Source organism: Vanacampus margaritifer, chromosome 1 (assembly GCF_051991255.1).
Source record: "Vanacampus margaritifer isolate UIUO_Vmar chromosome 1, RoL_Vmar_1.0, whole genome shotgun sequence".
In the NCBI taxonomy this organism is placed as follows: Eukaryota; Metazoa; Chordata; class Actinopteri; order Syngnathiformes; family Syngnathidae; genus Vanacampus; species Vanacampus margaritifer.
The window spans coordinates 34,308,536-34,452,714 of record NC_135432.1 but is presented as its reverse complement, the minus strand read 5'-3'; the positions used below and the strand labels follow the sequence as shown (position 1 = coordinate 34,452,714).

Genomic DNA, 144,179 nt, shown 5'->3' with positions numbered 1-144,179 from the left:
GCTATGGCTTCACACTGTTTACAGTAGCTGACACGGCTCTTGGCCTACCGCCTACACAATCAGAAACACAAGCCTGATGAGTGGCAAGCCAAACCAAAGCAAAACGTGTCATCAGATACTTAAATAAGAGTAGCTTTCTTTTTTTCCGGAGCAGTTAAATGACTTATGAGTGTTTATTAACAAGATTTGTGTTTATATTAGTGTCCACACTTGTGAAGTGTTAACTGTGAGGTTTCCCCGCAATATTCTCCAGTCATGGTCAAGAGACTGCACGCTTCTCAGTTCATACATTTCAGCCCCCTAACCATTCCCCAGCCTCGCTCTCTTGTACATTTTAGTGTCTTTCGCAAGGCTAGGACTGAATGATGACATGGTTGACAGCATTTGATTCCCCTCCCAGGAGCCTTGAAAGTGCTCCATTAGAGTTATTGCTGTCGGGATGTCGTGCCAATGCTTGCAACCTGTCACTATTACCCACAGACTCACCTGCTGGGCATAATCTGTCCTGTTCAAATTAAGCCAAGTTGAATTTACATACACACAAAGGTCTCAATTCTTCTTCAAAATGATGAGTGGCTAACTGATAATTGCTGCTGCTTCAAAATCCACTGTAAAGTATATCTATCAAAAATAAATTATGAGTCACCACTTATATCCGCTTCTTTTCATGAGGGCCGTCCCTGCGTTTCTGACTCAGTGTGGAGTAGGTAGATGTACCACAAGTGGCTAAATACAGACCTTGAAGCTTAGAATAGTGTCGAGTATTATAGCCTTACTGCCATTCTCAAAGAAGACACGCAAAAGTGACAAATCATAAACCAAAACAAGAGACTTCTCAAAGATTCATGAAAGCAGGCCGGTGCGGTAAATCATACGAGAATCCTGTTATTCTCTTTCCATGTCAGCTTTTCATGTTGTGTTTCTGAAGTTGAAAGAAAGGAGTGAGCGCCGTGCGTGAGGCGGGCAAGGCGGGACGGTGACATTCACGCGCTGCGACGCGGTGACACTGGCAAGGTGTCCTCCCCACTGTGAGGCCAAGCTGCTATCTGTGATGGCCCCGTTTCCAGGTCGCAACCCTCACAGGCACCGGCATTATTGTGTCGCTGCTTGGTGCTATGACCCAATCCTGGCGTGGACCAAAGAGGCCATTGTCCAACGGTGAACTGTGGCTTTGAGATTACACGCACGGGTGTAATGATCCGCCCTGGCAACCGTCATAACAACCATCTGTCCTACTTAGCCGTGGCTCTGGCTCAGGGACAGCGAGCAATGGGCATGCCTTGACACGTCTGAGTTAATGGGACCAATTGGAGAGCAAGCGGACAAGGGCTACCGAATTAAAGAGCATTGTCTTCAAAGAGAACATGAGAAAAGCCTTGCATACATGGATTAAAAATAAAAATATGTGTGAGGAAGGAAAGTAAAAACTGCGGCAAACAAATCATGCGAGGGATTGATGAGACCAGACGAAATTCACGACAACATCAGTGAGCGTAAACCGATGCCGATGTTGCCGCACTTGTATTGAGGTCGACTTGTGATCATAAACTTGTTTTGTGACACTATAGATTTAAGGTCCGCGGAGGCGGAGTCAGCATGTGAGGCTGAAGGAGGCGTGGCACGCCATCACAAGTAGATACATCTTCCCTGTCGAACGTTCTGGCTTGGGTTGTCTTATCATCGTCGGACCCGAGGCCAGCGAAACACTGAAGATGTGACCTTGACGCTTTCTGGTTAGCTAAAGAAATATTCTTTAGCATGCAAACACACAGCCTTTGTGACTCTGAATGCTTGAATCAATTCCCTGCCCTGGGAGCGTCCAAAAGGCTCGGCCTTTCCAACCTCAGACAGCTTGTGATGAAGTTGCTTTTGATTGGAGCATTCATCCCGAAGCGTCTGCTATCTATCTAAACCAGATTTGACTCATCCAGCCATTTATTTATTTTTAGCACAACGATAAATCACAATTATTTCCAAAATAGGAAGTGCCTTACAGATGATTCCAATATCTTGACCGGGCTGTGATGGTTTCACTGATAAAGGTTTTGCATGAAATTTGACTGTTTTAATTCAGGCGATTAAATTTTTTTATTGTAATCAATTGCATGACTTCAATAGTTAACTCACAATTAATCGCAAATGTATCTGTTCTATATGCACAATAAAATGTATAATAAAATTAACATAAAAGTGGGTAAAAATATTAAACTAATAGATATATGGCTCATCTTGATACAGTTATTTCATAATAATTCATAAAATTGACTTAAAATTAATCAGATACACTGCACTGTAAAAAATAAATAAATACAAATGTTTGATTGATTTGTTGAGGTAATTTTTCTGCCGCTAGATGGCACAATTGCATTTGTAAGATGTTGGTGGCAGCTCCGTGCATTTTTCTTTTCATATCAAGAGCTATCTAATCTTTAACGTGAAGTAACTTGTGAAATTCTGCACATTTTTATAATTGACGTCAGTCTCCACAAATATGTGCATTATTATTAAATTTATTGCTGTAATTTTTTTTACGTGGACATGTCTGCTGCGTTGCGACTGGAATTCCCCAGCACAGTAAGGGGCGGTCATTAATTGCACGTTAAAAATATTAACATCGTTAAAGGAACTTGAAATAACTCAAAATGAACACATTAATTTTGACACCCTTAGTTTTAATGCATTTAAGCTCACAAACAACAGACTTTTTAATTGTAATGTAATGACCAGCGTTAAAAAGTCCACCTTTGCTCTCAGTGTAGTTTTTGTTCAATTCTGCTGACAGACAGACAGGCCAACTCTGGCAAAGACGTAATTTCCTTGGCAACTGCAACAAGGGCTTAAAGACGGCCTGTGCATGTGAATGTGCTATTTCTTTCCTCTGTCTAGACCACAGAAATCCCTCCGAGTGGCTTGGGACCTTTTTCACATTTTTACACCATATAAATTCCCAGGAAGCCCGCAATAAGAATGAGCGCAGTAAGAACGTTGTTCCCCTCGGCTTGCGAGTGCTGGAAGATGACACTCGTCATTCCTGACTGTGCTGTCGCTTCCTTCTTTTTATTGACTTCCCCAACAGAGCTCATGAAGCAGTCGGGGATCTAATGGTGACTTCAAAAGTGAAAGCTCCCACTCCCTGTTGTATATGATGAGACTAGAAAGGAAAACTAAGGAGAAGGCTTGCTATATCAACTCTGGGCCCCCTGTTGTCTTTCCTTTGCACACGGTGCCTTCTCAAAGAGCTCAGAAGCCATGGCCAAAGTGAGTGAACCGTGACTGCAGGCAGATGCTCCCCACATCTCTCCCTCTCATCACACCCTTCCTAGTTTACACCCACCATTTCTCTCGGCTAACTTAACACTCCTGCTCCAACAAGACATCAACACGTTCTTGGGAGGACTTCTTCTTTTAAGTGTGTAGACAATTTCAATTTGATCGGGACTTGTTTCCAAGGCTTGTGAGGTAAAAAGTTTTGATACTATTTTTAGTATTGGGTGCGTGTAGTTTGGTGTACAACCTCAACATATTATTTCATACTAATTGGCATACATATTCAATGTTGTTTCTTTTATCGTCTAATTTTCTAGTCAATGTAATTTGTTCATTTCTCAAAATTACCTCTGGGCGAATGGTGGCCAAATTAGCACAGATCGGACATTTTCAGACCTTTGGAACAATTCATTGGACAGCATAAAGACCTAAAATAGTCCATTCTTTTCAAACCTCACTTGTTTTCCATTCAGCTTTCCAGTTCTATATGTTGAAACACAAGAAATTGTTCAAAAAGACAATATTATTTGTATTTGTCATATCCTCTCTACAGTTGATTGCACAATCAGTATACAGTACATGATGATGGTGTGTTACAAGTAGAGCTGTCAAACGATTACATTTTTTTAAATCAGATTAATCACATTTTAGAATTCTGATTAATCCCAATTAATCGCCTAATGAAAAAGGCCTTTTTATCAAAAAAAAATTCCTGCCAAATTTGTAGAGCACCAGTTATGTGTTAACTATTTTGACATTTAATGTTATGAGGACGTCTTCAACATTTTTTTGATCCACTGCACACGCTCATCCTCCTCTTTTTCTAATCAGTTAATTACTTGCATAATTTAAAATGGGGAAAAATTGAGCCCGATATTTTGACATGAACAAATATTCTAAATGTGATACGCAAACATTTATTAAATGCTTTACTTTAACACATGAAATCATGTTTATTGCTCAAACACAACCTGTGCTACCTTAAACGTAGCCATCCGCTGTCACGCTAAAGGGTAAACTATGGTCATAATTAATAGTGCGATTAATCTGCGTTAATTCATGATTAACGCGATCATTTTTTGTGATTAATTTATCAATTAACGCTTCAACTTTGATAGCACTAGTTACAACTAACATATATAAAACAACAAATGTTTGGCTTTTTTTACTTTATTTGAGGCATTCGAAACATGCTGGTTAAAGCAATGCACAGGACACATTTAATCAATAAACTCATTAAATAATTAATTTAGGTGTACTATTGTTTTTTTTTCCCCGCCCAATGCGTTTAATGTACATTATATTGTTTGTTCGAAATTACTTTGGAGAAATTGACCTGACTGACCTGTGCAGTATGACAGAAGCAAAGGACTTGATTTACAAATACGGCCTTGAAAAAGTCAGCTGGGCGAGACTTCAGCTTACCCGCGACTCCAGTGTGGATATCTGGGATAGAAAGAGAAAAAATAAGGATGAATGGATAGACTCGTCGCAACGTTTTTGCAAATACAAAACAAAATATTACAGTAGTAACATGGAAAACAATTATTTTGCTCAATCAGGACACACTTAAATGTATGTATGAGTGCGCTTGGAAAATATTTACAGTACTGGTGATCACTGAAAAGTGTCAAATTCGTCGTTAACAGGTTGTGAATGAGGTTCAAGGTTTACAAAATTGCTTTGTATTATTTCTTATTTCCTTTTCCTGTATGGAAAAAGAGCAACAGTAGACTCTCGCCCTCTCTCTCTCCAACATACACTTATAGCCTACATCTTGTCTTTCATTAAAAAAATATCCATATCGTTGCTGCTATGTGAAAAACATTTAAGTCCAACGCAGACATCCCAAAAACGTAAAAGTAAAAAAATGGACATAAGTGTTTTTCACATAGCAGAGACGATATGTAAAATATGCTAGACATTTATTGCATTGTCTATTTTTTAAGGCATTTTTGCATAAGAATTATAAGCACTGTAATGTACTGTAAGTACTATAGAAATACACAGGATTTACTATTATATTTATAACATCAACCTTATTGAGTTTGTCAAATGTTAAAACATTCTAAAAATTTGTATGGCATGCACCCCGAAAATGTATTTGAGGGGCGCTAAAGCATTTTGGGAGACGTGCACTTAAGATGAATCATTTCTCCATTACTTGAGCGTTCTCTGAAGCATTTCAAAGCTCACATCACTTTCTGACCGAGACCCTTGCACCTCAACCTTAATGCATTTCCTTCATGTACGCACTTCAATTGTTCTAAAGGTCACAGGGTTTTCTGGAGGCAGAGCCGTACAATGTTTATGATGGCCTCATTTCGTGTGTCAAAGACAGTGGTGTGTGACAGACATGATACGGTATAATCCTTTTCCAGAAAAGAAAAAAAATCCTTCTGGCTGTACCAAAATAATACTGTAAATTGAAACTGCACTATTGGTGTGTGTATCTTTATGCGTCTTATTGCTGCAGAGGACTTCACTGTTTGGAGAGGCGGCTCCATACGCTCACACTAAGGGATATCCTGATAATAAAAAAAAAGGTAGAGTAGACGAGGGAGGCGGGTGTAGGATGAGAGGAGATATGGCACAGAGAAATTTCATTTCCTGCCCTGTACGCAAAAAAATAGTATCAGCTGAGAAAACCTGGCTCCGAGATGGGATGTTTCCCCCTCTAACATTGATAAGCATTTGTTCATTTCCTGACAACAACAGGGAGAAAAGTGCAAAAGGCTCCGCCGAAATGGAATTATGCCCACTTTTCACCTTCCCGTTTTGTTCTGCGGAGGACAGGCATTATGGACAGCTTGCAGCAGTGGTCCCAATCACCAAATCAGTTATTAGTTGAGGGAGCAACGCTGTGTGCTGAAAAGAGGGGTCAAATTCTGCTGCGTTTCTGTCGCTTAGCTTTTCTCCACCAGGTCGCATTTGCATTTTAATGGAAGGCTTTTATAGACTTCTCGGTGGCGTTCGCCGCGCCACAAGTGGCATCATTAAGTCAACTAAGCCGGATTAGTGGCGATATTGTGGTCAGATATCTATACGCCATAACAGAAACGCGTCTCTCTCTCTCTCTCTCTCTCTCTCTCTCTCTCTCTCTCTCTCTCTCTCTCTCTCTCTCTCTCTCTCTCTCTCTCTCCCTCTCTCGCTCGCTTCTAGGATTAGACAGAGACCTAAAAATCCAGGAGGGCTTTTCATACAACAAGTCAAGACGACAGCAAGTTGATGTATTGCTTGTTAAAGTGGGTCATCTTCAGCTCAAGGGGCCTCTCTGCTCCCTATTTTGGCTTCATGGCCAGCAAATGACAAAATGATTTCAAGCACTAACCTGTAAATAGAATTGTTTTTTAACAATCTTGAAGATTCTTATGTGGGCCTTGAACTCTCAAGTGCACATATTAACTCATTTAGTGCCATTGACGGCTATAGACGCAAAAAAATTCATTTGAACTATTTCTATTAGTTTAACATTTTTTTCCCACTTTTTTTAACAAAAGTATGAAAACCTAGATTTTTTTTTTTAATTATTGTACATTTAGAACAGATATAAAATTTGTGATTAATCATGAGTCAGTGAAGTCATGCGATTAATTCTGATTAAAAAATGTAATTGGCTGACGCCCCTAATTTTTTTTTCAATTTTTTAAAATGATTAATTATTAAAAATTAGGGGCATAATATTTTTCGTAATTAATCACACGACTTCACTAGTTAACTCACAATTAATCACATATTTTAGATCTGTTCTAAATGTACAATAATTTTTTTCTAGGTTTTCATACTCTTGTTAACAAAAGTGGGGAAAAATGCTATACTAATAGAAATAGTTCAAATGAGTTTTTGACATCTATAGCCGTCAATGGCAGTGAATGAGTTAGGATGGAGGAGGCACACGCACTGCCCATTAGTTTGTGCATGGACGCAAGTGACAAAAATGGATGGCATCACGGCGACTCATTTTAAAGCAAATTAAATCTACAAACTTAGTACTTAAGCTTGACAGAGAGCCTTCCGATCATTTTGTGTGTTCCAATTAACCTTTAAAAGGGTCCAACCTTTGCACGGAAGGACATGGATCAATGCCCACGATGATACACATCTGCCCCGCACCTATAATGGCTTGAAAAAGTGGCTTTGTAAATGCTGCGTAAATATCAACCAACGGGTATTTGCCTTGAGTCCACAGGTCCGGTGTGTGCCAGGTGCAGATAGAAAGCGCAGAGTTGGTGAAGCGTTTGAGAGTTGTGCAATTTGGGATATAAGGTCAGGCCGACCCTGAACATGCCCACAGCAGAACACATGCTGTGAATGGGGAGTTGGTGTGTCCTTTGCCAGTTGCTCAAACATGACAAACGCGACAAATTGTTTTCGCAAAGTGTTTGGCTTCACTGCACCTTTAATTAGGTTCTACAAGGCTCTCGCACTCAAGATGGAAGACTAGAATTCTTCTACGGGGCAAAAGGACTGAAGAAAATGTCCCCAATGTATGATGTGACAGAATCAACCAAACTCCTACTATTTGCATTTAAATGAGTCAAATTAAACCTCTGCATATATTTTAATGCATGCAGTGAAACCTTTAAGGTTCACCAAAATCTGTTCCAGGATGCTGTCAAACCTCCTATTAGTTCAAATTTTGAAATTTTTCAGTTTCCTCATGGAGAACCTTTTTTCCCAGGTTAAACCATTAACTGTAAACAAAAATGTTAAGTTATAAAGTTCACAGCGATTGTACCCAAAAAACAAGTTCACCACTATTGTCTGGGTCCCAAAAATAGCAAGAATAGCAAAAATCCATGTATGATTGATGCAACCCCCCAAATCTAAAAAAAAAATAAAAACAAAACAAAACAAAAAACAATCTGCAAATCTGTGGGTGCTGGAGCGCAAGCATGCGAGAGTTCATTAATAGTTGTAATACTTTGACAATCAAATAAATCTAAAGCACAATATTAAGATCACATGGCATTAGATAATTACATTGCAGATACATTGCATGAATCAATGTGTGTGTGTGTTTTGTTTTGTTTTACATTTTTACTGTTAAATAAAAGTAAAAAGAAGCTAACAGTGTTGGGAAAGAGTAGGTTATCACTGCCGAAATTGATGCTAATTTCTTGTTAGCATTCGAATGGGATCCTCCATTGACTATAGCATTAGCACTAGCGACGTTTTATAAACAAAGCATGTCTTACATTTAAATATACAATGTGTGTATTTCTTCTTCTAGTATGTTTACGCTTAGGGGAGGCAGAATCACATACATAGCGTTTGCTACTCAAGCAACACAGCTCTGCTGTGATTTACATCGGGCAAGCATGTGTTGCATTTTGATGATGTGTGTGCTTGCGACAACACGTCGCCGCTGGGGTTGCCAAATAATGGCATCTCCCGCCTAATTAGGGTCGTTAACGGTGTTTTTGCTCTGATTTTCTCTTTGTAGTCTAACCGGAGAAAACCTGGCAACCTGGAGTAAGGGTGAAGAAAAAAAAAGAACTGCGTTCATTTGCCCCAGAATGAGCTCATTCACGGGAACCATTTTCAATTAGCCATGGAAAATCAATAAGTAGCCTACCTCATTATTTTTGGTATTTATTGCTTTACACACATCCAAAAATGTATATATAACGATTGCTTTTCCAAAATGAAAATTTGGACTCAGAACAAAAACAATTATTGAAAAACATCCAACAGTACTGATCGTTGCAGATTGATTTTAAGTATTGTTTTTTGTGACCAGGGATTTTGTACAGTAGCATTATCTAAAACACGTTAGCTGCCACAATCAGTCAACCGAAACAGTATATACACACTTCCTCACATATATCATCATGACACCATGGTTGAAAAAGAATGGAAATAACTGTTGTTTGTGTGATTTATTTCCAGTCTTCTACTACAAATGCGGGCTTCCGTGTGGACGTGAATGAACTGAAAACAATGCCAATAGACAGTGGTGAAAGCTATTGTCATGTCTTCCTCCTCAAGAGTCATGTTTTGTCCCTCTAAACAGAACACACCGCAGTTGTCCATGTTATATACGGATAATATGACTGATGGATCGTGGTCGTGGTCCAGACTGGTTGTGGCGGCTGTCAAGTTAATGTCGCTTTACGAATGCATGTTAGCAAACTTTTGGGTTATGTAAAGAAAATCTTTCAATTTTGTATTTTTGATCTGAATCAAAATTTTGGAGATGAAAAATCAGGAAATTGGGAAGGGCGGGGGGTGGTTGTGTCAGGGGAAAAAATGAAATGTCTGCTGGATATTCTTCTCGCTTCACATTCTTCTCCTGCATTAGGAAGAGCTGTTGCCAAAAAGTCAAATAAAAACTACAAATAAGCATCTAATCCTTTGGCACTTGCTGATCTGACCTCTCCTGAGGTACATATCTTGTGTTTGGAATCAACATCTTGTGTGATGATACAATGCATGATATCAAGACACCTTTTGTAATAAGTGTTGGAAAAAGCCGAGCAAAAAAACAAAAACATGCCCAGAGTTAATCCTTTGATGCCTGCTGAACTGAGGTCCGAGGAAGTCTTGTGTGACATCATGCATGACAGCAGCCCCGGCTCGAAGCAACACAAGTCAACAAGAGACAACAACACATTTTTTTCACAAATTGTGCTCCTGGTTGTAAGTTTGTACTAGTTGTTGTGCAATTTTGTGAGGTTATAAGAGTCATTACAGAGCATGGGCGGAATGTTTGTATCATGGTAAGCAGGTGTCACATCAGGTCGGGACTGATAAGCGTCAGAGAGGCTTTAATCTGACAGGCAAGGTCATGTTTTACAGCTAAAAATGTCTACTTTGTGCTTTGACTGCACACTGACCAAACACACTATCACAAAAAATAGACGTCACTTGTGCATGTGCAAATATGTGTATATTGCTCCTGTGTGGAGATGAGCTGCCTGTCACTCAGCAGGTATCTGGCCATGGAGGTCACACCCCGATAGTTGCCGGAAGAAGAGATTATGCCGGTGTGTGTGTGTGTGTGTGATTTTTTTTTTTTTAAGGGCATGAAAAGCAGATTATGCATTGTGATAGCAGACTGGGTTAACGTAGTCGACTGTGTTTGCATACAGGGGTGTCACGGCCTTGCAGGTTGAGCTTTAATCCCCACACGCGCTGAATCCTTGCCGGCTGATTTGGCACTTTTTCAGAGTATTAGGCTACCAGGCGAGGAAGCTTTGTTTACCTAACAGGAAAGTCATCATGTTTTCAAGAAGAAAAAAAAACATCCAAACCTTATTTTCCTCTCTTTTCTGCTCCTCATCTCTCGTGTAAGTACTCTTTTACCTTGGTTTACTTGAGTGGCATTGAAGCTCCATTAATCCGTGTGAGTCGCACCTTGACAAAAATGTGGTACCATACAATAAAGTTCTTCATGATGAGATGAGACATAAAGTTTGCTGGGGAAAGAGACCTTGAATTGAAGGTAATAAGTGCTTTAACATAACCAAAGTAAACCGTCATGAATGCAATACAGTAAAATGCTGTTTTAAGAAGGAATGCACGATAATATCGGTAGCCGATAATTATCGCAATTATTAACCAATTTGACATCCTAGAGATAAGCCAGATAATAAAGAAATCCACGGATAATAATAAACATGCCACATTGGTCCATCTGTTGTGTTTGTGGCTCAAGTTGTGCACTGCAAACAGTTGGGTCAAAAATAAGCCAACTATGGGTCAAAAATTGACCGATCCTCTACTCTGAGTCAAGAAATGTGTCTTTTAATGTAAAACAACTCGTAAATATTGGTCAGATCCTTTACTTGGGTAAAATAATTTAAATTAAAATTTTAAAAGGGGTCATTTTGCATAAAACAACACAGAAAGTTGGGTCAAATTGACCCATAAAGTGCATCAATCCATTTTTGATCCATAATTGGGTTACTTTTGACCCAACTATTTTTAGTGTGCCCAACTCCTCAACCCCTCCCCTCTCCTATAGTAGTGTCGCATATTTGTAAGTTCATAATGCACGCAAACCTCGTGCTCACAGAAGATGCATACTGGCGACATGGCATTCGTCAATGTGGGCTTTTTTTTTTACTGCGCTGTTATGGAAAATAACTATTTATCACGTATTAACACCATTTTATACTGTATTGTGGAAACCTGTATTTTCTTTAACAATGGACTTTTCACTTCTTGTACATGAAGCAATATCGAAGTGACCTTGACTGATAAGTCTACTTGATACAGACTGCTTGCTTTCCTGTCTAGCTGACCCTCCCTTTCTCCTCCCGAAACCTAACCAGGCTGCATAAAAAATCTTCCCATGATAATTTACTGTGCACTCTCTCGCAGGTCATGTCTGCTCTGTAAGACTTGTGTATATTTGAAGCTTCAAATATAAAGAAACCCAAAAGACACTTATTTTTATTCATCTCGCCTAACTACTGAAAATTCCACAACGCTCCCCAAAATGTTACCCTCGCAGTTTTTTGTTGCATTTTTAAAACATGACTGGTTTGTTTTGGCAAACTCAAAATGAGTTACTGGTTGTCTTTGAAGCAGAGATATCAATAAAATTCAGCTTCGTGGTGCTTTACACAATGTTTCAATGCATTTGTACATGTTAGACTTACAGTATAGTAGGATTTGAAAGTATATTTGTTTTCAAGTTAATTTAGCAAACAATTATCGATTTCGGCACTTTCTAAATAATTGGTTTATTAGTATCGGCTGAAAATATCATTTCCGTGCATCCCTAGCTTTTAGTCCTATGTTGATTGATTTGAAGAGTGTGTCACATGTTTGCACAGGGCTTTGTTTGCAACTGTGTGCAGTGGGAGGCCTTCAACACGCAAACTGTCACAGTGCAGAATTCAATCTAGAATTGATCATTATTGCTGATTTCATGCCAGCAGCAAGCTAAATGCAGAAAGGCAGATTAACAACAGAGGAAATTAGCAAGGTTGAATACATATTAAAATCGATAGGAAAAGCTTGCTTTGATCAATGGTCTCTCAAATAGTAATGAATTCAGAGCGAAAAGTTTTGGTATACGTTATTAACCACATATTTTCTAACTCATTTGAAAAGCTGCAGGGTTTATTTCCCATTAAGTTGACAACACCAATATGGTTTGCCAAAATCCTTTGTGCTAATTGTGCGTTGTTTGCAAAAAGTCATTTTCTGTTAGAGTGCACAAATCCATTACAGGGCTCTTCTTACCTCATATAATGGAGATTGAATTAATGCAAAGGCTCAAACATGTGGCCCGGGACTCCCGAAGATATGATTGATCATCGTATTGCTGGCTATTCATCCAGCTTGAGCTCGTTAATCGATACCATTACTTCTTCGGGATTTCATGCTGGCCTACTAACAAACCCAAAAACAAATTCAAATGAGGGATTGCTTTCACATACTTAAAATAGAATTTCTTTTTTTTAAAACATTTGTATTCGAATTGCAATTTGTTTTTTCAGTGGATAGCCAATGTATATGTTCATCTTTCGCCTTGTCCCATTCTATCTTATCTCCTTTATTAGACCTTATCTCTGCTTCCACATTCCCTTTTTCCTTTCCACCTTATTAATTATGCTGCTGCTCACCTATACAGAGGGATTGCGAGAGGCCCCTGCGTCATGCTAGCGGGAGCATTTTCTTCTCTGGTCCTCTCATGTCCTGCCCTATTGACATTGACACCTATTCAACGTCATGGGGTCTCTTTGAGCACAATTCCCCATGCAGTCCCCAGGACAGCCCGACTCAGTGATAAAACTCCCCAGACGCTCCGCCTTTATGCTGCAGCCTGGGCTAATGCTCCCAAGCTAGCCAATACATACGAATACAGAAAAGGGAATATGAAGGAAGCTGCAGCATAGAAATCATTCCCACTCGCGCTTCCCCTGCTGCCTTATCAGCCCACTGCATGAGCCGCATGGCCTCGTCTCAATCACCCCCCGCCCCAACCGCCTGCTTGCTTCGTTTCTACTGACGCCACTTCAACAGCAGTTCACTTCTATTTAATACACTGACAAAATATGATATTACTTTGTAATGTTAGTGCTACGTTCCAGTTCTCAGCAGTGTGATGGTATTACAAAATACCGTCCAAAACTGTTCACACCATGCAGCCCAAACACAACCGGTGTTGCAGAGTAAGCATGTGTAGTATTCGTTGCGCTCCTCATTACAACATGTGCACGACATGTGTGCATAGCCGGCAAGTGTGAAAAAGACATACAATCGTACATGCAATTTCAAATATTTGTGTAATCGCACCAGGTCAGGACACGTTACAACTGACCTTTAAAAAACAAACCAACAAACAAAAACACTTTGCATTAATGAATTATATCAAGCCTATTTTCTACTCTAATTGTACTTCATATTTGATATGAGTATTGCCATGGATGGTAACGAGTGAAGAGTGTAGCTACATTATAGACTACTCAAAATCACCTAAAGTGAAGCATTATTGAAAAATGTAGCTGTAGTAAATGTTTTACGGTTGATGTAATGTATCCTTAATAATAGAATACACTGCATGACACTTTAATGATATATTATTAAATATAATAACTTATTGTACATTTTCATGGTATAAGTTAGTGGGGGTAGGACTAGATAACTTCTTGTACTTCTTACTACTCCCTTTGAATAGGTAAATTCTGACTTTACTAATAAATATTTTCTTTTTTAACTGTTATTAACTTTTATTTTCTATCTTTCACTTTTATTTTATACTGTAGAGACTAATACATTGGGGGGGGGGGGATCCGATACAGATTATTAGTAGTCGCGAAGGCCGAGAAATCAATATTTATTTTCAGTTAAAGGGAGAAAAATATTTTATAAATAAATAATTTTTAAAAACACAAACCCCTACTCTTTGTTGAAATGTCTTATTAAACCATATGTTTATTGAACTACTTTTCAGATTTGCAAAATGTTGACCTTTAAAAAATATATAAATAAATAAATAATAATAAGTCTTACAATAGACATCTTTGTTTTAAAATACAAATAAAAGGTTCAGGGAGAAGCCAGAGTCATAAGTATATCTTAAAAAGTTTAAATAAAACTTAAACAAATACTTTAGCTACTTATAGTTTTCTATAGTGAAATATTTTTTTCCAAAATTCCTAAATAGCTGAAATGTTAAACTTTCACGTATCTTTGTTTTAATGTCAAACAAAACAAAAGATGCAGTGAGTTCCCAGGGTCAGCAGCATCTCTTACAAGCTGAAATTTAAAATAAAGAGTTCCCTGAGGTTAACACAGTTTTGAATTAATCTTTTATCGGCCGTCAGATTTTTTTAAAAGTCCAATACCAATAATCAGCCCGGCCGATACTATCACTTAATTATATTGTGACTTTAAAAATGGCGTTACCTCTTTATTTACGCAGATGTTTTACAGGTGTTTATATTTTGCAACGCTAACCTGTCCATCTAAATGTATTCAACGTAATGAGTCCAAATAATAGAAATAACTTCATTTATTTCTTTAACATTGACAAACTTAAAAGCTTCCCCCCGTGAGCTCCTAATGCAAAGGTTTTATTTATGGGATAATAGTTCCTGGAGGTCACGGTAGCACTTGTCACAGCATGTTGTTCCACAGGGGTCACGCAACAAACCGCAGCAGTCGCTCCTGCTGCAAGTGTGTGTGCGTATGTGTGTGAGGACCTAAATGTGATAACCCCAACAGCCTTTGCCTCTCCCTATCTGCACATTGATCCCAACACACACACACAATATGTGATGTTAATGAACCTAATCTCCAGAATCACCAGGTCTATGGGCCGGGAAATTAACGAGAGCAGGTTAAACACACACACAGTACATTCACTGACACCGCTTTCAAACAGCGTGTGCATGTGTGTGTGTGTGTGTTGGGGTGAAATTGGTTTTCCTCAGGATTAAAGGATTAAAAAGGCTGTTAGTTCCTCAAAGTGCTCCAAATACCCCCCTCAATATTCATTACGGCGAATACAAAAGGCAGAGAGGAGCTCATAATGGCTCCAACCTTCTAATCATTTCAAGCAGGGCCGCTCCAGATCGCTCACCAACGGCTACACACACTCTTTTATTATCATTAGCTGAACTATTAGCATGCGATAAGCACTGTCTTGAAATCGCAACAGGCCAGATTCCTTGTTACAGATGATTATGGAACCGGAGTCCGAAAATGGCGGCCATATCATTTTGCCACCTGCTGTTTGAAGAGTCACCTCCTGTCTCCACCTTTGCTCAAAGACAATGCAGACAGGGCTGGTCGCCATAAACATTGTTAAGGGGTAATAAATCCATATCTGTGTGTGCTATCACAGCCAGGAGGCAGTTTAGGTTTCATGAAAAAGAGAGGGGGTGGGGGGATTAATTGAAAGTGATTGAACATTTCGTACCGTGCCCTTTTTCACCCAGCAGGTTGCCACTTGTTCCCTGACAGCAATAGAGGGACGGCTTTACATTGCGTGTGCGCAACTGTTGGAAGCCACACAAGGCCGAAATGGATGGGGGGGCTTTCATTTGGTTATTTGACTGTAGCAGCAATGCAATGGATGAGGAAAAGGACAAAAAGCACATGATAGTTGCAAGAAACCACAGTGATTTGACTGAGTCTATTTTGTGATCATTTTGAAGCAAATGACATGTTGACAAGTCACGGTTACATAATGTGAGCATTAATATAAGCACAGTGGATCAAATCTTAGCCCTACTAACAATTATACATCACAATGAATTTTCTTCATTGTTATATACCAGGGGTCACCGACATGATGCCGGCAGGCCTGTTCTAAAATAGCTCGCCATTGATGGGACTAAAGTTGGACGAGTACCAATATCAAGTATCAATATCGGGATGATACCTGGTCTTATTTCAAGGTATTGTAGTACATGTGATGGCACCTCTTGTGATCATTTTAAGTTTAGGAACTAGTAATTAGACATGAGAAATGTGAAATTAGAAGAATAGAAAATTGCCATTAAATGTATTCAATTTTAAGGAAAATGACCTGTCACAGTTTTTAGGGGGGGACATTTTATTTATCTTAAGTACTACATGGTCAATTTTTTCCAGTAGATTTTACACTAAAAAGACTATATTTGAACCCACTCTAAACAGAGTAAAATTTTACACTTTTTTCATTACATTTACATTTTCCTCTGAATATTTTACTGTCTTCCAACTGTGAATTTTACTCTGTTTAGACTGGGACCAAAAAAAAGTATTTTCTGAGTAAAATGTACTTAAAAAAAAAAGAATTAGTGTGTAGTGGTTCTGTATTGCTGATTACTAAAGAGATTTCTGTATCGGTCTAAAAAAAAAAATGATGTCGAACATTCTTAGTTGGAACATTGTGATTTTCTAGGAATGTTGTAGAATTGCTTATTCAAAATGACTGGCATGCTATAGAAATCGTGTTGCATATCGGTATTTTATATGTTTCCTAATTATTGTGAGAAATTATAAACATGATTGTCATCACATACTGTATGAATATTGAATAATGACTAATAATAATAATAATAACAATAATAATAATAATAACATTGTGAAAGGAAATTTTAGTGTTATTTCAGAAGTGTGCATCCAACAGGTCGCATTAATCACTACCTAAAAGGTAGTTCTCAGTCTCAAAAAGGTTGGTGACCCCTGTTATACATCTTGTAAAGTATACGGAAACAAACGTACATATCTTGACTCATTTTGATTTATGTTTTACATCTTGAAAAGTGATTGCTTGTTTGTGGTCAAAAGTATAACAATCGTCTCACTCGAGATGGAAATAAATTAGGACTCATTCATTACAGGAGGAAATGATGAACAGGTCGTCAGCAAACACCCCCCCCCCCCCCCCGCATATTCAGGGGTGGCTTGACTGTGCAGGGGAATACGCAGTGTATATTGAGGGTAAAACACCCCATCAGCAGGAGATGGAAAACTATTATGCACGTCATTTATCCTGCCTGTTGGCACGTACCCCAGCACCACTTCAATCATGACTCAATGCGAGTGCAGAAAAACACTCACAAAATCAAAGATGGAGTCCTAATTGGGTCCGCACAAGAAATGCTCTGTTCCCACACTTTAGGCTAACTTGTGGTTGACACGCCCTTGTAAAGGTCACTTGCTGGTCAGCGCAACTACAAAAAAAATAAAAATACCTTAGCAACAATTTGGACATTTACCATATTTGCTGTTCCTCTAACTTTGATCTATGCCCATCATCTTTTTTTTCTATTTGATCATTAGTTGATGATTCCTGCCACTATGCTGTTTCTTACCATTTGGCAAGAAGATGTGCATAGGTGGGCTATGAAGAGGTCCGAGAGGATATACTTTTCCAGTCTTTTTTTTTTTCACCATCATTTTTCTTGTTGTCTGTGGTTGCGAGTCCTCCTCGGCTAATTCATCCCGAAGGTTGTATGGATGTCAGTCTAATGACATTCACATATGCTTCCAGAGCTTCCTTATCATTTTAAACCCTTGGGTGTAGCTCTTTTTATTCTGGGTAAAAAGTTGTTCTTGTTCTTGCAGGGGAAAACCAACAGAAGGCAACAAAATCATACAATTATTAAAAATCCTAGTTTAAAGCCTGTTTTTTTTTTTTGCTTAAAATCTTTGCAACAAACTTCTAGTTGTAAAATAACTCAAATGTAAATCTTATTCCACAATGCACTTTACAATGTGAATAATCTTGAGCGAAGTGAATGGTGAGTTTGCAGTGTTTTTTCTTTGTTGGAAGTTATCTGTGCATCTCCAGGAGCCGAGCCTCTGAAGAGTCCCCTCTGAGAGCTGCCAATGATATTGTTCCCCGTGATGTGCATCTGCTGCTTTGATAATCCAGTGATTTCACTTTCGCGGGGGGATTCTGGGAGCGCAAACATGCAACGACACACAAACTCCTCGACTGTGACTGCAGCCATTGTTCCTCCCAAACAATGTCTTCACTTTGATGCCTGTGACGCTTGGCCGGTCGAGGGGAGGTTTTTGCAATCTGTGCACCCAATTCCCACTTGCTTTTTTTTTAACCCCCTTTCTGCTTGTTTCTTTAGAGATACCTAAACTCTAAAAACTTCAGTTGCATCCTCAACACGTTCAAGGCCTACATTTGTGAAAGTGACAGGGTGACAAGATACACGATATGTGTAAAACATGGCAGGAAGGGAATTCAAGAGGTCACTTTTTATGATGACATCACATGTACTGCTAAACGTTTACGCTTTTTTTTTTCATGCCTTTAAAAGCCGCGCCAAAATGTGAGCTGGGGCTTTATTGTCCTGCGGCAGTGGCAACATGCCTGTTCCACTCTTGATTGACAGGTTCAATCCTCCAATGTGCTTTGGCACAAAAGGCAACAAGCTGATAGGAAATTGGCTTTTGTCCCCGCCTCTGAGCTACTTAACCTGCCCTGATTTCTCATTTATTAAAACAGTCCTTACACACAGCGAACAAATGCATCGCAGTGGTGTAATTAGTACCACTGACTCATTGGGAGAACAATTGTTTGCAATATTATATGATTAGAAAATATTCTAACGCTTCCATTTTGTATTTATAAGTTTTTATTTTTAATATTATTTTTTGAGGGGTGAAATAAAGAGAAAGTAGCATATATTGTTCATTCTCTTTTATAATATGGACTAGGAAAATTTGAATTAAACTACTCATGTTTTATTCATGAATACAACTTGAAAATAATTGATATATTTTCAGGGGTGAATTAAAAATAAAAAATAAAAGTAGAATGTGTGTGTATAAACGCTAATAAGTAACCCGAAGTAAATAGAATAAATAAAAGCCTGTCAGCAGGAGCTTGCGGCCTTTCGCTCCTCTGTCGTTGCCTGTGAAAGACAATATAACAGTGGTTCTGCGCCCCCTACTGGCGAATGCCGACAAGTGTCCATCGGCTGATGCAGTTATGATAGGAGTGAGATGCAAGGCTTGTAGCTATGTGGCTGCGTCCGCTCTCAAGCTGCGTCAGGGACAACAGCCTGCAGCGTACACAGGTAATTATAACAACAAGCAAGACTCGAGGATTACCTCTTGCAAGCTCTTTATATTTAACAGTTTATTTCACAGTGATATGCATAACATTCCCTATAATAGGACATAGAAAAAGGCGTATCGTTTATTAATAAACCTAAGCACATTTAGAATAAGTCAAGGTTTTTGCTCAACAAGTCAATAATTTTGAAGGAAGTTATAATGTGCCACATTCATATTCTACTCTAGCTGACAAATAATTGAGCAATGAGGAACACATTGAAAGGCAACGTGAAAGTGACAACGGGGGAATATTTTCACCTAAAACAAAGAGTAGACAATAAGATGAAGAGATGTAGATAAACCAAAATGATAAAAGCAAACCTGCACTCAAGAATGAAAATGTAGAGCAGAAATGGGGGTCGAAAGAAAAAAAAAAGATAGTTGTCCTCATGCGCGGAGAGACAAAACACAAGGGGGCAGTGAGACGTGACACAACACATTACACTGGAACCTCGACTGAAGACGAGAGAAGACATCAGTGTTTATTGTTTGACTCAAGGGTGCAGGGAGGAAAGTGATGCTGAGGAGGGAATGTGGGCAAATTAAACAAATCCATTGTTAAGCATTTCCAGCACCTTCAAACAATGGTGAATAATTACACTCACTGACTGTGTCTAATTAGACAGGTGGTATTATTTACACTTGTGGGTTTGTTTGTGCATCTTCAAACATACCACATATTCTTTTTTTAAATTATTACAGCATACTGTATAGTGATTTAACTGCGAAGTACTTTCTCCCAACATCAAAAGATTTAAATTACAAGGTGCAAACGGAAACGAAGTCCAAAAACGTTCAACAAAAGTTTCAGGAGGAAGAACAGCAACATTACAAAAGTGGCCAGTCAAAAGATGAGATCATCAGCTAATCAGCTCACTGGTGTGAAAATGTGCTCATTCACGGACAGGTCAGACTGTTTTTGTTTGTCGCGGCAGGCATGCGGGTGGGTAAACAAATCCGGTTTTAATAAGGCCGTGTAGTTGATAATCCTCGCCTATCAGCAGGTGAGGGCCAACATATGGGCCGAGCCCACGACCAAGGGACACACACACACACACACAACAGCTGTCACTTGCTTTCCAAGACAAGACGGATTCAACAAGAGCACCGTGGTGCCGTTGGCAAGAAGAGGAAAGAAAGGTACTAGCAGCCAGGAGGAGGGAGAGCATTGGTGCTCGCGACAATTTCCTGCGGCCGCCCTATTAGACGCAAAGCATCCTAAATGACGCATATTTCAGCGAGCGGGAGCGCTGTAGCTAAACTAATTTACCAGTTTGTTGTTGTGAACACAATACGTTGGACTTGTTCATGGTTACTTTGCTCTTGTGTGTTTTATGGGGATAGGATGCTCTCAGTGAGAAGGAGAAAAAAATCAATTTGCCCCCTGACTGACTCACTTGCACACATCCATGCATTGACACACACTCGCACGTTGTCTTTTGACTTTGCTTTTTGACGAATGAAGGGAATTCATGTTGTGTTAAATGTGAAATGTTAACCAAACTTGGATTTTGGTGAGGAGGCCATGCAAAAAGGCTAAATCTGCTGTCCGTTCTTTGTTCCCTCTCATAGACTGCCGGCAATGACTTCCCTCTGCTTCTCTATTTTCCTTACCATCTTTTGCCATGATTCATCCTTCCTTTCTGTTTCTGTGGCCACCCTCTCTTAGCGCCCCCCTCCTCCCTCACCACCATCGCAACCCATTTCTGCCTCTTATGAAGTGTGAAAAATGATCGCTCGCAGGATGAAGTGGACAGAATTTGCCGGCGTAATGGCCTGACAAAATGAATCGTGGCCTTCCTCGACATCCATCACCACTCCGAGGCGACCGTGGTTAAGATCTGTGAAGGTGCTGGCTTATTGATTACTAGTTGTAACTACAAAGTGTCTGATTCAGTGTTTGTGGCAAGGCGGGAGAGGTGTGTGAGTGTGCGGGGGTTGGCGCTGGGTGGAAGGGAATACGTGCTCAGAAATCCTCTTTTGATAGATTTTAAATGGTGAAATATTGATTTCTGTCTGGTCCAAGGCCTAGCCCGAGTAGGCCGCAGCCATTTGTTGGAGTGATAATGCCGGACACTCGCTTCTGCTGGTCACCATCAGTCATCATGACACCTGGAAAAATGAGCCAGGAAAGAACAAGTAGTGGAAGCCAGAGGAAGAATTGAGAAGAGAGGTGGATAAATAAATGTACTAGACAAACCCCTCACCTTCATTCAGTGGCAGCACAGATCTGAAAAGTGAATATTCAGTTTGCAGCAACATTTCCATGCTTAGGATCACAAAAAGGCACCAAACAACATAATCGCCCTCCAAGCAGTTCGGCATCTTGCTGTGGCTAAACTGGGATGGGGGGATGATTTGAGATGATGTGTGTGTGCAGAATACACTATGTATACTTTATGCATACAGTATGGTAATGAAGTCAGATGAAAAGCTGATTCATATCTGTTTGTTTATCATCCAGTTAGTTTTTTTTCAAAGCTAAGTGTTTTATAAAATATATATACTCTAGATTTACCACTGTTTAAATTAGTGATGGTAAAATGAGGCTTCATGAAGCGCCAGCGTTATATATTTTTTACTCCTCTAGATAGTGCACTCGCTTCCAAGAGAAAGGCTAGTGCAATTGAAATTGATTAAATTTCCACTGTATATTTAAACCAGAAGTGCCATCTAGAGGAGTAAAAAAAAATTACACATATGCTTTACAAGCATTTAAAAATAACTCATTTGCTCACAAAAACATATAAATACGTTCTATTTTAAATATTACCATGGTCCTAAAAATTTATTTATACGTTTTTGTTAATGTTTTTTTTTTTGCACTCATTCACTGCCATTGACAGCTGTAGACGTCAAAAATTCATTTGAACTATTTACATTTAACATTTTTTCCACTTTTGTTAACAAGAGTATGAAAACCTAGAATTGTTTTATTGTTCATTTAGAACAGATATAAAATGTATGATTAATCATGAGTTAACTAGTGAAGCCATGCAATTAACTACGATTAAAGAATTTAATCGCCTGACGCCCCTAATTTTAATAATAATAATCATCATACTCTTTCTACTCAAAAGTGAGGGGAAAAAAGTTAAACTACGAGAAATAGTTTAAATGATTTTTTTTACGTCTATAGCCGTCAATGGCATTTAATGAGTTAATAAGAAAATTTAATAAAATGTACAGAATAAAAAAGTTTGTTTATCATGATTCCATGCTGCTGTCACATTCATTGTGCTGCACCTTCTGGTGTGCCTGCCGACCTTGGCGACCAGGGGGCTGCCCCACTCTGGTTCAAATATCCATTGCTTTAACTTTGACTGCTAACCCTTAGCATGGCAGTAGAGTTTTTTATTGTTTGTTAGCTTTAAGTTATGTATACTTCTCCATAAGGCAAAGCTATAATATTTTGTTTTACACATACAATAGATAATTGTCTTTGTTTTCTGTTTAATGAGACAACTTTAAGTGGGAGCAGCACTGAACAGTTTAAAGTCTCCTTTTTGATCAATTGTTCAATATTTGCCAAACTGCTGCTGATTGTGAAGTAAGTCAACTTGAGTTCACTGTCACAATTATGTGCTCGTATCTCAAGTTTGCGCTTGTAAGTTAAAGAAAGAAATTGGCTGAAAGAGAGCTTGTATCTTGAAAAAATCGTAAGTCAGTGTCTGTACCACAGGACACCACTATACAGTTGTATTTTCTACTTGTTTTAATGTTCAAATGTTTTTGCAAGGATGGAACGGTTGCATGGAACTCCAATTCGTTTTGATTGGGGGAAATTGTTTTTATATCCGATTAAATAGAGTTACAAGCTTGGTCATTGGCCGAATTAAACTCATACAGTAAATCAAAGAACCCCTGTTCATATGAACCACCGCATATTAAAACATCTACTTTGGGTTGTTTGTCTATTCCGTTGTATCAATAGCGTACCCAAGAGATAACTACAATACATCGTGATATCGATATTTTGCCCAAGCACTTGTGGTGATGATTAGACCATGTAAATGTGATGAATAAACACAAGCAGGTAACATTCATCTACATTAAAGACCTGGGAGACATGTCTGCTGAGCCACCCCAATTTCAGGCTGTTTGTTACCCTGATAAGCTGGAATTCATCACACTTTTAATTCTCAACTATTGCAACAAACTGTGCCGTTTTCTCAGGGGTCTGCACCTGACACAGGCCCACGAGATAGCATGAGGAAATGCTTGGAATGCATAAAAAGATGCAATCATTCGATAGCTAAATTAGCAGACAGATACAGGTAAAATATGGAGGAGTCATCTACCCCTTAAGTGGTTCCACTTTACTGCATTGTCTAATTATGAGGCATCTGCATCAGTCTGGAAATCTGAAGAATTAACATACAGTTCAAATTCTCAGACAACAAGCGAGGAAATGCAAATGACACACTATGTGGTCTAAAAGCACATTTCCAATTCAGTGAGTTAGGATTAAGATTTTAGGATGAGCATTTTTTTTAATCTTACTGTTCACAGCTTGACTGTTTAAATTCACTCTCTTGGACACTCACCCTGGGATCACACACACACACACACAAAGCTTGCAGATGTGCAACTATACAATGAACCCCAGCTATTTGTGGGGGACAGGGACCGAGCACTTCTGCGAATAATGAAAATCCACAAATAATTGATGTGTACTGATAAAATACATATTTTTACTTTATGTACTTTTTACTGTTTTCTGAATGCCAGAAGAGGGTGCCAAAGGAATATATAAATAAATAAATAAATAAATACAGTTCCTCAACTCACTTCAGAGCACAAAGATGCCACCACACGGCAGCAAAACAATACTGTTATTGCTTTGGCCTAACCACCCAAAAGGGTAGTTTTTCAGCATATAAAGCTAAAGAACCACTTAATTGCCACACCCACTCACCTGAGTGAGCAGCAGGGGCCACACTTAGGAATCATTTGGGGATTTACCCCCCCCAATAGGTCCCATTTTTATAGTGTTTGGTATGACCCGGCAAGAGATTCAACCCACAACCTCCCAGTCATTCTATATTCTACTACCAGGCCACTGAAATGGGTAATAAAAGATATTTTTAAAAATAGTCATCGAATTGAAGCGTTTCTTCATCTGTAGCTTCAGTGTCAAACTGCCATCATTGCTAATTTGCATTAACCCATCGATTAGAGATAGACCGATATGTTTTTTTCACAGCCGATACCAATGCCGATTATTATTAGTCTAGGAGGCTAATAACCAATATTTGGAGCCGATATTAATTTTCAGTAAAAAGGGGAAAAAAGATATCGGCGTCCCAAAATTTTTTTTAATACAAATGTCAATCTTGACTTTGTTGTATATAATGTCTAAAGCATGTTTAGTGAAAAAAAAATTCTGACTTGTCAAAATGTAGATTTTTTTTTGTTATTTATCTTAGACATTAGCCATCCTTTTTAATTTCTAACAAAATATTTAGAGAGGTTACCAGTACGTCTTAAAAAGTTGAATGGAAATTTAAACAAGTGCAGTAAATATTTTTTTTTCCCAAATTTAAAAATATATGAAATCTTAAACTTTTGCATTTCTTTGTTTTAATGTCGAACAAAAACAAATTGTTCAGAATGTTCCCAAGGTCAACAGCATCTCTTATAAAGTTAACAGAATATTTGAATAAATAGTTCCCTGAATTTAAAATGGTTTTAGATGTACTTTTTATCAGCCGTCAATTTAACAAAAACGTTTTTTAAAGGCTTATTCATCAAAATGCCCAAAATTGCCCCCGATAATCGATCCATCTATGATGTTTCTCATTGTATGTTGGCTAGCGGACTAGTAACCCGGACACATCAGGCTGGCATAGTGAGGATGAACATGAAATCTGATTGGTTAAAGAAATAGGTCCTTGACATGGCGGCACATAGTGGGAAAAAAAAAAAAAACTCATAACATCTGCATAAAAGTAGTGGAAGCAGTGCAATCATGTTAATGCTACAAAATTGATACAATCTATTGGGATATGCATTGGAACTTTGGCTGGAAGTATGGGTCAGTGCTTCTGATCACCACTCCCACCACTACATAAAACATGCATGCTGGGTTCTGAAGACATTTAACATTTTCAATTTGATGTTTTACTGTTTTTGAATTTACTTATAGGCATATCAATGTGATATAATCATGAGTGTTTAAAAGAATACAGTGGGTCGGTGATTTGGTGGACTTTATTTGATCTTCGTACCCTCAATGCTGTTGGAAGGGGAATGTGCATGATGTGTCAGAGTCTCTTAGGGACTGAAGGTTTGGGGTCAGATTTTGATTGCTTCTGTTCCCCCAATCAAGAAGGGGAACTGTATAAAGATGTCTGTTTACCGTCAACCTTACACCTTTGTTCAATCTAGGAGATGACATGTCTGCCCTTTGTTCAATCAAGAGCCGGGAGGAGGAACCTTTTATCTTTTTTGTATAAATGTGTCGATGTTCTGTAAATTGTCACACACTTGGGATCATCACTTGGATTCAGATGTGATGTCCTGACTGTGTCTTTAGAGGCCTCTAAATAAATTCTTGCAAGAAAACTTGTTCATCAGATCTCGGATACAATGATTTTGAACACGCAAAGATTACACTTAAAATAGTAATCATAAATTCCTTCAGTTCAAGAGAAGAATCTAAAGTGTGCGATGGTGTATGTTAGTGATTAGCATGGCGTTGCTTGTGTGTGTGTTGGAACAGGATGCCTTGAAACAAATATTGTCTCAGTATTCGAGCATGCTGTCATTTTGAGCACCAACTGTACACCAGATGTAAGGTTAGCTTGGTTATGGCTGCCTGGGATAGTCCATCAGTATTTTTCATACAGACCACCAACAGACTTCACGATGCTGCTACTATACAGGCAAGTGTAGCATTAGCATAATTGTGAAGCATTTATTCCAAGGTTAATTGTTGCAATTTGACCCGCTCCCATTTGGGATGAAACTCCTGTACAGTGCAATGTAATGTTTGGGTCTTGAGCAACACTGCAATTAGGCTGAGAGCAGGTGGTGTCCGCCACCCATGCATCTTCCATACGTAACACACACACACAGATATGCAGCATGGAGGAAGCTCAGGCCTGCTGGGAGGTCCGAGGTCTGGCCCTCCACATTCCTCAGACAAGTGTCTCGCACCTGCTTTGCCTCAGTCAGCTTTTACTGGCCAACACACACACACTCAGCCCATTGGCTTTATAGTCACTCAGAGGCAGATGGAGCCCATCCCGTCATTCTCAAGCACAATAACAAACACTTTGCCATAGAAATGATCATTTGCGATACATATTTGGTGTCAACTCATTGGCCGATTGTATCTATTTGAAGAGCCGCAGCATCCTGATTTTGTCTGTACGGAAGAAGAAAACACAAAGCCTTCAAAACAATACATATTGTAGTAGGCCTACATGCAGAAGGTAACAACTTCAGTAGCTCATGTTTGACAGGTGCACCTGGATCACAGCATTTGGTCTTATTCTGACAACTCCAAATCCCTAGATGTGAGTGTGTGTGTGTCCAATACAAGGAAGCGGTACTCAGTACCCAGACACAACCCATATTGTTTTCTTCAGTCAAGCTAGGAAAAAAAAAAACAGAGCTGTCTGGCGCTAAAGCACATGGATGCATGACTGACTTGTCCTAATGGAGTTTTCAGTTTTGGATTTACAGTACACTTGTGCCGCTGTGTGAGGAGCAGCCACCATACATGAGCGCAATCTGGCTCTTGCAAGCATGTCAGTGTGCTGATCCCCTCCTGCAACTGTTGCTAAGTAGTGTTTGCTCGGTGGCCAAACCTCAAGCCATTCTTCTTCATGCCGTAATTCTCACAGTGTCGTCACGGGGAAGCTTGAGGTTAGCGCACCGCAGATGCTAGCCAACAGACGAAGCATTAGCTGGTTATCTTTTTCATCCTTTTACAGCTAGCATGTGGAAAAAGCATAAAGAGCCACACAAAGAAGGCTTCTCAAGTGATCCCAAAATGGATATGAGAAGGTGTTAACTCCGTAACAGCATGCCCGATGCATGAACCCTCCCCATCAGCTGCAGCTGGGAACTCCACGGCAACGTGTAAATGAGGACTGAACGGGTTTGGTGTGTGTCGGATCGCTGGAGCGCCATCACAACTGTGGAAGTGCGCGCAGCTGCCCCCCGAATGCTGGCTTCAACAAACGAGCCATTTCACAGATCACAAATCACCGCCACTCCGAACTATGAGAACCGATCCCTTCATGCTGTTGGAAGGAGACTTGCTCACATGTGATTGTAATATTTCTATCGGTTCTTCCAGCACAAACATCGCTGGATATTAGGGGTGTGCCAAAAAATCAATTCTCATAGGAATCGCGATTCTCATTTAGTACGATTCAGAATTGATTTTAAATGTCCCAAAAATCGATTTTATTTCAATTATTTTATACTGTCTTGACCTTGTTTATGTGCGCCTTTATTGGGAGCGCTGCTCATGTTGTACACAATTTGGCCACTTAGGGGCAGTGTGCTTCAGCACGTTCTGATACACTGCTAAGATTTAGCCATATTGGAGAGTAGAAGGAAAAAGTCACCAAGTTATTCCAATAAAAGTTGTTTTATGCCAGTGAGTGTTGTCAAGATGCTTCTCTGTATACATCCCTGTAGCGTTTTGTATGAATAGCCGTTCTTTTGAGTGATAAAAGTGCCACAAGTAGCGCGCTAATTAGCATTAGCAAGTCAGACTGGAGTAGATCATGACGATTCTTTGCACATCTATAAATTGAAGCAGAAATCATTGCCAATCAAATCATTTCGAATCGATTTTGAATCAAATCACAGACCCAAAAATCTGAATCGAATTGAATTGTGAGAAAGATTCACACCTACAGTATACTGGATAATTCTTTATGTCTCATTATCATCGTCACCTCGGTTTGACTGGCAAGTGATGAATGGTGGCATTGTACATCCTGTTAGCAACCGAGATGATGCAAGAGTCCCCAGAATGTTTCTGCTACCCAATCAGGTCTTGCCATGTGCAAAAAATATGAGAATTGCATTTTTTGACTAGTTTGCTAAGTTTTGCCAAAAGGAGAAGCGAGACGCTCCAGACTGTGTGGGAGAAAGCCGAGTGCCAGTTTGGATCCAGACCTCCCGCATTACTTCTTCATTTTGCCGGGAGTGTCAGGGGACGCCGGAGTGGTCGCACTGGCCAGAAAGTCTGTTCATCATCAAGTGTTGGCAGAACAGGCAGCTTGTGAATGCAGCCTGGAAAACTGATTCCCTTAATCCACTTGGATTTGATGGCACACTAAGCCTATTAGACCACAGGGCTGTGGCAAATCATGCAATGGGTGTTGAAATACAAGCAGCGGGAGGCCGACGAGCACGGAGCTAGTTTGCAATAAGAATGGCCATTCCAACCACGCTTGATTGACGACTGGCAAAGTTCATCACAAATTCTTTTTCACATTTTATTTGACATCAGATGGGAGCAATTTCAAAGAAATGAAGAATGAAACAAAATGGTGGGAAGTAAGAAAGTAAACAAAGTAAAAAAAATACTGTTACAGTACTAAAGTAGATTTTTTTATATATATAATTATGAGTACTTTGTACTTCTTGCATTTTTTCCTTTTTTCAACCTTCAGGCAGGAATGACAACACAATGTAAAAAAAATGCATGAAAAGACAAAGATCAAATCAACTTTGATTGAGACAAAGGTAGGGGGACATGCGGAAGAATGTGAAATACACAGCAAAATCACCAGTGTTAGATTTAACACTGAGAGTTAAATCTAACACTAAATTAGTGTTTATATGTGTCCATTGAGTGTAAATATGACACTTTTCAAAGTGTTACTTTTTTCACACTTAATCAGTGTTACTCCAACATGGTATAGTGTTAAAAATCTACACCAGTAAACACTGAGTAGTGTTGAAAGTACTCTATACTAGTGTCAGTGTTATACATTTAATTCTGCCAAACTACACTAAACTCTGGTTTTTAAACACTTATGAGTGTATTCCACTAGTTTCAGTGTTAAAAATGTAACTCAAACTACACTTTACTCTGGGAAATGGTACTTATAATCGCGTTTTTTCCTGCTTCCAAGGCCCTCAAAATGCTTTAAGTTTTGACTACTGATGAGACGGTATCAGGAGCAACTGGGGGTTCAGTATCTTGCTCAAGAATTCTTTAACATAGTCACACCGATCCGAGATCGAACCCACACTCTCAGGGTCGGGAGACTCTACCACTGCCCCAACAACAACAACTGGATGTATCGCTATCGCTATTGAAATGTCGACAGCATGCTAGAAAATTGGAAAGTTTCTCCTTCAACGGAAATGAGGGTGTAGCTGCCCCTGGTCCACATGCAAACGCCGACGAACTCGACTGGTGCAAAACATCTGTCCTTTATTGGCACCGTCAAACTAAACAAACAAAATAGTAAACAAACCATCCAATAAACATGAAAGTACAAAACAGTACACGTGAAATCCAGCTTGCCTTGGCAACAAACACAATCACGTTATTCATTTTATTTAAACACATGACTCATACACAAGTTTATACAAAAATAAAACGCACATACCTTGTTCTGTTGACCAAGGGTGCCAAGCACGGATGTTGAAAGTCTAGCCGAAGCGCGTTAAAAATCTCTAAATGACAAAAAATAAACCTGCTCACATTGACATCATTTGCCATGCAATCCACGACTCTGACAAGAATGAACTGCTCATTCCTTGCTCAGCTGACCGAGGACCCTAATCAACCACTAGGTTGAAAATCCAAACGCAGCCGACACGCGCGTGCCTGCGTGTTTATTCATAAAGTCTCTCGATGACGACACTTCTGTGCGCCACTTTAAAGGTTCACTGTCAGCAGCTTCCAGTGGAAATAAACTCATTATATTAAAAAAAAAGTGATAAACTGCACTACATTATTGACATGCTACTGCCAACAAAAAAGAAGGGAGGGTGTGGTCCATTCAACACTCAAGGTAGTGCTATTCAGGTTACACCCAACATTCACCCCAACACACAAGAAAATTTACTCTGATAGTGCTTACTGCATATTTGATTGAACACTGGAAATTTAACACTGACCGATTTGCTGTGTAGGGAAAACAATGATGCAACAAGGTTCAGAGAAGAAAGATATTTCATATCCGTGGGCAGCCTAAAAAAACACCAGCCCTGGCATTTACATCTTCTCTGCCTAATCTAAAAATTTAAAAATAAAACGCACAAACATACAATGCATTATTTTTATTTCAATTGTTATTATTAGATAATTCCATACATTTTGTTATGATGCTTTGTTTTACTTGCAGGACTTGTTATCTGTTTGGTCTTCAATTCAACTCAATTTTATTTACAACAACCTGATTTTTTCTCAGTGTGTGCACTTTGTATGTTAATAAAAGTTTTTGCCACCTCATTAATTACATAATTTACAGTAAGAACCACAAATTATCATTTTCAAAGTCCCTTTCTTAGTAAGTAAATGTGCTGAATCCATACTTGTATTTTTAGCAGAGTGTTTTTTGTACACAAATGTTTGGTCCGAGTGAGACTATTTTTGCCACGCCCGACAATAAAGAGAGATAAAGTGCAAAATCGAATCTCAAACAAATTTACAAAGGCTACAAGTTACTTTCTTCACTTTCCACCAGACTGCTTTACAGGTATAAAAAGTATTGAGGGTTTGTTTTGTTTTTTGTACCCCCCAAAAGAAATCTTTGTCAACCTTATTAGGCAGGTGTGAGGTAATTCAGGCTTAATGTTCTGCACAGTAGTGAACTCGAGTGTGCCTCAACTGCTTTACAACGTAGCACCTGCTTTTGATTTTAACTTATTTCCATATGATCAAACACATTCTTGACAATAAAAGATAACTGAATTACCATACTAATCCCTTGTTTTGAAAATATTTGTACACTGCGAGTGTGCGGTGAGATCCAAGAAGCTCCCCGAATAAGCAAAACTTATAGACGACTTATAGTAGATGTCTGATTTCTTCATTGCACACTACGTGTTACTTGAATTTATCTCTGGAGTTTCTTCTGTAGTTATCGCACGGGGAAGAAAGAGACCAAGGGAGGACAGAAAAAGACAGCAGGCTCCAGGTTCCTCCCTATAATTACAAAGATAGCACGGTCCACCCGGAGGAGCCTCGTAGCCATCCCTTGATATTGTCGAAAGACAGCCCGGGAATGGCATCATTGCTTGTAAATTAATTTGGAGTCGCTGTCACTTGGGCCCTTCTGCGCTCTTATCACGAGCAGTGTGTAATATGGGAAGCTGAGAGGCTAGGGAGATATTGCTGAGGGCACTAAAGGAGGAGGAGGAGGTAGGTTCGGGTGGGGGATGTGTTGCTTGAAGGCCAACGGGATGGGGCGGGGGGGAGTGTATAAAAGAGGGGAGCTCGATAAGGTGAAAGACAGAAGCATGGACAAAACAAGGAAGGGGAGCGGGGTGGGGTCCCTGCTGCTTGTCAAGAGCCGATTTCAGAAAGCGGCAAACTCGCTTGGTGATAAGTGAATATGGCCTGGCATCCTATTTAGGCCTGTGCTTCCTTCTTTCCACACACACACAACCGATTCATCTCTCTGACTGGCCTCCACACCAACGGCCTTCACCTATCACCACTATTTGTCTGCGTATCGCAGCCCACGGATAAATCATCTCTGGAGGGTCCTTATTTAATTCCGCCCCCCATTTCCAAAAGGTCCAGCCTGCTCATGATCACATGTGGGCGACACATACACCTCTGACCTCCTCTGTTGTGTCTAATTAACCCCTCACACACTACATTTAGCCTCAATTCCCTAATGGTGATAAATGACAGGGAGTCGTGATGGTGAATTCAGGGATGGCGCGTGCAGGCGTAAATCTTTTTGTCGCCCTACATCCTGTGGAGATCTTACATCTGAATGCGTTCCTCATAAGACAAGGTGGATAAGACTGAAAATAATGAACATTTCAAATTAATAGAGACGTGCTATCTCGGAGAAGGCTTTATTTTGCTCATTTTCAAACTGTCACATTGAAGGCAACTGCTGAGGGAAATGACTGAGTTGCTAAAGGAAAATCAAAGAAGAAAAACAGCTCAATTTTATAGACAGAGATATGCTAATAGTTTTGCTTAACAGCAAAGTGTTTAAAGAGAGAAAAAAATAATCAACTTTGTGTCTGCAGGCAACAGCAAAAGCCCCCAAATACTTCTTTCCACTCAAAAATGTCAATGTTTGTAATATAAAGCACATATACAGGGGAAACAACAAACAATGCAAGCTTCTCTTTGAATGTGTGTAAATTCAGACACAATAATGGAAAACAAACCTTGAATGCGCCACATATTGAGGTATCTGGCAGTGGTCCAAAATGGCACCCAAAAAAAACAACAACAACAGCGGGTAATTTAAACACAAAACAATAGGACATGCATCATCTATTGAAGCAAATTCTGCTCGGATTCTTGCTAGAGAAATTGGTTCATGTCCAAGTGCGTGTGGCGGTAAAAGAGAAGGTGGTAACAATAGTGACTGTGAACTGTTAATGTCACCCAATTAATTCCCCCCCCCCCCAGACTTTCACACTTATAGGCACATGAAAAATTATGTGTGCATTTGAATTTCAATAGGTTCTTTTAAAATATTATGAAAAAAATAGACTCTTAAATATTTTGTGCATTACTGAAAATTCATTACATTCATTTAAAAAAGGCAGAGAGCAAAGCAAAACAACGAATATATATAATTATGATATAAGTAACATTATCAGCTGCCTTTTTTTTCTCAATTTGTTTGCTTCTACCGCCATCTAATGGATATGTACGGACATACACACAGTGTCCTCTAGGTTAGGTTTATTAGCTCATGTAATGGAGTACATTTTATGAGATTGCTGTTGATTAATGAAATTTCACGAGCGGATTCTCATTTCAGTCATTATGCAAAACTGTTGTATGCCTGAAACTAAAATTTAATGGAGAATCAACAGAGCCAGTATTAAGAGTATTTTTCCATTCGTCTCGGATGTGTGAACATTGATTTAGTCATGTAAGACACAGATTGATCCCCCAAGCTTCACAGAATCCATCACCTGGACATCATTTGCAGAGACAAGGTTGGAGCTGACACGGAAATTCCATCTTAATTAACGCGGGGACATTTGATCATTCATGAGTTTAGCGGTAACATATTGTCGCTAACTTGGCTGTGAATGCCCTACAATAGATTACTACAACCAGGATTGATTTGATTTTAGAATTGGATGGGGATTTTCTGTATTTAAAAACAAATTTTCTTGTTTTTATTATTATTTGTATTATTGTTATTATTATTATTGGTAGCAGTAGTAGAAGTATTAGATACTGTTGTTTTCATTGTGACCACAAGGTAGTGCTATAATACGTAATATAACACGGGATGGACTTCACAAGAAAAACCGCAAAAGATAGTATAGCTCTAGCTGAATAATGTTAATAATAATAATAATAATGCATTATATTTAAAGGCACCTTTCTTAGCACTCAAGGACACCGTACAGTGAGTTGGGGGGAAAAATGGGGTAAGGTAGAAGAGTAGAATGACATTTAAGTTGGGTATGCAGTTTTAAACAAGTGTGTTTTGAGTTGTGATTTAAATTGCGTAAAATAGTGTATGTTTCTGAGTTGAGGTGGTAGGTAGTGAGTTCCAGAGGCGGGGAGAACAGCGGCTGAATGCTCTGCTCCCTATGGTGGTAAGACGAGCGGTGGGGAGAGACAGGTGAATGGAGGAAGATGATCTGAGAGTGCGGGAGGGAGTGGGTACTTGTAGAAGATCAGAAAGATATGGGGGGGGGGGGCGTTGAATGCGAACAGGAGAATTTTGAATTGGGTGCGAGTCTGAACCGGGAGCTGGTGGAGGATGGGCGTGATGTGTTGGGTGGAGGGAGTTCCCGTTATGATGCGGGCAGCTGAATTCTGGACCAACTGGAGTGGCCAGAGGCCAAAAAGGAGAGAATTGCAGTAGTCAAGACTGTGGACCAGGATGGAGGCAGTGTGGGGGGTCAGAGAGGGGTTACGTAGGTGGAAGTATGCAGACCAGGTAATGTTATTGATGTGGGATTGAAAAGATAGTGTGCTGTCCAGGATAACTCCCAGACTTTTGACTTGGGGGGGAAGATGGAATAGAGGCGTTGTCAATAGTAATTGAAAAACTGGCTGTTTTTAAAAGGGTGGTTTTAGTGCCAATGAGTAGAAATTTAGTTTTGTTACTGTTTAATTGCAGGAAATTTTGACTGAACCAGGTTTTTATTTCAGAGATGCAGTCTGTAAGGGAGGTAGGTGGTAGAGTGGAGGAAGGTTTGGTGGAGAAATAAAGTTAGGTATCATCAGCATAAGAATGAAATTGATTGTTAAATTTACGGAAAATATTGCCGAGAGGGATGATGAAGAGGAGGGGCCCCAGGACAGATCCCTGGGGCACACCTGAGGTAACAAGGGAGGGGACAGATTTAAGGTACTTGAGTTGGATGAACTGAGTGCGGCAGGAGAGGTAGGATGAAAACCAGTTCAACGGAGCGTAAGTGATGCCAATGGAAGAAAGTCTGTTGAGGAGGATGGTGTGACTGATGGTATCGAAGGCCGCACTCAGGTCAAGGAGAATGAGGATGGTGAGGAATCCAGAATCAGCTGCCATGAGAAGGTCATTTGTGATCTTGATGAGGGCTGTTTCGGTGCTATGGAGTGGGCGGAAACCGGACTGGAACTGTTCAAACAGATGATTGGAGGATGAGTGGGAATGGAGTTGAGCTGCAACTGATTTTTCGAGGATTTTGGATATGAAGGGAAGGTTGGAGATAGAACGGTAGTTGTTGAAATTGGTGGGGTCCGCTCCGGGTTTTTTCAAGATGGGAGTAACGGCAGCAGTTTTGAATGATTTTGGTACAGTTCCAGTGAAGATGGAGGAGTGGATGATGACAGAAATAAGGGGGATAAGGGAGGGAAGGCAGGCTTTGACAAGTTGAGTAGGTACTGGGTCCAGTTGAGAGGTGGATGGTTTGGATTTCTGAAAGAATTCTGTGATTACTGAGAGAGGGGGGAGCTGAAAAGGAGGAAAATGAATGTGTTAATGAGTGAAGGTCAGCTGAAAAGGTAGGTTGATGGCTCGACCCAAGGTTGTGATGAATGTCCTTAATTTTATCATGAAAAAAAGATGGAGTTGCAGAAGGCAGTTGTGCATAAGTGAGGAGGGCGGGAGTTCTGGTTATGGGTGATATTGTTGAAAACAGCAAACAGGGACTTAGCATTTCCCTTAATGTCGTGATTATCTTGGAATAATAGTTAGTTTTGGCATTTGTAATGGAGTCCTTATAATATGAGATGTGATTAGCATACATTTATTTGTGAATGGTTAGTCCGGTTGTCCTGTAGAGGCGTTCCAGTTGTCGAGCTTTTGATTTCAGGAGACGGAGATCGGGGGTAAACCAAGGAGCAGAGAGCGAGAAAGAAAGTAAGTAAGTATTGTAACGTGTGACCACATCATCAGGGCTGGAGAAACTGGGTATGTTGGAGAGAGAGGACCTGATAGACTGTATAGGCGTTGATCCATTATGGTGGAAGAACCGGCGGGACCCGCGGTGGATATATCTGCGGCAGGGTTGGAAGACGATGTCTGGGTGGAGGTGGAGAGGCGTCGGGGCGGGTCCAGGCAGGGGACGGCGCAAACAAGTACTGGAGGGAGCCACACTGGCAGGTGGATGTATGTTCTGCCAAACCCCATTATGGATGACTAAGGTAGCATCGGTGGGGAATCAAACTGGACAGCGAGTCAACAGTGTAGTTTCACACAAGCTGTCGTGCAACTAAAGAGGTGTCAGGAACAAAAAGGGCATAAAAAAAAAGTTTAAAAGTAATAAAACACAAATGGTTTAAATGCTCAAAATACCGGTGAGCAGCGGCAGCCAGTTGCGCCAGCGTTAACTCAACCCGCAACCGGAAAATCAAATGACGATGTATGTTATTGTTAACAACCAGACTATCGCCTTGGTTTTAATTGTCATCAAATATAAACGCCATAAAAAAGATGTCAGGAATGCTGCCAAGATTGAATATACTATGATCTTAATTGTCTCTAGTTTACACATATCTTAAACCAAGGCTATTCTATTAAAATTCTGAGGGCTGCGGTTGCAAGACATTCCTCAGGGCAAAGGTCTAGACCTCAAAATGTTTCGATTAGTGTAGCCGACCCGTCCATCCATTCTCTGTACCGCTTATTCACAAAGGTCATGGGCAGGGCTGGTTCTGAGCATGTACACTTGAGGCAGAAATGTTAAAGGCCATCATGTGACAGGACATTTCTATTTTATTTAATATATGCTATCATTGTTTATTATGTTGCTAATTTAGCAATTGCTACTTGTCATCTTTCTTGACCTAATGCCATGTAAATAGCGTAAAATTACATTAAGTTTCTCAAGTTTAGAAATAGGAATGCTGTCCCATTCTTGTCTAACACGCGTTTCTCTAACTGTTCAAATGTCTTGGGCTTTCTTTGTTGCACCTTCCCCTTTATGATGCACCACATGTGCTCCATAAGTGAAAGAAGTGGACTGCAGGCTGGCCATTTCATTTTCCTACGCAGCCATGATGTTGTAATTGGTGCTGCATGTGGTCTAGTATTATGGTCTTGAGAAATACAAGATCTTCTCTAAAAGTGATGATGCTTGGATGGGAGCATATGTTGTTCTCCAATCTGAATAAACCTTTCTGCATTGACGATGCCTTTCCAGATGTGGAAGCTAACAACTTGGGTTGTCCTTGTCCTCTTTAGTCAGTTTGATATAGCGCCCCAGTTTTCCACAAAGAACTTGGAATCGGGATTCGTCTGACCACAAAACAGGTTTCCACTTTGCCACACTCCATTTGAAATAACCCCTGGCCTAGAGAAACGCCTGCGCTTCTTGGTCTGCTTTGGTTCTTCTTTATATTGTCGAGTTTCATCAGGCAACGGCGGCTGGCACGGTGGATTGTGTTCACCCACAAAGTTTTCTGGAAGTATTGCTGAGCCCTTTCTGTGATTTCCCTTACAGTAAGCATTCCTGTTTGCGATGCAGTGCCGTTTAAGGGGCGGGAAGATCATGGGCATCCAGTATGATTTTTCGGCCTTGACCCTTACACACAGAGATTGTTCCAGATTCTCTGAATCTTTGTTGATGTTATGCACTGTAGATGATGACTACTTCAACCTTTTTGCAATTTTTCGCTGGTAAACACCTTTCTGATATTTCTCCACTGTCTTTCTGCGCAACATTGGAGGAATTGGTGATTCTCTACCCATCTTCGCTTCTAAGAGACACTGCCACTCCGAGAAGCTCTTTTTATACTCCAATCAAATTGCCAATGGACCTCATTAGTGTGAACTGAGTTTTTTTTATAAGTGCAATTTACTTTTCCAGTCTCTTATTGCTACCTGTCCCAACTTTTTTGAGATTTGTTGGCACCATAAAATTTACAATCAACATATTTTTCCTTTAAAATTATACATTGTCTCAGTTTAAACTTTTGACCTGTCATCTATGTTCCATTATGAACAAAATATTGAAATTTGGGACTTCCACATAATTGCATTCAGTTTTTATTCACAATTTGTATAGTGTCTCAACTTTTTTAGAATTGGGTTTGTAAATCCATAGCTGAAGATGTCGATTATAAATGTAATATTTAAGCAAAACAAACACAACAGTAAGCCTTCCGCATCAAAGACTGTACATATCAAACAGACAATGACACAAACATCTTTATGAAGGTGAGGATTCCTATTGTTTGGGTTACAGTTTGACATTATTAAGAGACCAGCAGACTGCTGCTGTCTGAGGGTCACAGATGGTGTAGCAAGTCTAATCCTCTTTGAATCCTATCCACTTTTATTGCACCCCCACCCCCATGTTCTTCTACATTCTTCTGATAGTGATGTGAGTTGTCCATTTTAATTAAAAATTATTCAACAACGATAGATAGAATAACAATAATATATTGTCATTGATCTCTTAAGGAAATCTACATTTAATTAAACTAAATAAATAATGGCCGAGTGTGTCAAGAATAACTATCTGTACTGTATTACTCTGTTTAAATCTCTGAACGGCAAGATCCTATTATGGTCTCTTCCTTTGAAAGCAATTAAGTGATGAGTGTGTTGCTTTATTTTGTAGGGCTAGATTAATGCGCTTCCGGCAGTACTGTCTATGCACCAGTGCACTTGACAATCTCATGTGCTCCCCTTATCTGCGATCTTCAGAAGCAAGAGAGAATGTACGGCGGTCCAAAGCTCCATTCGTTTGTTCTCCATGGTCGCTATAGAATGTTTTAGGTCACAATTGACCTTTGGAGTCGGGATGCACCGATGTGGGTAAGAAACCCCTTATTGTTATTTTCTATTTCTTTGGAAACTTGTGGGAAAGCTTGAACAATCAGTTGAGAGGTCAGTCGCACTTATTATAAAGGGATAAGGGCTGACGGAGGGAGATGGAGGGACAAGAGGCGCCATATAATCTCATTTGCTTTATTCATGACCACGACGGCCTGGAGCTTGTTATTTTATCTGTATTTGTCTTTGTCTGACAAAAAGAACTACTTGCTAAGAAATACTTGTCAACCAAATCAATAAAGTGAGCATACCCTTACACTATTTGATTAGGGACAATACTATAGAAATGAACATGAATATAACAAGAGTGTAGAGGGTGTACTGGTATTCAGCATTGATTTATTTACCACTGAAAGCAACTTAACACACATTTTATTGGTTATTGTGCCCAAAAAATAAGTCATTTTACACTTCATATCGGGCATTCTAGTGAATTTTTAGAGTAAAAAAAAAGTTGGTAACACATTACAGACGCTCCCCAACTTACGAACGAGTTACGTTCCAAGCGATCGTTCGTAAAGTGAATTTGTTCGTAAGTTGCTTCAGTGCTATATTTTGTATTATAATTTATGTTTAAAGAAAATACGTACAGTACTGTACTACGTATGTTAGAGAGAGAGAGAGAGAGACACACACAGTATGTACATGTACACAATAAGATAAATAAAATGAAGTTTAACTTACTTTTGGAAGATGTACTCGATGCTTAAGGATTTGATGGAGGAGGAGGAGGAGGAAGAGGAGGATTTTATATCATGAGAGGTTCTTCGTCGTCGCTGGAATGGGCTTCAAAAGTTACTTCCTCCTCCGTAACTTCAATGTAGGAAGAAGTTGAGGGTCGAGGAGAAGAAGATGAGGGTTGATGTGTATCTTCCTTGGAGGATTTACTAGAAACTGGCCGAAAGAAGCGATCTAACGACGATTGCACAGTTTTCTTCTTTTTTCATCATAAATGATGCGGTAGCACTGTATGGCATCATTCAATTGATTTGCAACCTTTGTGCAACGTTCAATATTTGGGTCTTGCTGCTCGAAGAGTGCGATGGCTTTATCTATGAGCGACAGGAGTTTCTTCTTCTTCCTCCTCCTCGACACGTTGCTGAGCTTCCAATGCTGGGTGAGCTCTCACAGCGCCAAGCGTCGGTATTAGCGGCGGAAAGAAGCACTACAGTACTCGGAAAAAGGTGCGCAATCCAAAATCTTACAGCATCTCTTTCCGAACATTTTTTGACATGCGCGCATGCGCGCAGACATGTTCGTATGTACCGTTGTTCGTAACTCGAATGTTCGTAAGTAGGGGAGCGTCTGTACTCAGTGACACCATATTTTTTTGATGTCCAGCATGTATTATTGGCGTAGAAGAAGAAAATTTAACAGCAGAAGAAGAGTGTCTTTCGAGTGAAAGCAAAACAAGCTCAAGGGAAACAAACTAAGGTCGCATTTTGTTTCCCGACTTGTGCAAAATAAACACATAATGGAAGGTCAGATAAAGACTCCATTTCTGTTTTTCAATGTCCAATTTTAAACGAAAAACAGAAACGGCTCGTTCTGTTCAATAAAGACAGTAACACTGCCCCGTGGACGGCGGAGGAACGGGCCTTAGACGCATGTGAATATCTGGGCGCTTATGTATGTGTGTGAATATCTCGAAACAGCGTGATGTTTGTCCCATAAATAAATGCACGTGCGCAACGATCCACAAATGCACTTTTGACAACTCGCAAGTAAAAGTCATGGAAAATACACACATAGTCTGTGCATGCTGTCGACACAGGCTATGTGTGCATTTTCCATGACTTTTGCTTGCGAGTTGTCAAAAGTGCGTTTGTGGATTGTTGCGCACGCGCATTTATTTTTGAGACAAACATCATGCTGTTTCGAGATATTCACACACACACATACACAAGTGTCCAGATATTCACATGCATGTCTTGTGAATTTTGACACAGGCACAAAATATAAAAAGACATGTGAAAATGACGAATATGTTTGTGGATCAGAAAAACACGTGAAAATCACAAATTGATGTGTGTGAATATTTTTGAGGCAAATCTCTCCCCATAGTCAATAAGGCGCCAAACATTTTTAATGAGAGATAGAACTCGTACTTGCACACACATGTACTCTTTTACGACAAAGTCACACAGTTGTAACACGTCCAGAATGTGACTTTGCATTGTTTTTGCTCAAATAGGAAGGAGCGTGACAGAAAAATATATTGCTGCGGCCTAACAATGGGTCTAGTCTAGTCCCTAACCCCTGGTTCCCATAACCAGAAGGAGCATTGGATTATTGAAACCGTCCATGTGGTTACATGCAAGGAAGTTGCTTGTTAAACATTGCTCAACATAAATAAGTCGATTCCATTAGTCAGAAAACACCACATTTCCTTTCAGGCCCACAATACTACAAAATACTCAGACAAATGTGGACCACTGATTGCAAATTATATTTGTCAATATGCACAAAGGAAAAAATTCTAACAAATGAATGGAACTGAATTTAAGTTATTCATCATCAAAAATCTGCAAAAAAAAAAAATCTGTCCACTGGGAAGTGGCTATAAATCTTACTTTTCACATAATTTATGATTGTGACGCATGTGAAAGAAAACTTTTAAAGTTGTGTTTAAAATAGCACATTTGATGCATCACATCGTGTCACATGGGAGCGTCACTTGTCTCTCCACCATCTTGGCCTCACCATAGCAACCTCCTTCCTCCCTCCACACACAGGTTCTTAAGCAGGCTTTTCTTTCTATCCTTAGCCTCCTCCCTTGCCGCCTCCCTGTCCTCCTCCTCCCTCCTCCAAGTTCCCCATTAGTGACTGCCATTTTAATCTAGGAGCTGAAGAAGTGTCTCAGCTCATGACTCAAAGTGCAGTGATACCTTAGCTTGAACGTCAACATGTTAAAACTTTCCGTCTGACTCAACTATAGTGAGCTTTCTCTTACGACATTTTCAAACTGTCTTTGGACCATGTTTCCGAAAAATGTGAGTGCCATTTTATTATTATAGTTATTAATATTTTTTTTGCAAATTTTTTTGTGTGAAGTGCATGACAAGTAGCTACAACTAGTAAAAACTGAAATTAGTCTCTTGTTGTAAGATTTTGTTTTTGTTTTGTTTTTTAAATCATCAACTGTTGAAACCATGGTAGTAATGGGGTGGTGCATGTAAATCGCAAGTAATATTTTTGAACAACATCCATTCAGTTTTCATACATTTTTTCTCTAAATTAGGATTATACTAACTGTGACTAGCTTTGTTACAACTACTGTATATGTTTAGATGAATGCTATGGAAACATGGAAAATAGCCTACAATACATAGTGTTCTACTTCAGATGCTTTGCATAATTTTTCTTTCATCATCATCATCTTCTTCTTCTTTTTCTATTTCACCTGCATTTTCATAAGGCAGTTCTGTAAAACGGCAAAGGAAAATAGAAGAGTTCAAAATGTGCCTCATTAGCAGCATTTTTAGTTTGTATCACTGATTGAAAACAACTGACAACTGACCGAAAACATTAGTAGACAAACTTAATCGGATATTTCCCTTTAAAAAGAGAGCCTGGTGGTGTTTTAGGTGTAAGGTTATTAGGAGGGATTAAGATACTGAGTGTCACGTTGAGGCTGTCTGCAGCCAAGAGAAGTGGTTTGCCCTCTTATTGCACCCAAGGACGGTTAAGATCACTTATACACAAAGCTGTGTCATAACCTGTAATACTTCTGTTTTTTTCTGTCTTTATGTCGAAAGCAGTTTTATTTTAAGACTGTCAGGACAAAAAGTTGCACTGTCAGAGTAAATTTCCTTGAGCGTTGGGGTGGATGTTGCTTGTAACTTGAATAGTACTACTTTGAGTGTTAAATTGATCACACCCTTATTTCCGGTGAAGGAGAAATTTTCCAGGATGCTGTCGACAGCCATTTTAATTAAAAGTCTTTTATTTCAATAGCATCCAGGTATTGTTGTTGGAGCGACATGGCTCAGTGGTAGAGTGGTCGTCTCGCAATCCTGACATTGTGGGTACGATCACATGAAAATATCCTTGAACAATATACTGAACCCACAGTTGCTCCTGATGCTGTGTCATCAGTAGTCAAAATGTAAAGCACTTTGAGGGCCTTGGTGGAAAAACACTATATAAATTAAGTACAGTACCATAAATGTTTATGTTTAAATAATAATAAACACTGTAGATTGTTAACAAGATGCAGTGCTGGAATAACACTGATTAAGTGGGAAAAAAATAACACTTTGAAAAGTGTAAGATCTACACTCTTTGGTGTGGACACATATAAACACTTTTGTAGTGTTAGATTTAACACTCTCAGTGTTAATCTAACGCTGGGGATTTTGCTGTGAAGAGCGTTATGCTACTTGACAGTCTTGTCTTATGTTTTAATTCTGTCATGTAGGTAAATACTGTAAAGTATCTTGCGAATATGGTAAATGTGGCTCTTAATATGATGCAGTGCAAACTACACCCACAATAATAAATGTATTGTTGAATGAATACCTCATTAACAATGTCAGTCTAAACCGAGCATCATTAAAATAAAGCTATCAAATTAAAACTCATTAGATTGTGCAAGTGGTCATAATGTTGTCTGAACTTATTGACCAAAAAAGATTCTTCGTACATGGCACAGTGTCAAATACACATTGATGACTATTGGTATCTTTGTATAAGACAGTTTATGGGAAAAGCATAGACTATTGGTCATAGCCAAATCACATATGTAACAGGAAGTCTTGTTAGCGGCTGTTCTGAACTTAATCCGCCTCAGTCAAACAACTAGATTAACGACATGGTTACTGTCTATGCAAAGGATATCTCAAAATGTATCACTACATTCAGTGTTGCTCTTTATTGCAACCCTCAGGCGTGTGTGAAAGTGCAGCATGCAGACTGTCCAAGAAGGGAGGTGGGACCCTCCGCTCACACCTAATCATGCCTCGACACACAACCGTCGACCACCTACCAGCTCGCGCCTCGCCTACGTGGAGACAGCCACGCCAGCCAAGAGGATCACTTTCTACAGAAGCAGGGACAGCCAGTTTGGCGGTGTCAGGATGGCCATCCACAAGCGCAGCTTCAAATGCTTTGATGCCCTGCTGGATGACCTTTCACAAAAGGTTAGTAGGACAGGTGTCAGGTATTAAAACAGGGATGGTAGGATTACCTTTTTACCAAGGCAATGTGGCTTTAGTTATACAAAAGCTTTTACCTTTTTTCATTTCTATTCACTTCTATGGATTGAGTACTATTGAGTCTATTTTAGCCTTCCCAAGGGACAAGCCACTAACAAGAGGGCAGACTTCCACTGCCTACCATAAAGTTCATAAAAGTATTTTTTAAGTCGTACTGGCAAAAAAATAATAACATACAAATATTCATACAAATATTTTATCTCTCTATAGATGCCCCTTCCATTTGGTGTACGGACTGTGACCACCCCCCGTGGCACACACGTCATCAAACATCTGGAGGAACTCCAGGATGGGGGCTGTTACCTGTGCTCTGACCGACGCCAGCCTAAACCAATCAACATGGAACATTCCAACAAACGCCAAAGTATTTGGCAGCATCATAGCCGCATACCCCCTCAACCAGAACCCGTGCACACATCCGTATCTGGCCATCTACCTCACAAGCATCGCCGGCTCCTTCTGATAAAAAACACTGAGCCAGGGATGCGAAGGAGTGTGGTACTGAGCAGGAGATCAATCAGAAGTATGAGGGGCTTCCTTGAAGAGGTGTCTGAGGTGATGCAATTCCATGTCCGAAAGATTTATACTGCAGAGGGCCGCAGGGTGAGAAATTATTTTTGATTGTATATGATTTTTTTTTTTTTTTTTTTTTATCGACCAGCTTCATGTATTGTAACTATGCATGCTAACAAACAGACACTGTCCACATACATAACCTCCTTGACAGTGGTATTACTAGTTCAGCTTTTGACTTACCTAGTTAAAATTTTGGAGAAGACTAAACACATTAAATGTGTCCCCTAGGTTGACAACATTCAAAGTCTGATGACCTGCCCTGGAGTTTTGGTGTGTGTCGGCAGAGAGGCCCTCAGTCCCTTGCTGCTGAAGATCCTGCGGAAGAGCTCAGAGGAAAAACTCCCTAGTTTGAGCAGCAGGTCACCTGGTCTTGATTCTAGGACCCCTGGAAATGGGTCTCGATCCCCTGGTATTCAAGAGGCAAGATCATCCCCTCATGGAGCTCAGTCCAGAGCCAGTGAATGTAGTGAGGGACATGAGAGCAGGAAAAGCGGTAGGCTATCAGTTATTGACATGTAAATGCAGAAACATGAATTTACAATATAGGGCTAACTACTGTTTGGGGTTTTTTCACTCTCTGCTTTCAGTTAACTTTGGTCTGGAGACAAAAAAGAGCATCATCCACCCTCGGTCTGATTCATCTACCCGCTCCACTCGATTCTCCTTATCCTCAGAGAAGTCCTTTGGGAACGGTATAAGAGCACAGTTACAACAGAGACCGGCTATTATGAATGATGACATTGAAAAGCGTGTCCTAGTAAACAAGGATGGCAGTCTCTCTGTGGAGATGAGGGTGCGTTTTCGCCTCCGCAGCGATGAGACCTTGCAGTGGTCCACGCAGATTGGAAAATCGCCCTCTCTGACAAGCGACTGCTGCCCTCCAAGCCATGCCCACCCCCATTGTTTACACAACTGTCAATCCGAAAGCTGCTCTGATTGTGTAACTGTGGGCCCAGATTCTATGGACTATTCCAATCAATCTGTTCATCATGCATTGCATATGAGCCAGTGCGGCTGCTGCTACCAGATGCAAGAACAGCAGTACAACCTCTGGGAAAACCCAATGCACAGTCATAAGCAGCCACCTGTCCCACCCCCATATATATCGAGTCACGCCCACACTTCGGTAAGACACACACATTCCTCGGGCTCTTCCTCATCTTGTAACTCACTGAGAGTAGTGCGTTGCCGGGCAAAACTCTCCAGCTATGAAAGAGGTTCGGATTCAGAGCAGAGCCAACTTGTCCAAGAGGAAACATGTGTGGTGGAACAGGTAGAGCGCAGATTAGACATGGGACAGAAGGAAAACACTAACGTACAGATATGTATGATGAACAGGTGTTCCAGTCACAGTGAAGTGGTCACCTTGAACGGCAATGCAAGATCTCCTAGCGAGAGGTCAGTAGAGGATGAGTCGATGGAGGGAGAGGTGGATCACCCACTGTCTAGAGTCAGCAGCTCCTCACATGTACTGCAGTCATTAAAAGAAGACCAAGATGTTGATGATGATCTGCCACCGAGCGCTTCACAGTGCTCCCATACAACTGTGCCATCCCCAAATGCTCAATTTAACAACAATCAGCCAATCAGCCACTCGACTGAATTTGAAAAGCCGGATGACCTGAGTAATAGAGAAAGTGGAACAGCATCTGCTGCCACCTCTTGTCAATGTGAATCTGAGATGATAGATCAAACTCTAAGATTGAGCTCAAATGTAAGTAGAGCCTCTTGTCAGTCCACTAAATTTATGGACCAAAGAAATGAGAGTAAGGAGATAAAGAGCATTTTTAAAGCTTCATCTGGCGCCTTTGGCCCATCCGGGATATCAAGTGTATGTCCTAATTGTGGGGGCCACAAAGGTGTTGTCACCTCCAATAACCGTAGCAGAGCTTCACAGAGATCCCGTCGCACTCCTCAAGCCTCTTCAAAACCGACTTCATCTTTCGAAAATCAAGAGAATGCCAATAACTCTATGGACGATGATGCTCTGTCTACACAATCTAACAAAACTAATCTCACAGGACATGGATCTGCCATATCTAATGTCCTGAAAAGTGGAACATCCAGTGCCATTTCTAGAATGTTCAGTCCAGAGCCAACAGAAAAGCAAGAGAGAGCCACCTCGGCTATAATCCACAAATCCAACACATCGCAAAACTCTGTTTCTACTGGTGCCACAATTGAAAATAACATGAAGAGAAGCTCCAGTGCTCTGTCAGCTCAGTCCAACTTGAGTGGCATATTTGAAAGTTCCAATGTCACAACAACAGAGGAAGCAGAGGGAGGAACCTCTAAGACTGTCTTATGTATCAAGATGAACTGTCCAGAAGACAATGCAACATTGGAAAACAATAGATCTCATACTTGTCATTCTGTAAATTCTAATGTTTCTAACATGTCTGGCAAGGAAGAGAGACATAATAGTGTCTTCTCAACTAAATCATCAAGGTCAAATATATCAAGAAAGTCCAAAATATCTTGCCACAAATCCACAAAAAATCAGCGTCCAACAGACGAGACAATGGTGGTAGAGCCAAATGAAACAGTAATAGACACGTGTCTGGAATATCCTGATATTGAAGGTAACAAACAGAACTGTAATACAGCTGAAGAAAGGGCAACCAGTGCTTTGTCTGCAAAATCAAAAACCTCTTGTAGTACAACCTGCGTCTCAAACGGTACTGCAGAATCTCCCAATCTAAAGGAAGCCAGTGTTTCCTCTATTGAAGTGAAAGGAAATAAGCAAGATGAAGATAAAGAGCGGGTACCCAGCGCCGTATCTATGAAATCGTCATTCGGCTCCTCTGCTTCTCAAAAGTCAGTTTCGACCAAGAATAAAAGATCAGCATCCCAGAGACCAAATATAGTCACCATTAAAACACCAGAAGGAGTTGATGAGATAAATGAAGCAACAGAGACAGCACAAAAAACTGTTGAAGGTGAAGAGGTAGAAGAAAGAAATACCCAAAGTAAAGCCTGCGATCACTCTTATGGTCAAATGTTGTCACCCAAGAAAATACGCTCATCGCGGTCCCGTTTGCACAAAGTTAGAGCTGCATCACCGAGCAATTTGATTGAAGTAAGAGGCCAGAGTGTACTATCAATTCACTCAGTAACTTCTTCTAAATCTGGAAGTTTTAAATGCCACTGTGTTGTAGCTTCAGCATTTGAGGAGGGAAATAAGAAAGACGTGGGGGAGGAAAATGAAGCAAAGAAAGAGGGAGAAAATATGGAACTAAATGAAGTGGAGGAATCAAGAGGCACCGAGCAACTAAGTCAAAACTCATCTAGGTCAGTGTCTCTTGGGCTGCCAGATGACCAGGAATTGTGTGACACGGAAAGTAGCAAGTCCTGCATTTCATTTCACAATCACAACAAGGATGGCGTCAGGACAGCAACTCCAAATGTCCAGTCAATATTGTCTCATAATTCCAAAGTCAATGACAGTAACAAAGCAGTCAATATCCCTACTATTGATGGACCTGGATCTGATGGGGATGTTGACAACCACCCTAAGGAATATATTTGTGTCAGCCCAGTTTCAAGCTCCAACATCAAAAGAATCAATGACAACAGGACCTCATCTTCGCTGTCATCAATTAGTGCCAATGTTAAAAATTCTAAGCTTGCTCACCAACCTGATGAAGATGTGACAGCTATTGACCCTGACAACAGTGTCTCCAAAAAGTCAGCAAATACAGTAGATGAAAAAGAGAATAGCCTCATCAACAAGGTATCTAGTGCACACTCCAGTGGACTCTGTTCCCTCACGAGTGACTTGGCAGCTGATGCAAAAGTAAAAGGCTTGAAGCAGAGGAAAGGAGAAGGTACTGTCAAAGCACCTGACAGTGGCAGTGTCCAATCTATCAAAACATTAAGTTCTGCAAATAAAGAGATGTCAGTGAGGTCCTCAAAGCACGGCAATTCTGGACCTTGCAGTAAAGAGACGGGTGGTGAAAGTGCCATGTCTGCTGCTGACCTTCTCAAGGACACTAAGGACACACATCAACAATGTCAGCAGTCAAGTAAAGCAAGCAAAGCCAGCAGCAAACAACATTTAGAGAAAAACATTAGGTATCAGGTAAAGAAGAGCCAGAAGGATCAGTGTGAAAGGACGGAAGTGACCCCTGCATGTCTACCCAACGCTTCCCCCAATGAAGTGGTCAGAGATTGGCTGCACAGCATTCCTTCTAACAGCAACATGATCGCTCTTGATGAGCTCATTGAGAAAGGGGTTGGAAATGAAGAGATGATTGAAGCTGAAGCAACAGAATCAAAGAAGGAACATCTTGAGGACGACAAGTTAGACATGGAAGAGAAAGTTGGGGGTGACCAGAAAGAAGAAGAATGTGCGACAGTAGATGAAGGAAAACATATCGATCTAGCTACAGATGTTGGTGCAATCGAAGCTTCTCCCCTGCACGACTCTCTATGGATTAGTGGAAAGGCATTGCCCAAGGACTGGCGCTCTTCAGCTGCAGTGATGAAGGTTCTTCTCAGCTCCTCTCTGGGACGATGTAGAAGCTTGCCTGAGGTACAGTAAGATGAATAGTATGAAATATTGTTTTGTCTGGAGTGTGTAGATATGTTTTGTGTTTGTGTTTAAATAATAATAAATAATGTTGATTTTTTTTTACACGATACATTGCTGAAATAACAATGGTTAAATGCAAAAAAAAGTAACACTTTGAAAAGTGTAAGATCTACACTCATTGTTGTGGACACATACATTAGATTTAACACTCTCAGTGTTAATCAAACACTAGTGATTTTGCTGTGAAGTGTGTTATGCGACTTGACAGTCTTCTCTTGTGTTTTAATCCTGTCATGTGGGTAAATCAGGTATCTAGCAAATATAGTAAATGTATTAATTAATATGATGTCGTGCAAATTTGAAGGGTTAACAATGTCAGTCCAAACCAAGCACCATTAAAATAAAGTTATGAAATTAAAACTCATTAGATTGTGCAAGTGGTCATAATGTTGTGGCCACTTGTTCTACTGTCTGAACTTATTGACCAAAAAAGATTATTCGTACATTGCGGTGTTAAATACACATTGATGACTATTGGTAGCTTTCCTGGGGTACAGTAAGATGTATAGTATGAAATATTGTTTTGTCTGGAGTGTATAGATCTCTTTGTAAGAATGCATAAATAATACACATTCTCACTTGACATGCTCTACAGGTGTCTCCAGTTTATGGCCGCAGGCTAAGCACATCAGCCAGGGGCCTCCTGGACTGTTTGGCCCAGCTTCAGCTAATTGAGCCTGTCAGAGGTCAAGACTGCAACAAACATGACGACAGAAACCAACAGTACGGGGACATTATAACCATTCTTCAATCCCTTTGGCTCACTGAACCTAGAGACATTGAGACTAAGCACACTGGCTTAGAACAAGGAACCCCACCAAGGTCCTCATCGGGGGTAGGCATGAGCAGTGGCTCAGGTGGCTCGGGGAAGGACCAAGACAATCAAGTAGGAGATGAAACCATCCCCAAAGACTCATCACATGATGAGGCTGTAGAGAAGGTTACAGAGGAGGGAATAGAACCACACATCCCAGAAATGAAAGCTGAGGTATTTTTGAAAGAACAACCTTGTCACAACCAAAATCAAGTCCTTCCAGTTCTGGAGAGTCCAAAAGATGCAAACCTGTCATCATCTGACAAAAGCTCTGTCAATAATAGCTCCAACTCCAGTTCAACAACACCACCAACAGTCTTGCAAACATCATTGTCAAATAAAGCAGCCCCAGATCCCGATCCAGTGTGGGTCTTGCACCTTCTGAAGAAGCTGGAGAAGGAATTTATGAACCACTACATTGATGCCATGTCAGAGTTTAAAGTCCGTTGGGACCTTGACGACAGCCTCATCTTGGACACGATGATCTCTGAGCTGAAGGATGAGGTGAGCCAACGAATCCAGAGCAGCATTAAAAAGGAAATGAGTAAGATCCAGTGTCGATCTGGCCGAGGCGGGAAGTCACCACGGCCCCCAAAGGGGGCAAATCTCTCCAGGGAGTCCACCATGACAGAGAAGCGCCGACGGATGCTGAAGGTAAATCCAACAAAATTCAACTTTCCATTAATGCAAATCAAACTCTGTATGAGGAAGATTTTTTTATTTCAATTTAGCCAATGCACAAAAATGTATATATTTACCTTCCAACCTGTTGGTAAAACCACATCCCTGTCTCATATATGTTATTTTATAGGCCTACTCAATGGCTTGTATAATCTCATCGGCATGGTTGGGTGGGTTACTTTTAAAATGTGTTCCGTTACTGTTACAAGTTACCTGCTAAAAAATGTAGTTAGTAACGTAATCCAAGTACCAAATTAAAGTAATGTAACGATTACTTTGGATTACTTTTGGATTACTCCAATACCAAGTATGCTCACGAAGTCAAAATAAAAATAAATATCACCACAATTTATATTTCTATGCAATGTGCCCCTGCTATTTGTGGGTGATAGGGACGAGGGCAGACTACCAATAGCAAAAATCCTTGTATAATTGGCAACCATTTAAATGCACGTACAGTATAGATTGATTGATTGATTGAAGGCTATATGCTGTTTTCAAACTGTCACTGAAAAGCACCTTACAGACAGATAGAGAGATAGATGGATGGATGGATGGATGGATAGATAGATAGATCCAATGAATAGGGAGAAAAGGGACAAATTGTGCTTTTAAAAGCACATTTCTCATGGTAGCTCATTTTACCCACATGTACGCATGCACTAATAATGCTATGAGGATGACCATGCGTGACATTAACTGCAAAATGAACTTTTATCCCAGTCACGAGTTTAGCCATATTGTGTATGGACAATTGGTGGGAGGGATATTTGTTCGGAAGATGTAACTCCCATTATGTTGTAGCGGCAGCTAGCAAGACGTTCAGCGTAGCATGTCGCAGGATCGACTCTCATCTGAAACTTTTTCTTTGTTAAAGATAAATCGATCCTTTAGCAAAACAAGTATATTCCAAACCGTAAATACCGGTCGCCACTTACTTCCTCTTTTCGTCCGTGATCCCTTTTAAACAGGCTGCGTGCCCGACACGACGTCTCACTCTCTCTCGCTCGCTCACTCTAATCGTAGGAATTGTAATCCCTCAAAATAATCCCCATTTTGAATAAATGTACCTATAATCTGATTAAAATTTTTTCTTCCTGTACTGTAACAAAATACAGTTAAAAAAAACGGCGATACATGTATTTTGTTACTCCCCAAGCCTGCTCATCGGACACTTTTAAGAGTTGTATCGAAAAATCTGCCTCCAAAGAGATAATAATAAGCTTTTTTTTTTAAACCACATCAACATCTGCCAAGTCTGCATCACAATTAAGAGTTGTGTGTTCAAATTTGAGCTCTGACAACTTTTGTACTAGTATGTAGCTGAGTAGTATTGCCTTTGTAAAAGCAGAATTTTGGATGTAGATCACATTAGATAATGCAAGAGGTTGTTATGCTGTTGCCAATAGTCTTACAGTAAACTGGCTGACATGGTTTGTGACGAAAAAGTGTTTGACATGATAGATTTGGCAGGATTTTGCTGCAGAAAGGTGGACATTATTGTATTGTTCAATTGTCAGGTCATGAAGAACCATTCAGTCAAAACTGCCGACTCCTTCAGCGATGGCGAGATGACACCCGAGTTCAGCGACCAACGAAGTGACGACGAATACTGCCCCTGTGATGCTTGTGTACGCAAAAAAATGGAAGCACGGCCTTTTCAAATGAACCCGGCGGCAGCTGAAGCTCCAGTGATGATGGAGTTCGATCTCCTTAAGATACTTCAACTCAGGAAGACCCCAGCACCTGTCCCAACATCTGTGTCACAGCCAATAGATAGGTGTGTTGACAGTGTGGTCGTAGAAGAGGAAGTAAGGAGTTTAGAGGTTGTACGGGAGGAAGAGGAGGACAACGAATCAATCGATGATTTCAAAACTGAGGAGACAATTCCCGAGGAGGATACAGGTGAAGGGGTGAAATATGAGGAAGAAACAGGAGGCAGGGAAGCTGGAGACTCACAGATCAACAGGGGGGGGAAGTGCTGCCAGTGCATGAGGGAAGAAACACCAGAGGAGGCTGACAAAACAACTGACAACACGGAAGGTACAGGGGAGGAGGATGCTGTAAATGAATTCAGGATTGACGAGGTGGCTGGAACACAATATGATGACGAGAAGGGCGAGAGCAACAAGGCAGGTGGAGGAGAGACCACTGAAAGAAGTGAAGATGACGTGGATGCAGAGGAAGAGTGCAAGGTCACAGAGGACTCTCCAAATCAAGATCTTGTAGAACCAACACTTTTGGAGGAGAAAGGAAATGCCAACGCTTTAGCAGGAGCAGATGATGACCGTGTGGAGAAGGAAGGGGAGGCGGAGGATCGCACTGGAGAGTCTCAAGGAGAAGGCGAGTCGCCGCAGCAAGAAGGAGCCTCACCAAAGGTCAGGACACACTGGAGTAGGACAAACTAAAAAACATGCATGTATTAAATACGACATTGATTATAAATTACGAACAATTGTTAAAGAAATCCAATATTAATTATAAATATTAAATTATACATTGCGCAATAAAACTTATCATTTTGTTTAAGCAGATTGTTTTTATAATAGATATTTTTATTGGATCTACTGGATTACACTGTGTGTGGTACCAAGCGGGGGGTTTTCTATGGACAAAACTATGGAGCACCAACAGACCGTCGACCTACCAGGAAAAAAATACAATACTGTCTCTTAGTGTATGATCCTGTAAAGGAGCAATCCTGATTTTTTTTTTTACACAATTACAAACTTGTCTATAGACAGGGAGCAGGCGGGAGCAAGAAGTCCAAAGAGTTAAGTCCAAAATGACTTGCCACAAGTGAATATAACCACTCCTATTTATGAGCATGACCAAGGATTTCAAGCCTACCGCAAAGAGGAATGTGACCTAGTGCAGTCTAAATGCTAATTCTAAACCAGCAAGGGCAAGCTAATCTCGCTATCCAATTAGACAGACTGAACAAATCTGTTTAGTTTCACAGCAATGACTTGCCTCTACTCTACTGCTACATGGTATGACTTGCAACTGATGCCATTTTTTTTGCAATATTAGTGACAACCACAGGTGGGAAGAGTACTACAATACTGTACTCAGGTAAAAGTACTTTTAAAAGGAAAAAAAATCACAGGTCTCCAAAGAAACTCAAGTAAAAGAAAAATGGGAAAAAAATATTTTGAATCATATAGGGCGGCCTCTTGCAAGAGAAAGGGAAATTTGGTTCAAGTCTCATCTACTAACAGCTTCTGTTCTTTAATTAGCAAAACATCATCAGACTTATAATTAACAATATATTTAGGTATTGCAATTGCACTTGAACGCAAATCCCAATAGCAAAATAATCAAAACCATACAGCATATATGTATTAATGCTGTCAAAGTTAAAGTGTTAACTCATTGATTAATCACAAAAAATTGCATTAATCATGTATTAACACAGCTAAATCGCACTATTAATTTTGACCGCAGATGATCCTTTAACTTGACAGCGGATGGTTATGTTAAAGGTAGCATAGGTTGTGTTTGAACAATAAACATAACTACATGCATTAAAGTAAAGCATTTAATAAATGTTTGTGTATGACATTCTGAATATTTGTTGATGTCAAACTACTGGGGTCATTTTTTTTCTATTTTAAATTATGCAGGTAATTAACTTATTTGTTGTTGTTGTTTTTTAAAGCGGGTAATTAACTTATTTTAAAAAAGATCTAACATTTAATCTAGCATTAAATATTGAAAGAATTAACACGTGATAACAGGTGCTTTTCAAATTTGGCGGGCAAAAAAAAAAAAAAATATATATATATATATATACACACACACACTTATGGGAGAATATTCTATGGACTGGTGAGACAAAAATGTAACTTTTTGGTAGGTGTGTGTGTCTTTGTAAATGTAACACAACATTTTTTTTTTGTAAATGGCAAAAAATGGTGCATGCAGTGAAATTTTTTTATCTGAGCTTTTCTACTTCAGGACCTAGATGACTGCTGTTTATCAAAAAATCATCAAAAAAAATCAAAAAATCATTTATCATCAGTTTGTGACCTCAAGCTGAAGCGCAATTGGGGTTTACAGCAGGTTGATCCAAAACACAGCAGCAAGTCAAATTGTAAATAGACAAAATGAAGGCTTTGAAGTGGCTTAATCAAAGTCAGGATTTGAATCCACTTGACTTTGAAAACCCTCCAGTGATGTTGAATGAAAGTGGTTTTTTTTCACCCCTTAATAAAAATAACCACCATTTTAAAATTACATTTTAGTTTTTTCATGGTTATCATTCTCTGATATTTACATTAGTTTGATTAACTTTAAAGTGGGGAAACCATGCAAAAAAAAGTAAGAATTTAAAAAGCGGGCAAGTACTTTTTCATGGCGCTGTATCAAACTGACTCATAGGTGTCAAACATACGGCCTGTGGGCCGGATCAGGCCCACAACGGGGTTTAATCCGGCCCGCGAGACAATTTTGTAAAGTAAGAAAAAAATTGTAATGTCGGACCAATTAAGCAACCGGCCACAATCAACATATAAATTCGTTATTTTACAAACAGTCCTCAGATGAGCAATGCAACTTGTATATGGAATCGTCCTGGATGTCATTATTTTACACACAACCTAAAGTTACAGTTTGTTTATAAAAAAAATATATATATAATTAAATAATAGACCGACATAAATAGATGTTAAATAGACACAAATTGAATTACTAATAACATAAACACATATGACAAGGATTAACGTCCTTAGAATTTATAACGCATTAACTGCGCCACACAATGCATTCTGGGAACAATATATATGTAAAACAGGTAGCTTCAACACGTCTGGAACTCATACAGGCAAAGTGTTGCCCCGTTCTATTTGCATTTGTGTTGTTTTTTTTGGAACAATATGATTACAGTTGAGCTCCGTAATTTAGGGCTGGCCCACAAATAGCAAAAATCTGCGTATAATTGACAGCAATTTAGGTTATATACGATTATTTTACCGATCCGGCCCACTTGGTAATATATTTTCCTCCCTGCGGCCCCTCAGCTAATATGAGTTTGACACCCCTGGTCTAACTTGATGCAAGTGAAGAGAAGCGGGATAGTTTGAGCAAAGCCTTATGTAAGTGTACTTACCTAGCTCTTACCTTAATTAACTTAGCTCGACATAGTGCAAGTTTGAGGTCGAATTGGTTTACAGTCGTTCATGAAGGAAATCAGGGACTGAGCCCTACCATCTGCAATTCACGCCGCCCAAATAAGATTTGGAATTGTAATTGCAAATAGATGCCTCAAGATGGTGGCACATCCCTTTTTTTCTGTTAGATAAGACTGTGGCCTGATTAAATAAAGCTCCTCCTGACACTTCAACATAGTTTTTCTTCCCCAGGATGCAACAATATGAAAATATAAATAAAGTGTAACCAGTATACACACAGAATAACGCACATGACTCTATAAGACTGCGTAGCTAAATGAAGTGGACTGTGACCATAAAGGAACACATCCAACGACACCATTAAATGTTTGTTTTTTTAAACAATGGCTGAGCTTTAGCATAGCTTAGCGATTAGCTCGTCTGCGTATGTAAGCCAACTTGGCATGGTTTAGCTTACTGAGGCCAATAATAATCAAAAACACGGGTTCTCACTGTTCCTGTTCACTCCTCCTGTCTTCAGCAGCTGTCCTTGTCGATTTATATATGTACATAAGATGGGTTTTATTCACTTTAACTGTTGTTTCTGAGCGTTTCTCGCTGCTCTCGAAAGTTCTCGTCTTGACCTGTCAATCAAGTGACAATGGGGGAGGGACTTTTTAAATCAATCTCAACGACAGATTTTGTTAAAAAAAAAAAATACTAATAAAATACTTAATGGATTTATATATATATATATATATTATTTTTTCTATTATCTTCTTTTCCTTTTTTTTTATTTTTTACCCTGAGTTAGTCACAGGGTTACAGCAGACTTTGGCCTGAGCACAGTAACAGACTGTAGGTGAAGATAGGTTCCTACAAAAATCTGCAAATTGAATACCAAACTGCAAATATGCAGGGATTCACTATATGTTTAAAGTTGAGGTGGTCTCTAACATGATGACAAGATGTTTATGAATGTTTTGGAGCAATATTGGTGTCAAACTTTTCAGTTGACTACTTGTTTTTGGTTAAAATGATAGGGTGGAAGTTCAACCGGTGATGCCTGTGTGACCGAGGACAAGGAAGCTGATGCCGAAAATTCCGACGCTGACGCTAAACGTCCAATTGACACCAGCTCACAGGAGTCGGGAAACAAAAAGGAGACCAAGAAGGTGGACGGAAGCGCAACAGCAGATGCTACTCTGCTGCCTCAGTTCACCAGGACCTCGGTGGAGTCCCAGCTGGGTTCCTTTGAAGACTGAGACCCTCAGCCCCACCCACACCGGAAACATTGAACATGAAACAATGCTTTGTGTTGGGAGTCTGCGACCTTTGGCGCTTTCTCTCATTCACAGTCTGATTAGATCAAGTGGAAGCACCAGAACACTTGATGCACTTTATCTCTCTGCTGTTGGAGTCATGACATGAAACTTGAAACAACAATCTAGCCTACAGTCTTTATTTATATTAATTATTTGTACATTTTTAAATTGTATTTCTAAGGAATGCAGAATTAGTGTTTGATAAATAAGACTTTTTTTAAGGTTTGCATTTAATAATTTATGATCCTGCAGACATCTAGATAAGGTAGTTGCTATAGTTTTGATTCATTTGTGTATTTTTTTCCCAGTGTGTTCTGTGAAATATTTATCTTGTTTTTGAAAGCTGAACTGTTACCTAACTAATTTAGATGTAAAAATATGACGCACACAAGATTATGAGCGTGATCTAATCTCATTATTTTAAATGGATCGGAAGACATTCATCGCAGGGTAGTTATTCACTTTCCTATCGAGTCACTCTTATGTCTCCATGCTGTATGTCTATAACAGTTAGAAGCCTTAATTAATAATGTATCATTTTTGTAAGAGTGTCATCACCTTGAGGCCAGGATCTTATATTATCACCTCAACTGTAAACTTAGTACTGTGCAAGACTAATATAATTAAGCCTAAAAAATGTATGAAATGTTTTCTGATTTCAGTGCTTTAGAATCTGAGTGATGCATGATTCTCCCTTCTAGGTGAACTCATGGGATCAATGAACTGTGAGATATTCACATGCTGTATATGCGATGTGGACAAGCAGCGTGACGTGTGTTACTGATTACTGATGCCTTACCGTATCCATGGTTATAAAGTCTGAGTGTGGATCCATAGAAACAAGGATACGGGCCATGCTCGAGTGGAGTGGCTCCATGCTAACGCCGCAGAAACGTTCCTTTATGTGGCTGGCTCGGCGTCTGAGCTTGCCGTGGGGGCGGATGAGTGGGCTGCTTGTGTACCCATCGATTTGCCCAAAGTACATAAAGTGATGAACATATAAATATCTTACTATAAATAAAATAAATGCACAAATGTGGGGTTTTCCCCCTTCATTTGACCAAAAACAAGGTCCAACTTCCAAAGAATCTTGGAGCACAGTAAATTCTGTAAGTAAATTAAAGTAAATTTTACTCTAAACAGAGTCTATTTGGTCACACTCTAAACAGTAAAATTTACATTTGCAATAGAGTAAAATAAAAAAAAAAATAAGAAAAGTAAAATAGAAATAATAATAAGAAAGAAGTAACTCAAGGGTTGAGGAACAAACCGACAACTTCAGGTTGGGAGATCTATCAATCCACTCCCTGAGCCATGCAGCTCCAATTGTGTGTTAGTATATCGCTCGTGTCAACTGGAATCTTCGTAACTCCAAGACCAAACGTTCTTGGTCTCCTTTTGGATATAAGCAAACAGTTGGAGTGGCATAAAAGTCAATCTTTATTGCAAAGATCCATACAAAATAAAAAATAAAACATTCACAGAAAAAAGGACAATAAAGTTTAAAATAGCTCGGGTGGCAGAGTGGCAGTCTCCCAAGCTGAAGGTCGTGAGTTCGTTCCTCAACCATTGTGTATTATTTTTAAAAAAAAATTTAAATAAGCTTTTACAATTTAGCCAAATCCTTGCATAATTTACTTAGAATTTCTGAGTGAAAATTATTTAATGTTTTTTTTCATGGGGGTAGCCAAATTTTCTCATACACACTAAAATTATTTTGAATAAACCTTACTCTGAATATTTTACTCTGTTTAGAGTGGGACCAAATAGACTCTTACCATGAGTAGTATATTATATTTTATTTATATTTTAGACTTGACTGAATGGCACGGTAAAATGATTTTGGAATGTGAGAACAACAACAGAGGAACAACAAACTGGCAACGAGAAATGATTTGAAATATGTGCAGGAAAAGCATGGAACTCAAATGTCATTGTCATTACACATGTCATGAGCACAGAGCAACAAAATTATTTAACACTTAACAGTAGATGCAACTTTTTTGTTTTTGCTCCCATTATTCACAAGCTTGAGTCATTTTTTTATATGAATACAAAGGGCATTTCAAATATTGTTCACAAAACTGTGTGAGTGAGCACTTTACTGAAATGATCAATCCATTCAAAGGTGTGGAAAATCAAGATGCTGATTCGAATGTTCCAGTCCCTATCAATATCCAACAACTTCACAAAGCCATTAAAAATGAGCTGAGACATGGGGGCAAAATAGAGATAGACATAGAGGTATTTGACAGTTAATTAGTGTAATCAGTGGACTTTTGTCTGTGCTGTGACAAATTTACAAGCCATTTATAGAAAGAAAAAAAAAACCCAGGATTGGTAGAATATTGTTTTCTTTATCGGTGAGGGCTTGTATATCCATCCATTTTCTGAACCATTTATTCTTCACAAGGGTCGTCGGGGTGCTGGAGCCAGCCGGCTTCAGGCAGTAGGCGGGGCAGCACACCCTGATCTCTGGTTGCCAGCTAATCGCATGGCACCTGAGATGGGAAAAGTACTGACATTATCTACTTTTGGTAAAAGTAAAAGTACTCACTCAAATAATTACTAAGTGAAAGTACAAAAGTACAGGCTCTAATATACATCGGCCAGTTGACTCTGACTTGCTCGCAAGTTCAAATTATCCTCTGCTGTGGTGGCGTGCATTGCCCTCATATTTACGGGTTGTTCTAATCAAGCCAATTGCACGTCATGTGACCGCATGTCATAGAACCAATCACAAGCTGGGATGTAGGGGACCATGTGTAACGCTTCCTATGATTGGCGGAGCCAGGAGACATTGATGCTAGTTTTTTTTCCAAGTCAAGTATTTTAATCATATTCTTGCATTTAAAAACAAAAATAACAACCTCGTTTTAAAAATGTATCAAGTAAAAAGTACAGATATTCATGTTAAAATGTAACAGGTAAAAAGTAGTCTAAAAAATAAATGGGCTACTCAGGAAAATACAAAGTACTGGAAAAAACTACTCAAGTAAAGTAACAAAGTATTTTTGCTTTGTTACTTCCTATCTCTGCAGGGCACACACAGACGAACAACCATCCGTACTCACAATCACACCTAGGGACAATTTAGACACTTCAATGGACCTACCATGCACATTTTTCGGAATGTGTGGAGAAACCGGAGAAAACCCACGCAGGCACAGGGAAAACATGCAAACTCCACCAGGAAGGCCAAAGCCCGGACTCGATCTCACGTCATCAGCACTGTGAGCCGGACATGCTCACCAGTCACACATTGTTGCGATATATCTTGAGATCGCTTATAGAGTTTCAATTTTGAGTTGTGGAACCTCTGAATAGCTCAAATTAATAGCGAGGCATTCAATTCATTAAGGCTCATGTCCCAGATTGTATCAGGAATTTGCATACCCATTTCAGATTCCCACGCAGTTTTGATTTGGTTTAATAAAGATCCGGACACTGACGTCACGCATCCCACAATGCACGCTCGCTGAAAGACAATACAAGTTAAGCCCATTCAGAAATGCTAAGTTTAAACAGAAATTCGCATTTGTGTTTGAAATTGGCCCACTTGTTTCTCGACAAGGAATGCTATACACTATGTGGATTCAAGAAATAAAAACAGTTGGTTAACAATTGTTCATATTGTCATATTTTTATTGTTGATTCAAAACCTTGCTTCAGGTCTGGCTGTACACAAGGCACATCTTCATTGGGTACAGAAGTGTGTCTCGTAATTTGTTGCTGAATATTATATCTTGGCCATTACTTCAGACATGCCTCCACCGCCTTCCGTATGATTGGCTGCAAATCCAGGCGAGCCCTCGCATCCTCAATAGAGCAACCAGTCAGCAGCGAGACCAAGGTCAGAGGCACTACCTGCTCACAAAAGAAGGGAGGAAATACGAAACACAGCATTCCTCTGGTCTTCTGTCATTCAATTACCTTCGTCCTTTCTCTGCCGGTGGCTGTGTGAGCGGCCATTTGAAAGGAGGTAATGTCCTTAGTCAGGTGGTCGACCTGGTAGATGGCCTTCAGGAGAGCCTCCTCGCACTGGGCCTCAGGATGACCAGACAATTTCTAGCACAGGAAGACAGGCTGAATTTTTACGACCCTCACTTTTGTTACTTTCAGGTCTTCCTTAGATTTTGGGTGGTAAAAAATATATGCAAACCTGCACAAGACTGATAATTAAACTGTGCAATTTATTTTGCACAGCAAGGTTACATGACACCGATCACATTCTCATTCAACAAAACTTTGAAAAATTCAGCCAAAAAGAAAGTGTTATACAAAAATAAAAATGAAGTTGCGGTGAGATTCTCAAGAGGAAGGAAAGAAGAAGAGCTGGACATGATTCTTCTATAATGACTTACAGAAAGTCCAAAGTTGTAGTTCCTCTGGTTTCACACACACACACACAGCAAAAATTGGAGTGTTACAATTCCAGAGATAAATTTGTGGGAGTTCGTTTTAACTCTCTGATGTATTTTTGATCACATTAAAGTTACTTACAAAGTATGAGAGATGTGCTGGCTGGATGGCTCAGTGGGTAGTGCCATTGACTTAGTAGACATAATACTGGATCAAATTTCAGTCAAGGTAAACTTTTAAGGAGTCAAGCTTACACTGGCTGAGAGAAATCCAATGTGTCTGTGAAGACTTGTTTATTTCTTCAAGTGTTAATTTAATTGATTAATTAATTAGTTTAAAAAGTACCCTTTCCCAGTGTTAAATATTTAACTATTTTGAAAAAAACTCTAGAGAGTGTGGATCTATACTGTATAAACTCTTTAATGGGTTAAGATCAACTCTGTGGGAGTCAATTAAGCACGAGACTTTTTGCTGCCTGTGTGGAGTTTTAGATAACAGACAAGAACATGGGTGAAGTCTAAACTGACAAACATGAGCATGGAAAAATACATTAAAGGCACTGTCCGGAATTTTGACCATTTCTGTTTGTGATTAAGCCGTTTTTGTTTGTAAACAAACAATTCAAAACTGACCCATCCCATGGTTTAACCCATACGAGCTCAACGTTCACGCCCCCTGCCTCTGACCGCACTCAGCCAAGCAAGCTGCGAGAGTGAGTGATGAGGTATCTTGCAAATGGTCACGTTACTGATCCGAAACTGTGCATCGGGATAGTTCAAAACGACATTCGCCTTGTAACGATGGTGAAATAATCAGGACAAGTGTGGAGCTAACAACAGTTTTCAAGAACGCTCTACGATTGGCTGGAGAGTAAACAACTGTCTGTACACTCTGAACGTCCCGCTGCTGGCAAAACAAACACAAAATGGCAAAATACAGGCTGGGGTGTTGAGGACAAAATCACCACCACACATTAACAGAAGCCCAGAGGTGTAGATTGAGAAGGAGTTCATGTTTAAACATCCTGTGTTTAAGAAATGCTTATTTCTGAGTCAAAACGTTGGACAGTGCCTTTAAAGGAGAAATACTCAACAAAATGAAATAGAAAGTCATGAGTCAGTGTGCAAAACCCACAAATAAAATTTGCTAAAAACATCAAACATAACATTAAAAAAAAAAAACATAAAAGGCAACAGATAAATTACACCCAAAATAATATACTAACCCGAGTCACGGTCACTGGATATTAATGCGTGATGGACGATGTATTTTGATACCTGGATTAAACGTCTTGCTCGGCGGTAAAGTTTGCTGTTGGTGACTTGCACGTCGATCATGTGGTTCTGGTAAATCTTGCCTTTTAGGATGTGCGCTCCCGTGCTCACAGCGTTCAGCACCAATTTAGTGGACAGCTCCCACTACCGCACAACAGAAAAGCGAATGAGTGAGTGAGGCCATGAGCGAGTATGTGAGTGAGTGATGTTACCATGTGTTGTAGACTTCCGGAAGAAGGTAACGGCCAAGAAAATGTTAACGTGGACATACACAATCTATTTATTTCATCCTGCAAAGAACAAAACAACACTAGGTAGAAAATGGTGGACATTAAGTTACTGCAGAAAGCTTGGTAAGGAAGCTAGGCTGGCAGGCAGGCAGACTGGTTGACAGATACAGTGTGTACTCTATATGTCAGTAAATCAGATTTTAGGTAACCAACTTGTAAACCAGCATCATCTCCGTCAGCCTGGTGATAAATAGTGTGGAGGTTAGACATCTTTTCCCTCACTCGGTGGGTGACATTCATCACTTCAGTGATATTGTCTGAGAAAAGAAGTTATCAGGATGCATGAAGAGAATTTGTGGCAACAGGCCACAGTCAAGCTCTGCATAATAGCTGCTCACCAGTATGTGTGTAGATGAGAATGACAGTGTCTTGGTCATCCAGAGTGGGTAGGACATCAAGCAAAAAGTCTTCATGTGCGATGCAAAACTGGGGACCCTGCATCAAGAAATTACAAAAATATATGTGATTACGGTAGTACCGTCAATGATGGCAATCATGACATTTCAAAATAAGAGCTAGATTTAGATTTCACTGTAATTTGACCTAACAAAATTTCACATATTCTAAACCTTTGTAAGACTCACTAAATCCAGCGTGGGTGTGATTAAATGTTAAATCTCTTCAACAGTTTGATTTTTACTGCCATATATGACACTGTATACTGTAATTTGACTTATATACCAGCAAAGCAATGGAACCCTCATTGTTGTTGAGCGCTCTGTATCCTCCACTTATGAAAGCTTGAATGTCCCTGTAGGCTACGAATATGACACACACACAGGCAATAAAGTAGCATGCAGAGTTTTCCCAAATCCAATTCAATGTAACACATTTGTGATTGCGTTCTAATACTTGACTGTGGCGATGCTGCTCACCTGCTCCAAACGTTGGCTCACACTCACTGGCATCAATGAGGCCCAGCACAGCCGGACTGCCCCAGCCCAGGTAGCACACACGTTTCTTACAGAGTAAACTGTAACATGCACAATAACATGCCAATATTTCATATCACATTGGACATATGCAGTGTTTCGTGCTTTGTGGAGAATACTTGTGCTTGACTGACTGACCTCTGCCCGGCTGCAGCCACCAAACCGGCAATGGCCGTGCTATGAGAGTATGTGACCTCTACTGTGTTCTCATAGGCTTTCAGGTGCTGCAAGATGACACTGATGAAAAGACGTAAAAGCAGGCTACAGCAGTGATTTCCAACTAGTGTGTTGTGGCACAAAAGTATATTAGTGTGCCATGGAAAATTGTTCCATTTGACAGTTTTATTATTTACTACTCTTCCACTAGATGGCAATTAACCTCTGAATCCTCTCAGATGTGTAGTTTGGCTTTAGGCAAGGCAGGCAATTGCTTGGGGCCTTACCCAACAGGGGCCCCCACAGGGCCAACAGTTTTGACACAAACCACATAGCTTTCAAAAGCAGTGTAGCAATGATAATTGACCGGCTCAAGTTTCCTGAGTCAGGTGTAAGAACAAAAAACAAAAAAAACGATAGTAAGGTTAATAATTTTTTTGTAAATGATCATGAATAATAATGCTTTTATTTAAAACAAAAAACACCATGTATAATAAGGCTTTTTTTCTAATAAAAATTACCATGTTGTAAGGCATTTATTGATTTATTTATTTTAAATAAAACAAAATGGCCATGTATATTAAGGCTTTTTTTTTTAAATAAAAAAATTACCATGTATAGCTAGGGTTGTTTTGTTTTTGTTTTTATTAAAAAATAATCATGTATAATAAGGCTTTTATTATATTTTTAAAAAATGACCATGGCTTTTGCTTTTAAACTACCATGCGATTTGTAATTTTATTTTACTGTTTTCTGGCTCATTTAGAAAGATTCTTTCTAAAGTTAAACAAACTATAACAAAACAATTTACTTGAATGAAGCACAAATAATGGTGATTGTGCGCCCGTGAGGTTTTGGTTTGTTTGTTGCTAACCCATGTAAATAAAAAAAAAATACTTCGCTATGACACTGCCATGTCCTGACCAGTAGAGGGCAGTAATGCAACAAAAACATAGGCCATTTGTTATCATGTCCTTTGGTTTTAAAAATACATTTGATGAAACGGTTTATATCAACTTTGCAGTTTGTATTATTTAGGTGTATAGCATTAACAATTCTCAGGGCACAAACAACCTTACCAAAAAGTCCATGCAGCGACAAGTGCCTCCTTCCCTTCCTTTCCTGACACATTTCACTGAAACATTAAAGCTGGGATAAAAATGGAAAACATGACTCGAAAGTGTTGTCATTAAGAATGAATCAGAATGGAACTTTTCACAGTGAGCACTCATGACACTGCATGGGGTAGCCAAGCCACTTTGGACCTTGAGGCTGCTTGAGGTCACAGCACAAAGGTCATGCTTTTGGCACATTTCAATGATCTATCTGTCAGGATGTGTAAATAAAGCAATACAAAACAACCCAAATGTGTGTGCTTTTTAAATTTGTTTTGTTTTGTTAAGATAACACTTCATTAATTCGCAATCATCTGTTTGTTTTGTAAAATATTTTATTGAGCTTTATTTAGGAGGAGGAAATAGCGAACAGTATTTACTGGAACTTACTCGGAACGAAAGTTTGCGCTAAAAGTCTAGCGGCATGCTATGCGCTGTAGCTTCTTGCTAGCTAGCCTGCTAGCCTACAACTATAATGTGAGTTACACCTTCCAAACAAATCTTCCTCCCACCAATTCACTATTTAAACATCATGCACAACATATACACGGCTAAACTTGTGACTGGGATAAAAGTTCATTTTGCAGTTGAACTTGTGACTGGGATAAAAGTTCATTTTGCAGTTGATGTCACACATCATCATCATCTTCATTGGATCTATCTATCTATCTATCTATCTATCTATCTATCTATCTATCTATCTATCTATCTATCTATCTATCTATCTATCTATCTATCTATCTATCTATCTATCTATCTATCTATCTATCTATCTATCTATCTATCTATCTATCTATCTATCAAACTGTGAGGTGCGGTTTCTTTCAGGGACAGTTCGAAAACAGCATATGGCCTTCAATCAATCAATCAATAGCCTACATGCTTTTTAATTACACAAGGATTTTTGCTATTTGTAAACTGCCTATCACCCGCAAATAGCAGGGGCACATTGTATAGAATGTATATTGTGGTGATATTTATTTTTATTTTGTCTTCATGAGCATACTCAATATGTGAGTAATGTAATCCAGTTACATTACTTTAATATTATGGTACTTGGATTACGTTACTAACTACATTCTTTAGCAGGTAATTTGCAACTGTATCGGATTACATTTTAAAAGTAACCCTCCCAACCCTGCCAATCACACACAAGCTGTTACTCCCTTTGAGTTCAATCAAGGCTCAACTTCGTTCTTGGGTTTCAACAGACATTTAATGTCGTCTACATGTCTTGCACATGTTAAACAACACACCAATGCCGTCAGAACTAAGAAAAAGCGAAAATAAACTTAATTAGCACACAAAATAAAGAGGCTTCACAATAAACACTTAAGAAAGCAAATGACAAATGTTTACCTCATCGGCCACATTCACTCAAAAGGAATAACAACTCTTTAGAAAAGCACGTCTTCTGGACAAGCTCTTTCCTTGTCGTCCTCATGTACATCAATTAACAGTGCCCCTTAATAATGTATGATGGAACAAAAAAGTACGTTCCCCCTTTCAATAAAGTTTTAAATCCAAATTAGGTTATCTGAATATTATGACTTATTTACCGTTTTTACATACAATGATGACTTTATTTATTGTTCTTTTTTTTACCAAAACAAAACTATGCAATTAATCAATTAAATAAATGATAGTTGCTTTTGATGGCAGCAACACACGCAGCATGCAAAGAGAGTGTTACGCCACTTGAGCATAGTTACAGTAGTTTCTATGTTGTTGTTTTTAATACGTGCCCTTCTGTTTCAAAAGCTCCAGCGCTTACAGATGAGCTACTGCTCTGCCCCATAACAAAGTTTAGTCCTTGTCTCACTCGCATTAGGTCCTTCATTCACATTCAAATTAGAATTCGGGACATACAGGGACTGAATCAAAAACAAATCTGCCTTTACTAGTTGACTATATAATGCTATTTAATTGACACCCACACTTTAATCACCTTAAAATGTTTAAAACTGGGGCTGTAGTATGAAGAGGCGCAGCAGCGAATCAATAACAGCGGCTTGACATTAGCTTACTGGTGCGTGGTGGCTGCACGTGAGAAAGCGGCAGCATGGGCAGCACTTAGGATGACCTCCAGGATCATCTTAGTTGCACTACCTCCTTTCATCCTGGAAGAACCACTGATGGCCTCCGGCTGAACTCAAACATACACAGGGCATGGGGGAGGACACACACACACACACAACCTAACTCCTCTAATTTTGACTAGAGAATATGGTGTTGTGACGAGCTCTCACCCCAACTGATGGGTTGATAAGGAAGGCCTTTCGACTTTTGGCAAGAACCTGCATTCTTTGGACCACAGTGAGGAAAGTGAACTCGCAGTTTGTTGTCGGTTCATTCCTGCACAGATATTATTTCAGCATTGCATTATAGCTCTGAAAGCAACAAACTTAGCATTGTTGTCTTTTGCACAATTTTTGATACAACTCTCACATTGAACGTCATTACACATGTGAATGTAATGTGAGCAAAGAGTATACATAATACATACACACCATGCCTGATGTGCAGGGTTAAAACCAATCAAAACAGGAGTGAAAACCTCCAGGTGCCGCAAGCAGAACTCCAACTGACCTGCCACAAATGGAGCCTACAGGTACATCGATTACAAAAAGATCAAGATGGATTAAACTCTTAATGGATGACTTAAGGGTGTGAGACTCACAGAAAGTCCACAGGAGATCCCAATGAACAAGACCCTCTTCTTCCCCTCACACACCTACAGGTGAGGTAAAAAAATTAAAATAAAAGAATGCACTGTAAAAAAAAAAATGTTTGAATGTAAATACAAAAAAAATTTAACATTGTTTAATTTACATTAATGTGTTGTAAAACTGTGAACCAAACACAACTGTTGATTTGACAGAAAGAAAATGTTTAAAAGATCAAATTTTTGGAGAATTCACAATTTACTGTCATTAAATATATGCAGATAAACTGTAAAACAAAAAACATTAGGATACAGTTAAAATTGCATCATAGCAGTCTTTGAATAACGTTGTTGTTTTTTTGTCACTAGGTTCTTTGGTACATTTTGTTTATGCCCAAAGAAACATGCATTTCACAAAGTCATATTACAGACGTAATATTTAGAATATTTAGATATACAGTGAAACCATGTGACTATAAAGGTTAAACTAAACATATTATGTTTATTTAAAATTGATATACTGTAGACCTAATTATTAATTTATCAGTATACTTTTTTTTAAATGTTGTTGTTTTACAGAACAAAACTCGCATCTGTGGTTTCTTAATTTTGTAAAAATAAATAAAAAAAACTGTAATAATACTGTGCGAATATAAACAGAACTTATAAATTATATATTCTAAAACGAATCTTTTTAATCTTGTAGATTCAACAGTCCTTTACTGATAACTTAACAACAGGGTGGCGTAGCTCAGTGGTAGAATGGTAGTCTTGCAACCCTCAGGTTGTTGGGTCGGTCCCAGTGCAGTGTAACTGTCTGTGTTGAAGATCCATGTGCAAGATAATGAAACTCAAATTGTTCCTGATGCTGTGTAATAAGCGAAAGCCTTGTGCTATACAAATGTAGTACCAACAACATGCTGCTTTTATACAATTTTTGTTCTGTAAAATTTACATGCAGATTTTATTTATTGTACATTGAATCCCGGTAAAATGTAAAAGTTGTTCTCTAAAGTTGTTTACATTGGCACTGACAACCACCAACTGCCCATTTTCCCCATAAAAACAACAGATTTTTTTTTTTTTTTTTTTTACAGTGTGCAATGACTCATTGCTGAAACAGAAGACAGACACGGTGCACACATTTTCCATTATAATCTTCACCTTCTTAAGACAGAGCTTGCCCAGGTGGGGGTCATCTTCCGGGGCCTCTTGGGAGGAAAGCAGTGCTCTGAAAACAGTGAGTGAGTGAGTGAGTGAGTGAGTGAGTGAGTGAGTGAGTGAGTGAGTGAGTGAGTGAGTGAGTGAGTGACACCCACCTGTCGCCTCCTGCGATAATGTATGCATAAACCTGACTGTGGTTCATCTCCTTCAGTGCTTTGTTGAACCCTGACTACACACAAACACGCAACGTGATAGCATTGTTCCATTGTGACAGGAAATTGCAGTCCCTCAGCAGATGCTGAATGACTACATCACAGTGTATAATAGCTATTTTAAGCTAGCATGCTAATGCCTGCCAATACTCTTGAGCAGTTGATATCAAACTCTAAGTCAGTCTCTTATTAACTCAGTCACTGCCATTGACGGCTATAGACATCAAAAATTCATTTGAACTATTTCTAGTTTAACATTTTGTTCCCACTTTTGTTAACAAAAGTATAAAAAAATAGATTTTTGTTGTTGTATTAGAACAAATATAAAATGTGTGATTAATCGTGAGTTAACTAGTTAGGTCATGCGATTAATTACGTTTAAAAATAGTAATCACCCGACGCCCCTAATTTTTAATATTTTTTTCTTTAAAAAAAAACATTATTAAGAATTAAAAGGATTTTTTTTTTTTTTTTTAGAAAAGGTTATTAACAATTAGGGGCATCAGGCGATTAAAATTTGTAATCGTAATCAGTTCTAAATCTACAAAAAAAATCTAGGCTTTCATACTCTTGTTAACAAAAATGGGAAAAAAAATGTTAAACTAATAAAAATAGTTCAAATGAATTTTTGACGTCTATAGCTGTCAATGGCAGTGAATGAGTTAAAAACATATACAGTATGTCCTAAAAGTGTGTACACCCCTCACATTTATGTCAGTATTTCATTATGTCTTTTCATGGCACAACACTGGAGTAATGGCAGTTTTTCATCTGCAACTGGCTAGTAAAAATTCACACAAATGTTGACTTGATGAAATGCTTACCACCACAAGGAAGGCCAGGCGCCCTGAAGTTCCGCAACCACTCAAGACAACAAGACTGTCCTCCGGCTCCTAAGAAACAATAGATGTGCTTACTGTACATGTCACAGCCATAAAACATGCAACAGGAACACAAGGACGGGCAATACCTTGAGGATGAGCTCCACCATCCCAGCTACCTCCAACATGGTTTTCACCACTTTGTCACACAAAAGCGTCTAAAACAACATTGAAACAAATGTGTACCGTTTCAAAAACTTGCAATACACTCGTTTGTTACTTGACTAACCTGGTAGGTGCTTGCTGTCTCTTGGCGAAACATCTCGGCATCGCAGCTCCGCAACATCCTCGCGATACGATTGGGTGAAGCTCGGTCAATGTCCCGTGTCAGGGGGTTTGACTTCTCCGAAACAGGAAGTGAGGGCTCGTAATCTGGTGACTGGCGACAACAGTTGCAACAAGTCATGTTTTTTCATTGTTCATGTCATTTTATAGTATGGATTGTTTGCTGAATAAGAATCCCATCACACAAAAATAGAAAAGAGAATGAATATTTTGGCGTTGCTGTGGAGATTCAATATTCCTACCTCCCATTCATGCATTGTTGAGAGGAAACAGGAATCGACCAAATACCCGTCACTGAAGACTGCAATAGAAGCAAGTCAGCACCCGGGATCTCTCTGCAATGACAAAGTCCACAAAAAGACCTTTGAGATGAGAGTGGCATATTAAGGAAGTTTGGAAAATTCCAGTGTATAGTTCTCTAGTTAGATCACTGTTACACTTTCACTGATCACAACATAAGATCCACCTTCTGCATGATCTCATTAGAATATGTTGCTTGTTATAGAATACGGGATCAGCAAAATCAGTGATAGGCAGGTCAAACGTTTTAAAGATCGGCCAGTAAATTATGATTGGTACATCGATAATGCATTTCTTTTTAATCTAATAAAATAAAAATGTAATTAAATAGAGGTAGTAATTCTAGTATAGTCTGAAAGTACAGAGTAAGGTTCACCGTTGTGCAAAATATTGACACTAACAGTAAGGGAAGCTCCCTGCATTCAGGACGTCAACACAAATCGGTGCATCTGCAAGCTCCAGAAAATGACGGATCCCAACCAACCACCCAACCATGCATGTGCTTTACCATGCTGCCTTAAAATGCAACACCATCCTCAGAGCAAGGACCAGCAGGCTTAAGGACACTTTCTCTTGTCCAGCTATCAGACTCATAAGTCTTATTTAATTAATACATACTATTAGTCTTTTCTTTTTCATGTTACACTACTGTTGAATTACCATACAGATTTTTTTTTTTCCTTCGGCAGCCTCTTTGTGTAGACATAAAGGAATACAAAATGAGACAACGTGACAAAGTGGCAAAGTACAAACTGACCGGCCCAAAAATGTTTGGGAAACTCTCGGAATTTCCAATGGCCAGACCGCCCCCGGCCCCTAACCAAGTTAGTGAAGGATTGCTCAACCTAACCAGTGCTCAACCTGCTGCATTTTGCATCTCACTCATAATGACTACACATATTGGATTCAAAAAGAAAATCAGAATATAGACAGACCACAGATCTACAATTGAAAACTATTTTATTGAAACATGATCTTTTTACTTTTTACTCTTCACGATGCAGTTGTGGCTCTCTTTTCATGAAAAATTGTGGAATTGCAAGACAGGTGGCCAGCTCACCACCTCTCATTCACAAGTCTCTTACTGTATACACCATTCCCTGTGACCTTGAACTGGAAAATTCTCACGTCCTCTTACTTGTACAATGTACAGTGAACATTTGGGATTTTTTGGGAGTGTAGAAAGTACAATAGAAAATGTTTATTCTGAAATTAAACTCAAGGTTGTCTAACAAATCTGTTGGCGTTTACTCCAAGATCTAAGATGAAAAATCCAAGATCGTCAACTACATACCTACGGTTGCCATGACAACAGCAAGACTCGTTTCCAGTGCAAGCTGAGGGGGGAAATGAATAACTTGCTTGCAGGGAGAAAAGGATTACTGAAGAGATTGTATCAGACGGACAGAGTGGAAATGGAAGTCACGGAATGTGTGTAAGAAAAGTCTACAACTAGCTACTTACATTTACTGTATGTATGCAGTTACTTTGGTCATGACCTTCATCGGGTATCATTTTCAAACAGTCATTTTTCATATGTTAATATAAGCACAGCATCATTCCCATTTGCCATTCTCTCTCTCTCCCTCCTTCCCTCCCTCCCTCTCTTGCTCTCATACACATACACACTGTACATTAATGTACTGTCAAAGAGTGGAGAGGTTGATGAGAGGAACTTTCAAGCTTCACAGTCCATACTATTTGAGCTACAGTATTACCTCAAACGCTGAATCTACCCTCAACATCATTGCCATATTGGATGTGTCAAAGTGAAGGGATTGTTGAGGATGTCTCATATGTTAGCTGCTTGGTGATGGCAGTGGTGTGCACTCTTCTCTGCTGGTTGTCTCTTTTACCCTTTGAATTCATTAATATTACTGTTTCTTACTTTTTAGCTCATTTTGTCATATTGTCTGTTAGCTTTGCTTTTAGCCTGTTCTCTTTTAGCTTTTACCGGTAACTCTTTTTATACGGTTATCTTTTAGTTTGTAGCTCCATTGCTCCCGCATGGGGTGGCCTCCTGGGAGGTTTTGGGGGGAGGTTGAACTGAAGGCTCCTCAGGGACAGGGGGCTTTTCAATTGTGTGGGGCTCTCCACTGTCAACCTAGGTAGATGGTCTCTGGGGTGGCACTGCTTCCTGTGGTCGTAGGCTGTCGTCCCTCTCGGTGCGGATGAGCTCCACCTAAGTGCCTTTCCTAACATGGTTTCTCTGTGGCCTGACGTGTTTGTTTTTTTTTAACAAAGTTTTTCAGCTGTGTGTGTGTGTTCATGTGTGGGTGTGCTCATGGGAATGGGTGGCTTTTCTTTCTTTTCTTTTTTTTTCTTTTTCGGGAGGTCTCCCTAATTTGTTGGAATTTAGATGTTTCTGGGGTTGGTGAAAGACTCAGGTTGTTAACCCGGGGGGTAGTAGGTAACGTCTGATTGGTGCTGGATTTCACTTTCCTTTCTTTTCTTTGATCCTTCCTTGGGTCTCCTGACAACCTCACGACTCTAGCTGGATTCTGAAGTATTCGGTTTAGGTGAACGGTATGGGATTTTTAATAGGTTTTAGGTTTTACACACACACACACACACATGCACATACTCACCCACATACAATTTTTTTTTTAAATAAAAAATAAAAAAGAGAGAGAGCAATGATGATGACATGTCAAATCGGTAAAATTACAGAATCTCCCGAAAAAGAAGGATTTTCTTTCTATTGTCCTATGGATGTTAATCACTCAGCACTTTGAGTTGCATTTTAAATAAAATTATTCATATTCATCAAACACTTATGCGGACCTTTTTCCTTTTCAGCTCTTCCTAGCTTTAGTAGCGCTCATACCTGTTGCTCTGAAAGTGCCCCAACCAACCCCCTGCCCCCCAAATTATTTTCTGGGTTGTAACAAACCAGCCAGCAACAGTTGGCCCACCCTCACAACGTCACATTTTTCTTGAAAAGAGCACCTTGTATATTAACTTTTAATTGAGATGTCTGACATCATCCTGCGACCTCCCCCATCAATCAATGGTTGGTTTAGCATAACCAATCAGAGGGGTAAACACAACAGACTATTTAGCTTCACCAACCAGAGGAGGGAAAAATCACTCTGTCACTCTGTCTGAGCCTTTGTGAAGGCACAGAGCGGTAAATGTAAAATCTGATTGTTTAAAAAAAAAAAAAAGAAGGAAGAAGCCATTTCAATGCTATTGTATATTTGACTCGAGCACTCGGGATTCTGAAGGCCTTGGGAAAATGTACATGGCAGCATACATAAGCTGAAAAATGAATGGACAAAAATATATACATATAGCCTATTGTACACACCTGGAAGCTGAAAGGCCAAGACAAAAGCCATGAGATGAAGATAATAGGCTGTTGGAAATTAATGAATACAATTAATCTGCTTCTGATAGTGTTTAAAGTCAAATCAATTTGTATTTATATAGCACATTTCTCATACATTACAGTTTCTGCTTTTGTCATGTTGATAGATAAATATTGATTATGATCTACTATATTGGTGATGTATAGGAAGATTTCTTTATTTAGTAATATTGGTATTCATTCATCTCCAAATACGCAAAATGCATCTGTTCTTACAGTTCTGCCTCATTCAACATGGCGGACGCGCTAACGACACACCCACTGTCTATGTTAAACTCTGTGTGCGGTTCTCCGGCACAGGGTGGAGTGAGAGATGGAGCGTAGTAGCGGTGTTGGGCAGTGCAAGAAGGGGTAGGTCAGCCGGGCCAGTCTGGACACGGACTGGAGCTGCACTTGCTGCCCGTTTGCAAATTAGCAAAGCCATGCGAGGAAGCAGTAGCGGGAGCGCGTTTATTCACGCTCAGGGGTAGAGTGTATTTTTTATATATAAATATAAAATAAAGCGCGGTGCATGACGTCATAGGCTCCCTATATGATCAGAAGATGCAGGGCTCGTGTAGAAGGTGTCCGGTTCTGGTGACTGGGTCTTCAATGGACCGGGGAAAGGAACTCTGATGGCTCTCCGCGGCCCGGGCCGGAAGGAGACACCGAGGGAAGCGTACAGCAGCAGCAGGTATCTGAGAAGCGTCGCGGTGTCCGCACCCCGCGAAAAAGAGGCACCACGGTGCGGCTTTCGTGCATTTCACCGGAGGGGACAAGCGGCAAGGGGAACATGGCCGCGCAGTCGGACGGCAAAGCCGGGGTGGGTTTCGCCCAGCTTTACGACGTCGATGTCGACGAGCCGCTGGACTCGGCCGCGATCCACATCTGCCAGTGCTGCCGCTCTTCGGCGTGCTACTGGGGCTGCCGCTCCGCCTGCCTCGGCTCGTTCCTCGACGGGGGCCAATCCGCCGCCGGGGGGGTCGGCGTCCGAGAGACTCACTGTCCACCCCGGCAGCAGCTGTGGCTGGACTGCCTCTGGATCATACTGGCCCTCCTCGTCTTCTTCTGGGATGTTGGCACGGACCTGTGCCTTGCGGTGGACTACTACCAGAGGCAGGACTACCTGTGGTTTGGCCTCACGCTCTTCTTCGTGCTGGTGCCTTCGGTGCTGGTCCAGATTTTGAGTTTCCGCTGGTTTGTGCAGGACTACACAGGCGGGGGGCTCGGGGAGGTGGAGGGTCTGACAAAGCGGGGTGCGGTTGGTCTGGGCTGCCACTATCCCGGCAAGGACCGCCTGCAGCTGGCCACCATCTGGCTGTGGCAGGCCACCATACACATCCTCCAGCTGGGGCAAGTGTGGCGGTAAGTGGGCTTGTGCGTGCGTAGCCCGGGTGCAACGGCACCTGATATCCACACACCATGCAACAACAACCGCCCCCACTCAGTCTCACACCCCTTCACACACACAGCTCCTCTCACATGGCATACAAGTAATTGAAATAAAGCTTGTGACTCAAATGATTCTTATTTTTCTATATTGAAATGAACTTGAAATGATAAAACCTGTTCCAGCCCTAAAAACACCACCAAAAACTATTTGTATGCGTTTTTATATTATTTGTATTGCTGTCTACACGACCTAGTCATTATTTTGACATTTTAGTCTGTCATTTTAGTTTGTTGAAAGCCTGAATTTGGGGCAAAAAACATGTGTTCGGCGCCATCTTCAGGTTAAACACTGGGATAAATCTGGCTGTTTTTCCTCTCTTTGGACAAGCACATATACTACCCTTCATCACTTCTGTGAGGCTGTTGTAGTCGCTCTGCAGAGTCTGTCACCCACCGGCTCAGTCTCGTACGTTTATCCTTAGCGAGTTGAAATTGAAGCATTTGAGAATAGCTTTATATCGATTTTCATGTTAGTGATTTATTAGCATAGCATTTTGTTAGTTTATTCAGCATAGCTTGTGGTATTATAGAAATGATTTAGATTGTAGTTTTCATTGCATCACAATCAGACCACGCCCAACCCTCTCCCCATTTGCTAGCCAAACGGTCTCCAGGCAACGCCTCCTTTGAGCGCTATTTTCAAATATTAGTGAGGGGTGAAGCAAGAGTCTGGTTGAGGGGTGAGTTGCACTTTTAAGTAACAGTCAACAACACACCTCGTGAAACGTTCCTTCGAAATCCCTTGCAAGCTCACAAAACCAACAATCTAGTGTTGACCGACACCAAACCACTGCACTCTCGGTGGACCCTTGATGTACAATATACATTTGTTCAACGACCTCACTCATCCAGCACTGCTTCGCACATAAGTGCTCTATTCTAAGGAAAAAGTCACGATCAAGTTATTCCAATAAAAGTATTTTTTTTGCAGCGTGGAGCCGTTCTTTTGAGTGATAAAAGTGCCGCGAGTAGAGCACTAATTAGCATTAGTGAGTCAGACTGGAGTAGATCATTATGATTCCTTGAACATCTTTAAATTAAAGCAAAAAACATTGTCAATCAAATCATTTTGAATCAAAAATCGTTCTTAATCGGAAATCGATTCTGAATCGAATAGCGCACTCAAAAATCGGAATCGAATCGAACCGTGAGACATTCAAAGATTCCCACCCCTACAAATTAGTATAAACAGGGCTTGTGGGTGGGAATGATTACAATGCATGATAAGATAATCACATTATAAAGCATGAGGTACGAATGAAGAAACCCCCGATGTGAGCTGGAGACACTTGTAAACAAAGTAGAGGCCCGAAAAACTATGATTTTTGGCAAGCTGTCCTCCGTGATGAAAGTACCGTCAGAGTATCTCGGCCGTCGCCCTTAGTGGCTGAATGCTGAAATTTAATACAATAATATAAGACAACCCTTTGCCGCCTCTGATACCGGATGAATGATGTGTTTAAGGAGCATCGATCTGATTGTGATCGTGGAGGTTTAAACTTGGAAGATGCGCACAAAGCGCGCCCCACAGTGACATTATTTTGTGGCATGTCCGCCGCCAATAGATAGAGGGCATGTTGAATGCGCTTGTTTAAGGGCAGGGTTTTTCCTGTGTACGAAATTCAGAGGCGGCCACCCCCACCTTATTTGCTCACCACTTCCAGCCTGACTGATAAAAAATGAATGCTTTAACATGATAATAGTCATAGTCTTATTGGAACTATTATTTTTATTATTGAAACATGGAATTATTATATGCTGCCTATAAAAAAAATTAAAGCGAGTCAATTGATTTACAGAATACATTAGGATTAGGGATGTTTGATACGACTTTTTTCCCGATCGATACGCAACTCTTGAGTAGTCACCGCTACTGATACCAAATACTGATGCCACTAGTAAATAAAAGTCCCCACCCATAAATGACAGAAGATTTTAAAGAAAGACCTATATATCCCAATGTATCATTTTTTCCTAAAAATTGCATGAAGTTAATGGCAACTTTGTATTCATATAATTTCTCATTTCTTGTCCCTGATCGTAAAACGGCCGTAGGAAGGTGGCCAATAATTGTATCGGTCACCGCCTTGAGTACCGATACCTTACAATAAGACTGGTATTGGCACTGGTACCGATACCTGCTAACAACACCAGGGCACTGAACTGCAAATCAACCCCCCCATTTCACTCAAGCAATATTTCAGGGATAACTGAAGCTTGCTCGTAACTCAAATTATGCTCTCAAGGCAAAAAATCGATAAGGCGACAAATTCTCATAAATTGGGCCACTCATTGGTCAACCACTCGAAAGGGCAAGTGGTGTCGAGTAGATAAAGTTGAATAGAAGAAGAGCTTGCTTCACTACGACAGCTCGATGAGCAAGCCTCTCTGCACGCTCCCTCACGCTTCACATAGCAGACACTAATTCCATGTCAGTGGCAAAACTTCCAAAAGAGAATATGTGCCTACAAATCACCTCAAAACACTGTATGGTAGTTTACAAATTCTTTGAAGCGCCATGGAGCGCATATAATGTACAGTACAGTGTGTGTATTCCACAAAGATGTACACACACACACGCATATCAATTTTAATTTTGACAACTAATTTTAATTGAGTTTTAGTTAGTCTTTTGAATAAAATGATTTAAACTTTTTGTCAGAATTTAGTCATTTGATTGTATTTTAGTTTAATTCCAATTGTAATATTATTTTGTACCCCAAATTATAACCTATTTTTAGCTGTAGTTTAACACACAAGACACATTTAACACAACTGTGTTTTTATTGAACTTTGCTTCAATGCATTAGTGAAGTTTTAATCACAGTAATTATTTGTATGAGAACTATTTTTGCCTGTAAAATATGAAAAATGAAATAAAATAAAAAGTTTGGTGGTAACTGATCATGTCATGCCAACCTGCTGTGCCAATGAGTTCAATGCTCACCATTCGTAACCTCAAATGTCTTAATTACAGCAAATGTGATCACAGCAACACTTCTAGGTTATGAATGTAAAATAATCAAATGAAGAAGAGTAAGTACAGTGTTAAATGAGTGTGCCTTTGTTGTCATTGATGGGCTAACGTAACACATCTATATGGTGATGTTATAATGCATCTGTACGGTGGCGTTATAATACTTGAAGCAACAAATATTTATACAAAAACAGTGTTTCAACACATTCAGACAGATAATACAACATTACTTACAATTACAAGCATACATTATTTATCCTCTGTGGAAGTTTTGATGGCCGATATATTATAAACTGTTATTTTTGTTCCGATGGGCGCTTTTCTACTCCGTTTGCTCTGAGTCCGCGGCTGTTGACTCCCTGCAGCATTTACCCGCCCACAGCACCATCTGATTGGTTGCTCGTGCAGTGCTAACAGCCAATAAGCAGCAATTAGAGGTTATTGGGTTAGCCTGCGGCAATTTGGGAGTTATCCCAGGGTTACCGTGTGGGAGAACAGTTAGCCCACGAGCTAACAGATAGCTCGTGAATTAGCAGCTATTTGGGAGTTAGCGTGCGGGTGAATGGTTAGCCCGCGAGCTAACCGGCTAGCTTGCGAATTAACGGCTATTAGGTTAGCCCCTGAGCTAACGTTAGCTCGCGGGCTAACCTAATAGCCGTTTTTTAGCGTCTATTTGAGAGTTTTCCTGGATTTAACGTGCGGGTGAATGGTTAAGCCTGCGAGCTAACAGTTAGCCTGCGAATTAGTGGCTATTTGGGAGTTGGCATACAGTAGTTGGTGCAAAAGCTGATGGCAAACCAAAAAACTTTAATATGTTGCAAATCACAAAAGTTGTTTAACAAACATGTGTTTGAAGACATTTAAGCAGTCAAGTGCTGGAGTTTTTATTATTATTTTATTATTAACTCTTTGACTGCCAAACGTTTTCAGAAACGGGATGTCGCCAGTGCCAGCCGATTTAAGCATTTTGACTGATCTTTCAAGGTCCACAGAAAATGTTGTGTTTGGACTATGGAAACACACATACTACCAAATGAAAGATTGAACTCTCATCTTTCATCAGAAAAAAAGATGTTTCTACCTTATTCCGTTCTTCAGTAATCAACAATAGAAAATGGTTAGTTTCACCGAAATGCTCTGTTTTGAAAAGAGCTTTTTGTGAAATGATGTTATTTCATGCACTCTAGTGAATTCTACACTTCTTTTTGTCCATGAATGATGCCACAAACACCTAAATAGTACTTTACTTCTGTAATACACCACCACCAACAATGTAAAAGTGTTTTTAGATTGCAAAATACGTTTATTTCCATTCAACAGTGTAACAATTTGACAAAACAATTTCGCAAACTATTACCAAATGTGTGCAACTGTGGTACTATTTACAATTATGTGGATGTTTCAAATACAGTTTTTCTTTTTGTAACACTGCCCTGCGTGCAAGCAGACGGAGCAGGATTTGCACAACAGATACGTTTCACTTCGATCGTCCGTTTCGCATGCAGACGTTACACTTTCTTGACGGCCTTTTTTTCCGGGGAATAGCAAGTAGCAGACTGTACCCACTACTCCGATGAATATGCATTGGACTCGGGGCACTCTTCGTCGTCCGATTGAACGTCCGCCTGAGCGTGCTCGGTTGTGCTCCGCGTTTTCCGGTGTTAGCATCGCTAGCCCGTGAACCTTTATGATGTCGTCATAGCCGCCGCGTCAGCGCTTCCAACTTCGGTGTCAACCTCGGAATCACCATCATCATCATCGATGATGATCATCGTCGTCATCAATGTGCTCTTTAGCGTTGGTCGATGCCTTTCGTCTTTGAAAAAAATTCCCAAGTGTGAGCTGCTTGCAACCGGTCGTCATTGTTAGCTTCTTCAGCCATCTAGCTCCGCCTCACGTCTTTTACTGCCGCGTCAATGCTACAACCTCGGAGTCACCATCATCATCATCGATAATGATCATCGTCGTCATCAATGTGCTCTTTAGCGTTGGTCGATGCTTTTCGTCTTTGAAAAAAACTGCTCGAGCGTGAGCTGCTTGCAACCGGTCGCCATGTTCTCTTCCCTTTCCCAGCCATTGTCCCCTCTAGCTCCGCCTCACGTCTTCTACTGACGCCTACCCAATCTTGTCAAAAGAGAGTCATCGCTGCCCTCTAGGGGCCAAAAATAGTCATTAGGCTAACTAGATCTGCTTGAAACTTTCCCCACAGCTGGCCAAGGCTTTCCTCCACCCGTTTCCCCCCCCCCCCAAAAAAAATTGGAGAATGTCTTTTAACGTCCTTGGCGGCCCTCCGTAGGTTTTTACTAAACGTCATTTAACGTTTTTGGCAGTCAAAGAGTTAACAATTTTGACAGCAACTTTTTTTAATTCCCTGCAAATGTATATTGGCTTCAAATATTGGTTATCGGCCTCCCTGGTTACGGATAATCGGTATCGACCCTGAAAAAAGAACATCGGTCTATCGCTACCATTTTTGTTATTAACGATCATGTGATACAACATGGCAATTTTGATGGCAGCCCGTTACATATGCGACTTTGCGCCGCTGTTCACCTGCGATTCAAATTGCAGCAGAAGCGGTTGTGGACAGTCAGCCACTCACATCTAGTTGCACAATTCAGTTGCCTCGTGCGCCTCTCCGCTCTAACTGCAAAGATAATTGTTCACTCTCTCATTTCCTTCCTGGCTCATCTCTCTGAGAAGATTCTTTTATGGTGTCCACTTGCCTCTGGGCAGACAGCAGCTCGAGTAGCTAACTACGCTGTTGTTGGTGTGTGCGTGTGCGCACATGTGAGTGTTTCTTTCCATCCTGCTGAGAGGAGAAACACCAATGCATGGTCAGTTTCAAGGGATAAATGGACCACACTTCTACACATACACGCGCACCCCTCCTCCCCGTCACACTGATACCTGGGAAAAGTGGTGGAACATGGAAAGAGGGGGCAGGGGAAAGCCTTCAGACTGATTGAGATGGATCGTTAAGAGATGGAGAGAAGCTGCGGAGAGGATGGAGTGGGAGAGAGATGAGGGTGAGAAGGAGGAGAGGATGAAGGGTGGAGGAGGGAGGGTGAAGAATGGAAGGCATCCGATGGGGAGAGGAAGAGGTGGGAAAAGGTTGCTTGCACACAATACCAGTAAAAGGGGGATGGGAGAAGAAAAGGGAGAGTGCTTGCTTGGGGGAGGGTTGATGTAGAAGATCCACACTTCTCCTTTGTAATTATCCAATGCAAGCAGCTGTCAGGGTGACCTGCTACTCCATCTTTAAACCAAAAGGCTGTTTGTTATGTCGTGTTTAAACCCAAGCTAAAAATCATAATTCTGGAGTCAAGGTCACAGCAATTTCTGATGGAAAAGGTCAACCCATGATCTGTGCTGCTTACAGGGCATGCGTGTATATGAGCTCCTCTGTGGATGCTCTATTATTGATGCTATGTGGTTGTAACTGTTACTTTTTGCAAAGCAGAGGACTTTTAACGGCAACACCGCCATAGACATGCTGTAAAAGCGTGCGCTGAAGCCTGTGCAACATTATTTAAGTGTACACGCATCCTCACACGCATATGCTAGTGATGAAGAGCTCAGGGGCACTTTAATTGAAATTCTACATTCCACCCACGTGAGCTGTCACTGTATCTTAACAACAAAGTGTGGAGCATCTTTTACTTGTCTGCCCGTCGGTTCATCGGACGTAATGATAAAAAAAAAAAAATGTAGCTCATGTTCACGGGAATTCACGCCATTTGTTTACCTTTTAAATGATCTTGATCTTTGATTTTGTTCAAATAGAGTAAAGGAAGTCAGCAAGGATGCTCGTCCTGAAAAAAAGATCAAACGTGTAAAAGCCCTTTTGGCCATCAGCAGATGTGCAAGTTGTGGGATATGATACGATATGCGATACAAGGTTCACGATAACGATTATCTCACGATATGATGCAACCCCCGATTATCAATATATTGGTCAGGTAATAAATCCACGATAATCTACGATAAAACTACTCAAGACATAAATTGAGGCTTTTTCAATGAGAAAATAGTTTCTTTTTGTACCATCACTGAGACAAAATATTAAAACTCTTGTCTTCTTCACAATGAGTATTTAAGTGTATTTTTTTTTAAACAAATACAAATGTCTTCTCAACGGAGACCACTTTCTTAAACAATATTGTCATGCAACGTGTCAGTCAGTTACATAGTGAATTGTTTCACTTTAATGACTGACGATTTTTTTGGGTGTAACATTGCAAAAGTAAATAAATAAAATTACTTAAATATTAAATCCAATTAAATCAATATTAATCTTCCTCCGAAATTCAAAAAGTCGAATCATAGAATATGTTTTAAAATGTTAAATATGCAAAACTGAGTCCGTTGCTGGACAGATAATAAATGTCTTACACAAGTAAAAGTAAGCTCATGAGTCTTCTTCGCCTGAAAACCTCCATACATTTTCCCGCCACTCTTATGAGGCGCTCCCCCTAGCGGCCTGCCAAGAAATTGCTCAATAAGTAATGACCAATGGAGCCGTGATCTCGATACTTGCGTATGCGTATCGATAATCTATCGGGAGACAAAGTATCATGATTTATTGCAATATTGATATATCGTCACACTACAACACTGCATGTTACATGTATATACAATATGTACAATTGCATCGCCATATTTAATATGATCTGCTTTCATTTTGCCTCTAAAGTCAATTGAACTGAATTCATTTCCAGTTAGTTATTAATTTTCTAATTTTCTAATGAATGATTTTATCATTTTAAACCAATTTCCAATAAAAATGTTTGCAAGACCATTTAAGATCATTCAGATTCTACACCAGCTAACAACGACATTTAAGCTGCTACTCATACACACTGTGCCGTCTAATGAGATCCAGTAAAAGAGTCAATTTATTGTGGTATCATCAATTCGGTCTTCAGAAAGACGATAACACAAAAATTTATTTTAACCCTAACCCTAACCCAGCTGGTGAATCAATTCTCAATGGATTAATAAAGTTTATTTCTTATTTCTGACCGCTGCAGGTACATCAGGACGCTGTACCTTGGCCTCATGTCGCGTCGCCAGAAGGAGCACCAGCGCCGCTGGTACTGGGCCATGATGTTCGAGTACGCGGACGTCAACATGCTTCGGCTGCTGGAGACTTTCCTGGAGTCGGCGCCTCAGCTGGTCCTGCAGCTGTGCATCATGATTCAGGAGAACCGTGCCGAGACGCTGCAGTGTAGGTCGATGTAGTAGAAGAGCACACAAAAACTGAAGAGGCACAAATGGTCATTGGCAGTTTACACACATTGGGCTTAGGGATGTAACGATGCATCGAAAATCGATTGGAAATTGATCGAATATCGATCTAAACTGCTTAGAATATGCAGGGATATAAAAAAATAGATATCAGCATCGATTCACAACACCTTGTGCAGTTTTTCATCGTTTCTAGCCGGACCCGTTTTGGGGACGGACACGTTTTGCAGATATCCGGTATTGTTTGTCTGGTCTTTGTAGGTCCCTGTAAAATCTTGTTAGATCTTTGTAAGTAGTCAGTTTAATGTTTTAAGTTTTATAAGTGGCTCCTCGTTTACTTAATGAGGCAATTTATTGTTGGTGTATTGATCGCCTGTGGCCGTACACTCGCGATGAAATACGTGTCGCTGATGTAGTGTCTTATTAGTCCAGTAGAGGGCCTGTATTACAGTTTTTCTCCATAGGTTTGGCACGTTTCTTGAAACTGAGATGACGTTTTCAAAACTGCAAGCTCATTTGGCCAAACAGATTTACATTTGTGCACAATCAGTTCATTAGCAAAAGCACACATCTATCCCAAAACTGCTCACACGTGCTTCACTCTTTGTTCCTTTCCCAAACAAAGAGTCGGAACAGGCACAACTGCAAAGATCCTTCACAATTGCTTTGGCTCATCTGCATTCACTTAGTTCTCTTTGCACAACTCTTTGGATCATCTGCAAAAGCTCACATCTCTCCCAAAACAGCTCACTTATGTGTCAAAATCAAATTTCTATGTCATACAAGTAGTCAGTGCCCCCAAAATGCATTGTCCCTTTGGCATTCTGTGAGCACCACAAGTCAAAATCATTAGATGTTTTCTCACAACAGCTAACAAAATACAATTATATATAAACTGAGGGGGGGGGGGGGGGTTTACAAGAGCAGTATTCAAAGTTTGCGGTTTGACATACTCCACTGAGTCAACGAAATTGCAACAGTTTTTATTCACTCAAAGTGTGAGCCAAATTCTGTATATTTATGAAAAACTAATAACTAAAATTATGCCTTGCCTAGCGTAAATGAAGAACCAACTACTGTAACACTTTCACTACAAAGTAAATTCTGTTGAGTAAATTTGACTCTAGACTGGGAGCAAATAGACTCGGTTTTAGAGTATTATTTACACTTGGAAGAGAGTAAAATAAAGAATTGAAGAATAAATAAATAAAAGTCACTCAAGAGTTGAAGAACAAACTCACGACCTTCAGCTTTGGAGACAGACGATCGACACCCTGAGCCACGCAGCTCCTGCTGTGTGCTAGTATATCACTCGTGTCAACTGGAATCTTCTTAACTCCGAGACCAAAAACATCTTGAAACTAAGCAAACAGTAGAAGTGGCGTAGCTCAGGTGGTACTGCGGCCGTCCCCCAACCTGAAGGGTCCTCAACCCTTCAGTGACTTTTATTATTTTTGTCATTTCTTTATTTTACTCTTTTCCAAGTGTAAATATTACTCTAAAACGCAGTCCATTTGGTTCTACTTAATTTAGAGTCAAATTTACTCTCAATAGAGTCAAATTTGCTCTACAGAATTTACTGTGTAGTCACTATTGTCACCTTTCTCCTCTTGACCATCCATACGCTGCTCTCTGTTTGGCCAAAGGTTTTCATCCACGTCACAGCAATGCAGCGAGGAGGAAAAAAAAACGGCGTGAATGTCTCAACCTCATCCTCTACACTGATATACTGGACTAATTTTGACAAATAAACAGATGATTTTGCATATTATGACTTACACACTGAAATCCTGCTGACATGTTTTGAAGAGGATAGCCATTAGACTGAACAACAACTAATCCAACTCGATCAGCAAGATCTATTCATTTGGAAAACGTGCTAAATGTGGGCAGATTGTGCTAACTGTAGGCTAAATGTACACAACCATTAGCACAGATCCACTGAGGCAATTGAGACATGTTCTAAGACATTGGCAATTTGATGAAAGCAATGAGAAATGACATTCAGTTGAGACCAATTGTAAGGTAGTTTTGGGATTTATCCATGGTATTTTGAAAATGTCATCTCAGTTTCAGGAAATGTGCCAAACCTATGGAGAAAAACTGTAATAAGACAAAAAAAAGGAAAAAAAGTTTGAGAAGGGGCAGAAAGAAGCAAAACTTATCAAGTTAGTATGGAAGACCAAAACTGCCAAAATGCAAAATAAATAAATGACTAAAAGTAGGGGGGGAAACGGATATAAAAAAATATATAATTTGACAAACAAATTATATATATATAGTTGTTTTTATTTGCATTTATATTTATTTTATTGGATTTAATTTTCAAATTATATATATTTTTTTATATCCATTTTATTTTCACTTTTAGCAGTTTTGGTCCTCCATAACTTAGCCCCCTTTACGTAATTTAAAATCTGAATCCATAAAGACATACACAAGTATTTCAATTTATTTTGAAAGATTAAAAGAAGTTTAAGGGCAAACCTCCTTGTGAAGGAAAATAGTAAAAAATAAAATCAACACGATTCCTCAGCTTCAGTCTTCTTCGTGTTACGAGGGCAAAATATAAAGCACTGATAAGATAAAAATGTAGTTAATTAAACAGTCAAAATTATTAGTTCATTTTCATGAAAAAAAAAAAAAATATATATATATATATATATATATATATATAGGGTTAATGTTCATAACAAGGACAAAATGTAGATGTTAAAATAAAAACATCTTTTGATTGTCAGAAAAAATAAAAAGCAAAAAACAACAAATCAAAAATCAGGAACTGAAAATCAAATCGACGCGGGCTTGAGTGAATCGTTACATCTCTGTATATAATACATAATTCTAAGTCTTTGAGTAGGTTCTTTCCTTTTTTTGGTTGAACTTCAAGACAAACCCCACTGGCTCAACCTAGATTTGTTACTACTCACTTGAAGTTTCTTCAAAGTTTGTTGGGAAAGGATTTAACTGAGAGGAAATGAAGCATGAGTCCTGTCTGTCTCCTGCAGGCATCTCCTCCCTCGCCTCCCTGCTGTCTCTCGCCTGGGTCTTGGCCTCCTACCACAAACTGTTGCGGGACTCGCGTGACGACCAGCGCAGCATGAGCTACCGCGGGGCGCTGCTGCACCTCTTCTGGCGCCTCTTCACCATCTCGTCCCGCGTCCTCTCACTTGCCCTCTTTGCCTCGCTCTTTCATATCTACTTTGGCATCTTTGTGGTGGTCCACTGGTCCGCCATGGCCTTCTGGGTGGTGCACGGGGGCACCGACTTCTGCATGTCCAAGTGGGAGGAGGTGCTTTTCAACATGGTGGTGGGCATTGTCTACATCTTCTGCTGGTTTAACGTGAAGGAGGGCCAGACGCGACACAGAATGATCACCTACTACACGGTGGTGCTGGCTGAGAACACCATCCTCACTGGCCTGTGGTGAGTAAAACGATGTTTATTTATTTGATTTATTATTATATTGTAACTTTCCTTATTACCAATTTTCAGTGCTAACTTAGGATTGCAATAGTTATTAACTCATTCACTGCCATTGACGGCTATAGACAACAAAAATTCATTTGGACTATTTCTATTAGTTTAACATGTCTTTACTATTGAAGTCATGCGATTAATTACAATTAAAAATGTTAATTGCTTGACGCGATTAAAAAAAAGATTAAAAATTTGCGGCGTCATGCAACTGAAATTTTTCATTGTAATTAATCACATGACTTTACTAGTTAACTCACAATTAATCACAAATTTTATATCTGTTCTAAATGTACAATAAAAAAAATATCTAGGTTCAAACTCTTGTTAACAAAAGTGGGAACAAATGTTAAACTAATAGAAATAGTTAAAATGAATTTTTGACGTCTATAGCCGTCAATGAGTTAATTTGGCTGAACAGTCCCATGGCAAACATAGCAAAAGTTACTTTGTGATTCTGAAGGCCCTGATCAGATTTGATTGACAAGGCCGCACAAAGAGTCTGAAATCTGATTGGACAAAAACTTAACATACCCATACTTGAAGCAATGCAGCCAAGGTGTGACACAATTCTTACCCAAAGTCAGTTTGGAGTAGCTTACCTGGGACCTGTTATATGTTCAAGGGGTGTAGGGGGAAAAAAAGACAGGGTTGTAATGGTTTGGAATTTTTTTGTTATAGTTTTGTTTTCGGTTTTCGGTTAGTTAGTTTTTTTAAAAGCGGGTTGTATGATTTTGATTTTGTTACAAGACTAGGTTTTAGTTTAGTTTTTATTAGTTTCAGTATTAATAAAAAAAAGGTCTTTATGTGTTGTGTTAATAAAGTAGAGTAAACTACAATTCACAAACAACTGTTTGACTTTCCTTCTTTTGTACGGACGTTCAGCAATGCCAAAATTAACACATTTAAACCCTCAAAGCAAATTGACAATTGTCTCCTTATTTTCATGCAGGGCCCTATAATGCCTCAACATGGATGAAGTGTTGTCTTGGTACCAAAGTTCTTTGGAACAAAGTTTACACTTCACCTTTTGAAATACCAGCAAGTAGAAGAAAGACATTAAAACGAGGGATACACTGTGTCACAACAATTCACAATATATATTCACACTGGTTATTATAATTTGTACCTTGTTGTCACAACAATTCACAATATATATTCACACTGGTTATTATAATTTGTACCTTTTTAGGAGAGATCTGCTCGAAATGATCCCAGACAGGGGATGTTCTCTTCTTTGTCATTGCGGGTGCGTCCATTGCAAAGCGAATCCGATTAAGGTTTGAAGATGCGAGTTGGGTGTGTCAGTGTCACCTGGAGCTCATTGTCATCTTGGTGCGCCATTTTATGTCGAATCAACCGCGAAACTATGTGTTGGCGATGACTTAGGAAGCCCGTCTGGCGAGGCTTCGGACGTAGCATTGCGCGTTCCGAGGCTTCGGACGTAGCATGGCGCGTTCCGAGGCTTCGGCACACACATCGGCGCCTCGGCACAGTTGGGCACATCACTACCGGTCAGGAGGGCGTCCCAGACGCCAGATGAGGGGAGCCCGTTGGGGCCGGTCAGGAGGGCGTCCCGGACGCCACACTGGAGCAGGAGGCGACTCTGGCAGCGTCCGCGCCGCCCTGGCATAGAAAGCAGAAGGCGGCCGCAGGGCATGCGCCGCCGGACGAGGATCAGAGGGCTTGAGACCGCCATGGCAGAGGCGAAGAGACTTGGCACGGCAGCGGCACAGGCAAGTAGGGCCGGGACTGAGGCTGCCGCGGAGCCGGGACGAGGACTTGAGGCTGCCGCGGCGGACGTGGTTCGGGGACTTGAGGCTGCCGCGGCGGACGTGGTTCGGGGACTTGAGGCTGCCGCGGCGGACGTGGTTCGGGGACTTGAGGCTGCCGCGGCGGACGTGGTTCGGGGACTTGAGGCTGCCGCGGCGGACGTGGTTCGGGGACTTGAGGCTGCCGCGGCGGACGTGGTTCGGGGACTTGAAGACTGTTTGACCTGACACCCAGAGCGCCATCAGCCAAAGCCAGGTGCCGCAGGGCTTCGTCCAACAAAGCAATCGTCAAAGCTCCGGAGGCAAGTATTTTTTTGTGGCATGACAGAGCTCCCGCTGGGTCCTTCTGTGGTCGGTTCATTCTGTCAACGGGTAAAGTTTGGTGGAGGACCCAAATACACGGAAGCAGGGCAAGGAGGCAGAGGTGATGGACAAAAAAGGAATTTAATCATTCAAAACAAAAGCGAACTCCAAATGGCAGTAAAACAAAACGTGGGGACGACAACTGGCAGCATGACAGGAAGAAAACGACAATGAACCAACACAGACAGAGGGGAGACAGGAGACGAAATACACACACACACACACACACACACACACACACACACACACACGCTAATGACGCAACAAGACACACCTGGGGCAAGATACAAGTGGCTGAGAGCACTGATTGGTTGACACGAGGAAGGGCAGGATTACACTTAACAAGACCAAGGGAGACACACAATGAAAAACAGAACCCAAACATGACACTTCTCTGTTTTCTAAGCGTTTTAATTTAAATTTTATTTTGTTAATGAAATAGTTTTTAGCAATTTTAGTTTTAGTTATTTCATTAGTTTTCATTAACTATAATAATCTTGGTAGAAAATAGATGATTAGATTAGAAAATCAAAGTGAACACTTTAAGCTAAGTTTAACAGCTGTTAACTCCTGATGATGGCAGTGATGAGTCAAATTAATTTGTAAACTGTAGCCCTTACCCACGCAAGAATCTCAAAAGGGGCTTTTCCGCCACTGGAACTTTTGGAGAACTTTTCAATTTGCCTTGATAAAATTCAGTTTGCGCGTTTCTCCACCAACAACAATTTCCGGAGTAATTAAATTCCCAGCAGGGTCTTGCTGAGCCAGGCTGGAACTTTGAGGGGGTGGGCTGCACTCATGGAGGACCAAAACTGCCAAAATTGAAAATAAATGAATAAATAAATGACTAAAAGTGAAAATAAAAACTGATATAAAAAATATAATTCAAAAATTAAATAAAAAAATATATATAAATGGAAATAAAAATAACCCAAAAAATACATATATGCATAAATAAATAAAAGTCCAATTAAAATACAAAAAACGAGATTCAAAACATAAAAATAGTCAAAATAAATACAAAAATAAATATATAAATAGAATTAAATACCAATCAATAAATAAAAACGCTCTGCTCTAACATTTATTTGCCAGAATGAAATGCTATTCAAATAAGGGGCGGTCCTAAGCGTGTCTTGGGTTGGACTCCGCCGTTGCAAACCGTTGGTCTAGTGAGCGGCTTCGGTGAACAAGGAAGTCTCGCTGAAGAGCTCCAGCAATGGACGACTACCACCCAAGACACACTTAAGACCGTTATTTGAATAACATTTTTGAATTATATTTTTTATATCCGTTTTTATTTTTACTTTTAGTAGTTTATTTATTTAGTCGTTTATTTATTTTGGCAGTTTTGATCCTCCATATGCACTGACCAAGGCTGACTGGATGGTCAATTTCAGTGTGGTGTTGTTTTTACATCGGCTGGGCTCATCAAACTCATACGTTATCAAACTCATTTAAATTAATCACAGAGAAATCTAAGACGCTGTGGAAACACAAATTCTAAATTCCCTGCGGAACTTTTACAACCAAGAACTCCTGTTACTCAGAACTCAAAGATCCTGGGCTTATTGGTGGAAAAGCAGCTAAAGGGCCCACAGAGATCAACCTAACTCCCCAAATCCACCAAAATCATGTTACACCACCTGCGTCACAACTTAGACCTGCTTTTAGCTTGTCTAAAATCTAGCCTACTTTTGGTCAAATTCCCAAACACGCTAAACTAGACCTGGCCCGAAAATGAAAATGTGCCTGTTTTTACGCCGAGCGCAGCGGCCCCAACCTGTGAAATTAGGGCCCCCGATGTATTTAAACCAAATGCAAGAGTGTAGAAATCAGTCTTGATTCAAGATTTAAATAAATTAGACTGCCAGTACAAAATAGACAAAAATAATTGGCGTGGATTACGAAAGTACTAACATGACTGTGTCCACATGCAGGTACGCCTACAGGGACCCGGTGCTGACCGACTCGTACGCCGTGCCAGCATTGTGCGGCGTCTACCTGACGTTTGCCGGCGGTGTCCTGGTCATGCTGTTGTACTACGGCTTCCTGCACCCTGCCACCGCCCACCTCCAGCCCAGCCCTGCCTCCTCCTGCTGCGCCCAGCTGCTTTGGGGTCTTCCCCTTCCCCCTTCTGCACCGCCTACCGCCCCACCGACCCCCGCGCACATGACCAAGTCCCAGACAGAAGAGGACGTGGCGGAGACCTGTCTTCCCGTCTTCCAGGTGAGGTCAGTGCCCCCCACTTCCAAGCCTGAGGGCCCACTTATAAAGATCGACATGCCCAGGAAGCGTTACCCGGCATGGGACGCCCACTACGTTGACAGGCGCCTGCGAAGGACTATAAACATCTTGCAGTACATCACACCGGCCGCTGTGGGCATCCGTTACCGTGATGGGCCCCTGCTCTACGAACTTCTACAATATGAGTCCTCACTTTGACACACACACGCACACCAATGAGTACACACGTAACACACACTGTGAAGAGACATGTTTGTGTTTATGGGCACATTCAGAGAGGAATAAGAAACGCACACATCACACTTGGTATAAGCACAGAGACACGAAAGCAATCTGGCACATTTTAATGCACACACAAAATCACACACATTCCTTGCAAGCACCTTCAACCTGCGAGTCTTTTGGCCATGACTCAACAAGCTGCCTCAGTGGGAGTCCATTGAAAGCGCCTCCTCTCTATCTGTAACTACCACCATTCATCTGTGTCAGAGTTTCACCACCGTCAGCATATTTCATACCAGATTGATTTGCCGCTTGCTGTTTACATTGTATCACACATTCCCTGGTACCTCTACAAAGATGAAATGTTGAAAAAAAAAAGTAGCCCACTTCTATAAATTGATGTTAAAGGGATAATTGACTTATTGAGCCATTTTCAGTTAATAGTTTGTCCAGAATGAATTTGGTAACTTCGTTATTCTTCATGTAGAATTAATACCTTTTAAATACAAATTTTTCCACTTGCTATCGACTGAAGATGACATCACCTGTGCTGAGGAAGTAGGTAGCGACCATTCGTGGCTCAGTTTACTGACCAAACCTAAAAAACAGGTGAGCCATGATTGGTTGTTACCAGAGCTGGACTGGGCATCTGGCATTCAGGGCAGATGCTCGGTGGGCCGGCCTATTTTGGGGCCAAGGCAGTGCTTTTTAATTTTTATTTTCCTACATGTTACCCCAAGAGACTAGCCCACAATTTAGAGGGACCAGTCCGTTAACCCATTTCGAATATAGATAGCAAACTGAAAATTATTCAAAAAACATCAGTGGCAGAACTACATGTCAGGCAAGAGTCAAAATGCCAGGGCATATTTTTTTGTGCCAGTCCATCCCTGGTCCTTACCTACTTCCTCAGCACAGATGATGTCATCTAACCTTGCCAGCAAAATGAATTCTCGCTGTATTTGTGAGTTCACAAACTCCGGAGAATACATCTTGTACCGCTCCCGCTTATACGTTAGCAGCCGATCTTTTTCAGGCGTTGTTTAGGCAGAACGAAACCAATAAGCGCCGATGGCGAGGGGGAACAAACAAACCTAACAGACAAATGGATGCTGCAATTAATTATGTTCTCGCAGAATTACTCACCGTTTCTTTGTTGAATTTGAACAGCGAGAGGATTGCATTTTTGTCTGGTAAAGAAGTCGAGATTTTCATCCGTTGCCTTGATTGGTCAAAACAAAATGTGCAAAGATGCCGCATCGTCCAATCAGCTCGAAGTATTGTACAGCAAGCCCCGCCTTTCCCGAACGGGTCTGCCTAGTGAAGTAACAGATTGATAATGTGAAAAACTCCCTCGAGTGAATTATAATTATCAATCTGGCTGGCGAGGTTAGATGTCATCTTCAATCGACAGGAAATAGATTTTTTTTAAAGTTATTAATTGTACAAGAAAAATAATGAAATTTCATTCATTTATTGTGGAAAATATTAACTTTTTACTGCTGAAAATGGCTCAATGAGTCAAGTATCCCTTTAAGAATGGAGGGAATTGGATTGTTGGAGGGATTCAGGTTGTTGAAAAATCTGGTTGTGTAAAAACTATAATCAAATGGTGTTGTGAAAATGTGAGTGAAAAGTTCCATTGACGAGACTGTAACTTGAGCCAATACTTTATTTTCTGCAAATGAATGTGTATCGTAGATAATCACAAACTGGAGAGGAAAGGAGAAAAGTTGTCCGCTATACTCTCTATTATCCTTTGAGAAGGCGGTTTAAGGCAATGACTATGTTTACATGCAGCCAATATTCAGGTTAAGGTCAAGATTCCGGTTTCTGAAACATTCGCGATAACCTGTTTATATGCGTGAGCGGATGGCGTTATGACTTCAAACTTAGGCTGTAGAAATTCTTCTTCTTCTTCTTTATTCTTACAAAATCAATGTCATTGTTGGGGACCTAAACGTACGAAAACTCACCAAACTTTGCACACTCTTCGGGCCCGGCGAAAAATGTGATATTATGAAGTTATCATAAAAACATGGCTATATAGCGCCCCTTAGAGTGGAAAAATAAAAAACAATCCTGGCACGTTTGACCTAGGACTACGAAAATTGGCAGGCCTTAAGATGTTGCTCAGACCGAATATTGTGACTTTCCTGCAAAGGCCGTGGCCATTAGATTGGCAAAAAATCTGATGATACACTGTGACAATAAACGATGCTATAACTTGAGCCAGATGATCCTATCTGATCAAAATGTTACATATTTGATGGCAGTCCAGGCCTAAAGACATCTACGAACTTATTTTCTTATCACAATGGCATGAGATCGAGCCCACAACCCCTGGGTTGGGAGACCGACGGCCGTCCCGGGATTTGCGTCCCTGGGTGGGCTCATCATTGCCCCCCAAAAGGCCGATGCTCAATGAAGATAAGAGGATCCATTGTCCTCTTCAGCCGTAATAGTATATTTTGTTTCCCGGGTCTTGGGGGAGGCTCCTCTTGAGTCAGGTTTGAAAAACGACTAAGTTTAACAACTCGGAGTCTAGAAGAAAACTAACAGAGTCCGGGCTGGGATTCGAGCAGCGATCACGATGATTTATTTGACAAAGACATCCAAATAAATTCTGTCCAGAAGGGGCAAGAAGTCTGTAGAACAAAGAGATACACTGTTTTTTATAACCTTTTCTAGATCCACGCCCAAACCTTTTTTTTTTTTAGCGTAACATCTTAATGGTCTCACATTATTCAACTTTACAACATACTAAAATAGTTCTCAAATGTGTAAAAGACATGTCTGTGACATGGATTTATCAAAATTGACTTTGGATGTAATATTTTTGCTGTCCCTAAATCAGCCAAAAAAAACCTCTGTTCAAAACAGCCTGTTTTCAGGGTGTGTCACTTTTATGTAAATAGCTGCACCAGGCCACGCCTAGGCCGTACCCTTCTCTATCGAAGGGGCAGTGATTTCGGTCATGGTAGCCATGTGCTAACGTTGTGAATGGAAACGACTGGCCATGGCAGCAGAAGAAAAAAAAAATACAGACATTTCTATTACACATTTGAGAACTATTTTAATATGTGGAAAAGTGGCATAACGTTTTACCACAAGAAAAAGTAGCTTAACGTTACTACAGAGACTATGTTGTAGCGTTAGTTTGTGATTGTTTAGGCAATGGTTATTTTGCCTTAACTGGCAAATCTTCCGCAAACGTTATTATGCCGTGAATGTCTCCCATTTCCAAGCGGTTATGAATAGCACAAATGTGCACATTTAGGCCACTGCGCAGTCGCAAAGTGCAAGTCGTCTCGTCGAAACCACAATACGCAACCGCTTCATATTATCCAACCACCGTCTGCTTTATCATATCTGACCTCTTGTAACCAAACAACCTCTAGCCACTAAAAATACACCAGTAATATGCTAGAAGGTGCACATCTCTTATTAGAAAGGATAAGAAGGAAGGCCAAATCACAAATGTTAAATTTATATAATTCCCGTTTGCAGTCGTGTCACACTGTTGGGACCAATCCATTATGTTTAAACGTGTTGTTAATCCAGCTCTGAACAGCCTTTCACTAACAAAACAGTCCCTCGAAAAATGCTGTCGGTACACGTCCTTCAAAAATAAAATTAGTCCACTGTCTTCTCAAAGACTTGGGACGAAGGAAGCAACCCCTTTTTCCTGATCAATGTTTCCCCTCGCCACAGAGCATTTGCGAGCAAGGGGAGAAAAAGAAAGGGTCAGCCAGCTTCTCCAATTTCAGTGGGTGTGACAAACCTTTACCAGAGGCGGTGCCACTAACCCGAGGGGGCGGGGTCGAGTGCACTTCCGTATCTTGTTGACATCACTAAGTCACTGAAGTTTAATCTGCCCGTTTGAAGCACTCATTTTAGAAAGGAGTTGGATTGTAGACAGGCCAGGGATGCATATTATTGATAGAAAACCCCACCAAAGTGCATTTTCATACTATGGGACCTTTAAGGTAATTTACTTTATTGGCTACTCCAAAACATGTCCACTCCTACCTATCAGTCTAATGATACATACGGGTTTCTTTTGGCCACTAGCGTGCGCTAGCCAGCTCACATGCAGCTGCCTGATCGTAAATTTTGGGGGATAAGACATTTTTACGAGTTTCACCTGTACTGCTGGCGGGCACTGCCTCTTTCCTTGGGCCCGCTTAACAAGTTTATCGACAAGATACTCCTTGTTAGACGAACAGTTAAATCATTTTTAACAAGCGACGGTTATCATTTTTCCAGGGTCAATGCGCTTTGTACAGCTTATCTAAAGTCCAACCAGACGGTTTTAGGAAGATTACATTTGTTCCAAAATGTTCAACACAATTTGACAAAACCAATACAGCTCTCAATTTGACATACACTAACAGTGTCACTAAACCCACATCACACATAATTTCCCTGTTTCATGATGTAAACACATCATAAACAATCAAGGTCAAACATGACCCCGCCTATGTGATATTAACATCAAATATGCGTGCATTAAAGTTTAATCATTGGGGAAAAAATGGTGATTAAATGGGGTACATTGATTAAACACACAGAATATAAGGATTGTAGAATTGAGGCAGAAACGTGACGATAAAGCTAAAAATATCCAGGTGTTAATGAGGTGGGAATGTTCAAAGTTCAAACGTTCAAACGCATCAAGACGACCGCTCTACCACTGAGCCGCGCCGTCCCCATATATTCATTTTAGGCTGGTTTAGTGAGAGCAACGTAAGATGGTTGCCGCACATCCAAGTAGTTCATGAAGACCAAATTCCTTGCGAATAGAGTATGCGCACAACACAAGCCAAAGTTGAGTTCAAAGGAGGTACCCTGATCGTGTTTACATGACCAAATGTTATAGTAAATAGTTAGGAAAGGGGTACTTATTCAGGTTTTAAAAACGCGAAAAATTGCATATTTGGGTTTTTGTGCATGTTTACATGAGGTTTCGAACCTCAAATATTTTCATTATTCACATTTTGAAAGGGTTATCGACTGCATGTAAAAGTAGTCAATGTCTGAAACAATATGTAAGAGAGTAATGGGTTTCAAACAAATATGTTTGACGAATACGCTAGACAACGACCAAAAATAACTAGAATTTCAAAATGAGCAAATGCCAGCATGTTTTTGTTCATTTGTATAAATGTTCTCCCTTTGACGCATGAGCGAACCGCACCCACTCATCCAAAGCCACCTACAGCTAAGCTGTAATTTGTATTTATTTTGCCTGGTTTGTTTTTCCCTCTACTGCAAGCTGTTACATTGGCAGGAGGCGAATCATGTATAGAGAATATTAGTCATCTCTTGAGCGCGTATGGTCGGGGGGTGTCGTGACCACCGCTAACAGTTGAGGGGTGGGACTGGTTTTGGGATCAAGCAGGGTCAATTTTTGCATTCGCCAATACACATGGTGCAAGTGTGAAGAACACATACAGATGTTGTTATTATTGCTGCTGTCTCGGGAGCATTGCACGTTAACGAGATCAAATTAAATTAAAATGGAATGTTGATGGTGAAGCTAATTTCTGCTTACAAATACTAGTGACCAAATGTATGAAAAAATGTTTGGAGTAGTTTGAAAAATTCAAAATCTCTCCATTACAAATTATAGTAGTATTTTATGATTTTATATTTTTTTTTCCAAAGTTTTTGTAATTATTTTCAATAGTCATTATAATGATGTAATGCACTTTTCTTTCATCGTTATGACCTTTGCCTTATAAATTTATGTTGCCAAATATGGTTATGTGCCCTACCGGGGCAATGTTACGGAAAAGTGCAGATGTGATTGCGCAACTCATTTTAATTAAGGACACAAACTACCAATGAGTTAGTTCATACTACTTTCTGTGGTGCTACACTTCATTTGCTGCCAACAGATGAGTAGGTTAGTCAGTGTGAAGATGCAATAGAGTCACGTGTTCATGTGCAAATATGTATCACACGTGCGTCATTAAGGTGCAAAAGGGCAGATTGTCACTTTGGATTCTATGGTGCAACTTGAGTACTGCCTTCAGTTAGTGCCGCCACACGGACAGACCACTGCTATGCAAGTCTCTCATTGCAGGGAGATGTGCTTAGCTAACACACTCACTACACTTTTGTCCTGTGCAGCAGGGTGCTAATTTGTTCGTGCATACAGTCACCGGTAGTGTTGTAATAACATGGGACGGGATGCATCCCGTCCTCACTACTTGAACGCACAAACGGATACAGTTAACCCCTGACCCCTTTACAATTTGGGAAAAGATTCTAATGGTGCTATCAAGTGAAGATTTTGTTTCAGTGAGATGAAGAATTGAGCCAAATGTGTGTTGTGTGTGCCACATTTAACCCTATAAAGCCTGAATCATGAAATATATGACAGAAAATTCGCATCCTTTGTAAATAGAGTATTTATTGGTCTTTTTGAACAAACTTTTTTCCCCTTTTTTTTATTTATTTTTTTATGAAAATCAACTTCCACATGACTTGATTTGTGTCATATTTGATACATCCGGTCACAATGCTCGTAAATTTATAACTATAAATAATAATATAAAATATAATAATAAACAGGCATATCAAACATTATTTCCAAAAAATAGAAAGAACATTTCCCACTTTTAACTCATTCACTGCCATAAATTCATTTAAAAAAAAAAGATTATTAAAAATTAGGGGCGACAAGCAATTCAAATGTTTAATTGTAATAAATTGTTTGACTTCACTAGTTAACTCACGATTAATCACAAATTTGATATCTGTTTTAAATGTTTTAAATGTTTTTCATTCTCTTGTTAACAAAAATGGAAAAAATGTTAAACTAATAGAAATAGTTCAAATGAATTCTCGATGTTTATAGCCGTCAATGGCAGTGAATGAATAGGAAAGAAAAGAAAAGATTATTAAATTTTTGGGGCGTCAGGTGGTTAAAATTTAAATCGTAATTAATTGCATGACTTCACTAGTTAACTCACAATTAATCACAAATGTCATATCTGTTCTAAATATACAATAAAAAAATTCTAGCTTTTCATACTCTTGTTAACAAAAGAGGGGGAATGTTAAACTAATAGAAATAGCTCGAATGAATTTTTGACGTTTTTAGCCGTCAATGGCAGTGAATGAGTTAATAAGTAAAGGTGTCTGCTTTCTCAATTGGGGCGATCTTGCAAGGTCGCTGGAAAAGCCATCAGCTGGATGATACTGCCCTCTAATGGATTTTCCGTGCAATGCATGTATCGGATCAATTACGTCAAAATATTATACTCACGAAATAGAGGGCTCAAAATGTCTTGTATTATATATGATACGTTTGGCTTTATAGGGTTAAGCAGCAACATTCTCTAAAGTGGATAAGGACATTTTTCCAAGGGAAAATCCAGCGGGTGTTGGTGCTACACACTCGAGCACTGCACAATGAGTCATTGTATGCTAACCCAACATAATGTGCCATTTCAAAAACACAGCCAGGAATTAATGTGTTAGAGTGTGAATTTAGTGTTGTGGTTGCTCCGCTCACATCCGCTCACATCCATCAACAGCCGCCCTTACAACCATTCTGCCGAATCCAGAGCTCCAGCCAATCAGGTGTCTCAGCCAAATCAGGTCAAACGCAACCATAAAGTACTGTCAGATTTCAGCTTCAATTTAAGAGGTTTCACCCCCCAACACAGCGGAGAATAACACATTTACAAGTGTTTGGAAAGCTGACATTGCACACAGGCATGGCTTGAGAACAAGTGTATGTGGCGCATAAACGCTCCACAGCTCCCATCATCAGTAAACAGCAGTGACCCACTTTCACTGGCAGCTATAGCGTACATGCCCGTGACACAGGAAGTGGTACAGTATCTGCTTCAGGTGATGATCCTCGGATCCTTTCCTTCTTCACACTTTTCTATTGCCATCATTACGATCGATACAAATTGGTTTTATTTGATTTCAGAGGGTTTTACTTTGTACTTCTGTATTTACATTAGGGTCGCTATTCAGGAAAATAACAATATAAGCACCTCAGAAATCTGCAACGGCTGATGTTTATTGCTTTCCTGGTTCACTCTGGTTGTCTTTTGTATACTAGAGGTCCCATACATAAAAAAAATTAATAAAAATCTAATGTATAGAAAATCCTTAAATGGTAAAAGGCCATAATTTGTGAAACCTCTTAAATACAAGCTCCATTGTGGTGGATTATAAAGGCAAAAACAGTCCAAGTACTCCTGGCCTACTGTGAGTGCTTTGCATGTGTGGTGCTCAGACTTGATTGTAGCCTCAGGTATCTCCTCCTTATCGCGTCTGTCTCGCTCCAGGCGACTCTGCATCACTGTACGTGCAAAGGTCCCTTCGTTTCAGTGCGCCGTTTCTTCCCCATTGTATAGCTTCACATTCACAGCTATGCAAGATTACACACACAAAGGTTCTGGGCACCATTGCTTTTCATTTTATAGCACTGGTTTGCCTTTTATTTATTATTACTAGTGATGCATTTTTTTTAACCTTATTTCTTTACATTTGTAATGTTTTCAGATGAGTTGGGTGGGGGTTAAAACAGTGAGGAATGTGCATCCTATCATGAAGAAACAGAACTTTTTTGTGCTTTTAGGTACTTAAATGTTCCACTATCAGGGTCTGCGAAGCATATGATGCCTATATGAGGCGACGTGAGCGTGTTTCGGTCACATCACATTAAGCTAAATTTTAAAAAGAAAGATTGTTCCATCGTTGTGAAAGTATCATCACCTTATATCAGGTAAAAACAATTTTTTTTTTTTTGGGGGGGGGGTGTCATGCTTTTCTACTGTTGTCTTTAGCTTAAAAATAAGTACTAGCTGTAGAAAGTGTGCTAAAGTAGCTTTTGGTTTCTTGTGGCATTTTGATTGTAAATATTTTTTTTTGGTGTAAACTCATCAATATTGGCAGAGTTTACTTATGGATTGCTCATTCCAAGGCTAGTAGATGTTCTCTATAAATATCCCGAATGTACGATGAGAGAAGAAAAATACAATACAGGTGTTTTTGTAGGAGTCTGTGCAGCGTGTTGTCCTAAGTAGAAGCACAATGATAAATCGATGGTACAAGTGTCTGTGCATACGATTGCGTTTTGCCAAAGTGGCACTTGATTTATTGGTTCACATGCAGTTAAATAAAATCATTTAAAGTCATTGTATTTCCAGTTAGAACAAATATCAAAATTGGATTTTGATTTTATGGGCTTTATTTGCTTTGCGTGAAGTGTAAACAAAGCTTGCAGAGTTGAGGTTCTGCCAACTTTGAAGCAAGTCCATTTTCATGGAAGGGTTCAGGTGGAGAAGCAAGTTTAGCTGGTGTAGTCATCATCAGCGATGTGAAAACGTATGTGCACCTCACAGTTATCCAGGAACCAACCTGTCTTCGGGGAGAAATCCCCAAACTCACACCAAATGTCTCAGTGGACACCAGAGACACAAGCATGCATTGTGTATCGCTGGTTTCTTTATGTACTGTGTCTACTATAGTGTCAAATCATTCTGGGAAAGAGTTGAATATTTTTCACAAATGGCTCAACCGTGGCCAGTGTTAAAAATTGTGTTATTTTTCTTACAATACCTCCTGAAAATAAAAAGTCTATTTATCTGCAAAGATTTACAATGATGTAGAGAAGTAGTGACACGTCGAATAATGTAATATATATGGAAACAGTTCACTTGGATTTTAAAACAAGAGTATGTATGTCAGCGTTGTTTTATATCCAGTCCTTCCCTTTTGTTACACTGTATTGTTTGTTGTGACTGCAATGGAGAAAAAATATATATAATAAAGAATTATGAATACATTTTTCCAAATGCCTCATATTTTCTTTTTCTTGAAACCAAGCAAAAAAAGAAACTTACAAATCCATGTTTATTCTCTCTCTCTCACACACACACCATTACAAGAATCTCTTAAATACCTGAAAATTCTTTCCAGTGCACCAAGAAAAAATATATAATATATATATATATATATATATATATGTGTGTCAAACATGTAGCATAACAAAAGACATGAGCCATAAAATTAAAACATCAATATCACATTCGAGAATGAATGAAAGGCCAAACAAGCATTCAAAAATGGCATGTATACCAACAAATCCATCCCATCTTACCAAGAACAGGACCAGGTTCACCCAGTGACCCCCCACCAGAAGCCTACTTGAATTTGTGTCTGACTCTGCTTAAAGAATGTCACAAATATAGAATGGAAAAGCAAAGTGATATACCAACTTAAAGAAGTCAACCCAAATCCTGACAGTAAAATGTTCTACGCAGCACGAGTGGAATAAACAATAAAATACACGCACGGCTGAGCTTCAGAAGGCAGGTGAGCCATTAGCGGCCAATACCCGTGCAACTCTGATGTCATTTTCAGTCGACAGCAAGTGGCAAAATGTTTGCCCCTGAGATGGACCAAAAAATTTATAACTTTTGCTGCTTAACTCATATTGCACAAACTCAATATTAATCAGAATTCCGTGTTTAGGCGGTTTCTATCCATTATCCGATTAAAAGGGAAAATTCTGGATTGACTTCCCCTTTAAAAAGCATTGAAAACAAAGCCACTGTGACACGGGGAATTATGAACCCCCCCTTAATGTACTTTGGTATCCAGTGTAGATTCCAACCTTAACCCTGAGTATAGTTCTGCATAGAAAATAAAACTCACTCAAATCACCAGTTTGTCCTCTTGGTGCTCCATCTGCGTACCGCTTTTCGAGTGTGCAAAATCGCATGCCACGGTTATTTCATTATTGTATGACTGCACTCAGCTTCCCGTCAATACATCAATACATTGTGCAAATGAGCTTTTGAATTGACCCCCTCTGCTGACTAAAAGTAGTATAACAGACACAAAACTAAGATGAAAATAGAGCTCAAGATAAAGCAACCTTACCAAAAATATTTGCAGTGGATTAATAAATAAAACAAATCTTTCTTTGGATGATTGAGCACCACATCATCCACGCCATTTTGTGTATTGTACTGAAGTCACACCCTGCCTCTTGGAAGCCCGTTTGACAAGATCTTTTTTTTCTTTCTTCCTTTTTTAACAAGGGTAGGGCATAATTACGGTAGGGTAATTAGGTTATACTATAAGGAGAAGGAAGCATGCAGAGCTGAATTTGGACTATGAAGACTGACTGGTTTAAAAGTGGCTTCTACAGCAGAGTCAAAGGAACTTCTTGTAACAGGTCTTCCTCAATCAAGATTTTCAAGTAACAAGGTACAACTCCAGAAAAACTTTTGAGGTGCCAGTTGATCTAAAAACATTCACTTCTACCACCTCAGTGGGTAAAGTCAAGTGCATGAGCAGGCAGAGCTTGAGGGACTTTACTCCAGCAGGGATTCCTCTTCATCGGGATCCACTTGAAGTCTCTGGAAGGCTTGGGGAGCAGATCCCCGAAACCAGCGGGCACTTAGCTTGAACAGAACTGGGGGGGGGGGGGGGTATGCATGACATTTCACGTCCTGTGCTTTGCAAAGTATCACATTAGTATGAGGATATCACTACTCACACTAGTGATGAGAAATTGAAGCTTCATGAACCATTTCCAATATTCCCACTGTATTTTTAACCCACGTGCACCATTGAGAGGAGTAAAAAAATAAAAATAAAATGCAAGTGGATCACGAAGCTTCGTTTTCCCATCACTACCCATACCTACCAGGTAACGTCGCCAGCACGATTAAGATACCAAAGGCCAGACCGATGATCACCAGCATATCTTGGTTGCATTCAGCTGCGAGCATACAACGAGCCTGGGCCAGGGTACCGTTGTTGGGCTGCGGGGGCACAGCTAGCAGGTGGCACATGAGCGGGTAAATGTCCACGCTCTGCAAACTCTTCAGGCGGTAGCCACTGCGGAAGCTGGGCCCCCGCGCCGCCATGAAGGGGTGCATGCTGGGTAGGGAGTTGTCGTAGCCATGGTCGCCCACTGAGAGAAGGAAGAAAGAGGTCAAGCTTCGCCGAGTCTAGTTTCTCCTGTCGCAATTGGAATCTTGCCGTACGTCTCGGCAGTTTGTTCCCTCGCCGTATTATAGTCCATCCCTCGTCAGCAATCAGTAGGATGGGCTGGATGCGATTGTTGTTACGGTAGTGCAAACTATCTGGGATGGCATTCTTTAAATAGGCGGTCATGTTGGCGTGGCACTTCTCAAGCAGGGCAAAGACAGCCTCGGGATCTAGAACAACAAGAACAGGAAACGCTCATGCCAGCAACAAGTGGGAACTCTTTGCTTGGCATCGTCAAAGTAGCCAATTGGCGACTTACTGTTGTTTGGGATGAGGGCCGCGACAGGCGTGAGGTCCACCAGTGTGTAGTTGTCAGGGTGCAAGCAATCATCCAATCGGATGAGGCGATCGGCTGAGCACTGAGCCATGCCGTGGTCACTGGTCAACAGGATGTTAACGCGACCCCACAGTCCCGTCCGGTTTAGTTCGGACATCAGCAGGCCGATGTCGTCATCAACCTCGGAGAAGCAAAATTTAGGAGTCCATGTAAGAAATATTGACGCATCCATTCCATCATCCTGCAATTACAATCACAAGCTCGAGACCAGGGGTCTGCAAAATTTTAAAAGAAATTGAAGAAATTTATATATATATACACATATATATATATAAACATTATTTTTTTTAGATAGAATATTCTTCATAATGCATTTGAATAAAAAAGATCAATAATTGAATACCCCCCCCCCCCAAAAAAAATTCTAACTCATTTAAACCCAAAAACGTGCAAACACATTTTTTAATATTTTGTCCTTCGCTCCCAAACATTTGTTTTTTTTTAATGCTAGAGCATACAGAAGGCTTTGATACTGACATGAAGAGGTGGCTTAAAGCAATGGTGGCAACAGAGTATAAGAGCAGCATGGGCCATGTTGCAACAAGCTCTTTTTGTCAGTGTTTTCACCAAGAATATGCATAATGATTCTAATACTAATTGCTGCAAAACTGAAACAGATAGAAATATACTTTTACTCTAATCTTTCTTAGGTAGGTTCCATGTTTTTATAGCAATCGAACACAATATTCTGTGGGCCTTGCTAAATCAGTCAAAATCCAGTCAAAAAAAAGGGGGGGAAAGCCGAGAGTGAAGGGGGTTACTTCAGTCCATGAAATTGCCCAAAAATTTCAGATAATTGAATTTTAAAAAAAGTTAGAAAATAAAACGCTCAAAAAGTAACCATAAAATGTCCAAAAACAAAACGAAATCCCCAAAATCACCATAAAATGTACACCAAAAGGCAGAAAAGAATGTATTTTTTTTAAATAAAAAATGAAGAGAGGCAGACAATTACCATAATACTGTATTTCCATAAAATTGCCTAAACCGTCAGAAATTTTACAGAAATTTAAAAAAGTTTAAAAATATATGAAAAATCCAGAAATGGAAGACTGAAGGTACAAGAAAATGAATCCCAAATTATTGGATGCTGCATATTTCCTGTTATGTTGCAGCTCTAATGAGCTCTCAGTACATTAGACTAACAATAACACACGGTTTCATTCATCACAATGTTCAAATGTTTTGCAGTTCGGGACAGATTTTTGGTTATAACATGGCTTTTTGACAACAAAGGTTGCTGACCACTGATCTATACTGCAGCTAAAAGACAGACGATTCCCTCAATCAAATTTCCACGATGAAGTGAGCAAATTAAGAAAGGTTCTTACTTCCTTCAGTACTTTCCCAATGGCCGAAGTATTTTCAGGTCCAAATAGGTGTCCTGATTGGTCTGGCTCTTCCCAATAGATCGCTGCAAACATCACTCCTTCCTCCTGGAATGAGACACGTCCTACACATCAAGTGAAACTTCTGTGCCACTTTTCTTGCAGCGTGTGGCAAGTTACCTCCTCACTTCCCAACAACCAGTTTGTCACATTGCCCAAACGCTCCCGGAAGGTCACGGCGGGGCTGTAAGGGAAGAAGTGTGTGGGCGTTTGGTTGTGGATAGCCACGTCAGAGCCAGGCCACATGGCAACCCCCGTCTTGTAGCCTGCCTGATGCACGGCTAGCCAGATGGGCGTGGCCTCGTTCCACCACATTGGGTCGCTGCTGTCGCTCACGTGGAAATGCTTGTGGCTGTCGGGGTCGTACATCGAGCTGGCCAGGATACCGTGAGACTCTGCATACAGTCCCGTCACCTGGGAGGGCGTTGGGGGCAGCACAACAATTACTCACGAACGCTCAAGGCAAAAGCATGTAAATGCAAGTCAAGTCAAGGTGATATGGCGCAAACCGGGGGTCACCGACCTTTTTGAAACGACTTTGTGGCGACTAATTAGTGCAAAGTTGACTACACACCTCTGAAATAATACATTTGCTCAAGCTAGTCATGCTGTTATATATTATTATATTTCATTAGGAATGCTTGCTACCAGGTTTTTTTTCTTTTTTCAGACAGTACCAGTATAGCGAGTATTCACTTTTTGAGTACTCACCGACACAATGTACCGATACTTGGGAGTACGTAATCATTTATAGAACACAAGGACGAAAAATGTGAGCAAAAACTTTTTGTTGTGGTACAGATGATATTGTCACAGTCTAGCGAATATTGCCGAAGAGAATTTGCTCAACGTCTTCAGATTCATTTATTTATTTGTTTGTTTTATCGTATTGGCCCGATAACCATACCTGGTATATCGGTACTTATTCTCCCATCCCTGTGATTAATAGTAATAAAATATGAAGAAATTGCTCATGATATAATGATTTCTCACAGCACTTTATTTCTATAAATGTCTGCCAATTAGGAATGCACCGAAATGAAAATGTTTGGCCGAAACCGAAAATGAAAAATAATTGGCCGAAAACCGAAACGCCGAAAATAAATTATGACAATTTTTACTATAATTGCATTTATTATAATTAATTAAAATTACAATATTATTATAAAATATTTATTTAGTACTGGCATTTTAACCAAGCACAATATAAATTGAAATGTGCCCACACCGCAGAAATGTTGGCTAATGGTACATTAAACACCAAACGAGGGCGTTTGCACCTTTATAGTCAATGCGTGCGGCAGGACAAGGTGAGGCGCACTTAAAATTGGCACATTCACATATTTACCAACGTTTAAAAATAAAGAATTAGATTTGTTTGCACCAGCTAATCGGCTTCAGGAATGAACTGCAAAGTCACACACAGCGTCCTGTACAGGTCTGTCGCCACCCGGAGATAGCGATAAGATAAAACGGTTGATAGCAATAGTGCTAGCATTAGCTAAAGTATTTAGCATGGCCACCAGGATGCCGGTAAAAAAGTGGAACCATTGGAGGGGCTCTTATATTTATTAAAAAAAAAAAGAAGAAAAGGGAAGGCGCTGCAGGAGAAAGAGTGGCTCACCTGTACTGCAGTACACGGCAGTTCTGTCTTTTTTCTACTAACTTAAGTGTTGTAACACCAAGCGACGCCCCTCTCCTCCGTATGCGCAATGACCTCGGGAGCTGCTGCGAACGACCGGTGCAAACTCACACAGTGAAAAGCCAGCGAAAAGAGCGGTGGATCCCCCCACCCGCGATTTTTTGCTTGCGTCACCACATCGGCCATATTCTTTCGGCTTGAATTTTATTTCGGCAGAAATTTTTCAGTGGCCGAATATTCGGTGCATCATTACTGCCAATGTTTATACAGTACATTCAGCCATGTTGAACTTTCAGTGACCAGAATGAATAGAGAGCTGTAATACCAAATTTAACACACATGCTCCCTACTTGGGAATTGTAAGGTATTGTTTGTTTGGGGGTTTAATGATCCCCAAATATGGAGAAAGTAGGAATGCTGAACTTGGGCCCAGTTAGACAAAGGCATGAGCAGCCACTGTGGTATGACTGCTACAAGACATGTTGGGCACAACAAATGCTATCCTTGTGCATTTGATAAGATGCCTATGTCACAAGCAAATTGTAGAAAGTGTGCAATTCAGTAAATGAATGAACTCCTCCACTCTAACAGCCAATTATGATTTTTTCCCACCCACAATAGGAAGTTGTAATCATAAACACAGCGCCGTTCAGCACATGAGTCGTTTTTCTCCGATAATGTTTTTATGATTGTCAGAAGCCGAAATCAAAATTACATTTCCATTAATTGCTCAAGCCCAATTTATCCACTGAAAGCAGCAATCAAGACCCTGCAAAATTGAGTTGATGTCTGTCATTAACAAGACAGTGAGTGATATAACTTTCTTAATAATTAATTCACCTCGCATTTGTTTACAGATTTGGGTTATCACAGGGATAACTCAAAGATTTGATGTAATATCAGCATTTTGCCGTCTTTATCGTGCTCCAGTGGTCGCAATGGCCTCTACTTTCTTCTTCATCTCTCGTCTAGGTTTTCCTTTCACATAATGTTCAAACTGATACACCACATAAACAGACACGACTACGGTTAAAGCCCGTATTGCACTGGAGGTGCGAACGTTTGCAAAGGCAACGAATGTTACGTTCTCCTCAGGGTTTGTTCAAGGTCGCAAACGTTGGCCAAACGTTCTACAGACATCTGCCTGTGCTTTTCTTGTTACAAGGAAATGTTGAACATGTTCTAAAGAACAAGAAAAGACAAGAGAAAACATTAAAACTGTTGGTAAACGTCTGACGAATGTTTGCAGAACATTTGACAAATGTTTGCGACACTTAACGAACCCTGGCGGGAGCGAGTATCAGGGTTCAAATTGGTTTTGCTCCATTTATATATTTTTGCAGGTTAATCCCAGGGAACTGAAGCATTGGTTTAATTAACAATGGGTTTTCTTTTTTCGAGAATAAAAAATTTGGGTTTCTTAAATTCACATTGTGTAGAAGCAAACTTTATTTTCTTGTCTAGAAGTAAAGCTAAATTGATTTTTTTTAAGTTCTACTTTAACGTAATTTTATCAAATAGAATTAAAAAAAAATTATATATTAATTGATTTGCTGTAAACAGAGCTACAAAGAACCAAAAATCTTAACTACTTTCAATTAAACTTGTAATACTTTTTTTCTGCTAATATAAAGTTGAACAACACAGAATAACACCGCAACACAAAAAAATATTAATTAAAATATGAAAAACAAAAAGGGGGTTGACGAGACAGCATCCAGATAACTTTTGTATCGTTAAGACTGGCCATGAGAAAAATTCTAGTTTCTTCTGTTGTAAAAAATCTGCCCTGCTTTGGAGAAAAATGATTCTGTCAGGAGGGCTGACATTGCTACAATGCACAGTCTCCATCCAACATCAAGCAGCAACACTTTCATTACAGACGTTAGTTGGGTTTCCATCCACCCATTTTTATTTGAATTTTGAAGAAATGCAAAAATAAAACGGGACGGAAAAGCTAGAAATTTGAAAAAGGGCCAAACATTTGCACACACACAAAAAAAGACCGGATATTACGTCACACGTACGTTTGTAGTCCCAAAGCAATGTCGGACGATAAAGTAAGGTACGTTTAAGGGGACGACGAAATTGAAATCTTTTTGGAATTAATTAAAGAAGGGAATATAAATGCTCTTGTAGATGGAAAACAGCAAAGAAACGCTACGGTTTATCAAGAATTACAAAAGTAAACTTATACGCCGTCATCGCACGGCGCAGTCGCTTCATGGTTTTCTTCTTTTACTTTTAAATTACGGGTGGATCACATCTCTATGGTGTATACCGCCACCTACAGCGGCGGAGTGAGTCCCCTCTCAATATTCGCAAAAACAGAACAGATGGAAACAGACACAAGTCGCATGTCCGTTTTGCGCATTTTCAGTAAATTCGCTTAAAAAATTTGAAACAATTGGATGAAAACCCGACTATTGACGCCCTGCTTTTTTTTTTCCCCATGCAGAATGTACAGTCTGATATTAGCAATAAAGTTTGAATGTGTTCCATAATGAACTCATTCACTGCCTTTGACGGTTATAAACGTCAAAAAATCTTTTAAAACTATTTCTATTAGTTAAAAAAAAAAATCTACTTTAGTTAACAAGAGTATGAAAACCTAAAATGTTTTAAATTGTACATTTAAAACAGATATAAAATTTGTGATTAATCGTGAGTTAACTATTGAAGTAATGCGATTAATTACGAGTACAAAAATGTAATCGCCTGACGCCCCTAATCTCTCTCGTCAGGCGATTGAATTTTTTTATTGTAATTAATCGCATGATTTCACTAGTTAACTCATGATTAATCACAAATTTTATCTGTCTTATATATTAATTAATCTGTTCTAAATACAATTAAAAAAATCTAGGTTTTCATACTCTTGTTAACAAAAGTAGAATTTTTTTTTTTATGTTGTAAATGTACATTTTCATACTCTTAACAAAAGTGGAAAAATGTTAAACTCATAGGAATAGTTCAAATGAATTTTTGACGTTTATAGCCGTCAATGGCAGTGAATGAGTTAATATCAGATTGAAGTGAAGTGAATCGGGGGGGAAATATCAAAATAATATTAAACTGAACTCTTGTGAATCGAAATTGAATTGATAGAGGAAATTAGAATCGATACCCAGTCCAAATGCAGACCACAACAAACCTTCGGTGTTGGTGCTTCAACACTGTAACAGAGTTTATGGTTTTATTGGCCGCACCTGGCAGATAATTTTTTGTAAACATAGAACAAATGAAACACTATGTGCTTCAGGGCTTAATTTTAGATCATGGTTACCACCAGGTCATGTCAACAAGAAGCACAGCATCCACTTCCCTAGTTACGCTGATGACACTGATCTTACCGTAGCAGCAATAATAATCTATTTATATAGGGGCTTTCAAGGGATAGAAGAGGTTATTTCCCTCACAAACTCTCTGTGAATGTGTTGATGATGTTAATTAATAAATGTTACAAAACAGTAGGACAGGTATATGGAATCACTTAGTCAAAAAGTCAATTTTCCATAAGATTGTTCCTGCACTTGCAATCTGTACACTTCAGACCCTTTTAATGTGTTTTAGGGTTCTTCATAGCTTTGTGCCACCTTCATTATGAGAGCCAATATTTTTACCCTGTCAGCCTTTTGCGGTCTCCTGGTTCTGGCCTTTTAATACTTCTTAGAATGAGAACCAAAACCTGCGGGGTGGCAGCTGCCTGTTAATATATATAACCAATGTCTGTGAGGACCTGTGAGGGCCGTTCACAATGTTCATATTTTTAAACGTGAGGTAAACATTTTTGTAGATTAGCTTTTAATTAATTTGTAATTAATTTGTAATTTTAAAGTATACATGTTTGCCTTTGATAAACTTATACAAATTACTGTATTTATTTATTCACTCAAATCCAACGTTTGTTGTATTTGTTTAGTCTTCTTGTATTACTTTCAAACAATCATTACACTTTCTTTTGTTATATGGTAAGATCAGCTCACCAGGCTGTAATGGTTGGGAAAGGTCTTTGTGATGAACACGTTGGTGAGCTGCTCCACCAGGACCCCTTGGCTGTACAGGAGCGTCAGGTTGGGCATAGGGTAAGTCCGTAGATAGTCAGCTCTGAAGCCATCAAAAGATACAAGCAGCAACGGCGGACGACGCTGCTGACATGCAGTGTTTCCAGTAACCAGAGCCCAAAGACCATGCAAGAGGCTCATCTGTGCAAATATTCTCTTTGGGAGCATGCTGAAAACAGAAAGAAAATGCTGTTGATAACGGAGTTCCCTTGCTATCCGACTTGACTGAAATAACCAGGTTTAGCTACATCTAATATTATTCTTCCCGTACAACATTCGGGCTACTTCATTTAAACAAACAGCACTTCATTTAATTACAAATTAACGCATCCATGGCCAAAAGGCTGAAAGGAGAAAGCACCAAGGCAGGCAGCCTTTAGTTCGAGCATGTCATTCAAGCAACCCCACTATCGTTATTAGCGGTGACTCGTTTACATTTGACTCCATTTGATGACGTCCTTCACAAGTTTACCTTGCAAAAGCGATATAGCAGTCCTCCGCAAAGACGCGCTTAATGTCTGGTTTTGATGTTCGTCTTGTATCATCCAACTTTGACCGACTGGTTTCCTGAAATGATACAAGCGAAGAGTCACGGCAATTGTTTCCGGTGGCACCTTTCAGAACAAATAGCTAGCGTTTTTTTTTTTAAATGGGTTTTTGTTTTTTCCAACTAGACTCGCAAGTTCAGATAAGACGAAGATTGTTGACAATCAAGACTAGACGATACATTATTACATTATTGGAATGCAACTGAAGCCAAAATGGGCAATACCAAACGACTTTTCAAGGCACTTGCGCCGTTCTTGAGCCATAGACATAGATAGAGAGAGAGAGCGAGAGAGAGAGAGAGAGAGAGAGAGAGAGAGAGAGAGAGAGAGAGCAACTGGTGCACTATTAGTCGCACGTTGACATTGTCGCCATATTGGATGTGGAAGTGATCGGTGAAGATACCTCTTTCATTTCCTTATGGGGTAAATGCCACGGACTATTCACTAACACTGGATTTCAAGAATATTAAGTTTGGAATCTAACACAAGACAGAACAAGGGAAATGATGATCAATACTTTGATAATCATGGCAAAACAATTTATTCCCAAATGTAGATTTATTAAATGTCGACCTTTGTTTTTGGTATATTGTAAGGAAATTGAAGGGTTTGGGAGGACACTGAGGAGGGTGAAGACAAAGCAAGCCTTGTCGGTATTTAATAACTTAAAAAGTCTACTCCTAGGAGGAGGAGAAGAAGAAAATCGTCAGCACCTCCACCCACGTGAAGTGGTCTGTAGCGGGTGGGGTGGGGGGGCTGGAACCACTGGCCTACAATACTCTAATTGTTGTTAGTTGTTTAGCTAACGTTGCATACATTATTGTGTACCTTCCAGAAAATAAAAACAAATTGATAACCCATTGACTGCCAATAATAGCAGTTAAACTGTTATAAATCATCAAAGAGCAAAATCATTCATCAAAATCTGCATTAAATCTAAACGTTTGTGCTATTTTTTCAAAAATCCACGCCACATCTATGTGAGTTCAATATTTATCATCACAGCATTGCATCATGCATTTGTAGCTGTAAACAACACATGAAAACATAAGGTAATATGTTTTTGATGCTTATACCCTAGAGCACAAGGGAAAAAAACATTTAGAACATTAGATTAAAAATAACATGCTTTGATTTCTTTGTTTCCCCAAATGTATTTGTGCATCTCTCCAATAAAAGACGATTGGATACATATCTCGATATGTATAAGTGTGACACAATTCAAGGACTGTTTTTGCTGTTGTTGTTTTTGTTTTTATAGTGGAACAATTCAATTTGGTTCAATTCAGTGGGATTACAGTTCGCCTCGATATAGTATGGCTGACTTTGAGAGGATTTGATAGAATGCGTTTGTCAGTGGACTACTGTAAATGTGGTATTACTTTTTTACCTGTACTTGAGTGATTTCTTTCACAACTATACTTTTTACTTTTACTTGACTAATAATAAAAGTCACACTAGTCATACTTGAGTAAAATTTTGGGCTACTCTACCCACCTCTGGGCATTTTACAGTAATCATATTTAGTTCTCACTATACATTTGCTTATATGGTCCTTTGTCCACTAAAAACAATGAAACAAGCATGTTTATTATTAAAGACAAACTTTCATTCACGACGCTGTTGCCGTCTACTGTATGTGTATGTACTGTAAATGCTGTCTATGATAATACTGTTCAGCGGGCGCCATTCAATGGATGGATGCAAGGCAATGCTACGTGAATTTATCCAAATATATGGGGCAAATTAATGCTGTCTGTAGGGCATTCATAATAATTAGGCCCCCCATGCATTTCATGTATCCCCTTTAAGCCTGGGCTCATGGCGACGGGTCTGTTGCGCGTCTTCCTGTACAGCGCCCAGAAAACATGTTTTCACCCCCGACCGGCTGCTGCCGTCTGGGCCAGCCCCAAACGGAAGACTGACGAGTACCGGTAATGACGATGCCCAATACATCCGCAGCATTACATTCAATTGCTTGTAGCTTACACTTAATTATTGCCAGACCAGACCTTTGAAATTAGATTCACGGTGATATATATGCATATATATATATATTTTGTAATGCGATGAGTCAACAGTGCACGTTAACGCTGATGGCCCAGCTCTAATATAAATACATACAAGAAAAATAAAAAGCTGGATTGAGCCAATTTTTTCTCCGCAAAGTCTAGCAAAATATGGTACTCCTGAATCTTAAACGAAAATGATCTGCCATTGGAAAAACTCTTTAAAGATGCCAGAAAGGGAGCGTTCACAAAAACATTTATTAGACAGAAATACACTTCGTTCAGTTTATGTTTGGCTAAAAAAATGAACAGTTTCATGAACGCTTGTTTATTGAACTAGTTCGGATAAAAGTCTGCATATGGTTTCTGTAACCAATTACGTAGTTTGAGGGGGAGCTGGCTACTTGATGTTGCACTTCTCGTCTCAGCCATGTATATGAATTGGAAATATGCGCATTCAGCAGTTTTAATAATGACATCATGGACATTATTGGATTAAAACAAATATTCTATAAAGCAAAGACCACACAAAATGGAAAAAAATATATTACAGTACAGTACATTATTTGTTTTTTTACTGGTCACAGTCATGTGCAGGTGAGGCTCTGTCTCCCCTGATCGCACGGCCCTACATTCCACAAAGTCTATGTTTGTTTACTTGAAATTTGTCCAATATCTATCAATACCAAGTCGGCCAAAAAGTCAAGAATCTGAAAGTAACCCAGATAGCAAGACGACATTCAATAAACATTGATTTTCCATCCAAATCATCAGTATAGTTGACATTGAAATTTCTGACAAAAAACAACATTGAATCAATGCTGCAAATACCATAACATTGCTCTATGGTATGTCAGGCGATGGTTGGGTTAACATTGTTTTATAATTGATGGACTTTTAACTGGAATGTTGACAAATAGTTGATTTTTGATTGACTGGGAAATATGATTGAGAAGTCATTGAATTATGGATGAGCTGTGGTTATGGTTGAAAAAAAGTTGTTTGTGGGTGACCAAAATCATTTTTTTTTTAAATGTTTTGTTGTTGTTGTATTTTGTCACTCACACAAACACGCAAACACACACAAACATGGTCTCCCGGGTGGGGAAGCGAACCCATACCGCCTGCGGTGCCCAAACTCACGCCCTGTTCACACCAAAGCAAAGGCGGCTTCTTTCCTCAAAAGAATCTTGTACAGACAGAAATGCTTCAAGACAGGCGTGTGTCCAAAAGAACATGCTGAGGACGTTTAACGGCTGTAATGTATATGCCAAGTCTGGAGTGGCGCTGTAGCACAATCACAGGGAGTTAACGGAAAGCGCCGAAGAAGAATCAGCGTAGAAGACGAACTGTCATGTTTGGATCTGTTTTCCTTGTGTGTCTTCCTTGTCTTGTTAAGTGTGATCCTGTCTTTCCTCGTGTCATGCTGCCCGTTTTCGCATTGTCTTTTCCCCATGTCATGCTGCTCATTTTTTGCCTTGTTGTTTCCCCCATGTTTTGTTTCTAGTTTTGGTTTATCTTTTAATTTGGAAGATCGCCTTTTTGTTTGAATAGAAATTAAATCCCTCTTTTTGATCGAACCTCTGCCTCCTCGCCCTGTCTTCCCGCATTTGGGTCCTCAAGCTCCCCCATCCTGACACAAACACTTTTTTGAATATATGACTGGATAGCCAATAGGCCAAGACTTTTGAACCCGCGGGGCCGCCATATTACTCCTCCAAAGAAATGTTTCTCGGCATATGATCGATCCTATACATTTACATTATTGAAATTGGAGAATATTTAAGACATTACTTAGAAACAGCATGATTTATGATGTTTTAAATTTGCTAAACATAAACAAGAGGACTTCAGACATTTTACACCTTGCCTTAAATACATGTATAAATTAGATGCTTAATGATGTTAACAGGAGGAAACGTGTATATATATATATTTTTTAAAGAATTATAACTGTAATTCAACAAAATATGACTCAAATGTAATATTGGGGTCTAGGAACTGAGCGATAAAAGAAAAGGGGGTCTTCAAAGTAGTTTATCAAGTTGTCTGCTCGTAAGGAGTAAGATGGCCGCCCTGTCACTTCAACGGCTTGCACAGGCGTGTATGGGCTATCGGCTATCCAGTAGTATATACAGATCAGTGAGGCGAACACAGAAGTGACAATGCCGGTCGGTTCAAGTACAACATCACGCAAAATATTTTGCTGTAAAAGGATTAGCAAGCTAAGCAGGTTGCGCAAAACAACTACCACAAGGCTATCCGCCATTGTTGTTGACAGGCTGGCGGTTCGCGCGCAGTCATGTGGAAATTTGAAGACATTTAACATTTTCAATTTGATGTTTTACTGTTTTTGAATTTACTTATAGGCATATCAATGTGATATAATCATGAGTGTTTAAAAGAATACAGTGGGATGGTGATTTTGTGAACTTTATTTGATCTTTGTACCCTCAAATGCTGTTGGAGGGGCAATGTGCATGATGTTGTCAGAGTCTCTTGTCACTTAGAGACTGAAGGTCTGGGGTCAGATTTTGATTACTTCTGTTCCCCCAATCAAGAAGGGGAACTGTATAAAGATGTCTGTTTACCATCAACCTTACACCTTTGTTCAATCTAGGAGATGACATGTCTGCCCTTTGTTCAATCAAGAGCCGGGAGGAGGAACCTTTTATCTTTTGAGTATAAATGAGTCGATGTTCTGTAAATTGTCACACTCTTGGGGGGTCTACGTCGCATTCAGATGTGGATGTCCTAACGGTGTCTTTAGAGGCCTCTAAATAAATTCTTGCAAGAAAACTTCTTCATCAGATCCTGAATACAATTATTTTGGACACGCAAAGATTACACTTAATATAGTAATCAAAATATTCCTTCAAAATGGTGACGCCGACGTGGACTTATTGAGACGTTTTTCAACAGCTGTGATTGATCCTGAACACCGGATTTCTAAAGCGCAAAAATATTAACAAGGTGAGTGGACATTTTATCCACGTAGAGAAATTCTGGTTGTTTAGGATCAATACAGTTGCATTTCGTCTGTGCTAAGTTGTATTTGGGATCTGTGAACAAGTTAGGGGGGTTGTAGTAATATTTCTTACGGTGGGACGGAAAGTCCTCGATTTTGAAAATTACTACGACATTGAATCATGCATGGCAGTTTTTTCCGCGGAGGAATAGGCTGTGTTTTTTTTATTTTTTCGTATGAATAAGCCGTCCATATATTTCTACTGGGCGTGCGGTGTGGATTAGCCGCCTGTGTGTGATATCATTCACACAAGGTGTGTGCTGTGTGGAATTATTAAACCGAGGGACATAATTCCTCGGTGTGTGTGTGTTGGGTTTAAGTCGCGCATAAAGATGCCCCGTGTTTACGGAAGTGACGTCAAGTAGGAGCGCTCCGCCGTTTGAAACGGCATAAGAGATTGAGTACCACGGGGGATTGGCTGTTGGGTTGATTGTAGGTGTGTTATTAGCCGCTGAGTGTTGATCACACTTAAGTGAGTGCTGTTGTGTGTTGTGCTATTAGCGGTCTGTGTTGATCACACAAGGCGTCTGCTGTGTTAAACACCCGTATATTGACGGTGTGTGGTGTGATATTAGCCGTCCGTGAATTTTTTTACGTTCGAGAGCTGTGTGATATAAGCCGCCCGTGAAGATCCTGGATATATTTGTTGAAGTCGCGCAAAAGGTATTTAATATCTGTTTCATTTTCGTCTTGTTTGTGTTTGTCTGAAAAAAAAAAAAATAATAATAATAATAATTTTTTGGGGGGGATTAATGAGAATACTTTTGATCTGTTATATCGTAGTATCATAAGTGAGACGTCACTGACTTTATAAATATTAAAAACGACTAATTACTACATATTATGGACGAAAAAATTTGACCGTAACTAAGGAGGTTCGATTTGCATAGACTTCCGGTCGAGAGTCAGAATTGGTCGCTAAGCGAACAGTGAGTTCATGATGCTGGACGCATTTCCACCACGGCGTCAACGTAAGTATGAAACTCTTTTAAATGTATGAATGCGCACTAATTGTGATAGTGGTTGGTTCTCACCGTTGTAAAATGTGGTGTGTTTGTGGAATTTGATTGTGTAAACAGCGCCAGACGCTGATTACCTACAATATAAGGTCGTGAGCCAAATGTTGGTTAGTGCTAGAATGTTAGCGTTGGATAGCTCTGTGAAAGTTGCGCGGATGACGATGTTAAGTGATTTTGAGAATGAGGAGGCTGATGCTAAGCTAGCGGCTCTGCCAGTGTACAGTTGCCATGCACAGGAGATTAGTTTTTGGTAAGACGCTACCGCGCGAATCTGTTTTTAAGGCTAAGGATGAGTTAGCTGCCGGCAGCCGCATCTGTTAAGAAATTGGAACATAAATTGGATGAAGTGTTGACTGTGAAAGATGACCCGCGGGGAATAATTTGAACCAAGCGAGAGCTCTTGGCTTAGAAATGAATTGTTGAGTGTACGCGTTTGTTTGTTTGTTAAGCTCCATGGTGTGTTGTGGCCACGCGGTTTTTCGTTGGTTGTCTTACAATGTGCGCGACGTGTCTGTGTCGCAGCCGTAACGTTGTGATGGATTGTGCGCGAATAAGTCGACATTTGAGCTATAAGTACGTGGTGAAGTTATTATTAGACGAAGTAACGGTGTATTTTACAAATGAGTGCGCACTTCGGAGAGGTTTGTGTTCGTCTGTGGTTCAACAACTGAGACGCCACTGAATTAAGTTGAGGAGTTTGTGTTGTGTGTGAGTGTGTTCTGGGTCTAGTTTGGTGAGTTGAAACTGTGAATATGTGAAGCATGTGTGAATTGTGAGTTTAAAGGGGGGATTTGATTTCTTCTTGTTTTTGTGTTTTTTCTCCTCAATGCCTTTATGACAAGGGAGAGGGAACTGAAGTTAAGTGAAAGAAGGACTGAGTTTGTTGGAAGGCAGGTATTTTGTGTCTCAAAAAATGAGCGAGATAAGATAGGATGTATATGAATGGCGTTTTGTAGGAAGAGGAAAAGAGTAGATTTCAATGGAAAAGAGGTGGAAAAAAATTCCTCTCTCTCCAGTTTCTTTGTCCTCAAAAAAGGGTGAAAAAGAATGGTAAGCAGGAAATCTGCATATTTTGAAAGTAGGGGAGAATTCTGCCTTTGTCTGTGACAATTTTTAAAGCTCTTCCCCCACGCTTGATTAGGGACTAAAGGTTTGAAAGGATGGGGGCCGTGAGCTGCTGTTTTAAGAAGGTGGTGATTTGTACTGTTGTCTGTTAAAATTAAATTAAACTAAATAAAAAGGACAGGGGGTGTGATAAGTTTAGTCCTCTCTCCCATTGGCTCCATTTGGGAGACTTGTAGTCTGTTGTGTGTGTGAATAGCAGGGGTCTTCTAATGCTAATCTGGTAAAATCAAATTGTTCCTGTTATGCGGAAGGATATAGAGGTCTAGGTGTTAACTACAGGCCACTATCATATTATTTTTAAAATCAGATCTGTGTTTTTTTATAGTTGAATAAGTAATACAACCAAATTTTAATTGAAATAGACTTTTCATTTTTGATTTTTATATTTCCCCTGCATCTCTGATAACTTATTCGTAGGTGTGAAAATTATTTAACCTTTGTCCTTATCTGAGTCCCATTCTAGAAGTCTGAGGAGCCCTGAAATTCGAAAGGACTTCCATCCAAGTGGCCAGGGTGACTGACAGCTGTCACATTTTCTTAAATTTGAGGTAACACGTAATGAAGATGTCTATGGTAGACCTATGCGTAAATATAGTACTACTACTTGCTATAGTGTAGTGATCAAATTCAAATAAAACCACAAAATTAATAAATTAGGGGTTTGAAAAACAAAATATTTTGGGGGAATTTTTTATTTATTTTTCTTGGAAATTGAATGACAACAAGCAGTGTTCTCTTGCTATGACAACAAGCAGTGTTCTCTTGCTATGATCTCATCTTCCTCTGTCTGTTCCGAGTGTATAAATGTTTCAGGCAGGTTCAATCTTTGACTGAAAGGTGTTTCACTTGGGTGACTCAACCAAAAAGTGCTGGAAATGGAATGAACAGCATTCTCCTGCTATGCTTGATGTTCAGAGTGGACGGCGAACTGAACAATGGTCACTTTCGGGGGGGAAGTGACCACACGGACTGCGAAAAGGATGGTACACTGTAAATCCGCTCGTCCTGTGACTGTTCAATGACTCTTATGCATTGTTTGAGCATAATGTCCAGCAACTTTTTGAGCAGACAGGATTATCATCGATTCTGCCATGATGAACTTTTCCTGAGAACTCCAGTACACAAAGCCCAGTGCCCGCTTTGAACTTTGCCCTGCATAAACTGCTATCGACAAGGACAGGAAGGAATATGAACTCCGGTTGTGGACTCAAAGTTCTGGAATCATCTGAGTTTGGTGCCTGAGGTCGTATGTTGTATTCTGTTTGTAGACATTTGCACTCTGTACTATGTCAGAAAGGAGATGTGATCTATAGCAACGCAGTTTCGGAAATTGAGAACACCTTATGTGAATTAGGGTAGTATAAAATTTATTTTAATCTGTAATACTATATTTTCCGTTGTTTGATGCTTGTTGAATTTGGCCTTCTATTTTTTTCTTTTTTCCCATTTCTCTTTTATAACTTTGGCTTCTCAGAGTGGACTCAGATATGGAACACTTACGACGAATTTGCTGGTTAAATTTTTAATTTTTGATTTAGGTCGCAGCACTGATTTTTAATTGGGTCATGATCTGCAAAGTTGCCTGCTGTGTTTTTACAAGCCCCCACTACTCTGTAGAAGAGGTGAGGTTAGGTAGCATTTTAAGAGTACTTTTTGGTTGGTTTAAAGTAGGGATTTTGTTTTGTTTTTCTGATTATAACTCGTTTCTTTTACTAGTTGAGATGGCAGATATTTGATAGATGCGTGACCTGCAATAGATTAATGGGGTTATTTTAAATCTTTTTCTCTTCTCTTCCTGACCCTAAAAGTCCTCCGCTGCAGTATCTTAATTTACATCTGCTTGAGTTGTTTTTCTCACTTTAAGTTGCCTGAACAGGATTCAAATTTACATTACAAACTATTGCCTCAAAGGCTTTTGTTTTTATGGCTCATGGCTAGCTCAGCTGGAGATCTTTTATAGTTCTGGTGTTGGCCAAATTGTCACAATTTGGTTGTTTTTTAATCTACAGGAGACAAGGTGTCTGTTTTTTTTCCAGCAGCAATTTGGAAGCGGCTGCAGTTTTCACATTCAGGTCTGAAATGATCAAAATTGATCTTTATCAGATGGGGGAATGATTGGTCTGTCTGTGTATGGTTGAAAAGGAAGTCTGATGTGAGAATGACTGGTCTGTCTGTGTATCAAAAGGAAGTCTGATGTGAGAATGAAGTTTGGTGTGAGGAATTTACAGGCGAAGAATGGAGCGAGAATGGAGAGGTTTTGACTTGGAGGAAAAGTAAGTTCTACAAAGATAACAAAAGACGACCCTTATAGCAGAAATACGGTAAGTATGTTCCATCTCAGAAACAATTGAAAAGTATAATTTCTAGAGCCCATGGAATATGCCATTTAGGTGTGGAAGGAACATTGACACACCTAGGTGACATTTTTTCATGAGACAAGTTGTTAAAAATGAACTGCAGTGTTTATTTAAAGTATATATATAAATCTCTTCTCAGACTGTTCATGGCCCGGCCGGACATGAATAGTTCTGAGTTAAGATGATGTTGTTTTTAAATGATTTACACTGCTATAATAAGAAACCAGCGTTAAAAATACAGAAATTTGATGTACGACAAAGAGCACATTTATGCTAAAATCTACAACAGTAAATATCATGGTAAAATATTTGATTAATCATTATCTACCATCATAAGGGTTTCCTAGGAATATTGTATCAGACAAACCCATTTGAAAAAACAAAACTTCATAACATATAGAAACAATTAACATTTGCTAAAAATTACCAGGTGCTCTTTTCAAAGTAAAGAATGAAGACTATGTATGTTATGAGTGACTAAATGAAAATAATTTTGCACACAGATTGGTTTGCTGATCATAATAGTGGGAGCCACACGAGGTCCCAGGCTCTTCAATCACATCAATTGACTCAGACCGAGGGGGTTGACTAAGCTGCTGATCTGCGTCCACACCAATTGGAGCCATCTAACGGATCCCACCACACCCGGTTCCAGTGTCTACCTGACAAGCTGCCCAAGGACACGGAGGAAAGAAGATTCATTGGAGTGAGTGCCTTTTCCCTGGGCACGGATTGACACAGTTGGAAAAGCTGATCAAGTGTCAATCTGCTGTTTAAAAGGGGGAAATCACTCAAATCCCCTTTTCATCAATTCACAAGGATTGAGTCACACTGGGAATGAAGTCCCGTGACCTTTCCTGCGATCTCTGGCAGTCAGCCAGGTTCAGAAAGAGGCTGACAAACGCCTCTTTTTAAAAAATTGACCAACTGTCGAACACACTTTTCATTCAACAAGACCTTCATCAGGAGATGGCTTCGAGGGACGGACACATCTGCTATTGCGTCGTGACACTTAACCACATCACATAGTGTTATGCCTCACATTTATTATGCCCCTTCCACTGAATTTTTTAATGAATCAATGAATTCTGACTGCTAAGCCCCTGTATCTTTCTCTCTCTCTCTCTCACCTGCTATTCTTATTTCTAAACTCCACACATAAACATTGCTTCATTTTGCGACGATCAAGATCCGCGCTGGACTTTCTCTCTAGACTATTGTGGGATTAAATGTCCGGTTTTTGAACTTATAGAAGTTCAATGGTAGGACTGAAGACATTTAACATTTTCAATTTGATGTTTTACTGTTTTTGAATTTACTTATAGGCATATCAATGTGATATAATCATGAGTGTTTAAAAGAATACAGTGGGATGGTGATTTTGTGAACTTTATTTGATCTTTGTACCCTCAAATGCTGTTGGAGAGGCAATGTGCATGATGTTGTCAGAGTCTCTTGTCACTTAGGGACTGAAGGTCTGGGGTCAGATTTTGATTACTTCTGTTCCCCCAATCAAGAAGGGGAACTGTATAAAGATGTCTGTTTACCATCAACCTTACACCTTTGTTCAATCTAGGAGATGACATGTCTGCCCTTTGTTCAATCAAGAGCCGGGAGGAGGAACCTTTTATCTTTTGAGTATAAATGAGTCGATGTTCTGTAAATTGTCACACTCTTGGGGGGTCTACGTCGCATTCAGATGTGGATGTCCTAACGGTGTCTTTAGAGGCCTCTAAATAAATTCTTGCAAGAAAACTTCTTCATCAGATCCTGAATACAATTATTTTGGACACGCAAAGATTACACTTAATATAGTAATCAAAATATTCCTTCAAAATTACGTCTTCACTGGAGGAGTATGCCGCATATGGTGTCCACATTGGAACAAATATTTCTATCTGTTTCCAAACTGTGGGGAAAACAGCTTGTTTCAACATGGCACTGGTTGATCACTCTTACTCTACTGCCACATGCTGGCCGTTTTTTTGTAATAACTACCATTGCTTCAACCGTTTTCTACAGTTAAGAGGCTGCATCAAAGCCTTCTGTATGCTCTAGCATAAATAAATAAAAACATTAAAAATATATATATAAATAAGTCTTTGGGATATTGGTACTATTTAAAATAGAACATATTTAGATGTTTTTAGGAGCAAATGAGTTAATAGCAGAGTAGAATTAATCGCATTTGTCATTATTAGGCTACTTGTATTTAGACACAATCTGTCAAAGTTGCTGGACCGACATTACTTGTAAGGTCAGCCTACTTAGCTTGGTTGTTTACTGTGTAGCACTTAGTTCAAGCAAACTAAATTATTTTTTCAATCTGTCGTAGCCAATTCACACGCGTGCTGCAATTGTGTATATGTGTGAGTAATTGGTGAGGCGCTTGGGTTGCTAGGGTTACCTGCGCAGCTGTCAACGTAAAGTGATCAACCAGTCATCATGGAAAATGAAGACACAGGTGTGCACAGTCAGGCTTTTTGAGGAAGAAAGCCACATAGTTGAGTGTGCGTGTATGTGACTGTCTGAATGAGTGTTGAGCATTTTTGTTCTTTTTTTGTATGAGCTTTGTTTTAGTCATTTGACACCCGCCCTTTTGTTGGTGTTTGTTAAAGCTTTTTTCAACTGACAAATTAAACTGTTAAAACATACCATCATGGTCGACCTTGTTTTTTGCACCGCACAAGGCGTTGGAAATGTCTTCCAAACCCTAAGCGGCATTTTGGCAGTGGATTGTCGCTACACCAATCAAAGCGCTTAAATCGCTGGATATTACACAATCGAATGTAAATTAATTTATTGAACACCAAGACAGATCTGCTTAAATTGCTTGATGTGAATTAACTGTGAATGTCATTTTGTTTGTATAGATTCACTGAAGAGGCAGATGGGGACGGAAGCATCGGAGACTAGTACACCTGCTGCTGTTGTGCCGAAGTGGCTCCATTACGCCAATGGCCCAGACCTTGTTGGTGGCAAGGGTCGCACTAAAGAAGTTCGTCAGATTGAGGAGAAGAAGTTTTAAATACATTTATTGAAATTTAAAGAAAGTTTCCGTTGTCATCATTCATTTAAAAATAATTTGAAATGTAGCCAAGTTCTTATTAGTCAGCCTAGCTGTTTCTCCTGTCTGTAACCAAAGCAGGACCTCTAAGGCTCCGTCCAGACGTAAGCAAAGCCGGCTTCGTTCCTCAAACAATTCTCGTACACAGAGAAGCATTTCAAGACTTGCGTGTGTTCAAAAGAAGACGCTGAGGACGTTTAACGGCTGTAATATATATGCCAAGTCTGCGCAGCCACAGGGAATTAACAGAAAGCGTAGAAGAAGAATCAACAAAGTAGACGGACACTTTTTTTTCTAACTTTATTGCAACCTACAGAACAAACATGTCTCAAAACAACATGAAAAAGACAAACACAAGAGAAGTGACAATGGCGGGTGGTTTAAGTACAACACCGCTTGTTGAACATGGGAATAAAGAAGCAAAATATATTGCTGCAAAAGCATAAGCAAGCTAAGGAGGCAGCGCAACTGCGACACGGCTATCAGCCATTGTTGTTGACAGACTGGCGGTTCGTTGCGCAGTCACGCGAGAATTGGCGCCTACGTCATCAATCTGCGACAATGCGTCATCATCGAGCTGCAACCATTACGTCATCGCTGGAGGAGTATCCTGCATATGGCATACAGACGCGTACGGGTGCGCGTATTTAAATCTTCCCTTTCTGGAGTCCGGTTTCAAAAGTGATCGGTTTCAAGCTCCGAAACCGCGCCGTCATGTGGACGAACGGCCTAAACGGTAAGAAACTTGTGAGGATACATTGAAACTGGCTTTTGTGTGGACAGGGCCTAAATATAGGCATATTTGAAGCATTAATAGCGTCACCGAGATAGCAAAAGATTTTAAATCATTATTATTTGTTTTTATTATATTTATTTTACCAGAATTCGGACGTTTGAAAGTGTGTCACACAGATGTGATATCATCTAGCAGCAGCCAATAGAAAAGCAACAATTTCTGAAATGTAACGCTAGGTAAGAAATTTGTTATTTTACTATGATGTTTATTAAATCCATCCATCCATCCATTTTCCTAACCTCTTGTCCTCACAAGGGTCGCAGGGGGCGCTGGAGCCTATCCCAGCTGGCTTCGGGCAGTAGGCGGGATACACCCTGAACTGGTTGCCAGCCAATTGCAGGGCACACACAGACAAACAACCATCCACACACACAATCACAGCTATGGACAATTTTGAGTGTTCAATTAACCTGCCATGCATGTCTTTGGAATGTGGGAGGAAACCAGAGCACCCGGAGGAAACCCACGCAAGCACGGGGAGAACATGCAAACTCCACCCAGGTAGGCCGAAGCCCGGACTCGATCTCATGTCCTCTGGACTGGGAGGCGGATGTGCTAACCAGTCAGCCAACGTGCCGCCATTGTTTATTAAATATTGCACACAATGCACTTAAAAAAAACACACGAAAATACTGAAACTAATCAAAACTATGTATTTTTTAAATAACTAAAACTAACAAAACCACCCTGAAAACTAATTAAAACAAACTAAATTAAACAAAAACAAAAAAAACTCACAACGAAATAAAAATTAACTAAAATGAAAATTCCAAAACTATGATAACCCTGCTGGGAAACAACTAGGGTTGAGTCCTGCAGGCACGCTTGAACTTGGTGGATGTCTGGCGGAACTTCTTGAGGTGAAGCAGGCCCAAGCACTGTGACCTGAAACGCAGGTCGAAAAAGGCGTAGAGGAAGGGGTTGAGGCAGCTGTTGACAGATGCCAGGGTGAAGACATACGGGAAGGTCAGACTCAGGAAGCGCTCAAAAGCGCAGTTGAATGGGAGCAAGTCCAGGTCATAGAGGGCTCCTGTGACTCTGACTCTCTGATAAGGCATGCAGCAGGCGGTGAAGACCGCCACCACCGTGGTGATAATCCTCAAGAGTCGCCACTTGCGTTGGTCCTCCTTGTGCCGGATGTTGAAGTGGCGCATCACGGTGTAGCCAATCACCCCGTAGCACACCATCATGACCAGGAAGGGGAGCAGGAACCCCAGGGCGCTCAAGGTCAAGCTGAACCCTGCGTGCCACAGCCTCATCTCCTGAAAACTGCTCGCCACCAGGCTGTAATCCGGGATGCATAACGTTTGGTTGCTGCTCGGGTGTTGCCAAGTGGTGAAGAACACGAGGTTAGGCGCAGACAGGAGGCCAGACAGCGTCCAGGCGGCGACAAGGGAGGCGCGTATGTGACCGCGAGTGCGCTGGTGGGTACTGGAGGGCAAGTGCACAATGGCCAGGTAGCGGTCGAAGCTCATGCAGGTGAGGAGGAAGGCGCTGGTTAACACGCTGAAGGGAAACATGAAGTTGGTCATCTTGCACATGACTAACCCCAAGCGCCGTTGGCCGCCCATGATGAAGTACGCCACCAACACGGGCATCGTGACGATGTAGGCCAGGTCAGCCAGGGCCAGGTTGCCGATATAGATGGTGGCCGCCCGCCATTTCGCCCGCGCCCGCCACACGGTGAAAATGACCACGCTATTGCCAGAGAGGCCCAAGATGAAGATGAGCATGAAGATGACTGGGATGAACGACGGGGTCACCGTCCGATCGTCGGAATAATGGCATGTGGTGGAGTTCTCCATCTCCTCCTCGTCGTAGTTGTGACCGCTCTCGGTCGACTCCGTGGCTTTTCTCTCTTAGGCTTGGGCTTGCGTGTGTTGCTGCTCATGTGATCTTAGACAAGCCTCTGAGCTTGTGCACCCACCGCCTTTCGCAACACCACTTCCCCATTCCAAGTAGAAACACGTTCACTTATTTGTTACATACTGATTTGATTTGTTTGCCAGATCGACGCTTCACATAACATCCTCAACCAATGCAACCACACCTGTATGACAATATCATAATACAGATTTAACTTTCTTGCCGTTATGAATTAATTATTTCTGTCATATTACGTTTTTCTCAGAGAATTGTTCCTGTTTTTGGTCTTGTGTCTTGCAATTTATTCTGGTATAATTTAGGACTTTTTTTCTTATAAAATTTGTACTTTTTCTTGGTCAATAGTAACTTTCTTATTCATAGTGTTATGACCTTGTCCAATTGAGCTTTTTTCTCTCTCATCAATGTGTGACTTTTGTCTCACAATATTATTTTATTTTCATAACAATTAGGACTCTTCTAGTAAAAGTGACTGCTCTTGTGAAATGAAAATTATGACTTAGTAAAAGTGACTGCTCTTGTGAAATGAAAATTATGACTTAGTTCTCTTAATATTTTTATTATTTTTTTCTCTGGAGAGCTCAGTATTGTTCATTCGATTTGACATATATATATATATATATATATATATATATATATGTATTTATTTTTTATTTTTATTTTTGTATGTGGGTGAGTATGTGTATGTGCGTGCGTGCGTGCATGCGAGTGTGTGTGTATTCATTAGTTCACCTAAAACCTATTAAAAAAAATCCATACCGTTCACCTAAACCAAACACTTCCGGCCAGAGTCGTGAGGTCGTCAGGAGACCCGAGGAAGGACCAAAGAAAAGAGAGGAAAGTGAAATCCAGCACCGACCAGACACCACCCACCAGGCCACCAACCAGAGTCCTTCACCAACCCCAGAGACATCTAAACTCCAACAAATCAGGGAGACCTCAAGAGACCAAAGGAGAGACTGAGAAAAGGAAGGACAGACGAAGCAGAGTGAGATCCACAGACACCAGCCTCCACGGATTCAATGACCTGAGGAAGAAGCAGATTGTGTCTGAGTTTCGATAGATGCTGGTGTGGTGGATCCAACCCAGCCCCAGCCGCCCCCAGGCCCCCAAACCCCCAGACACCCTCCCACCCCCTGCTCTGTACTGCGGTCTGCCACAACCGATGGCGAGGAGGGAGAGGCAGCAAGGGGGAGGAAGGGGGAGGGGAGAGGGCACCCCGGCGGCCCACAGGCCCCGAACCGCGTCGCCGGGCTCATGCGATGGACCGCGCCAGGGAGACCAGGGAGAGCCCCGCAACGCAGCACCCCCCAAAAGACCCAGGGAACGGCCAAGACGCAGCCGCCACCCAGCAGCCAACAGAGGGGCAGACCCGCCCACGCCCAGCCAGGGGGGGACAGCACCTATAGAATTAACCCCCTGGCATGCAGTGAATCCGAATATTAACCCTTAGTGCCCATTGGAGGTGAATCTGCTCGTTCCTGTTGGCAGCAACTGGGTTCCTGATTATAAAAACATAACCATTAGTTACAAATTGCCAAATACAGAAACATCAATGTAAGTTATCACGATGTGGTGGCTCTCGTTAACAGGCAGAATTAAGTAACCAGAATTAGGTTAAAAAAAAAGTTATCTTAATATTAACTCTTTATGACAATGTTACAGCTTTTTTTGTAGTATTGATTTTCCTCCTTATCTTATATTCCATTTTCTCATAAATGTGGGATAAAAAATAAATAAAAAAATTGTCTCATACTATTAAGATTTTATTCTTTGTAGTATTTATTTTAGTGTAAGTCTAATATTCCTACGATTGTGTGTGTGTGTGTGTGTGTGTGTGCGTGTGTGTGTGTGTGTGTGTGTGTGTGTGTGTGTGTGTGTGTGTGTGTGTGTGTGTGTGTGTGTGCGTGTGTGTGTGTGTGTGTGTGTGTGTGTTTGTATTGCCTCCTATAGCTATATAGTCCAATACATGAGTGGCAGATTCTATTGCATTCGTTGCACATTAAGTCACTTCCTTCCTTGTGTTTTTGTGAATATCAGCTTCAGCCTTCTTCTCAGCTTGCATGATGACTAGTCTAGGTTCAAACTTTGCGGCCCTTAAAGGAGCCCTGCTCAAGCCTTGATCACCCTCCCTTACACATACGCACGATCAGGAGTGGAAAGCAGTCTTCATGTGCCCCCTTCGCAGCGGCCAACTTCACGTCTTTAGTTGCTTCGCTGGCATCCCATCCAGACATGGGGAGATGGTGTACTTGTAGTGGAGGTGCGTATCTATGTTGCAGATGAAAAAGGGGTGTTTCGAGTTTAGTTAATTACTTATTTCTCCAAAACAAACTGATTAAATTGAAAATTCAACGGTCTAGTTTATTTTTCCTGATCAAAAAAATGTATACATAAAAAAGACTTTTTGAGTGAAAAATGGGCCATCCTGCACCTTTTCCCCATTCTTTTTGTGTTTTCATTTTGCTTTGCCATTTTCTGATTGCCACATTCCGTGTTCAAAAATAGATATCAGGTCGTTATCTTAAACCTGAAAATCTGATGTCCCCCCTCCCCTTCGTAATTTGTGTCAACAGAAGAGGAAGCTGTAAATGAAGTGGTCAGAATTTATCAGTTTTTTGAGGTGACAAAAAAACACAAGTCAAGGCTGATTCATGCGTTTTGGCGTCAAACACCTTTAGATTCAAATATTTTCCCTATCTGCTAATCATTTCCATTTCTTAGTAAAGACGGGAAAATGTGTCTCAGTGTGATGATGTGTGCCAACGCATCAGTTCCTTAGTTAGATTGTTTGAAAGATTCAGCACAATTTCCTCTAAATATGTGACTCACAATTAAATGTTCTCATTTTTGTTGCGACACTTAAAAGGTACAGATTTTTTATTTATTTTTTATTTAATTGAAGGCATTTCAGAACAGAATATGGCAAGCTTTGGACAGGACCAAAACAAATGTGAATGTTCTGCTGGAAACAACTTTCATCTATTACCAGTGTTGGGCGAATTGGGGGGGAACTGTTTTACAATTTTAAGTTAGTGTAGTAAATGCTTGTGGATATCATTCATCCTGCTCATTTCTTTCTCAGGGCATTGACTCAATGGTAACTGGAAGTCTCTGTTTTTCTAGGAAGATGTCATCAGTTCATGCAACAAGGCTTGCTTAGGACAGACCAGCCTGCTCTGGTCAGGCTGGTCTGTCAGGCTGAGTATTCTTTACTAATGGCTGTATTTTCACTTATTTTGAGGGGGAAATGAATTTACATTGTTACTGTATATTAACTCTAAACTGACTACACCCTAAAAACGGATTGGTCAAATTTACACACAAAAAAAAAGGTTAAAATCGAGCTAGTAGTTATGTGTCCGACAGGTTAAAACAACCACTCTTGAATGGTAGGTGGCCAACCAATACAAAATGGTAATTCTGACCAAGATATTGGTTAATCTGTGTTAGAGGCTGAAATTATTTCGGGGATTCCACGGGTCACGGCATTCCTGCAGGATTCCCACAGGATGGGAGTAAACTTTACCTTTAATCATGGGATTGGGACGGGACAGGATTGTTTTTTTGTTTTTTTACTATTGTCCAGGACTGGGACAGGATGGGATTTTTGCTGTAGAAGTGGGATGGTACGAAGAGTGAAAATCTATTCCCTCTAAGTGTGTTCACATTTTTAGGAAGCAATCAATATACATTGGTTGGATTGGAACCATCTACATTGGTTAATATTGACCATTTTAACTGGTTAAAATGGGACATTGATATTGGTACTGCATGCTTAGAATTTATAATTTATATATGCAATACAGCATCTAGAATAAAATAATGTTACAACTAAAAGTTATACCACCATGTAACACCATGCATTCAATGCTGGGCCTCCATTTTCTCTTGCTTGTCTGGGTAGACACCAGTCATGGAAGCAGCCAGGCTGGTAGCAATAGCACGACCGTTGTTGAAATTTCTTCTGCAAAAAGAGAGAGGGGAGGAGGATCAGTAAAATAGTTGGTACCAGACCAGCATTTTCAATGCAAAACTCTCTCTCTCTCTCTCTCTCTCTACACTCACACACACGCACACACATATCCCGCCTTCCGCCATATCTTCTTCTTTGCTTGTGAAAAACTAAACAGCGCCAACTCTTCAGAAATTTTTCTCGGCAAATAATAATAATAATAATAATTAAATTTATATAGCACCTTTCAAGCAACACAGCACAATGTGCAAACAAACAAATATATATATATATATATATATAAACACATAAAAGCTATCAGACAGTTAAAACAATTAGACATCACCCTTAGTTTTATATATATATATATATATATATACAGTATATATATATATATATATATATATATATATATATATATATATATATATATATATATATATATATATATATATATATATATATATGTGTGTGTGTGTGTGTATATATTACAGTATCAAAATTGGATAACATTTTAGACAGTATTTAGTAGAAACAGCATCATTTGTGGTGTTTAAAATTTGTGAAACATAAACAAGAGGACTTCAGACATTTTACAACTTGCCTTAAACACGTGTATAAATTAGTTGCTTAATGATGTTTACAGGAGGAAACAAAAGATGCCTCTGCCAAATCTAATATTGGGGTCTAAGGAACTGAGCGATAAAAGAAAAAAGGGGTTCAAAGCAGCACATACCGCCTACTTGTTAAAAAATTGTGAAATTCAGAACGAATGTGAAAGCTGCATTCTCCTTTAAGGATTATTGTTTTCCCTTAGTAGTTGGCACTACCTGTCTACATTTGAGTCCAAAGTCCCGGGAAGATATGTGATAATGTTGGTAAACTGTTGGCATCACACTCACACCTCACTGCGGACCTTGATAGACACGGGGCAACTTGTTTTGCGTCCACATCATTCAGCATGGATCCTTCTGAAGAAAATGTGTATGAGAACCCAGACATCATCTATCAGAACCAGTCATCGGGTATATATGAAATGCCTGACGATGAGGCCTCAAGTCAAAACCCAGACTACCAAAACACCGGATTGGCCTTTGGAAGAATACCAACCCCCCCTTTGTTTCCGGCACCCCCTCCTCCTAGCAAGGAATGCTGCAAAAATTCTTCTTCGTCTTCATCTTCCTCTTCACATGCTGACAACGAAGACAGCGAGGAGGACACTTGCTGTCGTGAGGAAAAGACGGAAGTTGTAGAGAGGAGCAAACAGTCACATTGGGAGAGTGAGTCTCCAAAGACGGAGGTGGACTATGGGAACTTGGAGCGCAGAGACTCATCGTCATCATCATCATCTGCATCTTCAGCTAGGCAAGCGAGACCCAACTTGAACCCGGAGCCTGAAGACAAAAGTAAAATTACCCTGTTTGCTAAGGTAGGTATGAGGATTTGTGATACTTGTATAGGCCACTTGTAGTGGTACACGCGGCTGACCAGGTGTGAATGCTTTTATATGCACCTTATGACTGACTGACGTAGCCATTTCCGGGTGTAGTCCGTGTTAGATCCACAATCAGCTAGGATAGACTGACATTTCCATGTGATCCTGGATAACGCTTCAGAAAATGAATGAGAGGATGTTAATGTAACCCAAGTTCAGAAAACAATTGAGTTATGTGCAATACATATAAAAAGGTACTTCTTGGCCAAACTACAAAGTATTAGGGCCTCTAATAATGGTATTTGTAAATTATAGTACCGCTTTGCAATTAGGGTACCCTTATAAGGGGTTAATAATTAGGTGAATAATATTTCATATACCGGTAATCTCAGCCTCTTAAAATAATGACCTAAGTCATTTTGACCTTTATTTATTTATTTATTTATCTGCTAAAATTGGCTACATCCTTAATTTAAACAGAACATTCACTTGTACCTCTGAAATGAAATTATTAATACAGTATATATAAATTGTCAGAATGTGGCTTAGTTTTTCATGTTCTCTAAAAATCTGGGAAAAAAATGACTGACCATTATTTGAATAGGGCGACGATATTATTGTTATATTAATAGCAATAAGTGTTGGTTCACTATTTTGCTGAACTAGTGACACATTTTATAGCAGGGGTGGGCATTAAAATAAATAAATAATAATAATAATAACAATAATGATAATAATGCATTTATTATTTCTATTTATTTATTTTGTACTCATTTGTTGATTAATTTCTTGAAAATGCTTCAATAAAAATATTTGTAAAGTATACAATTTACCTACCCTTTGCATTTAAAAACTTTACAAGCTAATTAGTTCATTATTGTAAGCAATTAAATAAGATATTAGTGAAATAAACATCATCAATTTAATACAATTTTACAGATTGAACATTTTTATAACTGTAATTTTGTATTATGACTAATACATTCAAGTCTTAATAAAATTAACAAACAATTCAGAATAATGTGCCGGTTTTGTATTTATTTAATTGTATTTTGAAAAATTGGAAATGAATTATAATTGGAATCATTATAAATAATGCCATGGAAAAGTATTATTATTCATCTATTTTACCAAATCTACAAATGACCGGGCCCATCATTTTAAAAAATCAAACATGGCCCCTTCACAAACTTCACAAAGGTTTCCCTACCCCTGCTTTATTAGCATCTATTCCATTCATCATAAGGAAATAACAAAATATACACTTAGGGCTCATCTTAATTTTTGTCCTTCCTCAGCATGTTTGAAAATTTGGCAGACTGTGCAGCGCCATACTGGGCGTTCTAGCAGACCAAGGGCGTTGTTTATTTTTTGTTTTTTTTACCTGCATTTTTACCAGCAAGTCAGTTAATGCTTCTGCCAAGTGCAATGTGTACCAATCCTGCACTGAATTTAAAGGAAATGAGAAGAGCCACCTCCATTGGCTGGGAAGCACGTCTGCTGTGTTCACTCCCACAAGGGAGCAAACACAAGTTTTTAAATGTGCATGTCTACGAAAATACCAAAAGAAAGAAAACTCCACCCATGCGCGCTGTTAGACTGTGCTTTGCGCTAGACTTGCACTGAGCACAAAATTTGGACCCTCAAGCAACTAACTACCATTTCAAAGAAAGAGGAAAAGTATTTGAAGTAAATGTGGGCTTACTATTCTGCATGCAAGAGGGCATTCTCACTTTTCTTGAGCTGATTTATTGAAGTTCACTCTAAAAAGAGAATTGTTGGACCAATTTAAGATTACAAATTGAATTGTTGACCAACTTAAAAAAAAAAATCGCTTCAATTGGTAACACACAAATGAATTAAGTTAATCCAAAGTGTATATATTAAATGTAATTAATTATGTTTAATTAATTAATTAATTAAACATAATTAATTAATTAAGTTTATTTAATTATGAGTTCACACTTGAATTAAGTGAATCCAAAATTAATCAAAAGTGAATCTATTAAGTTTAACAAACTCATAATTCATTGAATTCATTAAAAAAATCGCTTCAATTGGTAACACACAAATGAAATAAGTGAATCCAAAGTACATATACTAAGTTTAATTAATTATGTTTAAATAATTAATTAAGTTTAATTAATTAAGTTTATTTAATTATGAGTTCACACTTGAATTAAGTTAATCCAAAATTAATCAAAAGTGAATCTATTAAGTTTAACAAACTCATAATTCATTAAACTTAATAGATTCACTTTGGATTAACTTAATTCAATCGTGTGTTACCAATTGAAGTGATTTTTAAAAAGTTGTTCAACAATTCAATTTTTAATCTTAAATTGGTTCAACAATTCTCTTTTTAGTGTTGATAACTATAAAATACTGATTGATAATGTTGTACGAACCCTTAAGATATACCAATTATTAAGACCCCTGTCAACATATTAAACTATACGCTTATTATTATGAATGTATTTTGCAGTCGTATAGAATTGCAATAAAGCATATTGAAAGCTTTTGTTACATTTTAATTATTTTATTTAGGGGAAATAAGCAGTTCGGAAAATGGATGGATGCAAGGATATAGTAAGTTATAAAATGAATATTAATAATGACGATAATAGTTTAAAATGATGCCAATCAAAAGTGAGCTTAATTTTTTTTAAGGCAAAATGTTGCAATACTTCTATTGGATCTCGTTGTTAATGTCTCTCTGATGCTTACATGTCTGTGAGGTTGACTGTGTCTCGTTGTTTTGACAGAACTTCACATTGAGTGGCATGTGTGTGTGTGTGTGTGTGTGTGTGTCTCAGCATAGGGAGTCGCTACGAGTCCAAATATAACTTGAACTGGTGAGAATGTTCTGACAGAGCGTAGGCAGGTTTCTGTCCAGCAGCCATGACAGCCATGTGATCACTCACTAACTAATTCCTGTTTATTGTAGCTTCAGCACTTTCCACGCTAAAGTCCAAAAGCGCCGCCGTATACAGGGCTTATAAATCCCACACTTTGAACACTCCAGTGTTGTAAATTAAAGTAATAAAAAGGGAGTTTATATTGCAAGAGAGTGAAGGTGACTTACACGTATTTGTACTGTTGGTATAGCACTGCGTGTTCTTAAATTCAATGTGCTGAAGTCAAAGCATTGTGTAGCAAAATGATGAAGCATACAGAAGGTGAGGTGAGTCATTCAACTACGTTTCAGTGTCACCTGCTGATCTTTTGGTGGCGGTGGCCCACCCTGGCCCAACTCACCGGGTTATTTTTGACCGGTACATCCTGCCCCACTCCTGAGCCCATGGGTACGCACTGAACACCTCTCTCTTTCTCTCTCTCTCACATGCACGCACACACAAACACCAGCCCTCTTTTGAATCCGTCACACACACACACACACACACACATCCCTGGCGCTCATCAGCTGACTGTGACAGAGCCACTATAGCACCAAGCAGGCTACACTCAATGGAGCCGGAGTAGAATTTGCAAACACAAATACACACTTGTGGAGCGGAGACGCACAAGCAGCATTTTTGGGGTGTTTCTTTGACTATGACAGATATTGCGGCAGAGGAAGATAAGGACCCAGACATCGAACTGTTTGTCAAGGTGGGGTGTTGATAAGTGTGGTGTGCAACACTCCAAATACAAAGATAATGTAGGCTCTATACATGTCATGTTTTTGTTGTGTTGATTTCCCCCCTGTGTGAACCTGACACCAACATGCATGGACAATCACTCTCTATCCCTCTCACTGAATTATTAGCCTTCTACTTTCTTTGCAGCTTGAAATGGCCTTGGCTTTCGCTGATGAAGGTTTAGCAAGCGTTTCTTTTTCAATTTCAGACAAGTAGTGACGTTTAGTTCTTTACCACAATGAAGCATCAGACCTCCTATTTCTTTCAAGGGATCATTTCTTTTTGGTATTTTTTTTTTAGCACAAGCTATGCAAGGGGGCAAAATATTATAATGCAGTTACGTTCAATACTACTGCAAACTGCAAACAATGAATGAGAATAATTATCACTATTAAGACAGACATTTTGATACATTTCTTGAACTGGATCTCATTTGATTGTGTACCTAATGCTGTGGTTATATAATATTAGTTGATATTGTGAGTGAAAATCGAAGAAGCAGAGGATGTTGTCAGGTTATGGCAAAAATAGCAAATTGTCATTAATAGAAAACCACAAGAAAAAGTGCTTGCTCCCGATGAGCATTCAGCCAACTAATGGAAGTAATGTGGATTATTCATGCTGGGTTTAGGCTCATATTACGTGTCTTGTTGCACACACTTGAGCACTAACACACGCACCACCCAATTTCCCTCATGCAAAAAAGGGCACTGATTCTTTTTTCAAAATTCCTGAAGAGTAGTCTGTGTTACAACCGTTTGTATAAGAGGAAAAAAGACGCTCCCTGAATTGTGTTTGTACCAATAACTGTAAAATTCCAATTGTGTATATGTGTATGTGCACAGGCTGGCAGCGATGGGGAGAGCATTGGAAATTGTCCATTCTCACAACGTCTTTTCATGGTCCTATGGCTGAAAGGTGTGGTCTTCAATGTCACCACAGTTGACCTCAAAAGGTAGTAGTCATGATGACACACAATCAATCTATTACAGTACAGCACTGAAAAAATCTCCATTGTTAAAACTCATTCACTGCCATTGACGGCTATAGACGTCAAAAATTAATTTGAACTATTTTTTTTTTTAGTTTAACATTTTTTCCACTTTTGTTAACAAGAGTATAAACACCTAGGATTTTTTTTTATTGTACATTTAGAACAGATATAAAATTTGTGATTAATCGTGAGTTAACTATTGAGGTCATGTGATTAATTACGACGCCTGACGTGATTTAAAAAAAAAAGATTATTAAAAATTAGGGGCGTCAGGTAATTAAATTTTATTATCGTAATTAATCGCATGACTTTACTAATTAACTCACGATTAGTCACAAATTTTATATCTGTTCTAAATGTACATTTAAAAAAAACGTAGGTTTGCATACTCTTGTTAACAAAAGTGGAAAAAGATGTTAAACTAATAGAAAAAGTTACAATTAATTTTTGACGTCTGTAGTCGTCAATGGCAGTGAATGAGTTAATGTCTCCTGCATTTTAAAGATTAACTCATTCATTGCCATTGACGACTATAGACGTCAAATATCTATTTGGACTGGGCTGGCAGTAAATGAGATAAGTCTAAGGGTTCTACGCTACACAGTATATTTGGAGATGGTGCTGGTGCGCTTGAGCGTAAAAACATGCCCATCTTGATTTTGGTGCCAGTGCAAGCCTCGTTTTGCCTATTTGGGAATTGGGACTCACAACTTGGACTCATGAGAGACTTAATTGGGTCAAAAAGCATCAGAATAAATATCAAAATAGATTTCAAAATTCTGCTACTGGTCTATAAATCACTGAATGGCTCAGGTCCTGAATATAATCAAGAAATGCTGATTGAATATAAACCCAGTAGGGCTTTGAGATCTGCAGACGTGGATCAATTAGTGGAACCCAGAGGTCAAAGTAAACATGGTGAAGCTGCATTTAGCTGTTATGCTGCCCACAAATTGGAAAAAGCTTCCAACATAATTGAGGTCAACCCAGAGTGTAAATGCTTTTAAATCCAAGTAAAAACATGACTTTTTTCTCATAACTTTGATGAGGGTCTTCTAAACATTTGTAATCATGTGTCGTCTTTTTCTTATTTTAGCAAACTACTCTTGTTTCTTTACTTTACTCTTAAATGTCTTAATCGTCAATGTATGTTCTTTTAGTACAGTTTGTAAGCTACTTTTGTTTTTTCTGCTTTGCTTTCATATGTCGCTAACTGTTGTGTTTGTTGATTCTTGTAGATGTTGTGTCTTTGCTTGTGTAAAGAATATTTAAGTTGCCTTGTGTATGAAACCATGGACCATGAAATAATTGACAGAAAATTCTGAATCTTTGAAAATGTAGCTTTTATTTGTCATTTTGAACAATATATATATATATATATATATATATATATATAGAGAGAGAGAGAGAGAGAGAGAGAGAGAGAGAGAGAGAGAGAGAGAGAGATTATAAATCAACTTTCTACATATGACTATTGATTTGTATCATATTTGATATATCCGGTTACAATTCTTAATTTAATAACAAACTAAAACATAGTAATATACAGACATATAAAACATTTTAGTATTTCCAAAGATCAGAAATAACTTTTCCCACTAATAATCAATCGTATAACTGCTAATAGCAGCACTGAGAACTGCACCAAGAGAACTGACAATAGCATTGGAGGAGGAACATTTCTGGTTTATTTTATTTATTTATTTTTCATTTTTTGGGTCACAAATGTTTTATTTTGGTTGGTGGAAGGCCTGAAATCTCCTCATTGTCTCGTGTGTTGGGCTTCTGTGCTAGCACCATCGTCTTTATCATTTGTGTTTGCTGACTTTCCATCTTTTTTGCACACTGTACAAGTTTGTTACCTCTGCAATTTCAAGTAGCATTTTTTTTAAATACATGTACCTTTCTTCAGAGTCTTCTTTACTTTTCCACCGATACGCCTTGCTTTTCACTTGGCCCCTTGCTGACTGTTTCTGTGTTGTATCTTTTGGTTCAGTTCTGTCCTTTTTTGGTTGTTACTATTATCTGTAGTTTCTTCAGTATTTGCAGAAGTGGTCCATTTTTATCCTTCATCATCTTCCTATTGCTGCTGAACATAACTTGAAATGCCATTTAAAATCATTTTCAAAAGCATCCCCAATGCCGTGCTATATAGTGTTTGCCATCTAAAACATACACTGATGTACATGCACAAAACAGGTTATTGTCACATTCCCACCCCCCTCTCTGTAATTTGTGATATTTATTAGTGAACATCAGAAAATAAAAGTAACTTACAAGCTAATACACTATAGCAATACTAGTGATTACTGATCAGTCGTAATACAACAAATTGGTTGTCTATTTTTTTATGTTAACATACCAGTTTATGAAATTTAAACAGGAGGTAGTTGTCCCTTGGCGCTGCCGCGGCCTGGGGGGCCCTGGAGGGTTGTACTTGCTCTGTCCTGTCCGGGGTCGACGGCTCCCCTCTTTGGTGGAGGTTTTCATGCATGCCAGATCCACCACACCAGCATCTACCGAAATTCAAACACAATCTGCTTCTTCCTCTGGTCGTTGAATCGGTGGAGGCTGATGTCTGTGGATCTCACTCTGCTTCATCTATCTTTCCTCCCTTTCCTCAGTTTTTCATTTGGTCTCTTGAGGTCTCTCTCATTTGTTGGAATTTAGATGTTTCTGGGGTTGGTGAAAGATTTGGTTGGTAAGCCGGTGGGTAGTAGGTGATGTCTGGTCGGTGCTGGATTTCACTTTCCTTTCTTTTCTTTGATCCTTCCTCGGGTCTCCTGTCAACCTCACAACTCTAGCTGGATTCTGAAGTATTCGGTTTAGGTGAACGGTATGGGATTTTTAATAGGTTTTAGGTGAATTAATGATCCATCCCAAGAGAGGTCCGGGACAAAGTGGCAAAAGGCCTGGATCTGGACACTGAAACCCTACCTGTGGAAAGAGCCTTAGGCGTTCAGTGGAATGCAGACAGTGACACTTTCAAGTTCAGTGTATCGCTGAAGAAGCAACCATGTACAAGAAGAGGCATACTGTCCACTGCTTCATCTTTTTATGATGCATTGGGATTCATAGCCCCTTTTGTGTTCACTGCCAAACATATCCTGCAGGAGTGTTGCAAGAACAATTATGGGTAGGACGATGAGTTGCCACCACACATTGCACGATCCTGGAAAGAATGGTTGATGGGACTTGAGCAGATTGCAGAATAGAACATAGGCTGGTGCATAAAGCCAAAAGCCTTTGGAACAATCGCCTCTACCCAACTGCACTACTTTTGTGATGCCTCGGAGAAAAGATATGGAACAGTGAGCTATATACAACTAACCAATGATAAGAATGAGGTCCACATAGCCTTCATAATGGGGAAAGCTCGTGTGGCCTCAATAAAACAGATGACCATCCCTAGAATGGAACTAACTGCCTCAGCACTAGCAGTGAAGATGGATAAGATTCTGACCACAGAACTTAAGATATGGCTTGAAACTTCTGTCCTTTGGACAGAGAGCATGTCTGTTCTGAAATACCTCAGGAATTTTAGTCAAAGATACAAAACGTTTGTAGCAAACCAAGTCAGCAGGATCAGGGAAACAACACAGGTTGCGCAGTGGAGATATGTTGGAACAAAGCTCAACCCTGCAGACCATGCTTCATGAGGGTTGGTTGCTGCAACCTTCCTTGACTGCAGTTGGTTTAAAGGCCCTGTGTTCTTAAAGGCACATTAGAAGAGTTGGCCTAAACCTCAGATTGACTCTTACCCACTTGCTGAAGTTAAAAGAACCAAAGTCACTGTTAACACATTGCTAACCAGGGACTGCGATGTCACAAACACCCTCCTGCATTACTAGTCTGACTGGAATGACCTGCAAAGAGCAGTAGCTTGGTTTCTCAAACTGAAAACTCTACTAATTCAATTTAAGAACAAGCAAAAATAAGTCAAAAATGTCTAGAGCTCTCCAAGATTGGCCGAAAAGCATATGGTGAAATTCAAAGAAAGCTTGAACATTGGAACTTTGACCACAGATTACCTGAAAGCTGCAGAAACCGCCATTATACGCTTCTGTCAGGTTCAAGGATTTCCAGAAGAAGTGGCTGCCCTGCAAAAGGGAGAATCAAACTTCAAAGAGAATAGCCCTGTCTATTCATTAGATCCACAGATGGAAAAAGGAATTATGCGGGTGGGAGGAAGATTAAGCAACCTCGCAATGCCACTTAAAAGAGTTCATCCAGCCATTCTTCCAAAGAAACACCACATTTCCCAGCTTCTCATGAGACACATTCATAAAGATAACAGGTCAAGGAGGACGAAACCACATGTTGTCATACCTTAGACAAAGGTTTTGGATACCAGCAGCAAGCTCCCTGGCAAAGAAAGCAATTTCTGCATTCACCTCATGCACACGCCTTCAAGCAAATGTCGGACAACAAAAGATGGCAGACCTACCTAAGGACCGCATATCTCCGGATATGCCGCCTTTCACCTTTTCACCATTTTGGTCCAATCTTTGTGAAAAGAGGCCGTACTGAAGTAAAACGCTATGGTGTCGTCTTTACTTGCCTTGCCAGCAAAGCGATTCATCTGGAGGTTGCCCATTCGTTAGATACAGACTCCTGTATCAATGCCTTCAGGCATTTTGTGTCAAGAAGAGGCCAGGTTAAAGAAATGAGATCAGACAATGGTATCAATTTTGTCTCATCAGAACGGGTTTTGAGAGAAGCCATGAAGACTTAGAATACACAAAAGATGGAGAAAGCTCTTCTTCAAGATGGCATTAAGTGGACGTTTAACCCCCCTGCAGCCCCTCACCAAGGAGGTGCGTGGGAGCAGTTGATTCGGATGGTAAAGAAGACCCTTTTGTCTGTCACTACACAACAAATGCTAGATGATGAAGGACTATATACTGTTATGTGTGAAGCTGAATCCATTCTCAATACACGTTTGTTGACCACCGTCTCTGGTGACCCGAATAACTTGGAGGCTTTAACTCCTAATCATCTCCTCCTTTTGAAGAACCAACCCAGCTTCCCCCCGGGGCTGTTTAACAAGGATGACCTGTACGTCAAGCGCCGGTGGAGACAAGTACAGTACATCGCTGATCTATTTTGGAAAATATGGGTCAAGGAGTACCTTCCTCTGCTCCAAGGTCAGTCAAAATGGAGCCATCAGTGAATAAACTTTGTAAAGGGAGATATTGTGCTTGTTGTGAAACCCACAGCACCACGTGGATCATGGCTGATGTTCGGAGTCATAGAGACCTATCCAGACTCTAATGGTCTAGTCTTCAACGTTCATCTACGAACCAAGACGTGTGAAATGGAGCGACCAATAAACAAGCTATGCTTACTAGTAGAGGCCCCTGACTAACAGACCAAACGGCCTCCTGATTTCACTACTTGCATATTAATTTAGTTATTCTTACATTGTTGATTCTGAGTAATTATGGGAGTTTAAAATCTTGTAAACACAGAAGCATTTCAAGACTTGTGTGTGTGTGTGCCAAAGAAGACACTGAGGATGTTTAACGGCTGTAATATACATGCCAAGTCTGGAGTGGCGCTGTAGCGCAGCCACAGGGAGTTAATGGAAAGCATAGAAGAAGAATCAGCGAAGAAGACGAACACTTTTTTTTCTAACTTTATTGCAATCTACAGAACAAACATGGCATTGCATGTATCAAAACGACATGAAAAAGACGAACACAGGACAAGTCACAATGGCGGGTGATTCAAGTACAACACCGCTTGTTGAACGTGGGAATAAAGAAGCAAAATATTAAACATGCATGTTGAAGTGACACACAAGAACAAAGTGCATACACTTGGATCCCTTTCAGGAGAATACACAATCAGAGTGGATAGCAAAGTGCCACCAGTCATTCATCCATGCCGCAAAGTGCCACCAGTCATTCATCCATGCCGCAAAGTGCCATTAGCTCTTCAAAAGCCACTGAAAGATGAACTTGATTGGATGGAGAACCTGGAGGTGATTGAAAAGCTCGATGAACCAACAGAGTGGGTGAGTTCACTTGTTATGGTGGAGAAAAGGAATGGACAACCAAGGGTTTGCATGGATCCTAGAGATCTAAATAGAGCAATACTGAGAGAGCATTTTAAACTCCCTACTAGAGAAGAAATAATATCACTGTTCGCAAATGCAGAATACTTTAGCAAACTGGATGCATCATCAGGATTTTGCCATTGAAGCTGCTTGCAAATTCAAAACTATGCACATGCAACACACCATTTGGCAGATATAGATTTCTGCGACTGCCATTCGGCATTGCTTCAGCACCTGAAGTGTATCACAAAACAATACACTATTACACATGATCTATGAGCACCTGGAAGGAGTGGACACATCAATGGATGACATCATTGTGTGGGGAAGCACAAAAACACAACATGACATGAGACTTAGAAATGTTCTTGAGGCAACCAGAAAAGCAAATCTCAAGCTGAATAAAGAAAAGTGCCAGCTTGGTATAAAACAATTGACATTTGTGGGGGACATCCTGAGCAGTGAAGGCATCAGACCGGGTCCCAGAAAAGTGTCAGCGATTAAAAATATGCCAAGACCAGAATGCAAGAAGGATGTACAAAGGTTTAATGGCATGCTCAACTACATGGGAAAATGTATACCCAATCTCTCTGAGAAAATGGCGCCACTGAGACAACTGACTGAAAAGAAAATTGAGTGGGAGAGGAATCATGAAAATGAGAGATCGTGGTGCGACTTAAAGAAGTTTCTCACACAGGATCCAGTCCTGAAGTTCTATGACCCTGCAAGACCTGTTAAGATTTCATCAGATGCATCACAGAGTGGGCTTGGAGCAGTTCTTTTGCAGCAGTATGGTGACTGGCAGCCTGTTGCGTATGCTTCACCATGCATGACGGATACGCACAGATCGAAAAAGAAGTGCTCAGCATAACATATGCTTGTGAAAGATTCCACCAGTTTGTGTCAAGACAAGCAATAACTGTTGAAACTGATCATAAACCATTGATTGCATTATTCCAGAAGCCACTTAATGATTGCCCACTGAGAATTCAAAGAATGGTGATTCGACTA

At 39.9% G+C, this 144,179-nt stretch overlaps 5 protein-coding genes and 1 pseudogene across 7 annotated transcripts in view; 3 read left to right on the top strand and 3 right to left on the bottom strand.

The window, feature by feature from the left end:
- Positions 1 to 38,553: 38,553 nt before the first annotated feature.
- On the top strand, positions 38,554 to 59,118 carry rp1l1a (rp1 like 1a). Of its 2 annotated transcripts, none has more exons than XM_077550783.1 (8): positions 38,554 to 38,699; positions 43,606 to 43,858; positions 44,144 to 44,536; positions 44,738 to 45,002; positions 45,097 to 49,043; positions 49,699 to 50,571; positions 52,119 to 52,976; positions 56,753 to 59,118. In XM_077550783.1, the coding sequence occupies exons 2-8, from the start codon at positions 43,625 to 43,627 to the stop codon at positions 56,972 to 56,974; spliced, it is 6,792 nt and encodes a 2,263-aa protein (XP_077406909.1). In that variant the 5' UTR covers positions 38,554 to 38,699; positions 43,606 to 43,624; the 3' UTR covers positions 56,975 to 59,118. The 2 variants fall into 2 exon arrangements, with proteins under 2 accessions (XP_077406909.1, XP_077406917.1); XM_077550791.1 differs by lacking the exon at positions 38,554 to 38,699 and adding an exon at positions 41,562 to 41,710.
- Positions 59,119 to 60,735: 1,617 nt separating this feature from the next.
- Positions 60,736 to 70,725, bottom strand: gckr (glucokinase (hexokinase 4) regulator). Its single transcript, XM_077585096.1, has 19 exons — positions 70,613 to 70,725; positions 70,315 to 70,464; positions 70,175 to 70,243; positions 70,029 to 70,097; positions 69,148 to 69,221; positions 68,993 to 69,059; positions 67,844 to 67,897; positions 67,674 to 67,768; positions 67,413 to 67,518; positions 67,191 to 67,309; positions 64,031 to 64,129; positions 63,836 to 63,933; positions 63,642 to 63,718; positions 63,299 to 63,395; positions 63,114 to 63,217; positions 62,883 to 62,960; positions 62,674 to 62,814; positions 60,968 to 61,102; positions 60,736 to 60,901 (listed from the first exon to the last, which is right to left on the bottom strand). The coding sequence occupies exons 1-19, from the start codon at positions 70,625 to 70,627 to the stop codon at positions 60,788 to 60,790; spliced, it is 1,761 nt and encodes a 586-aa protein (XP_077441222.1). The 5' UTR covers positions 70,628 to 70,725; the 3' UTR covers positions 60,736 to 60,787.
- Positions 70,726 to 74,289: 3,564 nt separating this feature from the next.
- Positions 74,290 to 101,598, top strand: xkr6a (XK, Kell blood group complex subunit-related family, member 6a). The gene is made up of 4 exons (XM_077550758.1): positions 74,290 to 75,384; positions 83,482 to 83,678; positions 86,707 to 87,124; positions 91,251 to 101,598. Exons 1-4 carry the CDS (start codon positions 74,813 to 74,815, stop codon positions 91,753 to 91,755), a joined length of 1,692 nt encoding a protein of 563 aa, XP_077406884.1. The 5' UTR covers positions 74,290 to 74,812; the 3' UTR covers positions 91,756 to 101,598.
- A 51-nt stretch (positions 101,599 to 101,649) lies between these two features.
- enpp4 (ectonucleotide pyrophosphatase/phosphodiesterase 4) lies at positions 101,650 to 112,008 on the bottom strand. Its single transcript, XM_077550771.1, has 8 exons — positions 111,722 to 112,008; positions 111,172 to 111,418; positions 105,664 to 105,957; positions 105,487 to 105,591; positions 104,078 to 104,276; positions 103,815 to 103,988; positions 103,472 to 103,741; positions 101,650 to 103,237 (listed from the first exon to the last, which is right to left on the bottom strand). The coding sequence occupies exons 2-8, from the start codon at positions 111,415 to 111,417 to the stop codon at positions 103,137 to 103,139; spliced, it is 1,389 nt and encodes a 462-aa protein (XP_077406897.1). The 5' UTR covers position 111,418; positions 111,722 to 112,008; the 3' UTR covers positions 101,650 to 103,136.
- Positions 112,009 to 125,998: 13,990 nt separating this feature from the next.
- LOC144035836 (apelin receptor B pseudogene) lies at positions 125,999 to 129,319 on the bottom strand (annotated as a pseudogene).
- A 2,679-nt stretch (positions 129,320 to 131,998) lies between these two features.
- The window catches only part of clic5a (chloride intracellular channel 5a), a 15,383-nt gene continuing 3,202 nt past the window's right edge, over positions 131,999 to 144,179 (top strand). Inside the window, exons 1-2 of one of the 2 annotated variants that reach the window (XM_077573011.1) lie at positions 131,999 to 132,466; positions 136,959 to 137,068. In XM_077573011.1, the coding sequence (XP_077429137.1) occupies positions 131,999 to 132,466; positions 136,959 to 137,068 (578 nt within the window). Of the gene's footprint in view, positions 132,467 to 135,942; positions 136,085 to 136,958; positions 137,069 to 144,179 lie in introns of those variants that run through there. The other variant, XM_077573021.1, reaches the window with a different exon arrangement.

Excerpts from the sequence above, each read along its gene's own strand:
- rp1l1a (XM_077550783.1), top strand. The coding sequence starts at position 43,625 with ATGCAGACTGTCCAAGAAGGGAGGTGGGACCCTCCGCTCACACCTAAT. Across the intron at positions 49,044-49,698 it reads GATGTAGAAGCTTGCCTGAG|GTGTCTCCAGTTTATGGCCG; the intron begins GTACAGTAAGAT and ends CATGCTCTACAG. Across the intron at positions 52,977-56,752 it reads AAGAAGGAGCCTCACCAAAG|GGTGGAAGTTCAACCGGTGA; the intron begins GTCAGGACACAC and ends TTAAAATGATAG.
- gckr (XM_077585096.1), bottom strand. Across the intron at positions 67,769-67,843 it reads GGATCTCCTGTGGACTTTCT|GCTCCATTTGTGGCAGGTCA; the intron begins GTGAGTCTCACA and ends ATGTACCTGTAG. Across the intron at positions 63,218-63,298 it reads TCTCATCTACACACATACTG|ACAATATCACTGAAGTGATG; the intron begins GTGAGCAGCTAT and ends TTCTTTTCTCAG.
- xkr6a (XM_077550758.1), top strand. The coding sequence starts at position 74,813 with ATGGCCGCGCAGTCGGACGGCAAAGCCGGGGTGGGTTTCGCCCAGCTT. Across the intron at positions 75,385-83,481 it reads CAGCTGGGGCAAGTGTGGCG|GTACATCAGGACGCTGTACC; the intron begins GTAAGTGGGCTT and ends TGACCGCTGCAG. Across the intron at positions 83,679-86,706 it reads CCGTGCCGAGACGCTGCAGT|GCATCTCCTCCCTCGCCTCC; the intron begins GTAGGTCGATGT and ends TGTCTCCTGCAG.
- enpp4 (XM_077550771.1), bottom strand. The coding sequence starts at position 111,417 with ATGCTCCCAAAGAGAATATTTGCACAGATGAGCCTCTTGCATGGTCTT. Across the intron at positions 104,277-105,486 it reads TTGGGAAAGTACTGAAGGAA|GTTGATGACGACATCGGCCT; the intron begins GTAAGAACCTTT and ends TGCTTCTCCGAG. Across the intron at positions 103,238-103,471 it reads CGTGCTGGCGACGTTACCTG|TTCTGTTCAAGCTAAGTGCC; the intron begins GTAGGTATGGGT and ends CCCCCCCCCCAG.